Raw genomic sequence first — 144,179 nt, forward strand, 5'->3', positions numbered from 1 at the left:
CCTAGCAATAGCCACTTTCCTTTGGGGAAATCCCAGTCGAAACCGGATGCAGTTTAATTGCTACCATTAGTGGAGGTCCAATTCACGAACGTTGCCCCATCGGTCCTCGATTTAGCTTGAAGGAGAGAGTGTGTCATGCACAAAGTAGATGTCCTAACTGTTTTGCCAAAACTATAGTTTGTTAACAAGAAATTTGTGGAGTTGTTGAAAAACTAGCTTTAATGACTCCAACCTAAGTGGATGTAAACTTCCGACTTCAACTGTATGTATGGCATTGATTTTAGAGTTGGAAAATTGGCTTAGTCTCGGAGCTAGCTTCATAAACATTTTTTATTTATTCTGAAATTGATTGGAATACATTACCAAAATATAAAACTAGCTAGCCAGCTAGTATGTGTAACTGTTGCTAGCTTGCTACATTAGCATGCTAGGTATATTAATAGATTTAGGTTGGTTGTTTCTAATTTCAACTTTAAGATTTCCACCAAGAACGTTGCCTCTCCGATCATCACTCCCCCTGGCTTGGGCAAGGACATTAACATTGACTTTAACATTGATTTCTCCACAACAACCAATCCCAAGAAAGGATAAGCGGGACCTGAACAGACCGTAGTGACAAGGACTCCCATTGTTAGGGCAGAGAGACATGTAGGCTATTTTATCAGTATTGTTGCGTTCAAAACAACTGGGAATTCTGAAAAATAAAGGTAAAATCATGAAATCCGTGATCTTCAGGTCGGAAAGTCGGACCTCTAGAAAGAGGCCCGAGTTCCCAAGTTGGAATTCTGAGTTGGACGACCATTCAAATCGATTTTTCCCAACCCAAGCAAATTGCTTTTAGAGTTCCCAGTTGTTTTGAACACAGCATAGGCTATATCCATAATCTTTGGTACAGTTCACCTTTAAGCCAGTCAAAAGATACGCTGTGTGTTAAAAAGGTGGATTTTGTGGCGTTCATTGCCACAGTTAGAAACTGTACGGCACAAGTCTCAAAGAAATCTAAGAAACTGGACAGCAGAAAAGTTTTTGTGACTCAAGGATTTTACAGCTGAAGACTTACAAGGGGTACTGGCGTTGGAAGACCGACCGTAACAGGTTCCCCTTGAGCCTGTGTAGGGATCAGATCTGTTTAATTTTGTTTTATACAGAAAAGGTGTTTGATTTAGTTTCGTTTATTCATTTATTTATTGGTAGTTCTTATGTCTTAGGATCTGCCTCTTTTTTTCATTTTTTGCCCAAAGTGACATACCCAAATCTAGCTGCCTGTAGCTCAGGCCCTGAAGCATTTTTCTGTATTTTTTTGTACCATCATCTTTGAAATGCAAGAGAAAGGCCATACTGTATTGTTCTAGCCCAGCTGCAATTAAGATTAATATACCATAGAAGAAGAAGTAGAAGTTCACCTCCAACGTCCAAAAGCAGAAGACTTGTCACAGGCTCTCTTTCCATTCCTGTAAATCCACCATGGCTACTCCCGCCTCCAGTAGTTGATCCAGAAGTGTTGGAGAGACTACAGAAAGTTACGGAGGGTGTTGATCCATCTGATTGGTTTAAGAGACGTCTGGATACTGTGTATCAGGATTTTATGGCCTTTTACACAGATGGTTTAAAAGATCCAAGGACAAGATGCACTGGGTCAGTATTTAAAGTGCAGGAACGTGGGTTCGCAATCAGGAAACTTATTACCGATCATCTGGCTCTACAGTGCCTTGCGAAAGTATTCATCCCCCTTGAACTTTGCGACCTTTTGCCACATTTCAGGCTTCAAACATAAAGATATAAAACTGTATTTTTTTGTGAAGAATCAACAAGTGGGACACAATCATGAAGTGGAACGTCATTTATTGGATATTTAAAACTTTTTTAACAAATCAAAAACTGTTAAATTGGGCGTGCAAAATTATTCAGCCCCCTGAAGTTAATACTTTGTAGCGCCACCTTTTGCTGCGATTACAGCTGTAAGTCGCTTGGGGTATGTCTCTATCAGTTTTGCACATCGAGAGACTGAATTTTTTTTCCATTCCTCCTTGCTAAACAGCTCGAGCTCACTGAGGTTGGATGGAGAGCATTTGTGAACAGCAGTTTTCAGTTCTTTCCACAGATGCTCGATTGGATTCAGGTCTGGACTTTGACCTGGCCATTCTAAAACCTGGATATGTTTATTTTTGAATCATTCCATTGTAGATTTTGCTTTATGTTTTGGATCATTGTCTTGTTGGAAGACAAATCTCCGTCCCAGTCTCAGGTCTTTTGCAGACTCCATCAGGTGTTCTTCCAGAATGGTCCTGTATTTGGCTCCATCCATCTTCCCATCAATTTTAACCATTTTCCCTGTCCCTGCTGAAGAAAAGCAGGCCCAAACCATGATGCTGCCACCACCATGTTTGACAGTGGGGATGGTGTGTTCAGGGTGTGTTGCTTTTACGCCAAACATAACGTTTTGCATTGTTGCCAAAAAGTTCAATTTTGGTTTCATCTGACCAGAGCACCTTCTTCCACATGTTTGGTGTGTCTCCCAGGTGGCTTGTGGCAAACTTTAAAGGACACTTTTTATGGATATCTTTAAGAAATGGTTTTCTTCTTGCCACTCTTCCATAAAGGCCAGATTTGTGCAATATACGATTGATTGTTGTCCTATGGACAGAGTCTCCCACCTCAGCTGTAGATCTCTGCAGTTCATCCAGAGTGATCATGGGCCTCTTGGCTGCATCTCTGATCAGTCTTCTCCTTGTATGAGCTGAAAGTTTAGAGGGACGGCCAGGTCTTGGTAGATTTGCAGTGGTCTGATACTCCTTCCATTTCAATATTATCGCTTGCACAGTGCTCCTTGGGATGTTTAAAGCTTGGGAAATCTTTTTATATCCAAATTCGGCTTTAAACTTCTTCACAACAGTATCTCGGACCTGCCTGGTGTGTTCCTTGTTCTTCATGATGCTCTCTGTGCTTTTAACGGACCTCTGAGACTATCACAGTGCAGGTGCATTTATACGGAGACTTGATTACACACAGGTGGATTGTATTTATCATCATTAGTCATTTAGGTCAACATTGGATCATTCAGAGATCCTCACTGAACTTCTGGAGAGAGTTTGCTGCACTGAAAGTAAAGGGGCTGAATAATTTTGCACGCCCAATTTTTCAGTTTTTGATTTGTTAAAAAAGTTTGAAATAACCAATAAATGTCGTTCCACTTCATGATTGTGTCCCACTTGTTGTTGATTCTTCACAAAAAATACAGTTTTATATCTTTATGTTTGAAGCCTGAAATGTGGCAAAAGGTCGCAAAGTTCAAGGACAATTTCTTGTTTGTTTCACAATAAAAAAGATTGAGCATTTTCAAAGTGGTAGGTGTGTTGTGTAAATCAAATGATACAAATCCCCCAAAATCTATTTTAGGTTGTAAGGCAACAAAATAGGAAAAAGGAGGGTGAATACTTTCGAAAGCCACTACCTCTAGAATGAAGCATCGGTATGCAGTGGTGGAAATAGAATCTGAAGGAGTGAAATAACCCCCAAAAACAAACTGTGAACGACCTGACAAGAAATGGAAAATGCCACGGGACAGAATTCTGGAGACCACAGGTAAAGTGAATACGTTTTGAGAGGGATAGTAGTATACAGTGCATTCGGAAAGTATTCAGACCCCTGACTTTATCCACATTTTGTTATGTCACAGCTTTATTCTAAAATAGATTTAATATTCCCCCTCTCAATCTACACACAATAACCCATAATGACAAAGCAAAAACAGGTTTTTAGAAATTTTAGCAAATTTACCAAAAACAAAAAACTGATATCACATTTACATAAGTTTCAGACCCTTTACTCAGTACTTTGTTGAAGCACCTTTGGCAGCGATTACAGCCTCGAGTCTTAGATATGACGCTACAAGCTTGGCACACGGGTTTCTCCCGTTCTTCTCTGTAGATCCTCTCAGGCTCTGTCAAGTTGGATGGGTAGTGTCGCTGCACAGCTATTTTCAAGTCTATCCAACGATGTTTGATCGGGTTCAAGCCCGGGCTGTGGCTGGGCCACTTAAGGACATTAAAGAGGCTTGTCCCGAAGCCACTCCTGTGTTGTCTTGGCTGTGTGCTTAGGGTCGTTGTCCTGTTGGAAGGTGAATCTTCGTCCCAGTCTGAAGTTCTGAGCGCTCTGGAGCAGGTTCCATCAAGGATCTCTCTGTACTTTGCTCCATACATCTTTCCCTTGATCTTGACTAGTCTCCCAGTCCCTGCCGCTGGAGCGCTGTCAGAGTGACCATCAGGTTTTCTGTCACTTTCCTGACTAGGGCGCTTCTTCCCCGATTGCTCAGTTTGGCCAGACGGCCAACTCTAGGAAGAGTCTTGGTGGTTCCAAACGTCTTCCATTTAAGAATGATGGAGCGCACTGTGTTCTTGGGGACACAGGATGCACCTGAGCTGAGTCTCATAGCAAACTCTCTGAATACTTATGTAAATAAGGTATTTCTGTTTAAAAATGAATACATTTGCAAACATTTCTTAACCTGTTTTTGCTTATGGGGTATTGTGTGGAGATTGATTTAACGATGTGGGAAAAGTCAAAAGGTCTGAATACTTTGCGAATGCACTGTATATGAAATCTGGATTCAGCATGACAATCTAATAGGGCACATTCAGTACGGGACTTTACATTGGGGTTTGGCCTATCATTTCAAACAGATAACCATTGCAGAATTATTTGTAACCAGATTATATATTTTTTTAGAATCATATGACTGCCAAGAAAGCAAACTGGGTAGATTTAGCCACAGATCATTTCCCAAAAATTAAAAACCTCCCACTTTCGAGACTATCAAAGTCATGGTAATACCGGTAATCTAGCAGTTAACATTACGGTGCCCTAGCAGGCCACGTTTAATTTATGTCGGTTACCATTGCATTGATTGTTTGTAATTTACATGTGCTTCGGTCAAAAAGGCAGAGGCAGAGCAGAGAAAGGAGATAGACAGTGAAAGTAAGCACAAGTGTAGGCTGTTTCTTGATCTATACTAAAAAACACCTGTTTTGTTCAATTATGGTGTGGACATTGAAAAAGCAATACATGTTTGATTCTCACTTTTATTTAATTGCATATTAAAGATGTATTACATACACTTTTTTTACCCCTAACATCTCCAATGTTGTTGATATATTTATAGATTATCATTGGCGGCAAAAATCCATGGATGCTAAAGGAGTCGACACTGACTCACGTGACTGGTATAAGAGGATCTACAAATCACTGTGCCACATTTCCTAAAAATCCTGAAGCTAATTGGAAAGGATTTCTGAAGTATTGATAACACAAATTTACTGTGGCTTTGTTTACTGGTTCACTGGTTTTGTACAGTATAAGGTAATGTGTCCACTGTTCAACCATACTGTTACACGTTTTTCAGCAAAACCACAGGATATCATGTTACATAATGTGATCTGCTCACATGTACACAACTGAATGTATGACATTTTTTCTAAAAGGGGTCACTGGGTTCGAAGTGTTAAAGACATCATTTAGAGGGGGGGTTGTTTTCAACCAACTTTCAACTATTGCTGGTACAATACAGTACGTAAGCATTCGTAGATAAATATTTGCCGTATTCTCAGCTAAACATGACTTTGGCCTTATTTAGTCAAGCAAATAGACCATCGTGGCCATACAAAGGCAAACTCTTTAGTCAGCAGAGTTAATATTCAAACATTGGATTTCTCTTAGAGATTATTGACCTAGTTTGACCCATTACGAAATGAGTTATTAGTATTTGACACAGTGTTAGAAATTGTACATAATCCAAATTCAAATCCTGCAAGATAATTGGTCTGTGATAACTACTTTTTCAGGCACTACTATGGTCTGTCAAGTTAATGTGTATTTTACGTGTTTGCCCCCAGATTCAGAAATGGGAAGACCAGAGGGAGGAGTGGACTTTCCCAGGGAAATCTGAGAGGCATCTCCCAATAACTCATCTTCATGGCAATGTTTGCATGAGTTGTAGAAATCCAGGTTGTTTCTCCAAGTACTGCTCCTCTAGAATGTGAGCAGAGTATAACTCAATACCAGTCATTCCTTATCAAAAGAGAATAATTGTATTGTCTGACATCATGACACCAAGACCAACTCTGTCACTTGGTTTTTCAATTATTTAATTTATTAAAATGTACCTACATGAATTATACATGTATTTGAATAAGATTAAAAAAATAAAATATTTCAAAACAGAATGTCACACATCAAGTAATAGCCATCATCACTCAGGTGCAGTGTGTTTACCTGTAGACTGACATTTTAAAATCAAATACATAAAACAGCATTTCAAAAAACAATGCAACTCCTCTGTCATATTCAGTACAAGGATATAAAGTAAGAAATAGGCTATATTGTGGCTCAACCGTGGTAACTTGTCCATGCAACAAATACTACTGGGTATAGGAATAAAACTGCAACTGGATTATACTCAAACATTTACTCAAACATTCAAGATAAAACAAGATTTCATCAAATAGCCATCTCTTTTAAAGATCACATCTTCCCTATTTGAGGTATGGTTTCAGTGTTTGCATATTAAATATTCAGTTGTTTCTGGTTACATATTCTTAGGTGTTTTTCAACCAAAAGCCAACATGATGTTCACACAATAATGTATATATTGGTAATATATCTCCAATAAACTTTTGGTATTAATTATATTTGACAATTTTCGCAAACAAATGGGTCTCAAAAAATATTTTCACATAAAACAACTTCAATAAAGGTAACTTATTTTTCAAATAAGTTTTTCTAATAACTGTGGGTGTGTGTGTATATATACACATGTTCACCAATATATTCATTAATCCAAAATATTATAGATGAATATATTCAGTGCTGTAAAATATACATCTAAGAAGAAAGTGTACGTACTGTTTCTGTGTTAAAGGCCCAGTGCAGTCACAATTAGTTTCCCCTGTGTTTTCTATCATATTGTACAACAGTTGATGAAACTAACACTGTAAAAGTATGAAGAAATGTGATCGGTGTTATTTCCTGATAGGTCCTTCTAATCAGCAGGTCTGCATGGGTGGTATTTTTGGCTTTCCATGGTCATATCACCATGCGGTAAATTGTTTAATTGTTAATTGCTTTCAGTTTCCTCCTCCCTACTCAACCCACTCCCATACAGTCCTAGGAACATTCTTGCTTGAGAAATAATTATTTGCTAAAAAATGACTTTTTCCCATTTTTTAACATAATTCTATTACAGTAAGGTACTTAATTGTTACCTAGAAATGATTTAAAATTGATATAAAACATCTGCATTGGGCCTTTAGGCAAATGGAGTGGTCTTGCATGGCTCAACTGTATCAGACCTATTGCTTCAATGTGACCAATATTCTGCTTGATTCTACTTTATGGAAAAGACAGTCATATTCTCCACCCTTTGTATTAAAACCCCATCTGCCACCAAATGCACCTAGATAAAACAGACATGAGAAAACCTTAACAGGTTTACTGCATAGCATTCATGTGTGTTGGTGCAGATTGCAGGTGCATTACTACATTTCCATGTGTTATAATATAATAATAATATATGCCATTTAGCAGACGCTTTTATCCAAAGCGACTGTGTGCATACATTCTACGTATGGGTGGTCCCGGGGATCGAACCCACTAACCTGGCGTTACAAGCGCCATGCTCTACCAACTGAGCTACAGAAGGACCACAATATGCCACTAGGCTAGAGGCTAGGGGCTATCAAATCTATAGCCCACTAAGCTTTTCATGAATACAACTCATTAATAAATATAGGATCTAGATCCCAAGAGTGTACTTGTTGCCACTGAATTCATATTTGAGTATCTGTGCATCAGTGGCAGCAGGAGAATGCAGCACCACATCACAAGAAGCAGCGACAGATAGGAGCCGTAATAGAACTAGGCACGAAGATGGCCGACATAGCAGCCTTATATAGGTTCACCCTGACACTGTGAAAAGGACAATCAAAACAGGTGCAACAACAAAAGGTTCTATACATGTGATGTAGTACTGACATAGTATTACACAGGTACCGTACTCTTCATCTGATGTAGTACTACACAGGTATTATGTGATGTAGTAATACTACACAGGTACTATTCATCTGATGAAACGTAGGAGTCTAGAGAGAACGAGTGGCAAGAAAACCAATCCAATGAGACAATGGAAGGCTGATCCTGTGGCCAGATGGATACAAACAAAATGTGTTCTGTACAAGCTCTGTCCTCTTCTAAAGTAGACCCAACTTACACACAAGGGCTGTCACTAGGCAACACTTCCCTACAGTGTAATTACTGATGGAGGGCAATGGAAATGGTTCTCTTCAGCTGGTCAAGGCTATGTGTTAAAAGTCCCCCGGAGTGGGATTAGTGCAGATTTTCAGTAAACCGTCATCCTTTCATTTCTGTTCCCTCCATTTGACCAGGGGGACTCCATCAACGTCCGTCTGTCCGATCATCTGCCTGTCAGTCCATCTGTCAGTACCTCCTTTTCCCGAGCTTCCCAGTGTCTGTCATGCAGGTTTTAGGCCGAAGCGCTGCAAGATTAGAAAGTAAATATGGTTTTGTTTCATTAGTCTCCAAAAAATGAAGGCTGCTTCACACACAAAAATAGACAAAACATCAGAAATTCAAATGTTCTGTTTTTTGAATGTATTTCTCCCCCCCTTGTTTTCAGCAGGCAGGGGGGAAATTCACACAAACGTTTGTGCCTTTGATATGTTTAAAAGACACTGAAACATTTGGGTTGATAATAGTGTGGAAACATCAGCCCATATTGATAATGTAGCTTTTAGTTTAATTTGCTTCTCACTGATTATTCTATTATACCTGGTATGTTTAAGTGTATACAGTATATACTGAACAAAGACATTCTGGCTGAATTGCTTACCTGGATTAGCTGTTTGTTTCTTCTTGTGGTGATGGACTATCTCGTTCTCATTGGTCATCTTCACATCTTGGTCCTCCACATAATTGCTGCAAAACAACACAAGGAGGGGAAAACACACCAGTTTCATTTGAGTCTCTGCATAATCTGGCCAGGTATATGAAAGGCTGGAGCATGGGAGCTGCGGATAACTTAAAAACTAAGGACGGACTGACTGACGGCAACAAAGCTTGACGCGAGCAGGTTCAAGTCGTGTCTTACAATGAAGTTACAGAAAGGTGGAGAGACAAGAGACGTGAGTGACAAGGGACTAGGAGGAGGTCTGTTCCGAACTACTGTAGAAGGACTTGGCATCACAAGCCAAGCTGTGGGTTGGAGGTGGGGTGACTTGGGAACATGAACACAACTTTTTATAACTGACTGACAAGGCTAATGAGGGACTCAGTTACTCACTGTTTCAGATCGCGATGTCTGCTACCGCGGGGGCTGGAGTAGAGAGAGCACATCTTCGTTGAACACGAGTCACAAAGAGGTAGACTTCAGTGCCAATTACACACTGTTATAACTGGTAGGAACATCTGTCCTAGAAAATACAGAGCTTGTCCCACTATGGTAGCCACGGTCTCCTGCCATTTGAAAAAACTCACATCATGTGAATATGGTAAATGACTTTGCATTCTCATGTTGACAGCGGCTAGACAGAAGAACCAATAAGTATGTGTGCATGTTGATGGACAAGCAGCCAAACCTATCCGCACATGCGTGAATTTCGATGGACAGGGAAATAATTTGCTTATATCAGGCTGCAGCAGCCAATCCCATGCTGGGTTACCTGATGACAGTGTTCCTTTCACGGTGGGCAATGTGGGCGTTGTCGGTGAAGAGGATGGTGTGGTAGGGCACCGCCGGGTCACAGGTGGGCAGGATGCCCTGCGCCACCTGGCTCACACTGTCCAAGATGCCGTTATACACCAGGAGGTCATCTACTAGCAGCTACACAAGGAAGGCTTACTGTAGTCATTCATTTATTACCCCTTATTTAAGTCCAGAAAGTTTAACAGAGAACAGACTCTTGTTTACAGCAATGTGTATATAGATGTGTATATATAGATATGTATTGATGTGTATATAGAGTGCATTTGGAAAATATTCAGACCCCTTGACTTTTTCCACATTTTGTTTTGTTACTGCCTTATTAGAAAATTGATTAAATAGTTTTTTTTCTTCATCAATCTTCACACAATCCCCATAATGACATACCAAAAATTAGAACGTTTTGCTAATTTATAAAAAATACAAAACTGAAATATCACATTTACATAAGTATTCAGACCCTTTACTAAGTACTTTGTTGAACCACCTTTGGCATGGATTACAGCCTCGAGTCTTCTTACCACCCTACATCCCACTGCTGGCTTGCTTCTGAAGCTAGGGTTAGGGTTGGTCCCTGGATGGGAGACCAGATGCTTTTGGAAGTGGATAACTTCTTGACGCACCCATCCCGGTAACAGGATCATTTTCATCAACACCCGCTGAATTGCAGCGCGCCAAATTCAAATTAAATTACTAAACATATTTCATTTTCATGGGATTCTCTGCCTCTAACCCTATTACATGGGCTGAGTCCCTGGCTTACTGGGGATCTCTCATGCCGTCCCTGCAGGGGATGCGTCACCTGAGTGGGTTGATTCACTGTTGTGGTCTTCCTGTCTGGGTTGGCGCCCCCCCTTGGGTTGTGCCGTGGCGGAGATCTTTGTGGGCTATACTCAGCCTTGTCTCAGGATGGTAAGTTGGTAGTTGAAGATATCCCTCTAGTGGTGTGGGGGCTGTGCTTTGGCAAAGTGGGTGGGGTTATATCCTTCCTGTTTGGCCCTGTCTGGGGGTGTCCTCGGATGGGGCCACAGTGTCTCCTGACCCCTCCTGTCTCAGCCTCCAGTATTTATGCTGCAGTAGTTTGTGTCGGTGGGCTAGGGTCAGTTTGTTATATCTGGAGTACTTCTCCTGTCCTATTCGGTGTCCTGTGTGAATCTAAGTGTGCGTTCTCTAATTCTCTCCTTTCTTTCTCTCTCTCTCGGAGGACCTGAGCCCTAGGACCATGCCCAGGACTACCTGACATGATGACTCCTTGCTGTCCCCAGTCCACCTGGCCATGCTGCTGCTCCAGTTTCAACTGTTCTGCCTTACTATTATTTGACCATGCTGGTCATTTATGAACATTTGAACATCTTGGCCATGTTCTGTTATAATCTCCACCCGGCACAGCCAGAAGAGGACTGGCCACCCCACATATGCCCTCTCTAATTCTCTCTTTCTTTCCCTCTCTCTGAGGACCTGAGCCCAAGGACCGTGCCCCAGGACGACTTGACATGATGACTCCTTGCTGTCCCCAGTCCACCTGACTGTGCTGCTGCTCCAGTTTCAACTGTCCTGCCTTGTTATTATTCGACCATGCTGGTCATTTATGAACATTTGAACATCTTGGCCATGTTCTGTTATCTCCACCCGGCACAGCCAGAAGAGGACTGGCCACCCCACATAGCCTGGTTCCTCTCTAGGTTTCTTCCTAGGTTTTGGCCTTTCTAGGGAGTTTTTCCTAGCCACCGTGCTTCTACACCTGCATTGCTTGCTGTTTGGGGTTTTAGGCTGGGTTTCTGTACAGCACTTTGAGATATCAGCTGATGTACGAAGGGCTATATAAATAAATTTGATTTGATTTGAATATAGCAAAACACAGCTTAGCTTGTTGTTAATCCACCTGGCATGTCAGATTTCAATACAGTTTTTCGGCGAAAGCATAACAAGCGTTTATGTAAGAACATCTCTCTCATTAGACAAAATATTACAAACACCTAGCAGCCAAGTAGATTGGTCACGAAAGTCAGAAAAGCAATAGATTAAATCGCTTACCTTTGATGATCTTCGGATGTTTTCACTCACGAGACTCCCAGTTACACAATAAATGTTCCTTTTGTTCCATAAAGATTATTTTTATATCCAAAATACCTCCATTTGTTTGGCGCATTATGTTCAGAAATCCACAAGCTCGAGCAGTCACGACATCGCAGACAAAAATTCCAAATAGTATCCATAATGTCCACAGAAACATGTCAAACATTTTTTATAATCAATCCTCTGGTTGTTTTTAAAATATATAATCGATAATATAATCAACCGGGACTGTCGCTTTTTCAATAGGAGAGGGAGAGAAAATGGCTGCCCCACTCTGTTGCGCAAGCAAAACCAGCTATCCACTGACGCGATGATAACTTTCTCGCTCATTTTTCAAAATAAAGGCCTGAAACTATGTCTAAAGGCTGTTGACACCTTGAGGAAGCGATAGGAAAAGGAATCTGGTTGATATCCCTTTAAATGGAGCGAAGGCAGGCTATGGAACATTGAGCTTTCAAAATAGAAACCACTTCCTGGTTTGATTTTCCTCAGGTTTTTGCCTGCAATTTCAGTTCTTTTATACTCACAGACAATATTTTGACAGTTTTGGAAACTTTAGAGTGTTTTCTCAATTATATGCATATTCTAGTTTCTGGGCCTGAGAAATAGGCAGTTTCAAATGGGTACGTTTTTTTGTTGTTGCCAAAAATGAAAATCCTGCCCCCTACACTCAAGAAGTTAAACCTGGTGTCCTGGCTAAATTCCCACTCTGGTCACCTAATCATCCCCAGCTTACAATTGGCTCATTTCTCTCCCCTGTAACTATTCCCCAGGTTGTTGCTGTAAATGAGAACGTGTTCTCAGTCATCTTATCTGGTGAAATAAGGGTATTTTTTTGTGCTTGGTTGGTACACCTGCATTTGGGGAGTTTCTCCCGTTCTACTCTGCAGATCCTCTCAAGCTCTGTCAGGTTGAATGAGCGTCACTGTACAGCTATTTTCAGGTCTCTCCAGAGATGTTAGATCGGGTTAAAGTCTGGGCTCTGGCTGAGCCACAAGGACATTCAGAGACATGTCCCGAAGCCACTTCTGCGTTGCCGTGGCTGTGTGCTTATGGTCAATTTCTTGTTGGAAGGTGAACATTCACCCCAGTCAGGTCCTAAACACTCTGGAGCAGGTTTTCATCAAGGATCTCTCTGTACTTTGCAACGTTCATCTTTCCCTCGATGCTGACTAGTCTCCCAGTCCCTGCCGTTGAAAAACATCCCCACAGCATGATGCTGCCACCACCACCCTTCACCGTAGGGTTTGTGCCAAGTTTCCTCCAGACGTGACGCTTGGCATTCAGGCCAAAGAGTTCAACTTGGTTTCATCAGACCAGAGAATCTTGTTTCTCATGGTCTTAGTCTTTAGGTGCCTTTTGGCAAACTCCAAGTGGGATTTCATGTGCCTTTAGCTGACGAGTGGCTTCCGTCTGGCCACTACCATAAAGGCCTGATTGGTGGAGTGCTGCAGAGATGGTTGTACTTCTGAAAATTTCTCCCATCTCCACAGAGGAACTCTGGAGCTCTGTCAGAGTGACTATCGGGTTCTTGGTCATCTCCCTGACCAAGGTCCTTCTCCCCCGATTGCTGAGTTTGTAGTTTGGAAATATTTTGGTACCTTTCCCCAGATCTGTGCCTAGAAACAATCCTGTCTTGGAGCTCTACAGACAATTCCTTCGACCTCATGGCTTGGTTCGACCTCACCGGTGTGTGCCTTTCTAAATCATGTCCAATTAATTGAATTTATAACAGGTGGACTCCAATCAAGTTGTAGAAGCATCTCAAGGATGAATAATGGAAAAAGGATTCATATGAGCTTAATTTCAAGTCTCATAGAAAAGGGTCTGAATTGTGTATTATTGTGTAAATAAGGTATTTCTGTTAATTTTTTTTGATACATTTGTAAACATTTGTAAACATTATGGGGTTGTGTGTGTAGATTGATGAGGACTTAAAACATACAAAATAAATTTCAGAATAAGGCTGTAACGTAACAAAATGTGGAAAGTCAAGGGATCTGAATACTTTCCGAATGCACTGTAGATATGTATAGATGTGTATATACACATCTAAATACACACATATATAATGTCATTGTTCTTTATTGATGTTTGACAGGTCGTCATTGTAAATAAGATTTTTTTTCTTAATTGACTTACCTGTGTAAATAAAGGTGAAATAAAACGCTAGGGAAGAATTCCTAATAATAGTACTTTATTAGACCATTATAGTCTGAAATGATCCGTATTCTGCTTTGCTCCCAGGTCCTAAGACCTGGGTCTCTCTGATGAATATGGTCTGTGTTACTGTGCTGAGGAGAGAGAAAAGAAGACTGACTTACCCCAAACTCCTTTACCCCCCTCTGTGGTGTCTTGGAGTAGTTCCACAGTTTGATCATGGACACGGTCACTGGTTGGTCAAATATGAGATACACGCGATTCACCAGTCCAGGGAGTACCGGTGCTAGCCACATGTGTATGCCATCATGAGAGTTGTTCACTCCATCTACCAGCTTATCTGGAGTCCTCACGTCACCCTTCACACTGTCCAGGACATTCACACTGTCTGGGAACGCAGCGATATCTAGAAGCATTGTTTAAAGAATGGACTCAGCCAAACTGTCTTGACTACTGTGTCATTACTCCTGCCATTCCCATTTCCTCTACTGGAAGCCACCATTTTACTATTTCAGGGTACATTTATAGTTTGGGAGTTCACCAAACTTGGTCCAGGGATGGTACATGAGATTCCCACTATATGAACAAGCTACAAAATTGACTATAATCGAAATTCCATAAACAAAAAAACAAAAACTAGTGTGGTTATTAAGGTTAGGGTTAGGTTTAAAAACAGATTAGAAGAAGAGATTGTAGAACTAGGCGGTGCTTCCCACTTTGCAACTTGGCCAGATATTGACAACCGGTACAGGGAGAGCAGGCTTTCGTTCCACACCAGCATTAAACACACCTGATTCAACTAATCATCACAACCTTGATTGACTGAATAAGGTGTTTTAATGCTTGGCTAAAACTAAAGCCGGTACACCCTGTGGATTTCTAGGACCAGGGTTTATGACCAGTCTTAGGCCAGACTTGAAGTCTCACGCTAGCTAGCTCAGCCAGTCAGGTCAAGTGAGACACTGGGTGTAAGTGTAGATTGCAGCAGTTCTCAGTGTGTTTATGTGTTTGTGGTGTCAACATTGTAGGTAGGATACTGTTGTCACTGAGGGGTATCTTCTTGTCGTTTTGGTCATAGATCTCCAGGCCATTCATGCCAATGTAGTAGGGGTCACCCCAGGTGGTCAGCAGCTGCAGCTGGAAGATGACTGGTGGGTCAAGGGTTAAGGAAGAGACGTGTACACACTTAGGACTTTTACATTTACATTTAAGTCATTTTTTTACAGTCTTCAAGACATTTAGTGATCACAGTATCTCAAGCAGGCAAAACTGAACATTGAATATGTACAGTATGTCTTTTATGATAGAATTGACAATATACAGTATATATTTTACCTATCTACTAAAAGGTGAAATATTTAGTTTGTATATTTGATGCACTGGTCGCAGAAGTTCTGTATGTCTATGTAAGGTGACATGTTACGTCAGTAAAAGCAGCGGGCCAAATCTGTGATTTCTCAAGATTTGTAAAAATGTGTATAACATTTTTGTTGTTGGGACATAAAAGACTATTCAATCACCAGTAAATCAGCTGAAATTGATTTTCATTTAGAAAATATTCTAAATTAAAGTATTCTCATGCATAAATAGAGAGAAATATGTGATCTTAGCCCAATATAATCAGGGTTTGATATGTTTTTATCAAATACTATATCTGTTTAGGCTTCTTGTGTACAAATTATTTATAATTATGTTCTGGACCTCCGCTTAAGAAAAAATCGTCCCATGGCTGAATGTAGTTGGGGACAATATTCTGTGGAACTATGCCTTGTGTGCAGCAGGAGGAAGGATACATCCACAAGGCATGATGGGGGCCTCGTAGTCCATGCTGGCTTGCTCCTGTCTTCTGGAGCCAGCCCTGAAAACCATCGAAGACACAAACCTTAAAATGACATCTCATATTGTATTGCATTACAGTAGTAACGCGTATGAATGACTCATTTGATACATGACTAGGCGTTTGGCACAGTGGGGATAATAGCCAGAATGCTATTTTATGAGAGGCTAAAACAATTAGCCTGGTCTCAGATCTGTTTGTCCCGTCTTGCCAACTCGTATGATCATTAGTAAGACATCCCAAACCGATATGGGACCAGACTAGCCTACAAGTAAGTAGTCACTTGAGTGTGTAGGCCGATTCCTCTCCTGTACTCTTGCTGTTGACCAGGCCAGTGGTGGGGGTCTGGAGAAAGTCGATGAAGAGGATCTCCTGAGCAAAGTCAAAGTGACAGTTCCCTGGTCCCTTCCTGATGAGGATGCCCTCTGCAGGAGAGATGAGCGTATCGTCCAGAGACACATGGATCACCTTCACCTGGAGCACACATGGGTTAATAGGGTTAATAAGAAATGGTTATCTTAACAAATGTGTTTTCGTAAGGAATAGGGATTCACTCCGTAACAATTTTTTTTCTATCAGTCAATATTGAAATATCTTTAAGGATCTATGGCAGAGTGTGAATGTATAGTAATTGCATATATTGTAAATGCACACTTACGGAGCATCGTATATATTTGTACAACTACAATGCACTGCACCTTTAATGACAAGACTCACAAATGCAAAAGCAACCTACAGGGCCCAGATATTTCATTTTGAATTGACACTTCCACCAGGCTACTAAAGCCAGTTCTCCATCCCAGTGACTCTCTCTCTCACCCCCCTGTAGGAGTCCTCTGGGGTCTTGTTGTAGTTCCAGATGCGGAGGCCAGCCACCGTCTGGGCCTTGTCAAAGTTCACTGTTAGGCTGTGGTGCTGGCCACAGGAGAATGGAATCAGCCACATGTGCTGTTCCTCAGTGGTGATGTTGTGGCCATCAATGAGTCTGTACAGAGGAGAGAGAGACAGCTCACTGATTCAGGAATATGTTGGAAATTAAAACTTACAGTTATGAATATAACTACTGTTCCCTGAAGGAGGGAATAAGGTAGAAAAATATTACGGGGAGAGTCAACACCATTCACATTCACCGTAAGAACTGAAATCACGCCCAACGGGTCAATGGATGCAGAGCCAGCCCTCGGAGACCCCGCCTTCCTTGCTATAATACCGGGGCTTGCATTCATTTTCTCAATTCAGTACCGCTCTTCAGCAAGCCCAAAACCCCTGACGATGCAGGGGAAAAATATTTTACACCTCGTTCCTTCCTTCAGGGAACATAACTGTATGTTCCCATTTAGTCGGTCACTCACTATAACATACCATGGTGACATACAATCACGCCCTAAGCCAGCTTAGAGGGTACCAAAATAGCAGGCACACGGCAATCCAAGCACACAGGTTTAACCGGCTCCAAAAAGGGGTTACAGAAGCCACCTTTCCCCTAATACATATCTGAGAAGCCTGAATTGTCAGAGCCTCATGAGGCCTGAACTGTCAGAGGCCTATATAGGGACCCATTACCTTCTTTAACTTGGTTATGCTCACTGACACGCTGCCACTGCAGCCCAAGTCCATAGACTTACACATCACCACCTATATTCAAACAAAATAGGCCTTTTTATAGGCAAATGGGCAGCATTATGCTCATGCCAGTCCTCTAGAACGCAAATGTAGTCTTCCTAGTTGAACTGCAACAATGAGAAATCCCAGGAGTCGACTAAAGTGGAAATTCCAACCGGATACTTCAGGTGTATACTTCCGGTGAAACATTTGGCTCCTTTGGTCCAGTGGTGTAAAATACTACTTCAGTAGGTTTTTTGGGGGGTATCTGTACTTTACTATTTACATTTTTGACAACTTTTACTTCACTACATTCCTAAAGAAAATTATGTACTTTTTACTCCATTCATTTTCCCTGCCACCCAAAACTACTCATTACATTTAGAATGCTTAGGAGGACAGGAAAATGGTCTAATTAACACACTTATGAAAAAACATCCCTGGTCATCCCTACTGCCTCTGATCTGTCGGACTCACTAAACACATGCTTCATTTGTAAATTATGTCTGAGTGTTGGAGCGTGCCCGTGGCGATCCATCAATAAAAAAGAAAAGGGTGCTGTCTGGTTTTGATACTTAATAACATCTGGCACAGAATATGGACTACTGCCAGAAAATAACATTTGTTTTTTCAAGTTGGTCCAAGTGTGACTTGCTCAGAGATTGAGCTCCTCTGTCCAACTTTCATTACTCAAACTCTCCTGTTGGATTTATCTACAGCTATGCACATGCGCAAATGGGATTTATTTACAAAAGATAGGAGTCAAACAAGTTAAAACGAAAATGATCTGTCGATTTGAAAAACGGCAAATTAGCTTTTATCTTGCGACATATGTAAATTCCTTTATTACAATAATTATTATTTTGATGGAAAACTGAATTTAGCTTCTTACGTCGCTACAAGTTACGTTGACATCCCTTCTTAAATCACTTGATAACGTTATGAAGTACGACATGCTCCTTTATTGTCTTAGTCTGCTCATACTGTCTCATGATCCAATTCCTGATTGCTACCCAGTCACCATGGGCAATATCCAGTCTCTCTCACCCAGCTATCAGGGTGGTCGGAGATGGGCCGGGCAGTGTGGGCCATGACACGGCTATTCAGAACAGCAGGAACGCCAAAGGCAAGAACCTGAAGCGCTGCTCAATCATCAACATGAAGCGGAAGAAGGGTTCCAAGAAGGTGCAGCCCAACGGGAACAACGAGAACAGCGTGACCCACCTCAACAACAAAAACTTGGAGAAGTCTCAGTCCTGCACCAACCTGTCCACTCTCACCCAGGACCAGAGTACCCCACCAAGAGCTCAGAAAATGTCCTCCCCAACTCCAACGTGGCCACCGACATGCCCAAGAGGGTGATAGTCCAGGCCTCAACTGGTGAACTGCTGCACTGGGTGAGTTCCTGTGTCGGCACTGCTACCGACTCCAGAATCTGTCCCTCAACGACCCAGGGCTGTGGCTGCAGAGTGTAGACCGCTTCCTGCTCAACCACGGCTGGGGCAACCAGAGCATCCTCACCCCAGCCAATGTGGTGTTTGTCTACATGCTGTGCCGCAAGGTGGTCTCCTCTGAGGCAGCCACCGAGCACCAGCTCCAGGCCATGGTGATCACCTGCCTCTACCTGACCTGCTCCTACATGGGCAACGAGAATTCCTACCCACTGAGACCCTTCCTGGTGGAGAGCTCCAGGGACATCTTCTGGGAGAGCTGCCTGTCTATCATCAACCTGATGCGTGGCAACATGCTCCAGATGAGCACGGAGCAGCACTATTTCTTCCAGCTGTTTGCCAACCAAAAAAACGAAAGACAGGAGGAGAGGAGCCGCTTGCTCATCGGTCTGGACCGGTGAGGGGCCTGGGGAGAGGGTCCAGAGGAGGGCAGGGGCCTCCTCCAGTCTGGCATTTCAAAATGGATGGAGGAAACTTTAGTTCAGAGACTAGGAAAGGGGAGAGGGGAGGTTTTGATGGGAAATGATGATGCACATATCTTGTGTGTTAAAATGAGGGTACAATTGGCTTAGATGAACCCCAAAAGTAAAAATTGAACAAATCAAAACGAATAATGAAAAATATATATAAAAAAGGAACACAAATCTACAGCTATAATTGAATGTGGAGAAGACCAAGGCTGCAGCCCACCAGCCACACGACTGTTTCTCTGACTTTCCATAGGAGGGTGATTGAGCACCCTTGTGTGAATGCGCTAGTGCTCACATCAGCCTACCAACCTACTATTCTGACAGTCAGATGTGCACTGCCTATCACGGGTGGGTAGATGAGCACTGCTATACAGTTCATTTGGAAAAGTATTCAGACCCCTTGACTTTATCTACATTTTGTTACGTTACAGCAGTGGTTCTTAACCTTGGAGGTACTGAACCCCACCAGTTTCATATGCGCATTCACCGAACCCTTCTTAATTGGAAAAATAAAACATGTTTTCAAATTCAAAACATAGTTTACTGGTGCACAAAATGAACCGTGCATCAACGTCACTGTGTTCAAAGAACAAAATCATCAAAACATGATTTTCACACAAAAACAAAATAATGAATATTTGCTGCAAATCAATGTAACTTCTGCTGTTGCCTTTCAGAGACCAGTACAGAAATGCGCGGCTTCACCTTGGCAAATGCCAATCTCATGTCATTTTCGCAACAAAGTATGTTCCTTTTCTTCATTTTTAAGTCCAGCATCCTCGAAAAGGATTGCTCGCAAAGATATGTTGTAACAAACGGTGTGAAAATCTCCAGAGCTTGCTTAGCAATAACAGGGTACGTTACCATTTGTTGACACCAAAACGTTGAAAGCATTGTTGTTCTGAAGAGTTGCTGTTGAAAATTATTATATTATTATATTATATTAACATGGCTCTGCTGAATTTCAATGATTTCATCGAGGTATTCATCATTGACATCTGTTGTCTCAACACTAAATGTGAACGGCTGTCTCACCCATGCTGGATATGACTCTCTTGTAGGGAAGTAACGTCGAGAGACTTTGCAAGCTCATCTAAGTGCCTGGCAATTGCTTGCTTCAGTTCCGAAGGTACAGAAATGTCTCCAATTCCAGATACATCTTCGATCTTACTTACACAGTCGCCCAGCAGGGGAAAGTTTGCCAAGTTATTGTTCTCTGTTCGTCGTTTCCATAACGGTAGCTTTTTTTTACAAAAGCCTTCAGGTTTTCCTCCGCTTCGATGATGTTGACTCCACCGCCCTGCATCTTTTGATTGAGATGATTGAGAGCTGCGAAGATATCAGCCATGTATGCTAAAATGAGAATGAACTCAGAATTTTTGAAGCAATCTTCATGACAATGTTGGTGCTCTTGCAAAAACAGGGCTAATTCCACACGCACGGAAAAATCACGACTCAGCACCTGCCCCTGGGATAACCACCAAACGTTAGAATGGTACAGAAGTACCTCGAATTCAGAGCCCATTTCTTTACACAGCGCACTGAAAATGCGGTGCCTTAGAGCACTAGTTCGCACATAGTTCACGCATCCCACTACAATTTTTAATACTTCTGCCAGTTTTGGAGGCAAGGTTTTTGTTGCCAACGCATGCCTGTGCAGAATACAATGCGTAACAATGATGTGTGGTGCATCGCCATTGACTAGTGCACCAAAACCAGACTTTCTTCCCAGCATGACTGGAGCTCCGTCCGAACAAACTGCAGAAACCATATCCCACGAGAGATTGTTGTCTTTGAAGAAGTCATCCACAAGTTTCTTCACATCAGCTACCTTAGTTGTTGTTGTAAGAGGCTTACAAAATAAAAAATCTTCCTTTATCACGTCGTCTTTCACATAGCGCACGAATACAGTAAACTGGCTTAGATTGGAAACGTCTGTGGTCTCATCGAGTTGAAGGCTGAATTTTGCCGAGCTTGAAATCAGATCTGCAACTACTTGAGCCAAGATGTCTTTGCTCATGTCCTCTATTCTGTCGCTGATTTTGTCATTCGAAAGAGGAATTTGGGATAACTTAACTTCAGCCTCTTTTCCCAGCATGATATTCGCCATCTTCAACACAGCTGGTTTTACGAGTGTTTCACCAATGGTGTGTGGTTTGCCCTGTTTTGCGATCAGGTAAGCAACTTTGTGCGATGCTGTGAGGATCGGTTTGTTGATGGGTACAAAGCCGAGAACAGGCAGAGTAGCCTTTTCATCTAATCTGTCTCTTCACCTTGAATTCAGCGAGCGTTGTGTTCTTGTATTTTCCATCTCCACGCAGCTTAAGGAAGTGTTCTCTTAGTTTTGCCGGTGCTAGACTAGAATTGCTCAACTTAGCATTGCAAATCATGCAGTTAGGACGCTGACTCCCATCACGTTCCGTTATACATGTGAATCCATATTGTACATATTCGTCCGACCACTTTCTTTTTTTGCTCGACATAGTAAGTATGAAGGGATTCAAATATTAAGAAAGAAATCACAAGACGTACCATCACGACAGTCACAAGTCGACTACTGAGCGCACCAAATTCCCTGCAGCACAGATAGGCCAAGCGATGTAGCGTGATAACCTGCAGCCTATGATGGCCAAGCGGGGTTGTCATCACGAATCATATGAGTCGGATGTGTGTCTTTACCTCCGCCGAACCCCTGAGACTGACTCACCGAACCCCTGGGGTTCGATCGAACCCAGGTTAAGAACCACTGCGTTACAGCCTTATTCTAAAAATTGATTCATTCATTTCCCTCCCTCAATCTACACACATTAGCCCATAATGACAAAAACATTTAAAAAAAAAAACATTTTTGCAAATGTATAAAATAAAGAAAAGGAAATTTCACATTTACATAAGTATTCAGATCCTTTACTCTGTATTTTCTTGAAGCACCTTTGGCTGCAATTACAGCCTCAAATCTTCTTGGGTATGACGCTACAAGCTTGGCACACCTGTATTTGGGGAGTTTCTACCATTCTTCTCTGCAGATCCTCTCAAGCTCTGTCAGATTGGATGGGGAGTGTTGCTGCACAGCTATTTTCAGGTCTCTCCTGAGATGTTCGATTGGATTCAAGTCAGGGCTCGGGCTGGGCCACTCAAGGACATTCAGAGACTTGTCCCGACGCCAGTCCTGCTTGGTCTTGGCTGTGTGCTTGGGGTCCATTGTCCTGTTGGAAGGTGAACCATCGCCCCAGTCTGAGGTCCTGAGCACTCTGGAGCAGGTTTTCATCAAGGATCTTCGCTCTGTTCATCTTTCCCTCGATCCTGACTAGTCCTCCAGTCCCTGCCGCTGAAAAACATCCCCACAGCATGATGCTGCCATAACCATGCTTCACCATAGGGATGATGCCAGGTTTTCTCCAGACATGATGCTTGGCATTCAGGCCAAAGAGTTCAATCTTGGTTTCATCAGACCAGAGAATCTTGCTTCTCATAGTTTGAGAGTCTTTGGGCTGTCATGTGTCTTTTACTGAGGAGTAGCTTTCGTCTGGCCACTCTTCCGTAAAGGCCTGATTGGTGGAGTGCTGCAAAGATAGTTGTCCTTCAACACTGCAGAAATGTTTTGGTACCCTTCCCCAGATCTGTGCCTCGACAGAATCCTGTCTCTGAGCTCTACGGACAATTCCTTCGACCTCATGGCTTGGTTTTTACTCTGACAACTGTGGGACCTTATTTAGACAAGTGTGTGTCTTTCCAAATCATTTTTTTTAGAATAAGGCTGTAATGTAACAATAATGTGTAAAAAAAAAAGTCAAAAGGGTCTGAATACTTTCCGAATGCACTGTATATCGAATTTTTTATTTTTTTATTTCACCTTTATTTAACCAGGTAGGCTAGTTGAGAACAAGTTCTCATTTGCAACTGCGACCTGGCCAAGATAAAAGCATAGCAGTGTGAACAGACAACACAGAGTTACACATGGAATAAACAATTAACAAGTCAATAACACAGTAGAAAAAAAAAATGGGCAGTCTATATACAATGTGTGCAAAAGGCATGAGGAGGTAGGCGAATAATACAGTTTTGCAGATTAACACTGGAGTGATAAATGATCAGGTCATGTACAGGTAGAGATATTGGTGTGCAAAAGAGCAGAAAAATAAATAAATAAAAACAGTATAAAAAAGTATGGGAATGAGGTAGGTGAAAATGGGTGGGCTATTTTCCTATAGACTATGTACAGCTGCAGCGATCGGTTAGCTGCTCGGATAGCTGATGTTTGAAGTTGGTGAGGGAGATAAAAGTCTCCAACTTCAGCGATTTTTGCAATTCGTTCCAGTCACAGGCAGCAGAGTACTGGAACGAAAGGCGGCCAAATGATGTGTTGGCTTTAGGGATGATCAGTGAGATACACCTGCTAGAGCGCGTGCTACGGATGGGTGTTGCCATCGTGACCAGTGAACTGAGATAAGGCGGAGCTTTACCTAGCATGGACTTGTAGATGACCTGGAGCCAGTGGGTCTGGCGACGAATATGTAGTGAGGGCCAGCCGACTAGAGCATACAAGTCGCAGTGGTGGGTGGTATAAGGTGCTTTAGTGACAAAACGGATGGCACTGTGATAGACTGCATCCAGTTTGCTGAGTAGAGTGTTGGAAGCCATTTTGTAGATGACATCGCCGAAGTCGAGGATCGGTAGGATAGTCAGTTTAACTAGGGTAAGCTTGGCAGCGTGAGTGAAGGAGGCTTTGTTGCGGAATAGAAAGCCGACTCTTGATTTGATTTTCGATTGGAGATGTTTGATGTGGGTCTGGAAGGAGAGTTTGCAGTCTAGCCAGACACCTAGGTACTTATAGATGTCCACATATTCAAGGTCGGAACCATCCAGGGTGGTGATGCTAGTCGGGCATGCGGGTGCAGGCAGCGATCGGTTGAAAAGCATGCATTTGGTTTTACTCGCATTTAAGAGCAGTTGGAGGCCACGGAAGGAGTGCTGTATGGCATTGAAGCTCGTTTGGAGGTTAGATAGCACAGTGTCCAATGACGGGCCGAAAGTATATAGAATGATGTCGTCTGCGTAGAGGTGGATCAGGGAATCGCCCGCAGCAAGAGCAACATCATTGATATACACAGAGAAAAGAGTCGGCCCGAGAATTGAACCCTGTGGCACCCCACAGAGACTGCCAGAGGACCGGACAGCATGCCCTCCGATTTGACACACTGAACTCTGTCTGCAAAGTAATTGGTGAACCAGGCAAGGCAGTCATCCGAAAAACCGAGGCTGTAGAGTCTGCCGATAAGAATATGGTGATTGACAGAGTCGAAAGCCTTGGCGAGGTCGATGAAGACGGCTGCACAGTACTGTCTTTTATCGATGGCGGTTATGATATCGTTTAGTACCTTGAGTGTGGCTGAGGTGCACCCGTGACCGGCTCGGAAACCAGATTGCACAGCGGAGAAGGTACGGTGGGATTCGAGATGGTCAGTGACCTGTTTGTTGACTTGGCTTTCGAAGACCTTAGATAGGCAGGGCAGGATGGATATAGGTCTGTAACAGTTTGGGTCCAGGGTGTCTCCCCCTTTGAAGAGAGGGATGACTGCGGCAGCTTTCCAATCCTTGGGGATCTCAAACGATATGAAAGAGAGGTTGAACAGGCTGGTAATAGGGGTTGCGACAATGGCGGCAGATAGTTTCAGAAATAGCGGGTCCAGATTGTCAAGCCCAGCTGATTTGTACGGGTCCAGGTTTTGCAGCTCTTTCAGAACATCTGCTATCTGGATTTGAATGAAAGCCACAATAAAACACTGACATGATAGACACTTATGAGATAGAGTCAGTTGAATGAAATCCCTTACAATACTGTTGTTGGCTGTGTTGATGAAGTTGTTGACAAGTTAACTGGATAACGACTTAAAATAAAGGTAACTGCCAAAATAAAGGAAAAATCAACATAAAGTGTCTTTGTAGGGCATTGGGCCACCACGAATCAAAACCGCTTCAATGTACCTTGGCATAGTTTCGACAAGTGTCTGGAAGTCAATTGTGGACTTTATGTTGGACCCCAGGAAGAGTAACTGCTGCATGTGCAGTAGCTAATGGGGATCTAATAAACAAAACAATTGGAGGGATGCGACACCATTTTTCCAAGAGAAATTCCATTATTTGGTGTTTTGTTGATGGAAAACGCTGTCTCAGGCGCCGCTCCAGAATCTCTCAGAAGTGTTCGATTGGGTTAAGATCTGGTGACTGTCATTCAGTGACCACTCATGCCCTGTGGATGGGTGCATTGTCATCCTAGCCATGGTAGCCAAAATAATGGCCTGCCCAGCATTTGTATACATGACCCTAATTATGATGGGGTGTTAATTGCTTAATTAACTCATGAACCACACATGTGGAAGCCCCTGCTTTTAATACACGTTATCCCTTATCTACTCAAGTGTTTCCATTATTTCCTCACTTATGCAGCTAGATCCATCTACATTGTCAGCAGTGTGAGGTCAGAGACACGCACGCACACACACAGACACACACACACACAGTACTGACTTATCGAGGGTGCATGCTTCCTGGCTGTACTCAGGCAGGTCGTTGAGGTCCCGTGGCGAGGCATCCACCATGGTCAGGTCCAGAGGCAGGCTGTCCCCCTCCTTCCCCACCACCTCTAACCCTGTCAGTCCCAGGTAGTGGGAGTCCCCCCACGTCATGCTCAACTCTATCCTAAGGCCTGAAGATCGGGAGGGGGGAGAGAAGGAGAGAGAGATCTTAGAGAGTCCGTGTGAAACAAGCTGAGCTAGTGACATTTTACAGAGAGCAAAATACAGTCCTGTGTTTAAAATGAGGAATTCATGAATTGATCATGAATAACACTAACTTAGAAGAGAGTACTCACACTTTCCGTTGTACATTCCTGGGATCTGCTCCAGGGTCTCCTCAGACTGACCATCAGTCGGGTTAAGATGGAGTTTTAACTGAAAGATGGCAGTGAATAGAAACCAGCAATGTTAGCGCTAGGCTGGAAAAAAACCTGCAAGTCTTGTATCAATCGGGCAAGTAGCCTAGTGGTTAGAGCATTGGACTAGTAACCAAAAGGTTGTAAGATTGAATCCCTGAGCTGACAAGGTAAAAATCTGTCATTTTGCCGCTGAACAAGGCAGTTAACCCACAGTTCCTAGGCTGTCATTGAAAATAATAAATTTGTTCTTAACTGACTTGCCTGGTTAAATAAAGGTTAAAACCATTTATTTTTTATTTTTATGTATCCAGGCTTTCCATGTTTTCCCTGTACAGTCCCAGTCAGTCATGTTGTACTCACAGCAAGGTCGTCCTCGGGTCTGAAGCCAGCCTGGGTGAAGGGTCGTTCCTCCCCCTCTCCGTCGGCCGTGCGGGGCCTCTGCAGCTCCTCCTCATACCCCACCAGCTCTTCGAAGCCCTCCGCCTCCCCGCAAAACGTCTCGTCGTAGCGCGACATAGCCTCCAGGATCTCATCATCTGTGGTGAACAAGATGGTGTCCCCGAACTGGTCCAGACCTAAGAGGAGAGGGGTGGAGGTATAATTCAAAAGATGTTAGAGGCAAACATGTTTTAATGCATGGGCAACAAATAACATTAAACCTACACTGAGCGTATAAAACATTAGGAACACCTGCTCTTTCCATGACATATACTGACCAGGTGAAAGATATGATCCCTTATTGATGTCACTTGTTAAATCCACTTCAAATCAGTGTAGATGAATGGGAGGAGACAGGTTAAATAAGGACTTTTAAGCCTTGAGACAATTGAGACATAGATTGTGTTTGTGTGCCATTCAGAGGGTGAATGGGCAAGACAAAATATTTGAGTGCCTTTGAACAGGCTATGGTAGTAGGTTTGTGTCAAGAACTGCAATGCTGATGAGTTTTTCACACTCATCAGTTTCCCGTATGTATTAAGAATTAAGTCCATGCCCCGACGAATTGAGGCTGTTCTGAGTGCAAAAGCGGGGGTGTGCAACTCAATATTAGGGATACTTTCTTAATGTTTGTACACTCAGTGTATTTTGTCAACAAACAAATGCTGTAGTTCTACGATCTAAATTAATATAATACATGAAGCTCGTAAAATAAGGACCTATTATAGGCCAACTGTGGTAGAACTATAACATGGGATACATTTGGGTGTCTAAGGAGAGAGGCTGACCCTCACTCATGATCCCCCCTACCTCCAGACAGTGTCCCTGACGCCTTGGCGATCTCTCCCCTGAAGATGCACCTCCCATCCAACAGCATCTCAGCCTCCTTCACCCCCCTGAACGAGTGGATCCTGGACTTGTTGTAATTCCACACTCTTATCATGGCTACCTGACATGGCCCAGCGAACTCAAGGTAGATCACATGACTCATCCCCTGGGTGAACGGCGCCAGCCACAGGTGCATGTCGTCCTGCGTGCGGTTGATTCCGTCGATTAGGTTGGCGACCACGCGCGGGTCTTTGCCGTAGGCGGGTAGCACGTTAATATCAGGCGGGTCGGCTTGGATGTGGGCGGGCCGGACGGGCTGACCGCTGGAGCTGAAGACTTCCAGACTGTTGAGGCCCACGTAGTGGCGGTCACCCCATGTGGACAGGATGTTAATGACCAGACGTTGACCACGTGGGAGGACCGGAATCTCAAACTCTGGCTCGGCGAAAAGGTCATCCACCGGGTCATCGCAGAAGCCCCCTTGAGGGGCGGGTGAAGAGAGGTGGGATGAAGAGGGGAAGGGGCTGTAGGGGGGGCCTGCTGGGTCGGAGGTGAGTGGGGCGATACTGGCGGCTCTGGAGGAACGCTGGAGGAACGCGTCAAAGATGTCGCCCTCGAAGCCCATGTTGGAGATGCGACCACGCTGGCACTGGTTGAACTTTGTGAGGGAGTCCCAGGACTCCATGAGGTTGTCATCCTGGGCCTGCCGGCTGTGGAGCGTGGCCCGGGGGGTACGATGCTGCCTCTTGCTGATGCTGCCTGACACTGAACTTGGCTCCTCTGTGGAATCAACACACTCTCATGTTACCTCAAAGACCATGCAGAGTACCTAATACAAGTGTAGTAGCTAAGCAAGCTTATTTTTTGACCGTTTTATACATTGCGGTACTCTATATCATTTTGTGAGTAAGAATTCTCCAACTAAAGTTATGACCCACAATAATCCTAACATAATTGTACATATTCCAGTTATGAAGATGATACAATTTTTATGGTAATGATTATGTAATTTTCATACTGAATAGCCCAACTCAGACAGCTGGTGTGATAACTTTCAGCTGACACGTCCACAACAGATATGGTCAGAACCAGCTGGCATGTGCCCTGTGTGCGTGTGTGTGTGTGTGTTGTGTTTGTTTCCAGATAGGGGGAAAACAAGCTATTACTAGAGGGTCTGGGGGAGGATTCTGTCTGTTGTCATGGAGATAAAGAGAGATTATTATAGGATGCAGGCCTAGATTTGTTGTGATGCAGCAATCTGTCTGCTCTATAATCTCATTGAGAAAAAAAAAAAGATATGTCTGGTCTGCCGTTGACAAGAACAACGGGATTTCTCAATATCCTCAACATTGGGAAACCAATGGCAGATCCTGGGGGGAAAACATTCTTGAGTTGCATAATAGAGGCAAGTAGACAAACAGGCTACCACTAGAGATGATTCTGTCTCAAATCACATTAATCACATTAATTCTCATATCTTGCCTGCACAGCTCAGTATGCAGAGTAGATAAAGGAGCCGCAAAAGTATTGTACAAATGAAATTACTCACACAGGTCTTAGGACCACACGTACACACACACACGTACACACACACACAGTATATTATCCTACCTGTGGTCAGTCCAATGGCTCCATGCTGGTGCTCCTCTGCTGGTTTTCTGCTACTAGTGTTGTTGTTCATGCCTGAGCTCCTACGTCCACTAACAGGCCGGTCCTGGTGCTGCTGGTCACCTCCCAGGTCCAGAGAATCTGTACACCATTGGCCCTCGTTCCCAGTCCTCTCCACCCCCCGACACACCCTCCCCGGGTTACAGCCCAGCTCCGGGAGCACCGAGGTAGAGGTGGATTGGGGGAGGGGAGGTTTGGGCTCCACAGACTGCTGGGGCACTAGCCAGAGGGGTCTCTCCCTTCCGGCCTCGCAGCCCTCGGGGGCGCTCCGGGCCAGGGGCTGTAGCCACTGGGGACTCCTGGAGGAAGAAGGCTGGGTGGTGACTGTGCACTCAGTGGGTTGACCCGACTGCTCCAGCTGCTGTTTCAGAGGGGGGTGGGGGAGGGCCAGGTCCGGAGGGTCCATGTCAAAGGAGTCCCTCTGTAGGGGGGGACAGTTTGTAGATGTGGGGGAGGGGGGATTGTAGATTTGATCCTGCATGTCTATCCTGACCTGGTCTAGCCCCTCAGATAGTCTGTGGTTGGGGTCTCGATTCTCCCCTCTGCTTTCCACCCACGCGCTCTCGTCATGGCGCTGTGGGCTGGCACCCTGCAGACTGTGGCCGGGCCCCACTGGGCTGGGAGAGAAGGATTCTGGGACTTGGAGTGCCTGGAGGTCGATGCTGGTGCTGTAATCAAAGATCTGGTTGCCACAGCCCTTGTCCAGCTCACCTTCAAACACCAGAGTGCTGTTGAGGTAAAGATTCACATGCCGGGCACCAATGTCCAGGTCCTAAAAAAGAACAGCACAGCTATTTCAGGCTCTAAGCAGGGCAATATTTAGGTAATGCATGGATTTCGGTTGACCGTATAAGAAAAGCAACATCGAACATGGAAAATGAACAAGGAAAATGTCAAAGAGCTTGAATATTGATGTGAACGTGACATAGATCAACACTGAAACTGATACCATACTGTTAACCAAGGAGCTTCCTAGTTGTAGGCCCCAATATTCTTTCCCACAGGTATGTAGACAGAGTCAATTAAGCTAACCGTGCAGACGTAGTCAACTGTAAAGCTAATTGTAATTAGTCTCCTTACCAACACACACAGACAGACATGGTGGATGGCTAAATGGCTAAGACCAGACTCAAATCTCCTCAATCCCTGCTCATTAAATCTGTGTATCCCCACCCCATGGATCCCACAGTATCAAACAGCTCCTTACCTCACATCCTAAAACACACCACTAGAACCTGAAATAGGACTCAATGAACAGAGACACTGCTAATATCAACCCATATCATCCATAGTTCCAGACAGACCCCTGGTTGCCTGGGCTTTGTGATTCCAGTCCTTCCCTTTTGTTACAGCAGCAGGGCGAGAGGCGAGAGCAGTAACCTGGGCGTCCCCTCACTAATCCCCCAGGTCTAATCTCTTACTGTTCCACATTTGGACTGACTGGTAGCTCACACAGACACGGCTTGAAGACTATACCCTCCCTCCCAAAGCCTTCTGCCAATATGGTGGTCACCCTGTAGAATGACAGGGGCTGGCTGAAGCAAGCTGAATTTATGAGCAACTGTTAACAGATAAACACCTTCATCTTAGTAAACCCTGAACTAGGACTGGTGTGATGAACCAAATCAGATGCTTTATATATGTAAGGGCTGCACATACAGTAAGTGCTAACAACTTAAGTACCATTTCTATCAAAATCCATTTGAATCATTACCTAATGCAACCCTTTTTACTATAACTGGCAACTTCTACTGCAAAGGCTCCAGCCAAAAGCAGTGCACTACAAAATAAGGAATAGGGTGCCATTTCAGACTCAATCTGCCAGTTTGGCACTAAAATGGGCTCTTACACTGAGGCTCCTGTTGTAGTTCCAGATCTTGATCAGGGATATCCCAAAGTCCGGAGAGCGCTCCAAGTTCCTGATGATGAAGTACAGTTGAACCGGGAGATGGAAAGGACAGGTCCACATATGACACTCCTTTGTGGTCTGGTGGTCAAACCAACACACAGCAACATAGAGATAAGCAGTCAGTTTAAGTAAAACATTTAAATCTGCATTTTTTATTGGTCATATACACATATTTAGCAGATGTTATTGCGGGTGAAGCGAAATAGATGAATACATTCACTTACAAAGCCTGTGCAGTCAAAATGTTCATGTATTTTATATACACTGCTCAAAAAAATAAAGGGAACACTTATACAACGCAATGTAACTCCAAGTCAATCACACTTCTGTGAAATCAAACTGTCCACTTAGGAAGCAACACTGATTGACAATAAATTTCACATGTGGTTGTGCAAATGGTATAGACAACAGGTGGAAATGATAGGCAATTAGCAAGACCCCCCCAATAAGGAGTGGTTCTGCAGGTGATAACCACAGACCACTAATCAGTTCCTATGCTTCCTGGCTGATGTTTTGGTCACTTTTGAATGCAGGCGGTGCTTACACTCTAGTAGTAGCATGAGACTGAGTCTACAACCCATACAAGTGGCTCAGGTAGTGCAGCTCATCCAGAATGGTGCATCAATGCGAGCTGTGGCAAGAAGGTTTGCTGTGTCTGTCAGCATAGTGTCCAGAGCATGGAGGCGCTACCAGGAGACAGGCCAGTACATCACGAGACTTGGAGGAGGCCGTAGGAGGGCAACAACCCAGCAGCAAGACTGTTACTTCCGCCTTTGTGCAAGGAGGAGCAGGAGGAGCACTGCCAGAGCCCTGCAAAATGACCTCCAGCAGGCCACAAATGTGCATGTGTCTGCTCAAACGGTCAGAAACAGACTCCATGAGGGTGGTATGAGGGCCTGACGTCCACAGGCGGGGGTTGTGCTTACAGCCCAACACCGTGCAGGATGTTTGGCATTTGCCAGAGAACACCAAGATTGGCAAATTTGCCACTGGCACCCTGTGCTCTTCACAGATGAAAGCAGGTTCACACTGAGCACATGTGACAGACGTGACAGTCAGGAGACGCCGTGGAGAACGTTATGCTGCCTGCAACATCCTCCAGCATGATCGGTTTGGCGATGGGTCAGTCATGGTGTGGAGTGGCATTTCTTTGGGGGGCCGCACAGCCCTCCATGTGCTTGCCAGAGGTAGCCTGACTGCCATTAGGTACCGAGATGAGATCCTCAGACCCCTTGTGAGACCATATGCTGGTGCGGTTGGCCCTGGGTTCCTCCAAATGCAAGACAATGCTAGACCTCATGTGGCTGGAGTGTGTCAGCAGTTCCTGCAAGAGGAAGGCATTGACGCTATGGACTGGCCCGCCCGTTCCCCAGATCTGAATCCAATTGAGCACATCTGGGACATCATGTCTCGCTCCATCCACCAACGCCACGTTGCACCACAGACTGTCCAGGAGTTGGCGGATGCTTTAGTCCAGGTCTGGGAGGACATCCCTCAGGAGACCATCCGCCACCTCATCAGGAGCATGCCCAGGCGTTGTAGGGAGGTCATACAGGCACGTGAAGGCCACACACACTGAGCCTCATTTTTACTTGTTTTAAGGACATTACATCAAAGTTGGATCAGCCTGTCGTGTGGTTTTCCACTTTAATTTTGAGTGTGAATCCAAATCCAGACCTCGATGGGTTGATACATTTTATTTCCATTGATAATTTTTGTGTGATTTTGTTGTCAGCACATTCAACTACGTGAAGAAAAAAGTATTTAATAAGAATATTTCATTCATTCAGATCTAGGATGTGTTATTTTAGTGTTCCCTTTATTTTTCTGAGCAGTGTATAATTCCACGGTAAGAGGTTGGACAAATACTGTAATATTGCGAAAGTGATGATGATTCTCTTTTAGAGTAAGAGCTGTTTGAAAAGACAGCCTGAAACTTCAAGCCTGTTTTGGTGGGATGGAATTTTGGCCTGGCTGATGACATCACCGGGTGATAAATTAGTTAATAGACCAATAAGAAAGAAAGTTCCAAATCACTCTGCAAATAACAGCTAGTTTTCAGTTTTTCCCTCCCCACTCAGACCACTAAGACAGTCCTAGCAAAATTATTGTCCGAGGGGGCGCACAGCCTGACCGCGCACCTCCCCCAAATTCCCAACCAACACGACTCTGCAAACGCGTCTTCTCTTCTTCTCTTCACCCCATTGAATGGGGTGAATGTTGGAGAAATTGCTCGAGCCGCACTGAGAAATCGGAAAGCAAACAGTCCAATATTCTAGAAAAGTGCTGTGCAGACCTGTACAGATTTTGGACTATGATAAGCATTTCATGTGTATTAAGCGTATTTACAGTGCTGTGAAAAATAACTTGCCCCCTTTATAATTTCCTCTATTTTTGCATAATGTTTGATACTACAGTAAATGTTATTAGATCTTCAACCAAAACCGAATATTAGATAAATGGAAACTGAGTTAACAAATAACACAACAATTACATACTTATTTCAATTATTACATAAAGGAAGTTACAGTTGAAGTCAGAAGTTTACATACACCTTTGCCAAATACATTTAAACTCAATTTTTCAACATTACTGATATTTAATCTTAGTAAAAATTCCCCGTCTTAGGTCAGTTAGGATCACCACTTTATTTTAAGAATTTAAGTATGCTTGGGTTTCATTGTCCATTTGGAAGACCCATTTGCGACCAAGCTTTAACTTCCTGACTGATGTCTTTTGAGATGTTGCTTCAATATATCCACATCATTTTCCTGCCTCATGATGCCATCTATTTTGTGAAGTGCACCAGATGCTCCTGCAGCAAAACACCCCCACAACATGATGCTGCCACCCCTATGATTCACGGTTGGGATGGTGTTCTTCAGCTTGCAAGCATCCCCCTTTTTCCTCCATACATAATGATGGTCATTATGGACAAAGTTTTTATTTTTATTTCATCCAAATCATTTCTCCAAAAAGTACAATCTTAGTCTCCATGTGCAGTTGAAAACCATAGTCTGGCCTTTTTATGGCGGTTTTGGAGCAGTGGCTTCTTCCTTGCTTAGCGGCCTTTCAGGTTATTTCGATACTGGACTCGTTTTACTGTGGATATAGATACTTCTGTACATGTTTCCTCCAGAATCTTCACGAGGTCCTTTGCTGTTGTTCTGGGATTGAGTTGCACTTTTCGCACCAAAGTTTGTTCATCTCTAGGAGACAGAACGCGTCTCCTTCCTGAACGGTATGACAGCTGTGTGGTCTCATGGTGTTTATATTTACATACTATTGTTTGTACAGTTGAACGTGGTATCTTCAGGCGTTTGGAAATTGCTCCCAAGGATTAACCAGACTTGTGGAGGTGTCTTTTTTTCTGAGATCTTGGCTGGTATCTTTTGATTTTTCCATGAGGTCACTGAGTTTGAAGGTAGGCCTTGAAATACATCCACAGGTACACCTCCAATTGACTGAAATAATGTAAATTAGCCTGTCAGAAGCTTCTAAAGCCATTACATAATTTTCAGGAATTTTCCAAGCTGTTTAAAGGCACAGTCAACTTAGTGTATGTAAACTTCTGACCCTCTGGAATTGTGATACAGTGAATTATAAGTGAAATAATCTGTCTGTAAACAATTGTTGGAAAGATTACTTGTGTCATGCAGAAAGTAGATTCCCTTAACCGACTTGCCAAAACTATAGTTTGTTAACAAGAAATTTGTGGAGTAGTTGAAAAACAAGTTTCAATGACTCCAACCTAAGTGTATGTAAAACTTCAGACTGCAACTGTATGTAACACCCAATGCCCCTGTGTGAAAAAGTAATTGGCCGCGTTCAGCTGCAATGACTCCAACCACACACTTCCTGTAGTTGTTGATCGGTCTCACATCGCTGTGGAGAAATTTTGTCCTACTCTTCCATGCAGAACTTATTTAACTCAGTGACATTTCTGGGATTTCAAGCATGAACTGCTCGTTTCAAGTCCTGCCACAACATTTCATTTGGGATTGTCTAATTTGTGTTTTTCTAGCCATTTTCATACAGACTTGATTGTGTGTTTTGGATCATTGTCTTGCTGCATGACTCAGCTTCCGCTTCAGCTTCAGCTCATAGATGGATGGCCTGACATTCTCCTGTATAATTCTCTGATACAGAGCAGTATTCATCGTTCCTTCCATTAAGGCAAGTTTTCCAGGTCCTGAGGCAGCAAAGCATCCCTAAACCATCACACTACCACCACCATGCTTGACCGTTGGTACAAGGTTCTTACTGTGGAATACATTGTTTGGTTTTCACCAGGCATAATGGGACCCATGTCGCCCAAAAATAAATGCAGTGCATTCGGAATGTATTCAGACCCCTTGACTTTTTCCACGTTGTGTAACGTTGCTGCCCTATTGCAAAATTGATTTTAAAATACTTCTTTATTTGTACTATTTTCTACATTGTAGAATAATAGTGAAGACATCAGAACTATGAAATAACACATATGGAATCATGTAGTAATATTTTAGATTCTTCAAAGTAGCCACCCTTTGCCTTGATGACAGTTGTGCACTCTTGGCAATCTCTCAACCAGCTTAACTTGGAATGCTTTTCCAATAGTCTTGAAGGAGTTCCACATATGCGGAGCACTTGTTGGCTGCTTTTCCTTCCCTCTGCGGTCTAACTCATCCCAAACCTTCTAAATTGGGTTGAGGTTGGGTGATTGTGGAGGCCAGGTCAACTGATGCAGCACTCCATCACTCTTCTTCTTGGTCAAATAGCCCTTGCACAGCCTGGAGGTGGGTTGGGTCATTGTCTTGTTGAAAAACAAATGATTGTCCCACTAAGCCCAAACCAGATGGGATGGCATATCGCTGCAGAATTCTGTGGTAGCCATGCTGGTTAAGTGTGCCTTGAATTCTAAATAAATCACTGACAGTGGCACCAGCAAAGCACCCCAACACCCTCACACCTCCTCCACCATGCTTCACGGTGGGAACCACAGATGCAGAGATAATCCGTTCACCTCCGCGTCTCATGAAGACACGATGGTTGGAACCAAAAATCTCAAATTTTGACTCATCAGACCAAAGGACAGATTTCCACCAGTCTAATGTCCAGTGCTTGTGTTTCTCATGCAAGTTTCTTATTATTGTTGGTGTCCTTTAGTAGTGGTTTCTTTGCAGCAATTTGACCATGAAGGCCTGATTCATACAGTCTCCTCTGAACAGTTAATGTTAAGATGTGTTTGTTACTTGAACTCTGTGAAGTATTTATTGGGCTGCAATATCTGAGGCTGGTAACTCTAATGCTCTGCAGCAGAAGTAACTCTGGGTCTTCCTTTCATTGTGGCGGTCCTCATGAGAGACAGTTTTATCATAGCGCTTAATGGTTTTTGCAACTGCACTTGAAGAAACTTTAAAAGTTCTTGACATTTTCCGGATTGACTGACTTTCATGTCTTAAAGTAATGAACTGTTATTTATCTTTCCATATTTGAGCTGTTCTTGCCATTCTATGGACTTGGTCTTTTACCAAGTAGGGCCATCTTCTTTATACAAACACTACCTTGTCACAACACAAAGGATTGGCTGAAACCCATTAAGGAAACATATTCCACAAGTTAACTTTTAACAAGGCACACCTGTTAATTGAAATGCATTCCAGGTGACTACCTCATGAAGCAGGTTGAGAGAATGCCAAGAATGTGCAAAGCTGTCCCAAGGCAAAGGGTGGCTACCTTGAAGAATCTCAAATTTAAAATACATTTAGATTTGTTTAACACTTTTTTGGTTACTACATGATTCCATTTGTTTGATTTCATAGTTTTGATGTCTTCACCATTATTCTACAATGTAGCAAAAAAAAGAAAGGAAAAACCCTGGAATGAGTAGGTGTGTCCAAACCTTTGACTGTTACTGCATATCTAATCAATGTACATACAATACTCCAATAATGACAAAGTTAAAACAGGTTTTTAGAAATGTTTTCTAATTTGGCCTAACTGAGGAGCTCAGTGACAATTCAACGTGACACTGTCATTGAATGCCACCTTACCAACAAGTCAGTTTGTAAAACTTTGAGTTTTGGTTCAGATCTGATAACATTCAGTATCAAAAATATGCTAAAATAGAGAAAATCAGAAAGTGGGCAAATACTTTTTCACAGCACTGTATATCACCTGATGTGCTATGTATAATCCTTTATCATGCACGACATAAAATTAACAAAAGGATATCTACTCATAGGAAATGTCACCAAAAATCCCTACAAAATGTATAAATATTAAATATAATGCATCAAAAACCTTTCTAAATAGTTTAATTTGTGTTGTCAGAAAGGCTTGGGGGGGGAAACTTCCAACTCACCTTAGCATTCCCATTGACTAGCACTCCGAGGTTCCCAGGGGAGTCGGCGTTCCGGATGTCCAAGTCGTGAGGCGACACGTACATCTTCCTGTTCCCTGGGCCGAAGAACTGCATCTCCGTCAGCCCCACCAGGCACCTGTTCCCCCAGTTACTCAGGATCTCCATAGTGACGTACACGGTGGGTGGTGCCTCCACCGAGACCCGCCTCCTCTGCCACCATGACAACGACAGAACTTCACGAGTCAAGCCAACCGTCACTTCATAAAGTACATCATACATGTGTGTGTTTGGTGTTTTCATGTGTGTCTGTCTCTCTCTCTCTCTCTCACTGTCTGTCTCACCTAGTTACTCACCGGTGGTTTGCTATTATCCGTCTTCACTGTCTGCGGGATTTCAAAGTTTGTGCCTGCCTCTAGTTTCTCCAACGCCTTTAGTAGTCTCTGCTGTTGCCTGAAAGAAAACGATTACTCATCAATTCTTTCACCACATCAATAGTCTTTGACCCTGCTCTTGGTGATTATCTATGGAAATGGATGCATGGTCACAGACAGTTATTGAAGACTCCCTACAGCTTTGTTGACTAAACCTGCTTCAAGGTCAGAGGTTAGGCTATCACCTACAGGTTTCTGATCGTTAGAGAGCCTCGATCGAAGGTATACAATTACTGGTGCTCTGGCACCGCCCATCCAAGACATTACCACAAGTTTTGTACTGTACTGCAGTCCGTACATGCTGTTATTATCCCGGCATAGTACACAAGCATGACGGAGTTAGTTATGCCAGTGTCTTTCTAAACTGTCACCAGCTAAGACTATATCTGGCCACTTCCCGATACGCAAACTAGCATACATTATTATAGATGATTTCATTCTCTGTAGTATGCTATTTGTGGATACTATTGGAACATAGCCATTCAATGTTTTTTTCCTTTGTGACAGTCAAGGATAGAAGAGATTAGTATAGACCCGGATCATGAGATTAGTATAGACCCGGATTTGACACCCTGGTACAGACTTAGTTCTCTCTATATGCATAGATTGTAGTGATAGCAGCGTGTAACGTTGCAGTACACTACCTGGGACCCATGAGGATGACTCTCTGCATGGCTCTGGTCACCCCACTTTCATCTTTGTCGTCATCGTCGTCACGCAGCGAGCCGTTCATCATCTGGTATCCCATCACCTGTGGATTTACAATGGAGGAGCGCAATGGAGTTAGACCTAGAGAGGATAATAGCCTAACTATATTCAACTAAATTTAGAAAAGATTAGAAAATAAGAGACAGGGATAGGGCTAGACTGTAAAACATGAATCACTACAGCAGACAGGTCACATGAAGATAACACAACCCACTAGCTGACCCTTCACAGCACACTGGTTGTTCCCATAGAAATATCATTAAATTCATTCATTCTATTTCTATGGTTGTTATCTGTCCTACCGGGGTGCGGCTGAAGGCCCTGGGCTCGGGGCTCTGCAGTGGGCTGTTCTCTCTCTGCAGGGCCTGGAGCACCCTGCAAGCCGTCTCCTCCGAGTCGCGCTCCTCTTGGGAGGCCTTCCTTGCTGCAGACAGGGGGCGCTCTACATGATTCCACGGCCCTGAGAGAGCGAGTGGGGTCAGAGAAAGAAGTGTGGGGGGGGGGGGGAACGACCATTGTACACTTGACTGTTGTTTACTATGCAACAGCTATTTTCTACTAAGGCATCTTAGGTTTATGAATGACATGAATACAGGGCAGAACATACGTTGAGGATCTCTGCCATCCCTGCACTCTTCTGAAGAGGGCCTGTCCAGAGTTTTGCTCTTCACCAGCAGAGGCTTGGTGGGTATGTAGGTCTCCAGGTTGTCTTTCCTCTTGGCCGACAGCGAACGCTCGATCTTACGGCCTGCAACGTAATGGACAAAAGGTAAAGAAAGGTCAAAGAATAGAGACAACCTGAAGCAAATGCCAGGCTCAATAAAATCTCTAAAGTGCCGTCCTCTACTTGTCTCCTTCCTTTCAGCTGCAATGATATAAAAGATCTGGTGGGTAACTCCTCAGTAGGCAGCCACCATATTACTTTCACCAATCCTTTCATTTCAGATCAGTGCAAACAAAGGGGGGGACAAGGAAAGGTAGCCACTATAGTTGATGGTGAAGATGCACTCCTGGCTGAATAACATAAATACAGGTTATCGTAATCCATATTGTTGGAGTACCTTTAGGAGAGGGCCCAAAGTCCAGCACTATAAGGTCTGCAGGGTCGTGAAGGCAGCCTTTGGGCCCAGTGGCTCGCGGATGGTTTGTGTTAGTAGATGTTTTGTTGGAGGAGGAGGAAAGAGGCAGACCTAGCTCTTCCAGGCTCTCCGTGCTCTCCTCCCTCTCAATCTGCTCCTCCACCCACTCCTCGTCTGACTCCTCTCCCGCCGACCCCCGGCTGCCGCTGCTCCGCCGCATGCTCACCTCCAGGCTCCGTCGAAGCACCTGAGCGCCAAAAAACACCAGGGGTATGTTCAATTGAGTTGAAATGATAATGAAAAGTACATGGATTTCCTCCTCTGTTTCAAAATGTTTTCATCCCGTTTTGTGACCAAATGAACACTACTCAGCTCTCACCCTCACGTCACTACATTGTATGTAACACTAACCTCAAACAAGGTTAACACTGAGCTATGACGCAAGTTGAAGAAACAGGGCAGTTCTACATTTTACGTGACATGATTTATATCGCTCTGAAGGGGAGTGCTTGCTTGACATAAAAGGAAATTAAAAATGTTGTAAATTAACACTAAAATCAGCGCACTACGAATAGAAATCTATGATTTACGGCTACATATAATCTGGTGATGTGTAAATGGTGAAGATTGCTGTATTTCTTGCACTTTGGTTGCCCGGATCAGTGTCTTGGACACTATCTTAGGGAGAGAAAAGAGGAAAAAGAGGGAGAGAGAGAGAAGAGGAAGCAGAGGAGGGAGAGAAAAGGAGAGAAAAAAACGGCTGATCTCTCACCTTGACCTCGTTAATGTTGAGTAGGACACGTTCGCTTTGATGTTCAGGCTCCACCTGGCTACCTCCTCGGCCATCAGCCCTGGAGCCAAACGAACGTGACACCTTACAGGATTCTCGCCGCGAGTGGGGACTATGAGGAGAGCGAGGACTCGACCGCTGGAGAGGAACAGGGTGAATACAGAGCAGAGTGAGATGCAATCATGCAAACCCAGACTGACAGCTGCATTTGACACATACAGATACTGGCACACACCATGGAAATGTGGCAGAAAGAACAGTAAACGCCCACACACGCATTGTTTTCCTCCTACTTTACCTCCATCTCTATGCTGTCGTAGGGCTCAAAGTCTTCAGAGTACCGTCTCTCTGGAGATATCCGCAAACAGGGTCCTTGTTCTGTTCTGAATATTGATCGAGTTCTGTAAAGATGAAAATAGAAAACACAATATTATTCACAACACAAACAGTACATTCTATTCCATTCGTGTGGAAAGGTCTATGATCATTGATTTGTTCGCTTGATCTATCCAACTATACATTAGGGTTAGGCTGTGTAAAGACCATTAGAAATAGAATGACTAGATTATATTTCTATGATGTAGACTAGAATGGCTGTACCTGAACCCATTCTCTCCTCTGCACTTTTCCCAGGGCAGTGAGACTCCTCTTCCTGCTGTTCACCTCCAGATTGTGGATTTCCTCCTCTGCTAGCTGCGAACCCCTTCTGGAGGCATCTGGTGATGAGTCAGAGGCAGAGAGCGCAAAGTCACTGCACATGAGCAGTCAAGTCCGCCATCAAATGAAGAGCAGAGGTTACATAGCACAGATGGTACCATAGCACACAGAGGGGGAAAAATGGGCACCGGTTATAACTGTCACTATCATTTATTCAACGGCCGAGAGCATAGGATTATATCATGCTAACTGAGGGGTGAGGTGGTGTTCTGCTGGTAATATGCCACAAGGACGCTACGAAGATTACGAAGTCATAAAGTATTTATAAACAGGGACATAATCTACAATAGCCTAACAAGGATTTAGTATTGTAGCAAAGATGGTTTGTAGTCTATGCTCAGTCATGCATGCTGTGTACCAGCTGTGTGTGTAGCTCTCAGAGCGGGCGGTGGCAAGGTGACAGACTTCTGGTTGGGTCTCTTGGTCTGCTTGCTAGCGTTAGCATTAGCCCCATTCAGATAGATGGAGAAGCCCTGCTCCAGACAATCTAGGTCAATCACCTTTGGCTCTTTAGTTTTCAGTCTCTTTAAGATCCTATGGGTTAAAGGTCAAAGGGTTATCATCACTATGAAATAAAACACATTTTCATAATAAGTGGTTTATGAATCTTTGAAAATTAGATTTAAAAAACATGTTTTAAGTCTGTTTCCATGTTTTTTTGTATGCATGTGAGAGAGCATAATATTATATATGCAAGCAGGTCAAACGAGCGGAGCCTAATCCCTAGAAACCAAATTGCCCTCACAGTTTGCATGTCTGTGTCACTCATACATCATTTGTGTCACTCAATCTCTCAGCACAAGGACCTAATCAAAGTCTACCTTATCTATAAATTTAAGTATTAGACTACTGACAGTCAGTTACTGTGTCCTCTAAGTGTACCTGGAACTGCCTCTCCTAATAAGGCATTTGCCCTACACTTCACCTGTTTTTGTGCTGAAGGGCGATTAAATATTCATTCAGTGCTTCTTCGGCAGCCGAGCCAAGCTTCCCTCCTTGGCACCTCTGGCTCTCCTTCATAGATAGGTAAACAACAACAGGAAGCCGTGTCAGAGAGAAAAGTCACGCGTCAGCCATTTCAGGAACACGTACAGTATCACAATACACTAGGTCATGCTTCAGTGATCCCAATAGCTCTTTACACTCGTACCCGTATGTATACGGGTCAAAAATGGCAGATTTGGCACTGATAAAACACCTACATTGGAACACAGTGGCTGTACAGTAACATGCTATGCATGACATCAGAGCTCTGGCTCTGCGCTTCACAGCGCTGTATGGGTTTTGACTGGCAGCAGTTCTGAACTTGAGAACCTGGGCGACAAGAAGTTGCCCCATCCTGTTTATTTTCATAGACTAGATGGACTACTTCATAGCCTAGACTTGTGCAGTGTCCTACACCATGCAATTATCTTGCGTCAAATGGGAGTAAAAACAATCCAAGGCTGAGATGAAATGTAAAAATCTTGACAACTTGACTACTTAATTAATACTTCTTATCATCAGCATGCCATTCAATACGAACAGATAGGCCCTATATTTAATTGGTTTATGCTAAGGCTCATGCAATACACAAGACATGCTAACATGCAGCAATAACCTTGGCATAGACATAACATTGAAAGACAGAAAGGATGTTCTGGTACTAAATATTGAGTGAACTTTATAGTCTCAGTCTACTGAAGTTAAAATGTGACGAGAAAAACAAAAAGTGTCAAATGATAACATAACTTCAAAAAATGTTGAATGGAGTGTTAGCATCAGACATATTTGAAATTAAGATCATGGACAGGCTATGAGGATTATTCTGGTTTGAGTACTGACAATAGCAAAACATTCAATATAGCCTAGCTAGAAAATTCACAGGCACATGCAAGTTGTGAAAAGAGAATGAAATCACTAGCACTCTTACATAAGTCTAGCAGCCAACTTGGCTTCAAAATATGCAGGAGCACTGGAGGAGCAAGAGGAATGGTGGAGGAAGAAAAGAGGAGAAAAACAATGAAAGAGGGAGAAGACAGGAGAACAGCAGCATAGATGCACTATAATATTATGTGATAGGAGGTGCAATACTGACTTTGGCCAATGGCCATGTAGGCAATCTATTGAAAATAGTGTAATTCACACACCTTATGTAATTCCAGATGCAATAAAAAACTAAATATTGCTGAAATAAACTTGTATGCACTTCAACAATTTTGAATGGAGTGTTAGCATCAGACATCATTGAAATTAAGATAATGGGTAGACATACTTGTATGCACCAAACATTAAATCCATAGGCTGTTTATTTTCACAATGTACATCCATCATCCAATCAATTCGGCAGGGACATATGCGGGATGCTACCCTCCACAGCATGGCCTTTGCTCCAGATCAAAACTCCAAACCTACAACCTAAATATTGGCCAGAATTAACTGGAGGGATTACTGCTACTAAGGTTTCCTTTTCCCAAGCTATACGGAGGGTGCTCTAGCAAACGAACAGCAGAGACCTGAGGACACCATCCAACCTGGAACTGAGTGAGTAGTGTTTGGTCTCATGAGATTTTGAAAGCCTAGAAGAAAAAGGAAAAATAAAAACAAAGTACGGTCAAGGTTGATGAAAGGAGCGGACCAAGGTGCAGCGTGGGAAGCGTACATGTTCTTTAATTAAGAAAAAGACTCTGAACAAAACAATACACACTACAAAACCGTGACGCTTAAGGATAAGTGCCATAAAGAAAGTCAACTTCCCACCAAGACAGGTGGGAAAAAAGGCACCTAAAGTATGGTTCCCAATCAGAGACAACGATAGACAGCTGTCCCTGATTGAGAACCATACCTGGCCAAAACATAGAGATAGAAAATCATAGAAAAACAACACATAGAAATGCCCACCCCAACTCACGCCCTGACCAAACCAAAATAGAGACATAAAAAATAAAAAGGATCTCCAAGTTCAGGGCGTGACGAGTACATTACAATTATATAAACTACGCAAAAAAAAGAAACGTCCTCTCACTGTCAACTGCATTTATTTTCAGCAAACTTAATGTGTGTAAATATTTGTGTGAACATAACAAGATACAACAACTGAGAGATAAACTGAACAAGATTCCACAGACATGTGACTAACAGAAATGGAATAATGTGTCCCTGAACAAAGGGGGGGTCAAAACTAACAGTGAATATCTAGTGTGGCCAGCAGCTGCATTAAGTACTGCAGTGCATCTCCTCCTCATGGACTGCACCAGATTTGCCAGTTCTTGCTGTGAGATGTTACCTCACTCTTCCACCAAGGCACCTGCAAGATCCCAGAAATTTCTGGGGGGGGGGGGGGGGGGGAATGGCCCTAGCCCTCACCCTCCGATCCAACAGGTCCCAGACGTGCTCAGTGGGATTAAGATCCGGGCTCTTCACTGGCCATGGCAGAACACTGACATTCCTGTCTTGCAGGAAATCACGCACAGAACAAGCAGTATGGCTGGTAGCATTGTCATGCTGGAGGGGTACCACATGAAGGAGGAGGTCTGTCTTCCCCTGTAATGCACAGAGTTTAGATTGCCTGCAATGACAACAGGCTCAGTCCGATGATGCTGTGACACACCGCCCCAAACCATGACGGACCCTCCACCTCCAAATCGATCCCGCTCCAGAGTACAGGCCTCGGTGTAACGCTCATTCCTTCGACGATAAATGCAAATCCGACCATCACCCCTGGTGAGAGAGCACTTTTTGCCAGTCCTGTCTGGTCCAGCGACGGAGGGTTTGTGCCCATAGGCGACGTTGTTGCCGGTGATGTCTGGTGAGGACCTGCCTTACAACAGGCCTACAAGCCCTAGGTCCAGCCTCTCTCAGCCTATTGAGAACAGTCTGAACACTGATGGAGGGATTGTGCGTTCCTGGTGTAACTCTGGCAGTTGTTGTTACCATCCTGTACCGGTCCCGCAGTTCTGATGTTCAGATGTACCGATCCTGTGCAGGTGGTGTTGTTACACGTGGTCTGCCACTGCGAGGACGATCAGCTGTCTGTCCTGTCTCCCTGTAGCGCTGTCTTAGTTGTCTCACAGTACGGACATTGCAATTTATTGCCCTGGCAACATCTGCAGTGCTCATGCCTCCTTGCAGCATGCCTAAGGCACATTCACGCAGATGAGCAGGGACCCTGGGAATCTTTCTTTTGGTGTTTTTGAAGTTTTCATAACTGTGATCTTAATTGCCTACCGTCTGTAAAATGTTAGTGTCTTAATGACCATTCCACAGGTGCATGCTCATTAATCGTGTATGGTTCATTGAACAAGCATGGGAAACAGTGTTTAAACCCTTTACAATGAAGATATGTGAAGTTATTTGGATTTTTACGAATTATCTTTGAAAGACAGGGTCCTGAAAATGAGACGTTTCTATTTTTGCCGTTTCTTTATTTGTTTATTTTACTTTATGGGACTGAATGCTGAGTGAAGGCTGCCAGGCTTGCATGGACAGGCCAGATACAACTTCAATTAGCACCGAGGTGTGAAGTGAGAGGTCTCGAGGCCTTTGGGTCCAACAAGTGGCAGGAGTCTTTGAAGCCCCCTCCAGCTGTTCAAAGACCATCCACTGGCATTTTCTACAAGAAATCTGTCTCCAGAAATAAATGTTTCTCCCAAGCGGGTGTGACACCTACTCCCGTTGCCTGCTGCACTGCTGCTTGGATTACACCTGGCGATCTGTTCACCATCTGCCCCGGCCTGTCTCCCCCTGTCTGGTACAGGTACCCCCCCCCACATCCCCCCCTTTCCCGAGATTTCGATCGCCTCTAGCATACCCGCACTGTTGGGGCGAGTGACTCTGAACTTACAATGGCTAGCCCCAAGTCGTTATATATATATATATATTTTTAAATGATTTTCCATTTTGCTATTTGCCTCATTACTTTTTTATTTCACCTCTATTTAACCAGGTAGGCCAGTTGAGAACAAGTTCTCATTTACAACTGCGACCTGGCCAAGAAAGCAAAGTAGTGCGACAAAAAACAACAGCAGGGTTACACATAGACAAACTTACAGTCAATAACATAAAAGAAAAATAGAAAAATCTATGTACAGTGTGTGCAAATGTAGGCGAGTAGGGAGGTAGGCAATAAATAGGCCATAGAGGCGAAAATAATTTAAATGTAGCATTAATATTGGAGTGATAGATGTGCAGATGATGATGTGCAAGTAGAGATACTGGGGTGCAAAAGAGCAAGAGGGTAAGTAATAATATGGGGATGAGGTAGTCGGGTGTGCTATTTACAGATTGGCTGTGTACAGATACAGTGATTGGTAAGCAGCTCTGACAGCTGATGCTTAAAGTTAGAGACGGAGATATAAGACTCCAGCTTCAGAGATTTTTGCAATTCGTTCCAGTCAATAGCAGCAGAGAACTGGAAGGAAAGGCAGCCAAAGGAAGTGTTGGCTTTGGGGATCACCAGTGCAATATACTGCTGGAGCGCATGCTACGGGTGGGTGTTGCTATGGTGACCAGTTGAGGCAGGGGGTGCTGAGATGTTGGCCAGGGTAGGGGTAGCCAGGTAGAAAGTATGGCCAGCCGTGGAAAAATGCTTCTTAAAATTATCGATTAAAGTAGGTTTATCAGTGGTGACAGTGTTTCCTATCCTCAGTGCAGTGGGCAGCTGGGAGGAGGTGCTCTAATTCTCCATGGACTTTGCAGTGTCCCAAAATGTTTTGGAATTAGTGCTACAGGAAGCAAATTTCTGTTTGAAAAAGCTAGCCTTAGCTTTCCTAACTGACTGAGTATATTGCTTCCTGACTTTGCATATCGCCGGGGCTATTCGATGCTAATGCAGAACGCCGCAGTCAAGTCTGTGGTGAACCAAGGGCTATATCTGTTCATATCTGTTCTTAGTTCTACATTTTTTGAATGGGGCATGCTTACTTAAGATGGAGTGGAAGGCACTTTTGAAGAGAAACTAGGCATCCTCTACTGAGCATCTAGGCATCCGATGAGGTCAATATCCTTCCAGGATACCTGGGCCAGATCGATTAGAAAGGCCTGCTCGCTTAAGTGTTTTAGGGAGCATTTGACAGTGATGAGGGGTGGTCGTTCGACCGCGGACACAGTACGTACCCAGGCAATGAGGCAGTGATCGCTGGGGCGATGAAGCAGCAGAGGTGTATTTATCATATCAAATTTACTTATAAAGCCCTTCTTACATCAGCTGATATCTCAAAGTGCTGTACAGAAACCCAGCCTAAAACCCCAAACAGTAAGCAATGCAGGTGTAGAAGCACGGTGGCTAGGAAAAATTCCCTAGAAAGGCCAGAACCTAGGAAGAAACCTAGAGAGGAACCAGGCTATGAGAGGTGGCCAGTCCTCTTCTGGCTGTGCCAGGTGGAGATTATAACAGAACATGGCCAAGATGTTAAAATGTTCATAGATGACCAGCAGGGTCAAATAATAATTATCACAGTGGCTGTAGAGGATGCAACAGGACAGCACCTCTAGAGTAAATATGAACAGTTTAGGGTTCCATAGCCAAAGGCAGAACAGTTGAAACTGGAACAGCAGCAAGGCCAGGTGGACTGGGGACAGCAAGGAGTCATCCTGCCAGGTAGTCCTGACGCATGGTCCTAGGTCTTAGGTCCTCCGAGAGAAAGAGAGAATTAGAGAGAGCATACTTAAATTCACACAGGACACCGGATAAGACAGAAAAGGTACTCCAGATATAACAAACTGACCCAAGCCCCCCCGACACATAAACTACTGCAGCATAAATACTGGAGGCTGAGACAGGAGGGGTCAGGAGACACTGTGGCCCCATCCGATGAGACCCCCGGACAGGGACAAACAGGAAGGATATAACTCCACCCACTTTGCCAAAGCTCTATTGTGCTTTTGATGCCAGGTGCCATAGCAGTCTCTTTCTGCTGTAAAGTGAGTATGAACAGGTATAATAAACAGATATTATATATAAACAGATATATATATATATATATATATATATATATATATAGTACAGGGAACATAAGGTTTAATATATTATTATAGAACTGCTATATCTACTGTCTCTATTATATTATGACAGACCAGCTGTATCTACTTTCTCCATTTCACTTTGGCCATTGTTGTGGGCCTGCCCTCCCAATTTCATGTGGGTTGGGGTGGGGCGGCAGACACACGCATCTCACATTTTATTTACATTACATTTTTATATATTGCTTCTAAAAATTAAAAATTAAAAATTTTAGATTATTAATTTCAAACCAGGGCATTAGCATGAGAAGAATTTACCAGTCCAAAACATTTCCTCTCCGTTCAAAAAATATTCCTCCACTTGGGATTCGCTAAATGAATCGTCCTACAATCTGTCTCACTTTTCCGATCAATTTCTTCTAAAATAGTGTGTACACCTGTATATCTATACTTCAATTTAGCTTTCCCTGATTTAGTCGCCATACTGATTGATATATAAACAGCTGAATCTGCACGTTTACCAAACAATGCAGTGCGTAATATGCGTAGCTCCTTCCGGTATAAAACTTCAATAGCGAATGACTCTCTTTACGCAGGAGTTTACTACATGGGTTGGTCTTCCAACACATAACCATTGCATATTGCCGTTTACCTCAGCTCATTGGCTATCTACCCAGCTAGATTTCAAGACGATCCGTGGTCATTGCGTTAAAACACAGTCAATCAACGAAACAGTGGTCATGTCATTGGTGCACAGTGATGTCATTACTTGTTGTCTTCAAATCGGTTTCTTTCAGTCAATACGTCCCGCGAAATGGCCCATCAGGGTTGGTTGTGTTACAAACCAGTTGATTGCAATGAAACCAAACATGACTGGAAAAGTCACGTTCTGTGTGGGTTATGTACCTGGAATGTGTCGTCGAAAATGGAATGAGACAGAATTCACGACACAAGCGGTTCACAAAATGTTTCGTGTTAGGCTATAAAAACGGATTTTATCAAACAAAAGATCATTCATTGTGTAACAATGAGCATTGGGATTGCAAACAGACGAAGATCTTCAAAGGTAAACAATTTATTTTAATGCAGTTTGTGATTTTGTTAGCCTGTGCTGGTTGAAATAGTTTTTTATGGGGCTCTATCCTCAGATAATTGCATCGTATTCTTTCGCAGTAAATCCTTTTTTAAATCTGACAACGCAGTTGGATTTGCAAGACTACATGTGAGACACTTATATTTTCATGAATGTTTAATATGACTATTTATGTAGCAATCACCGTATGTTGTGGAATTTCAGCCCGCTACCGGGTTCCGTGCACAGAGAGGTTAATGTTGATGTCAGTAATAACCACAAAAAGCATATGGCTGTGCTCTTTAATCACCACTTCATTAAGTCAGGATTCCTATTTGACTCAGCCATGCCTCCAACATTTCCTCATCTCCCACCCCTTCTAATGCGACTATCCCAGATCCCTCTTTTTCCCCTGCCTGCTACAAAGTTTCTCTCTGCGGGGAGTCACTAAGCCTGAGATGCTAAAGGAGCTCCTGAAACTTGACCCCAAAAAAACCCATCTGTGTCAGATGGTTTAGACCCTTTCCTTTTTAAAGGTGCTGCTCCCATCATCGCCAAGCCTACCTCCGACCTTTTTAACCTGTCTCTCCTTTCTGGGGAGGTTCCCACTGCTTAAAAGCCAGCCATGGTTCGTCCTTTGTTTAAAAGGGTGAAAGCTGATCCTAACTGTTACAGGCCTATTTCTATTTTGCTCTGTTTATCAAAAGTGTTGGAATAACTTGTCAATAATAAACTGACTGGCTTTCTTGATGCCTATAGTATTCGCTCTGGTGTGCAATATGGTTTCCACTCAGGTTATGGATGTGTCACTGCAACCTTAAAGGTCCTCAATGATGTCACCATTGCTCTTGATTCTAAGCAATGTTGTGCTACTATTTTTATTGACTTGGCCAAAGCTTTTGATACGGTAGACCATTCCATTCTTGTGGGTCGGCTAAGGAGAACTGGTGTCTTTGAGGGGTCTTTGGCATGGTTTGCTGACTACCTCTCTCAAAGACTGCAGTGTATAAAGTCAGAACATCTGCTGTCTCAGCCACTGCCTGTCACCAAGGGAGTACCCCAAGGCTCGATCTTAGGCCACACGCTCTTCTGAATTTACATCAACAACATAGCTCAGGCAGTAGGAAGCTCTCTCATTCATTTATATGCAGATGACAGACTATATACAGACTTATACTCAGCTGGCCCTCCCCGGATTTTGTGTTAACCTCTCTACGGGGTGTGGGACGCTACCGTCCCACCTGGGCAACATCCAGTGAAATTGCAGAGCGCCAAATTCAAAAACAGAAATACTCAATATAAAAATTCATAAAAACATACAAGTATTATACATCGGTTTAAAGATGAACTTCTTGTTAATCCAACCACGGTGTCAGATTTCAAAAAGGCTTTATGGCAAAAGCATACCATGAGATTATCTGAGAACAGCGCCCAGCAGACAAATCATTACAAACCGTAACCAGCCAAGTAGAGGATTTACACAAGTCAGAAATAGCGATAAAATTAATCACTTACCTTTGATGATCTTCATATGGTTGCACTCACAAGACTCCCATTTACTCAATAAATGTGTTTTATTCGATAAAGTCCCTCTTTAAATCCAAAAACCTCCGTTTTGTTCAGTAATCCACAGGCTCAAAGGCAGTCACAACAGACGAAAAATCTGAAAAGTATCAGTAAGGTTCATAGAAACATGTCAAACGATGTTTATAATCAATCCTCAGGTTGTTTTTAGTCATAATAATCAATAACATTTCAACCAGAAAAAAACAAACACTCACCCTCCTTTTCCACAGCAACCAGTGATCCGGGTCACGGCACCAATGTAGCAGTATAGCTTCTGTCCCTCTCCTCACCCCTACCTGGGCTCAAACCAGGGACCCTCTGCACCCAACAACTGACACCCACGAAGCATCATTACCCATCGCGCCAGGGAAACAACTACTTCAAGGTCTCAGATCGTCACCAATTGAAACGCTATTAGCACGCACGACCGCTAACTAGCTAGCCATTTCACATTGGTTACAGATACACTGTCCTTCTCCCAGCACATGTCAAAGCTGCAGGCTAAAGTTAAATCTAGACTTGGTTTCCTCTATCGTAATCGCTCCTCTTTTCACCCCAGCTGCCAAACTAACCCTGATTCAGATGACCATCCTACCCATGCTAGATTACGGAGACATAATTTATAGATCGGCAGGTAATGGTGCGGCTAGATGTTCTTTACCATTCGGCCAACAGATTTGCCACCAATGCTCCTTATAGGACACATCACTGCAATCTATACTCCTCTGTAAACTGGTCAACTCCATATTCCCGGTTGCAAGACCCACTGGTTAATGCTTATTTATAAAACCCTCTTTGGCCTCACTCTCCCCTATCTGAGATATCTACTGCAGCCCTCTCATCCTCCACATACAACACCTGTTCTGCCAGTCACATTCTGTTAAAGGTCCCGAAAGCACACACATCCATGGGTCTCTCGTCCTTCAGTTCGCTGCAGCTCGCGACTGGAACAAGCTGCAACAAACACTCAAACTGGACAGTTTTATCTCAATCTCTTCATTCAAAGAATCAATCATGGACACTTTTACTGACTGTTGTGGCTGCTTTAGGAGATGTATTGTTGTCTCTACCTTCTTGCCCTTTGTGCGGTTGTCTGTGCCCAATAATGTTTGCACCATGTTGTGTTGTCATGCGTTGCTGCCTTGCTATGTTGTTGTCTTAGGTCTCTCTTTGTGAAGTGTTGTCTCACTTTTCATTATGTGTGTTTTGTCCAATATTTATATATTTTTAACCCGTCCCTGCAGGATGCCTTTTGCCAGGCCGTCAATGTAAATAAGAATTTGTTCTTAACTGACTTGCTTAGTTAAAAGGTTATATACATTTGTTTTTAATTATGTGGATAAGAGTCACAGACAAGACATTTACAAGACTAAAATTGTTTTATTGGTCCTTTTAATTGTCAGGATTGTGCACCTCCTTTACAAAACACCATGGCAGAGATGCAACAGCGTCCTCCACTTGAGCGTGAGGGCACATATATCAGGCTTCATGGCAGGGAGACGCAAAACCATCCCTTTTTGTAGTGGACGTCCATTCACATTACCTCAGCTACTCAGTGTTCTCCAATTATTTGAATGAGAAAGAATACTATTTAGCTTACCTCTTTACCCATTGTATATCTCAGACACTGTTTTTCACATAGCCCCAGTTCCATATGAGAGGATGATGTCATTCCATGATGTTCGAAATCAGCTCTGAAGCAAGAAAAATAGAAACTTTTTTATGAGGACCGTCCGTCTGCAGATGTTGCCGCAGCTGGATTCTCTTTTACCCGCATAACGCATTTCCGTCATTGTTACAATATCAGTCTTTTACATTTCACATAGTTAAGTTTCAACAATGCACTCAAGACGTTGAAGTTCGCGCACTCGGTGAATGAATCAGTATAGATATTCAGTTGTATTTCTGTTGTATTGCTAGCAAATCGGCGCGAGCTAACTGACATGGCTGGCTGCACGAGAACCACTGGACGCTGTAGCTGTGTGGCTAAACTAGCCAGCTACACTAACGAATGGCTAGCCTTCTCACCATTTTCCATTAATTTGCTGTTTTTAGACGAAAGATAAAAAGAAAATGTATGTTTAAATACTCACAATCCATATCATCTCTATTCACGGGTATTATAGCGCAGTTTATCGATATCCAGATTAAGTCCGATTCTCATGTGTCCTGTGTGTTGGTAACAGCTGATGCTAGTTACCAAGAGAAACATCCACCAATAGCGAAAGCCCCTTTGTGTTGGACACACCCATGAGGAAGAGCACCATGTTGTGTGTACACTGCCAGTCTAAACAGCCCAGCCCTATACTTTGCCTAAACCTTACTAACTTTAATAAATTATATTCTGGCCATATCAGAGCTAAAGCATTTTTTTTTATACATTTCTCAATAAAATGACATGTCTAATTTAAACAGCTAATATTTAGCCTGAAAAGTAAGAACCTTCGGCAGGGAGCAGCCTGGGACATAGAAAACAGAAGGTTTGTATGATTAGATGCCCAGTTGTGTCCAAATGTCCTCAAAAGCCATACTGCAACCCTGAATCAGAGCGGGAAAATGACACCACAAAAACATAATTAAACTCCCCAAATGCATTTTGTGGACGACTGTCAAAAGTTGAACACCGTTTTATTTATTATAAATCAATGCATTTTATATAAAAAGGGCAAAGGGATCTGAAATGAAACCATTGTAAATGTAAACCTCACAAGAAGGGCACCACCTGACCTAGTTACAGATACTCAATGAGCCAATACACCTGGTTAACGATCCACTGTCATCAAAAGGCCTGGGCTATGTCCAAGTTCATTCAACAGTTGTGAATGGTTTAGAACCAAGTGCTGCAGACATAAATGAATGAGAGCATTACAAGCATGGCGACTAGGAGGACTATTGTGTTTTGTGCACTTAACACAACGGTCACTAGCAGCCAACACACATTCTTGACATGTTCACAAAACTCGAGTGAATAGCTGTCCAATGGTATAAGATTGTTGAGAACTTGGAAAGGTAAACGAGACAAAAGCTTTGTGTAAAGCCCCAGTCCTGAATGTAGACCAGGTACAGCCACCTTCTGTTTGCACAAGACCAGGGCCAACCCATAACACCTACCTACCCCAGGGTGTTCACAGATCTGAAAGAACTAGATGTGAAAGCTATAGGCATAAGTCCACAGGCCAAAACCATATCGCTTAGATGCGTCCAGTCATTTGAGATCTGTGAACACTAAGAGGGACTGGGGCTAGGGACCAACATGGAACCAAGCCCTGGTTGTTAGAATAAGCTAAGACACTGTTGCAGTCTAGAGCACTCAAAGAGCAGAAGAGAGCATAAAAGAGTGGGATCGTTTTCGAAGAAATCAACTTGACATTTGAAAGGACTTATTGGTACAGTGCATTCAGAAAGTTCAGATCTTCACTTATTCCACATTTTGTTACATTACAGCCTTATTCTAAATTTAATTCAATTGTCCCCCCCTCAAATCTACACACAATACCCCAAAATGACAAGGCAAAACCAGAAATGTTTGCTAATTCATAAAAATAAAACTTAAGTATAAAATGTACATAAGTATTCAGACCCTTTACTCTGTACTTTGTTAGAGCACCTTCACTGCAGATCCTCTCATGCTCTGTCAGGTTGGATGGGGAGTGTTGCCGCACACAGCTATTTTCAGGTCTCTCCAGAGATGTTCGATCGGTTTCAAGTCCAGCTTTGGCTGGGCCACTCAAGGACATTCAGAGCCTTGTCCCAGCGCAACTCCTGCGTTGTCGTAGTTGTGTGCTTATGGTCATTGTCCTGTTGGAATGTGAACCTTCAACCCAATCTGAGGTTCCGAGCGCTCTGGAGCAGGTTTTCATCAAGGATCCCTCTGTACTTTGCTCTGTTCATATTTCCCTTGATCCTAACCTGGCAGTCCCTGCGATGGTGCCAGGTTTCCTCCAGATCTGACTCTTGGCATTCAGAGAATCTTGTATCTCATGGTCAGACTCCTTTAAGTACCTTTTGGCAAACTGCAAGCGGGCTGTCATGTGCCTTTTACCAAGGAGTGGCTTCTGTCTGGCCACTCTACCATAAAGGCCTGATTGGTGGAGTGCTGCAGAGATGGAAGAACCTTCCAGAAGGACAACCATCTCCACAGAGGAACTCTGGAGCTCTGTCAGAGTGACCATCGGGTTCTTGGTCACTTCCCTGATCAAGGCCCTTTTCCCGATTGCTCAGTTTGGCCGAGCAGCCAGCAGTAGGAAGACTTGGTGGTTCCAAACATCTTCCATTTAAGAATGGAGGAGGCCATGTGTTCTTGGGGACCTTCAATGCAGGATACATTTTTTGGTACCCTTCCCCAGATCTGTGACACAGATCTTGACACAAACCTGGCTCGGGGCTCTATGGAAAATTCCTTCGACCTCATGGCTTGGTTTTTGCTCTGACATGCACTGTCAACTGTGGGACGTTACATAGACAGGTGTGTGCCTTTCCAAATCATGTCCAAGCAATTGAATTTACCACAGGTGGACTCCAATCAAGTTGTAGAAACATCTCAAAGATGATCAATGGAACAGGATGCACCTGAGCTCAATTTCGAGTCTCATAGCAAAGGGTCTGAATACTTATGTAAATAAGGCATTTGTTTATTTGTAATCAAATTGCTAAAATTTCTACAACGTTTTTCGCTTTGTCATTATGAGGAAATAAATTAACTTAATTAATTTTAGAATAAGGCAAAATGTAACAAAATGTGGAAAAAGTGATGGGGTCTGAATACTTTCCGAATGCACTAAACACTAATTTTAGATAAATAAAATAAAAATTCTAGGAAGAAATTGGTATTGTCACTGTCAAATAAATCTTTACTTTAGGACATTACTCAGTCTTAGGACATTAAGCACGCTTGAGTACGACCACATCTTTGAACAAATCATGGTTGGCCATCACAACTACAGGCAATAGATAGGCCAAGAAGAACCCTTTAAATAGTGCACATTTCAAAACACAAGCCAATTCATCCACACTCAAATATTGTTCCAGAATAAAAGCATTACTTAAAATCAAGTTGATTTCACTGACCCCAAAAGGTAAAGCTCAGGCTCTGGTAAGAAGGTGTTATTTGCAGACAACTAGATTTCCCTTAATGTAATATGAGAATTTAATAGGCCTGCGTCTTTGGGTGAGAGGTCAAATCACCAGTGTTTCCAGGTCAATGTAAGCTGTAAAAATATGAGACTTGGGGTATGGCTTTCTGGCACCTGGCTTTTAAAGCAACCTTATATACTGAGCTTGTTTCGTGAGTTTAGGGAGGGTGGGGAAAGATTCAAATGGACCACAAGTCCAAATTACCTAAAACACATATTAAAGAAAAAATAAAACAAATAACTTAAATAGCAGTGCTAAAACAATAGTTATTTGAGCCCTTTCATTAACCAGAAATAAAGCAGGGTGGAAGCGAATCCCAGACCACCCCAACAGAAAAGGAGAGAGGAATAACAGTAATACCAATTTGTCATCCAATGATTCACAGATGTACAGTTCACTTAGGTCAGACTCCGCCCACCCCAACCTCCCTTCCCAGAATTCTATAGTCATTGCCCCCCCCAGGTCTGTGAGCCCCGTCCACCCTCTGTTTCAAGTCTGTCTGTACTGGAGGGAGAGCTCTCATCTGTCTCAGTGCATCCCCTGTCCTCCTCCTCTGCCCTCTTTAACTGCTCTTCTTTTCTCCTGCGCTCCATCTCCCACTCTACAAAGGTGTCAAAGAGGCTTGGCCAGGCCTCGTCCTCGCTGTAGTTGCTCAGGTCCGGCCCGATGGCCTGCGTGAAGTTGAGGAACATGTTCCAGGTGTCCCGCGAGATGCCCCGCACACCTGACGGGTTCTCGCCCAGGAACTCCAGCCAGTGCTCGAGGATGGCTGGCGTGTCCTGCGTGAAGACCAAGCGCCACAGCGCAATGGCAATGTCACGCTGCAGCGAGCGCTGGCCTTCATCAGCGTCCAGGCCGAACTGGAAGGTGAAGCGGTACAGCTCCTTGAAGTTCTCCTCGCCCTGCGCCTCCAGCAGCATGAAGGGGAACCGGGAGCAGATGCCCTCGAGACTGTCTGCCTTGATCGCCCTGCATCCGTCTACAAACTCCTTCCTATAGACCACAACACAAGGTTATTATAAAAAAGAAAATGAATCATGAAAAAACTATTTAGACAACTTAAATAAAATAATTAACAACACTGAAACTATATTTGACTTAAACTAAATAAAATCATCATGAATTGTTCAGTTTTATTATAAACTTTGGCAAAAAAAATCTAACAGGGTTTTCAAGAGATTCAAGCTACAGAATCTGGCTGGTAAATGCTGCCAGAAGATGGTGTTGTTTCAAATAGGTCTACTTAGTGCGTCACTATCATTTGCTAACAGGGTGGGAAAAAAATGTAGCTAACTTGATTCTTCTTACATGTACTACCAAAGTTAAAAAGCATTGGATTGGTGTAAGCATGGGGAGAGTTTGCTTCCACCATATGTTTTTGCACCAGTCTTGGCGCTATTCCTTTTGAATCCAAGTCACGTTGAGATTTACTTTATAATTTCAACCTAACCGATCACCTTTAATATTACTGCCTTCTCTGTGGTATTTGTATTTATTAAAGATCCCAATTAGCTGCTGCCTTTCCTGGGGTCTAGCAACATAAAGGCAGTTATAGTGCCTTGCGAAAGTATTCGGCCCCCTTGAACTTTGCGACCTTTTGCCACATTTCAGGCTTCAAACAAAGATATAAAACTATATTTTTTTGTGAAGAATCAACAACAAGTGGGACACAATCATGAAGTGGAACGACATTTATTGGATATTTCAAACTTTTTTAACAAACCAAAAACTGAAAAATTGGGCGTGCAAAATTATTCAGCCCCTTTACTTTCAGTGCAGCAAACTCTCTCCAGAAGTTCAGTGAGGATCTCTGAATGACCCAATGTTGACCTAAATGACTAATGATGATAAATACAATCCACCTGTGTGTAATCAAGTCTCCGTATAAATGCACCTGCACTGTGATAGTCTCAGAGGTCCGTTAAAAGCGCAGAGAGCATCATGAAGAACAAGGAACACACCAGGCAGGTCCGAGATACTGTTGTGAAGAAGTTTAAAGCCGGATTTGGATACAAAAAGATTTCCCAAGCTTTAAACATCCCAAGGAGCACTGTGCAAGCGATAATATTGAAATGGAAGGAGTATCAGACCACTGCAAATCTACCAAGACCTGGCCGTCCCTCTAAACTTTCAGCTCATACAAGGAGAAGACTGATCAGAGATGCAGCCAAGAGGCCCATGATCACTCTGGATGAACTGCAGAGATCTACAGCTGAGGTGGGAGACCCTGTCCATAGGACAACAATCAGTCGTATATTGCAAAAATCTGGCCTTTATGGAAGAATGGCAAGAAGAAAGCCATTTTTAAGATATCCATAAAAAGTGTCGTTTAAAGTTTGCCACAAGCCACCTGGGAGACACACCAAACATGTGGAAGAAGGTGCTCTGGTCAGATGAAACCAAAATTGAACTTTTTGGCAACAATGCAAAACGTTATGTTTGGCGTAAAAGCAACACAGCGCATCACCCTGAACACACCATCTCCACTGTCAAACATGGTGGTGGCAGCATCATGGTTTGGGCCTGCTTTTCTTCAGCAGGGACAGGGAAGATGGTTAAAATTGATGGGAAGATGGATGGAGCCAAATACAGGACCATTCTGGAAGAAAACCTGATGGAGTCTGCAAAAGACCTGAGACTGGGACGGAGATTTGTCTTCCAACAAGACAATGATCCAAAACATAAAGCAAAATCTACAATGGAATGGTTCAAAAATAAACATATCCAGGTGTTAGAATGGCCAAGTCAAAGTCCAGACCTGAATCCAATCGAGAATCTGTGGAAAGAACTGAAAACTGCTGTTCACAAATGCTCTCCATCCAACCTCACTGAGCTCGAGCTGTTTTGCAAGGAGGAATGGGAAAAAATGTCAGTCTCTCGAAGTGCAAAACTGATAGAGACATACGCCAAGCGACATACAGCTGTAATTGCAGCAAAAGGTGGCGCTACAAAGTATTAACTTAAGGGGGCTAAATCATTTTGCACGCCCAATTTTTCAGTTTTTGATTTGTTAAAAAAGTTTGAAATATCCAATAAATGTCGTTCCACTTCATGATTGTGTCCCACTTGTTCCTGATTCTTCACAAAAAAACACAGTTTTATATCTTTATGTTTGAAGCCTGAAATGTGGCAAAAGGTCGCAAAGTTCAAGGGGGCCGAATACTTTCGCAAGGCACTGTATATACCCTCAGGCCACTACCCTACTACCACATATCTAGAATACAAAATCCACGTGTACGTGTGTGTAGAGTGTGTGTCTTATCAGGTGTATGCGTGTGTGTCGGTCTCTTCACAGTCCTCGCTGTTCTATAAGGAGTATTTTTTATCCGTTTAACCTAATTTCCTACTGCTTGCATCAGTTACCTGATGTGGAATAGAATTCCATGAAGCCATGGCACTATGTGGTAACGTTCCAAAAAACACAATAACAAACAGCTCTGACAAATGGTTCCCGAGCCTCCACACATGAGTTCTATCCAACACTAAAACTATAACTGCAACTAAATAATATAAAAAACTAAATATAAATATTTTTGTGAAATAAAACTAGCAAATCAGGTCTGAAAACTAACAAACTAAATTTAATAGAAATAAAACTAATATAAAAACACAACTTTAACCTTGCTGCAACATAATGTCAACCTTTGAACCAGGCAATAAGCCTGAAGAAAAACCTGTCCGTGACAACCTGGGGCAATTTCAAGCCAATAAGCTCAGTTGAGAAACTCTTACCATCAAACTGATAAAATCACATCACCTAGGCCTCAACATAAACAAGTCAGGAAAAGTAAGCAAGGAAATAACTGTGCCGTCTTGGTCTCTTAACTCTTTGTCAGTATGATAACGTGTAGCAGGCCCAGACACTTCACAGCACAGGGAGAGAAAGGGCAAGATGCCCCTGAGATAAACTTGACCACATCCTGTCACCCTGCCATATTGTGCTTCTGTCGCTTCAGCACATGACACCCTGGCCAGATATGTCCTCTGATATGCCTTTTTTCCCCCATCCCATTTTATACTGCAGACATTAAATCAGACCTGGTCTGAACAGCAAAGCAACAGTAAAACTTTCAAAGTTTAGGTAGCTCAGATGGGAACATTTTGTTTTATGTAAAATGATCGTAATAGGTCCAATTTTCAGACTAGGTACAACATTACATGACAATTGATGAGACAAAATAATCTGAGGAATAGACCATCAGAAAGACACACTGTCCACTCCATACTCATCTCAGCCACTTATTACAGAGTGCAGTGTCAGCGCCAGAGACTGATTCTATTTGTGCCCCCTACCTGTCAACTATAAAGTGTGAGCTACAGAGCTGCTGAAACGAGTGGGGTGGCCAGCCAGAACAATGTTAATTGAAACACTGCACAGTAACAGGAAACTGGCCTAAACAGACAATGCATGGCAGCTGTAGACATTTTTGAATTTGATCAGAGTTTAGCATCAGACATTATGAGCTAATATGGTCTCTTTTGGACCAATACTTGACTCGAAGAATCTTCTCAGAAGATATTCACTGAATATCAGCAACAACACATTGATGTAGCGTTTTCTTTGTCTTATGCCTATCCCTTCCCATTCACAACCCATCTCTCACCTTGTAAACTTGCACATGGTGGCAGCCTGAAACTTCCAAGCGAGGACCAGCACACGGAACTCGGCGGGGTCCACGTACAGGTCGTTGCAGAACCTCTCCATGCCCTCCTCCAAGATAGACTCCTCTTGCGGGTCCTTGTAGCAGCAGAAAAGCTCCTCGATGCGCAGCAAGGACGGCCCCTCCCCATCTGTCACCGAGTGCTCCTCATTCCTCAGGTCCCCCATCATGGCCGATGTGGGGATCATCGTGGTCTCCACGGTAACCTCCAAGGCATTCTTGGTGCCATTGAACATGAGCTCACTGGAGGCCTTGCTGCTCAGGGAGCTGGGCTCCTCCTTGTGTCCTCCTCCCCCACTGCCTCCCGTGCCCCCGCATTTCTTGTGGTGGGACTTGGACCCAGGCTCCTTGTCGCCACTCTTGCTCCCGAGCGAGGACGATGGGTTCTTACACTTGGTGACACACTGGCCCATGTCGCTCGCTTTGGTTCTCACGGTCTGTCCACCCCTCCTTCAGGCCCTGCCTGCCCCACCTAGACGCCTCTGCTCTGGCCTGGTGAGACGTCTCAACATGCCCTTGGGCCCTGAGACAGAGGAGGAGTCCAACACAGTCACACAGAGTCAACAATAACAGTGACAATGAATCACTGGATCAACAAAGCTGCTAGTCACAAAGGGTCAAAAGCCACAACACTGAGGTGATAATTACTAGAGAAAACGACCACTAAATGCAAGTTAGAAAAACATATGAAGATCATACAGTAGGCTACATCACCACCAACGAAGAAGGGTGGAGGGCCTGGCAGCTTTTTGAAGCATGGCCCTGGTACCATAGAAGCTGGTACTGTACCATGGAGAGGAGGGGGGGGGGGGTCCAAATCAAACTGGAGGGCTGTTTTAACACTTATAGAGAGGAGCCTTATATAGCATGGATTACCATAGAAACAGACTAAAATACTTAACAACAAGATGTTTTTAACCATAGAAACCACAAGATAAAACAATCAGAAGTGGTCTGGCTCATACATACTACTAGCCTACACAATACCCTACCTGTGTAGTTCAGAGAGAGCAAGAAAAGGGTTGGTGCTGATAAATACTTACAGACACTTCCTCAGAATGCATTGACCACTCTAGATGAAGGTGTCATCTTTTTCTGCTCCATTGTAGTGACCGCAATGCTGTATGACACACACCATCTTGTCACCATAAGCATTCTCCCACATGTAGATTCAGTTTGTTTACTTGCTGTGAATTTGTCATTTGAGATCGAGAAAGCAGTCAGTTACTATGTAGCAGGGTATTCCCACAGCAAACTATAGCAACAAATATGCCTAAACCTTCTCCTTTGTGAGAGCTTGTAATTATATACATTTGAAATATTCTGTGACTCATGAGAAATTCATGATAGCTTCCAGCTGTCTCAAGATTCATAAGCCACCTAGCAATAGTCATGATTTGATGATGAAACACTTAGCTACAAGAGAACCGCCCCTGATCACATTTAGCTATTGAAACTATTCATGAGGAATGGAACCTCCGATCTAGTTCCCCGTGGACATGTACAGGTAAAAGCTTGCAGTGCTTTCAATTATAGAATGGGGTGAACATTATGGCAAATGGAGATTGTTTTAGCTAGCTGAATAGGAACACATCTACCATTTCAATACTGAGGGGAATATCTAGTTAACATAGCTATCTACGTAACTATTTAGTTAGCAACCCATTTATCAATATAACACTGCCAGAAATAACCTAAACTAGCTAGTCGAGCTAACGTTAACTCATCTGAACGTGGCGTTGGCAAGTTGCGTCTTTTAGTTTGACCAACTAACAACATGCTGACCTAATCAACATGACTGTCTAACAACTTCAGTAGCTAAATTCCCTTGGCTTGCTATACTTCGCCATCATCATGCCCTAGCTAGTGGCTGTCTAACTAGCACGGCATCATGTAGCTAGAGCGCTAACTTTACAGATAACGTTATCTAGCTAGCATGCCAAAGCTAAACACTTGTTTAGATAGTGAACAACAAACGTACCTTTTAAAAATAAATGATTGTCTAGAAAATCGCGTACATCACTCCAATAACATTAGCTAGTAAAACAAAACGTTAGCTTGCTATCTTAGGACACGACACAAACAAACATCCCCACATAGCTAAAAAGATAGCCAGCTAACGTTAGCTAGTCAGCATCAAAAACAAAACCGAGCGTTTCAGTTGACTTTCGCCTGATAAGAACGCACCTGGTTTGCAAACAACCGCCATAAACGACTGACTTCTACTTTAAATTGACTGCTAAATCAAACAACTCAGATGAACCAGTACGAAAGGCTTACAGTTTCATTGTGTTTCGCCCTTATGTGGACATTAAGGGAATATTCCCATGCATCACTTCCTCCCCGCAGAGCACCCCACCAGCGAGACGTCTAGAAAGCGATGATAACCACTGATCTACATGGATAAGGATGGGCTCCCCTGTTTAGATTTAGTTAAACCTTGAAGTGGCTGGCAAAAATTCAAAAGAACAGGAATCAACATGATATAATATTAGGTGAAATCTTCTTCCTCTTTTGGTTTGAACTTGAAGGGTTTTGAAAAGCGAATTACATTTGGACTTTTGAGCTCCCGAGTGGCGCAGCGCTCTCAGCCACTACATGTTTGTGATAGAGGCATCACTACAGACCCTGGTTCGATTCCAGGCTGTATCATAACCGGCCGTGATTGGGAGTCCCATAGGGCGGCGTACAATTGGCCCAGCGTCGTCCGGATTGGCCGTCATTGTAAATAAAGATTAAATAAAAAATGAAATGGTTTCGTAGTGACTTTGCAACCCACTGATTGCTGCGAACATGTTAATAAAATTACGTCAGTGTAATCGTCATCTCTATGCGACATGTTGACTAAAAAGCGCACAGCAGGTAGGTCAAGTAATTCATAATACGACTATTCGGCAAATCAGCATTAGGAATGAATGTTATTGTAATGTTGACATACACCGTTAGATATTCCTGTCCTATATGTTCCAATTACATTAAAGATAAGCATGTCATCATTAGCCAGGTATATTGGCTTGTCACCCTGCTAGCTCTTTTTTAAATGTAGAAAAACCAGTATACATACAAGAAGTATACAAATAGATAATGATAACATATGCTAGGGGTACAACAAATGACATATTATACAAAACCTTAAAATAAACACATATTGATTGTTTTAACAGCTTTCTTAGAAGGATGTTGAATAGTCTGCTCAAATGTACTGCTCGAATTACTTATAGAAAACACGGAAGTGTTTTTTTTATTAGTGAATTTATGAATATGACATTTTTCCATTAGCACAATTAGATTTATGAGATAAAATAGTTTTTCTTCATCCTTATTATGGTTAAGGAAACCCGAGCAGCACATAAAAAAAGTCACCCTGCTTGCTCACGTTTGCCCATGTTCATCAGCGTGATGCAGACCCCAGTGAGCTAATCAAAATTAAATATACTTATACACTTTTCTGAAAATCAGTTAATTTCATTATAGTGTACACACGATCAATGTCACCAGGGATGGTCTGTATGTGAAGGACTCTACTAAGCTGATAGCTATCTTGTCATTCTAGTCCCTGCTACAATGAAAATAAAACATTTCCGATGTTATATTACCACCTAGTGGTTTATTTAAACATGCGAGTACATGTATTATTTTCCCACACTTTCCAGCAGTAAACCTACTTCTGTTTCAGTAATAATTCAAAGCAGTTAACTCACATCCATATATATATATATATGTGTGTTTTCACCTATTCAATGATGTTTGATCAGTGGTTATATCATTTCTAACAGGGTCCCAGTCTGACTCCCTGCATATATTCTTCATATTCCCTGCTTTGTATTGTTTTTAGACCAAATGACATCTGCCACACGTAATCAGGTCCTGTCACTGTATATGAGGGTATTTCGGATCGCCCGGGGCTGGCAGTCCACACTCCCACAAGAGACTGAGAGCGAGAGACAGTACATTGTCCAGGAGGCCCAGACCCTCTTCAGACAGAACCAACAGGTACAGATAGTTTGGGATGGGCATTTGAAATTATTTGAATGTTCGCATATATATTTTTTCAAGTACTCGGAATGGAAAAAGCATTTTTGGAGAACGACCAATAATTGTCCAAGACCATATATCAGGCTATATATCAGATATAGGCCTTTTCTAGTCCATCCCTTTCTATCGGCAATGCCGATAGTCCCTTTACATAGCAAAACTGCTGCTATGCCAGCCACCTCTGGCATAGCAGCACTGCACAATGCTGAGGAATGTCGAGCTGGGAAAATCAGCAGTAGTAGTAAGCTTGCTCATTCTCCAACAGAAAGGTGCACTGTTGAGAAATTGATTAATTGAGACAGTGACCAAAATCAAACTCCTGTTGCAAATATTAGTTTAGTTAATTCACTAACAATAAGTCTTGTGTCGACGTGCCCGGACATGCATGCATTAAGCAAGCTAGCTAGCTTAGCAGATAAATATGACTTGCAGTGGTGGAAAAAGTACCCAATTGTCATACTTGAGTAAAAGTAATGATACTTTTATAGAAAATGACTCAAGTAAAAGTGAAAGTCACCCAGTAAAATACTACTTCAGTAAAAGTCTAAAAGTATTTGTTTTTAAATGTACTTAAGTATCAAAAGTAAAAGTATAAATAATTTCAATTTTCTTCTTTTTTAAATTCATGGATAGCCAGGGGCACACTCCAACACTCAGACATAATTGACAAAACTTTATTTGTCACATGTGTAGACTTTAGTGTGAAATGCTTACTTACAAGCCTTTAACCAACAATGCATTTCAAGAAGATTTAAGAAAATAATCTCAGCAAAAAAATAAATGTCCTCTCACTGTTAACTGCGTTTATTTTCAGAAAAGTTAACATGTGTAAATATTTGTATGAACATAACAAGATTCAACAACTGAAACATAAACTGAACAAGTTCCACAGACATGTGACTAACAGAAATTGAGTAATGTGTCCCTGAACAAAGTCAATATCTGGTGTGGCCCCAGCTGCATTAAGAACTGCAGTGCATCTCCTCCTCATGGACTGCACCAGATTTGCCAGTTCTTGCTGTGAGATGTTACTCCACTCTTCCACCAAGGCACCTGCAAGTTCCCGGACATTTCTGGGGGGAATGGCCCTAGCCCTCACCCTCCGATCCAACAGGTCCCAGACGTGCTCAATGGGATTGAGATCCGGGCTCTTCACTGGTCATGGGCAGAACACTGACATTCCTGTCTTGCAGGAAATCACGCACAGAACGCGCAGTATGGCTGGTGGCATTGTCATACTGGAGGGTCATGTCAGGATGAGCCTGCAGGAAGGGTACCACATGAGGGAGGAGGATGTCTTCCCTGTAAGGCACAGCGTTGAGATTGCCTGAAATGACAACAAGCTCAGTCCGGTAATGCTGTGACACACCGCCCCAGACCATGACGGACCCTCCACCTCCAAATCGATCCCGCTCCAGAGTACAGGCCTCTGGGGTAACGCTCATTCCTTCGACGGTAAACGTGAATCTGACAATCACCCCTGGTGAGACAAAACTGCGACTCGTCAGAGAAGAGCACTTTTTGCCAGTCCTGTCTGGTTCAACGATGGTGGGTTTGTGCCCATGGGCGACGTTGTTGCCTGTAATGTCTGGTGAGGACCTGCCAACAGGCCTACAAGCCCTCAGTTCAGCCTCTCTCAGCCTATTGCAGTCTGAGCACTGATGGAGGGATTGTGCGTTCATGGTGTAACTCGGGCAGTTATTGCTGCCATCCTGTACCTGTCCTGCAGGTGTGATGTTTGGATGTACCGACCCTATGCAGGTGGTGTTACACTCGGTATGCCACTGCGAGGATGATTAGCTGTCTGTCCTGTCTCCCTGTAGCGCTGTCTCAGTTGTCTCACAGTACGGACATTGCAACTTATTGCCCTGGCCACATCTGCAGCACTCATGCCTCCTTGCAGCATGCCTAAGGCACGTTCACGCAGATGAGCAGGGACCCTGGGCATCTTTCTTTTGGTATTTTTTAGAGTCAGTAGAAAGGCCTCTTTAGTGTCCTAAGTTTTCATAATTGTGACCTTAATTGCCCGTCTGTAAGCTGTCTTACAGTGGCGTAAAAGCAACACAGCTCATCACACTGAACACACCATCCCCACTGTCAAACATGGTGGTGGCAGCATCATGGTTTGGGTCTGCTTTTCTTCAGCAGGGACAGGGAAGATGTTTAAAATTGATGGGAAGATGGATGGAGCCAATGCTTTGAGAACATGTCCTGGTAATCCATCTGGCCCAGCGGCTTTGTGAATGTTGACCTGTTTAAAGTTTTTGTTCACGTCGGCTACTGAGAGCATTATCACACAGTCATCCAGAACATCATGTGTGTTCAGTGAGTCTGCCAGATCAGAGGCAGTAGGGATGACCAGGGATGTTCTCTTGATAAATGTGTGAATGGACCATTTTCCTGTCCTGCAATGCATTCAAAATGTAATGAGTACTTTTGGGTGTCAGGGAAAATGTATGGAGTAAAAAGTACATTATTTTCTTTAGGAATGTAGTAAAGTAAAAGTTGTCAAAAATATTAAAGTAAAGTACAGATACCCCCAAAAAACGTATTAAATTGTACTTTAAAGTATTTTTACTGAAGTACTTTACACCACTGGTGACCTGTTAGCAAAGATTACGATAACTAACCCTTTTATCTGTAGTGTCAGCTAGCTAGCTATATTGGCTACTGTGCTAGCTAGCTGGCTAGATAAACATTGTGCTAAAATATCAGATAGAAACTATTAGCCAATGCAGCTAACTAACGTTAGCTGGTTATCATTTTGAACATGCTCCATTTCCGGCAACAAGCCATCTGACTTGCGGTGTAACTTTAGCTATTTACCGGTGTGTTTATCTGGCCAGCCGCAATCATATCCGTAAATTGACAGTATTGTCGTAATAGGGAAATTAAGTGTTTTTAAAATGCCTAAATAAAGGTTGACAATAGGTTTAGATACCTAAGAATATTCCTGCATATTTATAGACCAAAAAATATGTAGATCAGCGCGTCCACAGTTTTTATGTGAGTGAAGTCATACGTATAAAAAAAATCACAACCGCTGTGATGGAAACAGGAAGTTACGGTACAGTTTTGTAAATGCCGACAGATTACAGTGCCTTGCGAAAGTATTCGCCCCCCTTGAACTTTGCAACCTTTTGCCACATTTCAGGCTTCAACCATAAAGATATAAAACTGTATTTTTTTGTGAAGAATCAACAACAAGTGGGACACAATCATGAAGTGGAACGACATTTATTGGATATTTCAAACTTTTTTAACAAATCAAAAACTGAAAAATTGGGCGTGCAAAATGATTCTGCCCCTTTACTTTCAGTGCAGTAAACTCTCTCCAGAAGTTCAGGGAGGATCTCTGAATGATCCAATGTTGACCTAAATGACTAATGATGATAAATACAATCCACCTGTGTGTAATCAAGTCTCCGTATAAATGCACCTGCACTGTGATAGTCTCAGAGGTCCGTTAAAAGCGCAGAGAGCATCATGAAGAACAAGGAACACACCAGGCAGGTCCGAGATACTGTTGTGAAGAAGTTTAAAGCCGAATTTGGATACAAAAAGATTTCCCAAGCTTTAAACATCCCAAGGAGCACTGTGCAAGCGATAATATTGAAATTGAAGTATCAGACCACTGCAAATCTACCAAGACCTGGCCGTCCCTCTAAACTTTCAGCTCATACAAGGAGAAGACTGATCAGAGATGCAGCCAAGAGGCCCATGATCACTCTGGATGAACTGCAGAGATCTACAGCTGAGGTGGGAGACTCTGTCCATAGGACAACAATCAGTCGTATATTGCACAAATCTGGCCTTTATGGAAGAGTGGCAAGAAGAAAGCCATTTCTTAAAGATATCCATAAAAAGTGTTGTTTAAAGTTTGACACAAGCCACCTGGGAGACACACCAAACATGTGGAAGAAGGTGCTCTGGTCAGATGAAACCAAAATTGAACTTTTTGGCAACAATGCAAAACGTTATGTTTGGCGTAAAAGCAACACAGCTCATCACACTGAACACACCATCCCCACTGTCAAACATGGTGGTGGCAGCATCATGGTTTGGGCCTGCTTTTCTTCAGCAGGGACAGGGAAGATGGTTAAAATTGATGGGAAGATGGATGGAGCCAAATACAGGACCATTCTGGAAGAAAACCTGATGGAGTCTGCAAAAGACCTGAGACTGGGACGGAGATTTGTCTTCCAACGAGACAATGATCCAAAACATAAAGCAAAATCTACAATGGAATGGTTCAAAAATAAACATATCCAGGTGTTAGAATGGCCAAGTCAAAGTCCAGACCTGAATCCAATCGAGAATCTGTGGAAAGAACTGAAAACTGCTGTTCACAAATGCTCTCCATCCAACCTCACTGAGCTCGAGCTGTTTTGCAAAGAGGAATGGGAAAAAATTTCAGTCTCTCGATGTGCAAAACTGATAGAGACATACCCCAAGCGACTTACAGCTGTAGTCGCAGCAAAAGGTGGCGCTACAAAGGATTAACTTAAGGGGGCTGAATAATTTTGCACGCCCAATTTTTCAGTTTTTGATTTGTTAAAAAAAAGTTTGAAATATCCAATAAATGTCTTTCCACTTCATGATTGTGTCCCACTTGTTGTTGATTCTTCACAAAAAAAACACAGTTATATATTTGTTTGAAGCCTGAAATGTGTCAAAAAGTCGCAAAGTTCAAGGGAGCCGAATACTTTTGCAAGGCACTGTATTTGTTAATTTGAAATGGATTTTTTTGCATTGGTAAAATGTGTTATGCAAGAAATGGCCGTGGAAAGGCCATTATGCGCAAATATTGATATATGACTTGGAGTCACGTGATGATATGGTGTGTGGCCCTCCCACTATGACTCGGGAACCATGCAGTTTATTGGACTACAGATGAAAAAAACAAGTATACTGAACAAAAATATAAATGCAACAATTTCAACGATGCAACAATTTCAACGAGTTTACAGTTCATATTTGAAATCAGTCAATTTAAATGGACTTCACAGAAGTTGCAGGGACGCAACCATGGGCCTGAGAGGATATAGGCCCACCCACTGGGGAGCCAGGCCCAGCCAATCAGAATGAATTTTCCCCACAAAAGAGCTTTATTACAGCCAGAAATACTCCTCAGTTTCATCAGCTGTCTGGGTTGCTAGTCTCAGACTATCCAACAGGTGAAGAAGTCGGATGTGGAGGTCCTGGGCTGGCGTGGTTACACGTGGTCTGCAGTTGTGAGGCCGGTTGGACGTACTACCAAATTCTCTAAAACGACATTGTAGAGTTGGCTTATGGTAGAGAAATTAACATAAAATTATCTGGCAACAGCTCTGGTGGACATTCCTCCAGTCAGCATGCCAATTGCATGCTCCCTCAAAACAAACTTGAGACATCTGTGGCATTGTGTTGTGTGTCAAAACTGCACATTTTAGTGGCCTTTTAATTGTCCCCAGCACAAGGTGCACTTGTGCAATGATCATGCCTTTTTAATCAGCTTCTTTCTATGCCACAACTGTCACGTGGATGGATTATCTTAGCAAAGGATAAATGCTCATTAACAGGGATGTAAACAAATTTGTGAGAGAAATAAGCCTTTTGTGTGTGTGGAGGGAACGGTTAGAACGCAATTGAGTGATTGAGACACAGAGGGGAAAGTGAATTTAGGGAGATGAACGGTGTGATGCTTGGCTTGGTTTCTTTTTTGTTGTGCCCCGCAAATGCACATGTACAAATTGAACACTAGAGTCGAAGCAAATTCACTTTGTCTTCAAGACAAAATGTAACTTGCCGGTTCAGGTCGCCACAAAGCTCATTCCACCAAATAATTTTACAATATTTGAAAAAAAATGTTATCTTTGGTTAAAGATCGAGATTTGACGGCCATTCGAGTACTCTATTATTCATGCCTATCCCTAAAAGATGGCCCTAAAGGTTGTCTGGTGTAGCTCAAATTATTCTTTATCTGTTCTGTGTATCCCCTTTAGCTGACAGATCATACATCAATAAAGAAGTGCATAGATGAATGTGAGGCAAGGATAGGAATTGGTAAGTGTCAACAACAGCCTGGTTGACGTTTTTAATGATTTAATTTAGCAATGTATCAGGTGTGAGAGTGACATTTTTCTCCACTCTAATTTGCAGGTCTTCATTACAGGAATCCCTATCCAAGACCTGTAAGTGACAGACATCTAAACCAGAACAAATGTTTCTCTTTCAAGAACTATTGTGTCATTTCACTATTGTCTAATGTATTGGTTTTATTTTGGTTCTTTAATTGCAGCTCTACCTGCCTGTAATGGGACTGGCAACCCAGAAAGGAAGGAAGCTGAAAGCACAGCAACGCATGAGGAAGCAGGCCAAGCCGGTTTACTTACAGTCACATGACGAAGACAATTGAGACTAGATTAACTCATGTTGCCAAGGACAGGAAGACCGTCACTGGCTGATCTCAGGAGGATTTGAGTTCATATGACCACTCAGCTGTAGATGACAAAAGTCATTTATATCCAATGTTCATCACGCACATCAATGTTCATCAAGCAAATTTCAATTCGCACTGCAGGATCCAATCCATCATGTCTGTGCAACAGTATACTTTACCGAGTATATGTATGCATGCATTTCCTGACAAAAGCTGTTATGTAAATGTCAGTCTTGTCTGTCCCGTAAGATAGTCAGCCAAAAATATGTATGATATTGTTTTGACTATTTATTCTTTCAATAAATTGAGTTTTGATAAATGCCACTCCTCTGCATTCATGCTTTCAATGAATAAATAAAAAGACAGATGAAATCTGTCAGGTAGAAAAATACTTAGATTCCTCAGTACTTTTCCGATACTTTTTAGCCAGTAGTTCTGAAAGTAGCGCTCACGAGCCAAAAGTGGTCCCGAAAATGTTGTACTTCACCATCACATCATTGTTCTCTAGCCTCTGTAGCATGCATAAAGAGAATAAAATCAAATAAAACTCTGTAGTGTTCATGAGCTGTGCACATGCATGGCTTCACCCCACAACCTCATTGGACAATGCAGTGCCAATCGGACCTTGCGTCCCACTTTTTAACCTTGCAAGCTCATTGGGCATCATTCCACCTGCAAATCAACATTGTCTGTCGTGCTTGGTTCTGGCTAATTCCCTTTGTTGTACAGATTGGTAGAGCAATCAAGCGATTGTGATAATGTAATTTATACAATGGAAAAGTTATAACCTACTTACTGTATGTTTGTATCAAATGACCTATCCTTTAAAGTCATGTAATGATTACAGTGCCTTCAGAAAGTATTCACGCCCCTTTACTTTTTCCACATTTTGTTGTGTTACAGCATGAATTTAAAATGGATTCAATTGAGATGGTTTTGTCACTAAACACAATACCCCATAATGTCAAATTCAAATGATGTTTGACATTTTTTACAAATTAATTCAAAATGAAAAGCTGAAATGTCTTGAGTCTATAAGTATTCAACCCCTTTGTTAATGGCAAGCAGTAAAGATTTGCTGAACAAGTTAACAGTGCATGTCAGATCAAAAACCAGGCCATGAGGTGGAAGGAATTGTCCGTAGAGTACTGAGACAGGATTGTGTCAAGGCACAGACCTGGAGAAGGGTAGAAAAACATCTCTACATCATTGAAAGTGGCCAAGAACACAGTGTCCTCCATTATTCTTAAATGGAAGAAGTATGGAACCACCAAGACTCTTCCTAGAGCTGTCCGCCCAGCCAAACTGAGAAATCGATCGAGAATAGCCTTGGTCAGGGAGGTGACCAAGAACGCAATGTTCACTCTGACATAGCTCCAGAGTTCATCTGTGGAGATGGAAGAACCTTCCAGAAAGACAGCCATATCTGCAGCACTCCACCAATCAGGCCCTTATGGTAGGTTGACCAGACGGAAGCCACTCCTCGCTAAAAGGCACATGACAACCCCCCTGGAGCTTGCCAAAAGTTACCTAAAGGACTCAGACCATGAGAAACAATATGTTCTGGTCTGATGAAACCAAGATTGAAATCTTTGGTCAGAATGACAAGTGTCACGTCTTGAGGAAACCTGGAACCATCCCTACGGTGAAGCATGGTGAAGCATGGTGGTGGCAGCATCATGCTGTGGGGCTGTTGTTCAGCGGCAGGGACTTGGAGACTGTTTTATATCGAGGGAAAGATGAAACCTGCTCCAGAGCGCTCAGGACCTCAGACCAGGTCAAAGGTTCACCTTCCAAAGGATAATGACCCTAAGCACACAGCCAAGACAACGCAGGAGTGGCTTTGGGACAAGTCTCTGAATGTCCTTGTGTGGCCCAGCCAGAGCCCGCACTTGAACCAGATCGAAAATCTCCAAAGAGACCTGAAAATAGTTGTGCAGCGCTCCCCATCCAACCTGACAGAGCTTGAGTGGATCTGCAGCAGAGGCTCCTCAGAGGAAGAAGTGGAGGACCATCCCTCAGTGACATTTTCTAAAAGTACAAAAGTGAAACATTAAAGTTGTCCTTTTTAGATAAAACTATGTCACCAAATAATTGGTTAAAATATACTGTTTTGCAATGAAGGTCTACAGTCGTGGCCAAAAGTTTTGAGAATGACACAAATATTAATTTCCACAAAGTCTGCTGCCTCAGTGTCTTTAGATAGTTTTGCTGGATGTTACTATGGAATGCTGAAGTATAATTACAAGCATTTCATAAGTGTCAAAGGCTTGTATTGACAATTATAGAAAGTTGATGCAAAGAGTCAATATTTGCAGTGTTGACCCTTCTTTTTCAAGACCTCTGCAATCTGCCCTGGCATGCTGTCAATTAATATCGGGGCCAAAACCTTGACTGATGTCAGTCCATTCTTGCATAATCAATGCTTGGAGTTTGTCGGAATGTGTGGGTTTTTGTTTGTCCACCCGCCTATTGAGGATTAACCACAAATTCTCAATGGGATTAAAATCTGGGGAGTTTCCTGGCCATGGACCCATAATATCGATGTTTTGTTCCCCGAGCCACTTAGTTATCACTTTTGCCTTATGGCAAGGTGCTCCATCATGCCCGGATGCCCCAAACAATCAGATGCCCCAAACAATCAGAAAGGGGATTCATCAGAGAAAATGACTTTACCCCAGTCCTTAGCAGTCCAATCCCTGTACCTTTTGCAGAATATCAGTCTGTCCCTGATGTTTTTCCTGGAGAGAAGTGGCTTCTTTGCTGCCCTTCTTGACACCAGGCCATCCAAAAGTCTTCGCCTCACTGTGCATGCAGATGCACTCACACCTTTCTTTTGCCATTCCTCAGCAAGCTCTGTACTGGTGGTGCCCCGATCCCACAGCTGAATCAACTTTAGGAGATAGTCCTGGTGCTTGCTAGACTTTCTTGGGCGCCCTGAAGCCTTGTTCACAACAATTGAACCACTCTCCTTGAAGTTCTTGATGATCCGATAAATGGTTGATTTGGGTGCAATTTTACTGGCAGCAATATCCTTGCCTGTGAAGCCCTTTTTGTGCGAGGCAATGATGACGGCACGTGTTTCCTTGCAGGTAACCATGGTTGACAGAGGAAGAACAATGATTCCAAGCACCACCCCCCTCCAGCTTGCAGTCTGTTATTCAAACTCAATCAGCATGACAGAGTGATCTCCAGCCTTGTCCTCGTCAACACTCACACCTGTGTTAACAAGAGAGTCACTGACATGTCAGCTGGTCCTTTTTTGGCAGGGCTGAAATGCAGTGGAATTTTTGGGGGGGATTCAGTTCATTTGCATGAAAAAGAGCGACTTTGCAGTTAATTGCAATTCATCTGATCATTCTTCATAACATTCTGGAGTATATGCAAATTGCCATTATACAAACTGAGGCACTGTCTGGGCTAGCACCATGGTGTAGCTGGAGGACAGCTAGCTTCCATCCTCCTCTGGCTACATTTACTTCAATACAAAACCTAGGAGGCTGGTAGGCCTCACCCCCTTCCATGGACATACATGGTAATTATGACCCCTTCCGGAGGACGTCCTCCAAACAATCAAAGATTTTTCAGTTTGAACTGACATGTTGTCCATCCAATCATGGAAGTAGGATCAGAGAATGAACCTATTGTGTTGTATTGGGATTGTGCCACAGAGCACTATGGGGGTTATATGTGTTGAGAAGCTTGGTAACATTGTTGGATAGAGATTAAGAGTGATGAGCATTTTTGGGATATTATTCAATTCAAACTAGTTTTTTCAAAAACAGAAGATGGAGGTATATTATAAATAGTTTCCTCGGGATTAGAACTTTATTTTTGTGTCCAGTTAGTGCAATTTATTTACATTTGCCTTGAAATAATTCAATAGCTAGATACCAGCGCGAGTGTGCAGTTTTCTTCGCCAGAATGGTATAATTATAACGACACAAGGCGAGACCCAGATGCAGACAGGATAATATATGGTTTGAGCTCTGGTATTTATTATAATCCAAGGGATAGAGTCCAGAGACCAAAACGGTACAGAGCAGCAGGCATGCCTGAGGTCAGGGGCAGGCAAGGGTCAAAACCAGGAGGATGAGAAAAAGAGAGACTTGGCAAACAAGATGAACTGGCACAGACAGAAAACACAGGTATACAGTGGGGCAAAAAATGTACTTATTTTCCACCATCATTTGCAAATAAATTCATTAAAAATCCTACAATGTGATTTTCTGGAGGGAAAAAAAGTATAATTTTGTCTGTCATAGTGTACCTATGATGAAAATTACAGGCCTCTCATCTTTTTAAGTGGGAGAACTTGCACGATTGGTGGCTGGCTAAATACTTTTTTGCCCCACTGTAAATACCCAGGGGAAAAGTGGGGAAGATGGGCGACACCTGGAGGTGAAACAGAAGAGACAAGGCCAGGTGAAACAGAAAATGGTGTGACAAGAATGACCAACGCTGCCGAAAATGTTGTGGACTTTTTGTTGAAGAACCCCTTTCATTCTCCGGGGTACACGGAAAAGAATTCAAAGCGAGGGTCGACCTCTGCCTGAGATCAATTTCATGAAGAAGGATGAAAAGGTGAGGTCCGTTCAATACCAACTGGTATTAAATGTAATCAAATAAAATGTAGTTCTATTGGTCACATACACATGGTTAGCAGATGTTAATCCGACCATGCAGTAACATCTAACAATTTCACAACTAACTACCTTTTACACACAAGTGTAAAGGAATGAATAAGAATATGTACATATAAATATATGGATGAGCGATGTCCGAACAGCATAGGCAAGATGCAGTAGATGGTACAGAGTACAGTATATACATATGAGATGAGTAATATAGGGTATGTAAACATTATATAAAGTGGCATTGTTTGAAGTGACTAGTGATACATTTATTACAACCTATTTTTTATTATTAAAGTGGCTAGAGATGAGTCAGTATGTTGGCAGCAGCCACTCAATGTTAGTGATGGCTGTTTAACAGTCTTATGGCCTTGAGATAGAAGCTGTTTTTCAGTCTCTGTCCCTGCTTTGATGCACCTGTATTGACCTCGCCTTCTGGATGATAGCGGGGTGAACAGGCAGTGGTTGTTGTCCTTGATGATTCTTTTGGCCTTCCTGTGACATCGGGTGGTGTAGGTGTCCTGGAGGGGAGGTAGTTTTCCCCCGGCAAATGTATAGCTGGTTAACAGGGAGCCTGTAATTGCACGTTACGATGCTTTACATGCTGAACATCTTTTCTGGGATGTCGAAAACAATTCTGTATGATTTGATAGCTTCCATCGCATCATTCATTAAAAGTTAGATTAAAGAAAGCGGTGATGAACATTTTAGGCTTTGTGCTTTCCTCTGGTATTTATTTAGTAAAGATGATAACACAATCACTCCAGCCAGACAAACAAAAATTAATGACATGAATGTTGCAGCAGCCTAGGCTACACCTAAACATTAGAAATCTGACATGCTGTATGGGATGAAAACAAGACTATTTTTCAGTCTGATCATCTGTAGGCTACTAATAAGAGCAGCTGCATACAGCCTATGTGCACTGTCCATCTGGTCAAGGTAACTAATTGGTGACGCTATATATTCATTGTCTATTTGTGTCAGGAGAAAATGTGTTTTTTTATCCAAAATTATTAACTGGAATTAATCAATCAACATAATAGTGATGACAAACCTAAACATGCGTAAAGCAAGCTCATCCCTTAGTTATATTGTCTATTGATTGTTGTCTATGTGTCTGGGTAGAGGAAATCCTCCTCCTAATCTAGTCTAAATATATTTTATATGAAAAATATCAGGTAGCTGCAGTTTGACAGGGTTTTCATCCCCCTGGGGCCATAAAAAAACTGGTCCCATATAAAAAACCTTTTAATAATCACAGTCATACCTTATAGGGTCCAGAGTTTTCCTAGTTAGGTTAACATATAAGGAAAAACTCTAGGCCCCAGGGGGTAAAAATTGCCCCACCGCTCTGGTGCCACCAGTCTACTTGCAGTTGTCAGTTAGACAGGTATGTGGATTATCAGGGCTTTATTCAAGAATGTTTCTTGGGCTACTTTGATGGGTCAAGTGGGCGAGATGTGCAGTCTGTGTTTGGCTTCATGAATTTTGAGATGTCTGAGTTTAACTTCATAGAGAAACTCATTGTCCAAACCTACATGACTGCATGATGGCGCGACTGTAATGGAATGTATCTGTTATTTGTATTTACAGCTAAGTCCCCTCATGTTCCCTGATTAAGAGGTGATGACGACTCCACTCCCATTGTCAACTTTCTCCTGACATGAACTGAAGCCATGACGTCTCATGTGCCCGCTCATCCACTGGCACATTGAATGTGTCCCTGGGGGGAAGCACTGAGGGGTACTCAATCAATTTTGTCTCGTTGCTGCATGTAGAGTCAATCACATACACAATCACATTATTACAAATCAATGATTTTACTCCTTGCTTGGACTAACTCAATCTTAGCTCTGTTGTCTACCTTTGTAGTGTGTTGTGTTATTGTTTTTGTCTTCCCAGTCAAATCCTGTCCTGCACTGGTCAAGCCTCTGAACAACTCGACTCATGCCTCATACCCTCATTCAATCACTGCTGTGATCCCTTCTCAGCACACTGTAAGTAGCCCTCTCATTCCCATTCCCCATAATATTGTACTATAAAATGTCTTTATTAAATGCTTTAGGTCAAAATAATTAGTCTTTGACGATTTTTGAAACACACTTTGGTCTCTGTACGTTCCGTGACTATACCGTGGGTCTCCCATCCTCCTCATTTTTTCAAGTCACCAGACTCCGCTGATCTGCACTGAAGAATGGGAGAAACTCCCCAAATACAGGTGTGCCAAGCTTGTAGCGTCATAACCAAGTAGACTTGAGGCTGTAATCCCTGCCAAAGGTGCTTCAACAAAGTACTGAGTAAAGGGTCTGAATGCTTAGGTAAATGTGATATTTCAGTTATTTTATGTTTATACATTTGCAAAAAAAATGACAAGCCTGTTTTGCTGTGTCATTATGTGGTAATGTGTGTAGATTGATGAGAGAGAACTAAATATTTCATCCATTTTAGAAGAAGACAAACATGGTAATGTTCTCTAGCTTGTCATGATTGGCTCAGTGTTCTGTCACTCATGGGGACACTACATCACAGCAAAATATACGGGGAGAGCTTGAAAATTCAAGCCCCTTGGGTGCTTCCATAGAGTTACATTAGAAGTGCCTATCCAAGAAGGCTCAAGGTCATTCTCCATAGATAAAATGGTCAAATCACGTTATATCTACAGTAGCTTTGATTGGACTGATCATGTCAACATCATACTTTCAAAATCTTAGCTAGCAAGCTAGCAGCCAATCATATGAAAATAAATGATGATTATATGATTATATAGATAAAGTGTATCGGTGCTCATTTGCCATTTGACATAAACATTACACAACAAGTTGGAAATTGCAAATTCAACAATGAGTGGTTTAGAAGGATCAGTGGCGAACTGCAAGCATTGCAAAAAATCACTAGCCTGCTATTCAGTGGAGTGGATGTGTGGTCTATGTCTGGGTTTAAGGGTCTGGAAACTGGGAAATCTCAGACTTCAGTGAGCTCAAAATAAGTTTTGACTGGTCTTCCAGCTCGGAGGTTTACCTTAGCCAAATACATTTAAACTCAATTTTTCACATTTCTTGACATTTAATCCTAGTAAAAATTCCCTGTCTTAGGTCAGTTAGGATCACCACTTTATTTTAAGAATGTGAACGATGAATTACATGCTGGCATAGATGATGTTGTCAGCATGACTTTTAAAGTTGGCAGACTTTGACAGATCATTAGCAAACTCTTAAAATCTCTGTTGTAAATTTGTTGTAGTGTGCCCCTGGCTATCGTCAATAACAAAATAATTGTGCCATCTGGTTTAATAAGGAATTTGAAATTAATTATACTTTTACTCTGGTTTAATAAGGAATTTGAAATTAATTATACTTTTACTCTGGAATTGGATGTGTCAGATGATTCAAAATCTATTGAAGAGTTTAAACGATTCATTGACGAGAGATACTTACGAACTCAAACATAGGACATGCAACATTAGGTTACTGCGACTCTTAAGCCTAGTGAAGGAACAGGAAGGGCAACACCCATAGAATTAAGAATTCGAACACTAGAATGGACATTAACCTTCTTATCAAGGTCAAGAATGATTTTTAAGCCTTGAGACAATTGAGACATGGATTGTGTATGTGTGCCCTTCAGAGGGTGACTGGACAAGACTAAATATTTAAATGCCTTTGAAAGGTTGTGCCAGGCGCACCAGTTTGTGTCAGAAACAGCGCCGCCAGTATGCCCAGCGCCGCCAGTATGCCCAGTGCCGCCAGTCTGCCCAGCGCCACTAGTGCCGCCAGTCTGCCCAGCGCCGCCAGTGCCGCCAGTCTGCCCAGCGCCGCCAGTCTGCCCAGCGCCGCCAGTGCCGCCAGTCTGCCCAGCGCCGCCAGTGCCGCCAGTCTGCCCAGCGCCGCCAGTGCCGCCAGTCTGCCCAGCGCCGCCAGTCTGCCCAGCGCTGCCAGTGCCGCCAGTCTGCCCAGCGCCGCCAGTGCCGCCAGTCTGCCCAGCGCCACCAGAACTGCCAGTCGGCCAGGTTCCGCCAGTCAGCCAGGATCCGCAGGTCTGCCAAGATCCACCAGTCAGCCAAGATCTGCCAGTCTGCCAGGATCCGCCAGAACTGCCAGTCGGCCAGGATCTGCCAGTCGGCCAGGATCTGCCAGTCGGCCAGGATCTGCCAGTCGGCCAGGATCTGCCAGTCGGCCAGGATTCGCCAGTCTGCCAGTCAGCCAAGATCTGCCAGTCAGCCAGGATCCGCCAGTCAGCCAGAATCTTCCAGATCTGCCAGTCAACCAGGCTCTTCCAGATCTGCCAGTCAGCCAGAATCCTCCAGATCTGCCAGTCAACCAGATTCTTCCAGATCTGCCAGTCAGCCAGAATCTTCCAGATCTGCCAGTCAACCAGGCTCTTCCAGATCTGCCAGTCAGCCGGGATCTGCCAGAACTGTCAGTCAACCGGGCTCTTCCAGATCTGCCAGAACTGCCAGTCAGCCAGGATCCGCCAGTCAGCCAGGATCTGCCAGTCAGCCAGGATCTGGTAGATCCATCAACTGAGCTTCCTCTTACTCCTGAGCTTCTTTTGACTCCTGAGCTTCTTTTCACTCCTGAGCTTCTTTTCACTCCTGAGCTTCTTTTCGCTCCTGAGCTTCTTTTCGCTCCTGAGCTTCTTTTCGCTCCTGAGCTTCCTTTTCGCTCCTGAGCTTCCTTTTCGCTCCTGAGCTTCCTTTTCGCTCCCGAGCTTCCCCTCAGTCCCGAGCTTCCCCTCAGTCCCGAGCTTCACCTCAGTCCCGATCTGCTCCTCAGTCTAGTGGGGTTCTGGGTGAGGACTACTAGGCCATGGTTGGCGGCGAGGTTGGACTATCCAGGGACGCAAGGAGAGGGGACTAAGACATTAACTGAGTGGGGTCCACGTCCCGCGCCGGAGCCGCCACCATGGACAGACGCCCACCCGGACCCTCCCTATTGATTTGAGGTGCGTTCGGGAGTCCGCACCTTAGGGAGGGGGGGGGGGTTCTGTCACGCCCTGGTCAAAGTATTTTGTGTTTTTCTTCATGTATTTGGTCAGGCCAGGGTGTGACATGGGTTTTTGTATGTGGTGTGTAGCTTAGTGGGGTTGTCGCTTAGTGGGGTGTTCTAGGAAAGTCTATGGCTGTCTGAAGTGGTTCTCAAACAGAGGCAGGTGGTTATCGTTGTCTCTGATTGGGAACAATATTTAGGCAGCCATATTCTTTGGTTGTATTGTGGGTGATTGTCCTTAGTGTCCTGATGTCCTTGTTCGGTGTTAGTTTACACAAGTATAGGCTGTCTTCGGTTTTCGTTACGTTTATTGTTTTGTAGTGTTTGTGTTTATTCGTCTTTACGTTTGTTTCAATAAACATGGATCGCAATCGACACGCTGCAGTTTGGTCCGACTCTCCTTCACCCTATGAAAACCCTGACAGTATGTTAACTTCCGATTTCAACCGATATATGTGTTGTGTGTGTGTATGTGCGTGCGTGCCTGATGCATTTAGTGCTCAAATCTCTGACAGCTGAACCGTGAGGTGGACAATTGTTTCAGGAAAGCACATGCTATACATGCTATCGTTTGAGGAGAGTGCACAGTTATTAACTTGAAAATTTATTAATAAACCAATTAGGCTCATTTGGGCAGTCTTGATGCAACATTTTGAACAGAAATGCAAGGGTTCATTGGATCAGTCTAACACTTTGCACATACATTCCTGCCAGCTAGTGGCCAAAATGTTGCGCCTGGGCTAACGTAATACATTATGGCATTTCTCTTGCATTTCAAAGATGATTGTACAAAAAAGCACATGTTTTTTTCTTTGTATCTTTTACCAGATCTAATGTGTTATATTCTCCTACATTAATTTAACATTTCCACAAACTTCAAAGTGTTTATCCATAAAGTGTTTATCCATTCAGGTCCTGAGCTACAGGCAGTTAGATTTGGGAATGTCATTTTAGGCTAAAATTGAAAAAAAGTGTGATCCTATAAACCGTCTGCTATACAGATATAGGCATGCAGAAGGAAGTTAATTTGTAACTTTTTATCCCAATATTTTTTTATGAAGATATTATATTGTTAGATTTTAGGCGTAACTCTGGTAGACCTAAAACTTTCTTCCTCTCACCTCAAGTTAAACTGTTGGAGTCAGCTCATATCATAGGTCTGCAGTATACCCTGAGCGTACAAAACATTAGTAACGCCTTCCTAATAATGAGTTGCACCCCCCTTTTCCCCTCAGAACAGCCTCAATTTGTTCGGTCATGGACTCTACAAGGTGTCGAAAGCGTTCCAAAGAGATATTGGCCCATGTTGACTCCAATGCTTCGTTCAGTTGTGTGAAGTTGGCTGGTTGTTCTTTTGGATGGTGGACAATTCTTGATACACACAGGAAACGGTAGAGCGTGAAAAACCCAGCAGTATTGCAGTTCTTGACACACTCAAGCCTGGCACCTACTACCATACCCTGTTCAAAGGAACTTAAAGGTTTTGTCTTGCCCATTCACCCTCTGAATGGCACACATACATAATCCATGTCTCAATTGTCTCAAGGCTAAAAAAAAAGCCTCCAGTATTTATGCTGCAGTAGTTTATGTGTCGGGGGGGCTAGGGTCAGTTTGTTTATCTGGAGTACTTCTCCTGTCCTATTCGGTGTCCTGTGTAAATCTAATTGTGCGTTCTCTAATTCTCTCCTTCTCTCTTTCTTTCTCTCTCTCGGAGGACCTGAGCCCTAGAACCATGCCCCAGGACTACCTGACATGATGACTCCTTGCTGTCCCCAGTCCACCTGGCCATGCTGCTGCTCCAGTTTCAACTGGCCTGGGCCCTAGGACCATGTCCCAGGACTACCTGACATGAGGACTCCTTGCTGTCCCCAGTCCACCTGGCCATGCTCCTGCTCCAGTTTCAACTGTTCTGCCTTACTATTATTCAACCATGCTGGTCATTTATGAACATTTGAACATCTTGGCCACGTTCTGTTATAATCTCCACCTGGCACAGCCAGAAGAGGACTGGCCACCCCACATATGCTCTCTCTAATTCTCTCTTTCTTTCTTTCTCTCTCGGAGGACCTGAGCCCTAGGACCGTGCCCCAGGACTACCTGACATGATGGCTCCTTGCTGTCCCCAGTCCATCTGACTGTGCTGCTGCTCCAGTTTCAACTGTTCTGCCTTATTATTATTTGACCATGCTGGTCATTTATGAACATTTGAACATCTTGGTCATGTTCTGTTATAATCTCTACCCGGCACAGCCAGAAGAGGACTGGCCACCCCACATAGCCCGGTTCCTCTCTAGGTTTCTTCCTAGGTTTTGGCCTTTCTAGGGAGTTTTTCCTAGCCACCGTGCTTTTACACCTGCATTGTTTGCTGTTTGGGGTTTTAGGCTGGGTTTCTGTACAGCACTTTGAGATATCAGCTGATGTACGAAGGGCTATATAAATAAATTTGATTTGATTTGATTTGATTCTTTAACCTGTCTCCTTCATCTACACTGATTGAAGTGGATTTAACAAGTGACATCAAGGCTAAAGCTTTCACCTAGATTCACCTGCTCAGTATTTGTCATGGGAAAAAGCAGGTGTTCCTAATGTTTCATACACTCAGTGTAATAGCCACACCAAACCTTCACAAAGTTGCTAAACTTTATTAGGGTAATATCAAAAGTAAGTCAAGCCATTGTTTATAAGTGAAATGAAGGAAGGTTTTTATATCGTGGTAAAAACAACAGTACAGGTTAAAGACAGTACAGTTTTGTTTCAATAGAATGAAACAAAACAAAAAGTTTTGAACAGGCTATTTTGCCAACCATACCAGTACCTACCATACCCAACAAATGTCAGCATTAGGCTAATGATATTTTTTTTTTTACAAAAAGCCTATTTGACAAACAGCCTACTTATAACCTATCTTAAAATAAATACAGAGCATACAACTAAAAAGACAGATCAATCTTAATTTAGCCAAGGGACATGTCTCAACATACATTTCAATGTTTAGCTAAAAGAACTGGTTTAGATTAATAAGTAGGCCTTACAATAATAACAGTTTGATATATAAGGATAATAATGATACAACAAATTATAAATACATAAATAAATATAAATTAAAATTAAATTATAATGTTCCAAAATTGCATCCTGCCTGAATAGCGAGTTACACAGTAGCCTGCATTTGGCCATTTGTTTGGTATTCAAAAATATTCTGGTAATGTCTTCTCTCATGCAAATGACAGAATTGCATAAAATGTCTTTCAAAAACACCTATTTTCTTCCAGTCCCTGTTAAATTATCTCCACGAGTGGAAATCCTACAAACTTGTCTGCTCAACTGTATACCACTACACAAATGTGATTATGGGGATTAACAGTAAATGTACTACTGGTGACATATGTAATGGGGAATTGATGATAATAAACAATCAAAGGGCAATTAACACAATAAAACAATTAATGCGCAAGAATTGGTGAGAGGAAGGCAGCTCAGCGCTTTATGGAGAGCTGAGCACATTATGGAGATGAGCTAATATTGTCGCCACACACCCCCCTCCCCTTCTTCTTGTTTCAGCATTTCAAATTATACTCGAGACACATCATCTTTGCACATATTTTAGATGCATTGCTCTTCACTGATAGCCGCATCTCAATAATCGGCTAGGCCTATTGCCACGCGTGCTGCCCTAATTGCTGCCCTAATTGCGGGCTTCCCAAGTAGGTATAGGCCTTCTGATGGTTAAGTATTTTGAAATATTTGATTTATTTCTGTACAGACAGGAGTAGTTATATAATTTTGGCAAATGTATTTCAATTTACTTTAGGCTGCAGTGGCTACTGTTACCGAATCTTGTCCTATGCTTAGGCTACTCATCACATTAGGAAATGTTGTTTTTGTTAGCCTGTAAATGTTAGCCTGTAAATGCTTTATTATAAAGGTAATTATTTTCAGCCCCTGCACTCAGCACCACCTACTCAAAACAACTTCCCAAAGCTATGCATACATGGGCACAGTTGCTGGAAATACGTTATTCCATAAGGATATTGAAAGGTACTATATGTCCATGAAAAGAGAACAGTCATGTCATATTGGAGGTTGCATGTTATGTGTACTCCTAGGACACTGATGGGTGCTCTGAAACTGAACCTGGTAGGAGCCCCCGAGGGCTAAGCAGGTACAGTGCCTTGCGAAAGTATTCAGCCCCCTTGAACTTTTTGCCACATTTCAGGCTTCAAACATAAAGATATAAAACTGTATTTTTTTGTGAAGAATCAACAACAAGTGGGACACAATCATGAAGTGGAACGACATTTATTGGATATTTCAAACTTTTTTAACAAATCTAAAACTGAAAAATTGGGCGTGTGTGTCATGTTTTGTCATTTATTATCATGTCTTGTCCCTGTGCTTCCCATTCTATTCGTTTCCCTCTGCTGGTCTTATTAGGTTCTTTCCCTCTTTCTATCCCTCTCTCTCCCCCTCCCTCTCTCACTCTCTCGCTCTCTCTTCTCTCTATCGTTCTGTTCCTGCTCCCAGCTGTTCCTATTCCCCTAATCATCATTTAGTCTTCCCACACCTGTTCCCGATCCTTTTCCCTGATTAGAGTCCCTATTTCTCTCCTTGTTATTCGTTTCTGCCCTGTCGGTTCCTTGTCTAGAATTCACCGTGCTGTGTTTGTGTATCGCCCTGTCGTGTCGTGTTGTCCTCAGATGCTGCGTGGTGAGCAGGTGTCTGAGTCTGTTTGGTTCAAGTGCCTTCCCGAGGCAACCTGCTGTTCACCTGCTGTTCAAGATCGAGTCTCCAGTTTGTCCTCGTCATTTCGAGTGAAAGTTGTGTTTTTTGATTGTATTTACTTTACTGGATTAAAGACTCTGTTTTCGCCAAGTCGCTTTTGGGTCCTCTTTCACCGGCATGACAGTGTGTCACGCCTTGGTCATTGTATCTTGTGTTTTGTTAGTTGTTTGGGTAGGCCAGGGTGTGACATGGGTTTATATGTTGTATTTCGTATTGGGGATGGTATTAATTGGGAGTGTGTATTATTAGGGGTGTGTCTAGTTAGGCTTGGCTGCCTGAGGCGATTCCTAATTGGAGTCAGCTGATTCTAGTTGTCTCGATTGGGAACCGTATTTAGGTAGCTTGAGTGCGCGTTGTATTTCGTGGGTGATTGTACCTGTCTTAGTGTTAGTCACCAGATAGGCTGTATTTGTTTCACTCGTTTGTTGTTTTGTATTTTCTATTATTTCATGTACCGCTTTATCTTTAAGGTCATGAGTAACCTACACGCTGCATTTTGGTCTGCCTCTCTTCTAACAGCAGACGAAGATCATTACAGAATCACCCACCACTATTCACAGACCGAGCAGCATGTGAACTGGCAGGATCTGAAGGTGGACGTTATGGACAACAGAAGCAAGGATTATACCACGTGGGAAGAAATCGACAGGTGGGCAGCCGACCCAGGGCGAGTGCAGGAGCCCGCCTGGGATTCCCTGCAGCAATGCGAAGAGGGCTATACACGTATGGAATCGAGAAGGAAAGCATTGCTATACAGAGCGAAAACTGAAGGTAACAGGGGAAAGCGCAGAGAGAGAGTGGCTGAGTCAGGAAACAGACCTGAGCCTACTCTCCCTGTTAATCGTGAAGAGCAGTTGCAATGGGAGAGAATGCATCATTTGGAGATTTGGACATGGGAGGAGGAATTAGACGGTCAAGGACCCTGGGAGCAGCCGGGAGAATATCGCAGTCCCAAGGAGGAAATAGAGGCAGCTAAAGCGGAGAGGCGTATGTATGAGGAGGCAGCACCTCAAGAGCATAGGGAGGGTCCGGGTGGGCGTCTGTCCATGGTGGCGGTTCTGGCTCGGGACGTGGACCCCACTCCATTAATGTCCTAGTTCCTCCCCTTCGCGTCCTAGGATAATCCACCTTCTCCGCCGACCATGGCCTAATAGTCCTCACCCTGATCCCCACATAACTGAGGGGCAGCTCGGGACAGAGGGGCAGCTCGGGACAGAGGGGCAACTCAGGACAGAGGGGCAACTCAGGACAGAGGGGCAACTCAGGACAGAGGGGCAACTCAGGACAGAGGGGCAACTCAGGACAGCGGGGCAGCCCGGGACAGAGGGGCAGCCCGGGACAGAGGGGAAGCCCGGTACTGAAGGGGAAGCTCGGTACTGAAAGGGAGCCCAGTACAGAGAGGAAGCTCAGGCAGGTAGTAGGCTCCGGTAAATCCTGGCTGGCTGGTGGACCTGGATGATTAAGGTTGTCTGGCCGATCTAGAAGATCTTGGCAGACTGGCACTTCTGGCGGATCCTGGCAGACTGGCACTTCTGGTGGATCCTGGCAGACTGGTGACGCTGGGCCGACAGGAGACTCCGGCAGCACAGGAGAGGAGAAAGGCTCTGGCTGAGCTGAACAGGCTGGAGACTCCGATAGCACAGGAGGGGAGAAAAGCACTGGCTGTGCTGAACAGGCGATGCGCACTGGACGCGCTGGGCCGACTGGTAGCACTGGTGGCGCTGGACAGACAGGAGACTCCGGCAGCGCCGGAGAGGAGAAAAGCACTGGCTGCGCTGAACAGGCGAGGCGCACTGGAGGCCTGGTGCGTGGTGCTGGAACTGGTGGTACTGGCGCGAGGACACGCACAGGAAGCCTGGTGCGGGGAGCTGCTACCGGAGGACTGGTGTGTAGAGGTGGCTCTGGATAGACCCGAGCCTGCCCAAGCATGTACCGCTTTATCTTTATTAAAGGTCATGAGTAACCTACACGCTGCATTTCGGTCTGCCTCTCTTCTAACAGCAGACGAAGATCATTACAGCGTGTCATTCCACTTCATGATTGTGTCCCACTTGTTGTTGATTCTTCACAAAAAAATACAGTTTTATATCTTTATGTTTGAAGCCTGAAATGTGGCAAAAGGTCGCAAAGTTCAAGGGGGCCGAATACTTTCGCAAGGTACTGTACATGATAGTGCATTACTGTGTATTGACTTTCACCCTAAGCTAACAGATAGTCTTCAGGTAGGCATATCGTATTTCATTGCATTAATCCACTACAATATGATTTATTTCGTCTTGTTCTTTGCTTCGCTGAGTCTGTGGTGTTCAACTGCTCTGAAAGCCTGATCTGCAAGGCCATGAGTAAGTTCTTCAATGGACTAGCACAATCCAGGGTGTGGGTCTGCTTCAACTAGTTCAACCGAATCGAAGTGGAGGTGCTGTCTGTGGTGGCCCAGCAGGTGCTGAGCATCCAGCAGGCCATCGCCAGGGACCTGAAGATCTTCATGTTCGAGGGAACCGAGTTGTCCTCATTCCTACCTACTCTAACTTCATCACCATGAACCCTGGTTAAGCAGGCAGGGCCGAGCTCCCAGACAATGTCACGATACAGTACACCTACCACTGACTATAGTTCAAATCAAATCAAATCAAATGTATTTATATAGCCCTTCGTACATCAGCTGATATCTCAAAGTGCTGTACAGAAACCCAGCCTAAAACCCCAAACAGCAAGCAATGCAGGTGTAGAAGCACGGTGGCTAGGAAAAACTCCCTAGAAAGGCCAAAACCTAGGAAGAAACCTAGAGAGGAACCAGGCTATGTGGGGTGGCCAGTCCTCTTCTGGCTGTGCCGGGTGGAGATTATAACAGAACATGGCCAAGATGTTCAAATGTTCATAAATGACCAGCATGGTCGAATAATAATAAGGCAGAACAGTTGAAACTGGAGCAGCAGCACAGTCAGGTGGACTGGGGACAGCAAGAAGTCATCATGTCAGGTCGTCCTGGGGCACGGTCCTTGGGCTCAGGTCCTCCGAGAGAGAGAAAGAAAGTGAGAATTAGAAAGAGCATATGTGGGGTGGCCAGTCCTCTTCTGGCTGTGCCGGGTGGAGATTATAACAGAACATGGCCAAGATGTTCAAATGTTCATAAATGACCAGCATGGTCAAATAATAATAAGGCAGAACAGTTGAAACTGGAGCAGCAGCACGGCCAGGTGGACTGGGGACAGCAAGGAGTCATCATGTCAGGTAGTCCTGGGGCATGGTCCTAGGGCTCAGGTCAGTTGAAACTGGAGCAGCAGCATGGCCAGGTGGACTGGGGACAGCAAGGAGTCATCATGTCAGGTAGTCCTGGGGCATGGTCCTAGGGCTCAGGTCCTCCGAGAGAGAGAGAAAGAAAGAAGGAGAGAATTAGAGAACGCACACTTAGATTCACACAGGACACCGAATAGGACAGGAGAAGTACTCCAGATATAACAAACTGACCCTAGCCCCCCGACACAAACTACTGCAGCATGAATACTGGACGCTGAGACAGGAGGGGTCAGGAGACACTGTGGCCCCATCCGAGGACACCCCCGGACAGGGCCAAACAGGAAGGATATAACCCCACCCACTTTGCCAAAGCACAGCCCCCACACCACTAGAGGGATATCTTCAACCACCAACTTACTATCCTGAGACAAGGCTGAGTATAGCCCACAAAGATCTCCGCCACGGCACAGCCCAAGGCTGAACTCAGGGCCCCCATTGATTTTGTTAGTCACTCTCACTCAGGTATCATTAACATGGCACAAGCCATGGCAAAATGAATAGAATTGCATGAAAAATTGCTTTAAAGGTCTTGAACAGTCAAAATCATGTTTTTCACCAACATCGGAGAAGGCGTGTTGCTGAGGAGAAAGGTTTATATAGCTAGAAAGCTTCTCTACTGGTGCCAAAATCTGATTGTAGGGTGTCCTAAAATATAATTAAAAGTTTACCCTATTCATCTATGGCGAGGATACTTACAGTACCAGTCAAAGGTTTGGACACACCTACTCATTCAAGGGTTTTTCTTTATTTTTACTATTTTCTACATTGTAGAATAATAGTGAAGTCATCGAAACTATGAAATAACATTCCTCATGAAGCGGGTTAAGAGAATGCTAAGAGTGTGCAAAGCTGTCATCAAGACAAAGGGTGGCTATTTGGAAGAATCGAAAATATAAAATATATTTTGTTTAACACTTTTTTGGTTACTACATGATTCCATATGTGTTATTTCATAGTTTTGGTGTCTTTACTATTATTCTAGAGGTGGAAGAAACGCACAATTAATTAGACGAGGTGCTGGATAGCGGAGTATAACGCTTGAAAAATTAAAGGAGAGCCGCACACTCTAGGAGCTCAGACGCAATAATTTAACACACACAGGTGTCTGTAATCAGAGGCTGGGTTTGGCCTGATATCATTGGTTAATTGTCAGATATTATTATTATTTTAAAATTAAATACCAAAAACATGAAAGGATAGCATATGATCATAGACACAATTTGGCTACATAGGCCTACAAACATTTACAATAGCAAAATCACAATAATCACAAGAAGAGCTTCAGATCAAAGTCTACAATAAGACCGAAGGGAGCAAGGGTCTTTAAAGATCCAGGCAGCCTCTCGTATTAACAATAAAATGTCGAGGTCATCACCTCACCCAGGGAGGGTGACATGTTCGATGTCGATATAACGTAGGGACGAAATCGAGTGGTTTGCTTCCAAAAATTGTGCCGCAACTGGGTAAATCAAGTTTTTGCACCTAATGGTGCTACGACACACTGAGATTCGTACTTTTAATTTGCGCATTGTTTTACCCACATATATTTTTTTAAGTTATAAGATAACTGCCTTAGTGGAGCACATGATTAACACCTTTAATTGGGATCTGTTTCCCTATTAGGGTTGTTTGAAGGATCTACATTTATAAGTGCCATTGCATTGAGCACAGCAATTACATTTGTAGTTTCCATCCAATAGGGGTGCAAACAGACGTTGTGCAGGGATATCTTGGGGTGGTAAATCAGAGTTTACCAATTGATCTCTGAGATTTCTGCCCCAAGAGAATACGACCAAGGGAGGGTCTGAAAACACGTTACCGAGGATCTTAGAATGTGCCAATGTTTGTGAACTGATTCCCTTAATTTGTTCAGAGCACTTTGAATAGCGGGCAGTTAGAACACAATAAATGCTATTTTTGCGAGACTGTCCTTGAAAAAGATCATGTCTCGGTTTGTTTTGAATTTCCTCAATGGCAATATTAATCTGACCATTTTTGTAACCCCTCTCCTTGAATTGTCTTTGTGTCTCAGCCATATTTCTGTTGAAATATTTTTTTCAAATTCTTTTGATTCGACAGAATTGGCTGTAGGGCAAACGTTTTCCAAGGGAAGCGGGTGACAACTATCAGCCCTCAACAAACTGTTGCGATCAGTAAGTTTCCTGAAAAGATCAGTGTAGAAAATTTAGAAAATGGTCAAATAAAGAAAAACCCTTGAATGAGTAGGTGTGTCCAAACTTTTGATTGGTACTTTATATGTTTCCCCTTTCATCTTTATCTGGTATTGGCTAGTCAAATCAAATCAAATTTTATTTGTCACATACACACGGTTAGCAGATGTTAATGCGAGTGTAGCGAAATGCTTGTGCTTCTAGTTCCGACAATGCAGTGATAACCAACAAGTAATCTAACTAACAATTCCAAAACTACTGTCTTATACACAGTGTAAGGGGATAAGGAACATGTACATAAGGATATATGAATGAGTGATGGTACAGAGCAGCATACAGTAGATGGTATCGAGTACAGTATATACATATGAGATGAGTGTGTAGACAAAGTAAACAAAGTGGCATAGTTAAAGTGGCTAGTGATACATGTGTTACATAAGGATGCAGTCGATGATGTAAAGTACAGTATATACATATGCATATGAGATGAATAATGTAGGGTAAGTAACATTATATAAGGTAGCATTGTTTAAAGTGGCTAGTGATATATTTACATCATTTCCCATCAATTCCCATTATTAAAATGGCTGGAGTTGGGTCAGTGTCAATGACAGTGTGTTGGCAGCAGCCACTCAATGTTAGTGGTGGCTGTTTAACAGTCTGATGGCCTTGAGATAGAAGCTGTTTTTCAGTCTCTCGGTCCCAGCTTTGATGCACCTGTACTGACCTCGCCTTCTGGATGATAGCGGGGTGAACAGGCAGTGGTTCGGGTGGTTGATGTCCTTGATGATCTTTATGGCCTTCCTGTAACAACGGGTGGTGTAGGTGTCCTGGAGGGCAGGTAGTTTGCCCCCGGTGATGCGTTGTGCAGTCCTCACTACCCTCTGGAGAGCCTTACGGTTGAGGGCGGAGCAGTTGCCGTACCAGGCGGTGATACAGCCCGCCAGGATGCTCTCGATTGTGCATCTGTAGAAGTTTGTGAGTGCTTTTGGTGACAAGCCAAATTTCTTCAGCCTCCTGAGGTTGAATAGGCGCTGCTGCGCCTTCTTCACGACGCTGTCAGTGTGAGTGGACCAATTCAGTTTGTCTGTGATGTGTATGCCGAGGAACTTAAAACTAGCTACCCTCTCCACTACTGTTCCATCGATGTGGATAGGGGGGTGTTCCCTCTGCTGTTTCCTGAAGTCCACAATCATCTCCTTAGTTTTGTTGACGTTGAGTGTGAGGTTATTTTCCTGACACCACACTCCGAGGGCCCTCACCTCCTCCCTGTAGGCCGTCTCGTCGTTGTTGGTAATCAAGCCTACCACTGTTGTGTCGTCCGCAAACTTGATGATTGAGTTGGAGGCGTGCGTGGCCACGCAGTCGTGGGTGAACAGGGAGTACAGGAGAGGGCTCAGAACGCACCCTTGTGGGGCCCCCGTGTTGAGGATCAGCGGGGAGGAGATGTTGTTGCCTACCCTCACCACCTGGGGGCGGTTACTGGTTAGCTAGGTATTCAGCCAGCAATACTGTATTATGGGTGATATTTTAGTCATTTAAAAGGCTATTTTACATGGGAATCAGAATGACTGTTCGGGATCTTTCCGCCAACTTCAACATTTTTTATATTCCCCATTGCAAAATGTTTAGAACTGCAGGAAATGTACTTTAAAATGTACATTTTTCTCTCTGCTGTCAAGTGGGGGGCCACAACAACAACAACCGATTGGTGGAGGGTCCCCCAAAAGGCTAGAGCCAGCCTTGGTGGCCACCTTCTTCTTCTTCAACGTTTTATGGCAGACTACACCTATTGACGTGTTGCCACCACCTACTGTACGGGGTATTGAATAAAAACAATTATTCCTTTGCGGGAAGTGGGGGGTGGGAACCAAGATAATACAAAAAAGTAAAATAAATCAAACAACCTGGTGGCCTACCGTCTGTGTTCAGAGCAGCTGTCCTCGCAGGATCACGATGACTATGGTACAATGTGCGCCGTCAAATCAGTCCTGACTGTCGCAGTTAACTTAAAACTGACATACCCTGATAAGAACAAGTGTTCTGCTGCTCAGAGCTCTGATGAACGTCAACATGGCCAAGTTTCTGACCCAGGATGTGCCTCACTTTCAAGTAATGTTGCTTATGTTTCAGCATTCTTCAGCTTTGTCACACTTTTTGATTTGGTATATCTTATTAGGCAGTTGTTTTACATGATTTCTCTAATCTAGGTAACCAAGGTTGTCATTGTTACACAGACAATTCTCCAGTGTTAAATCAACACTGAGTGTGTTACATTTAACACTGTTCTATTCAGGTCCATAATCTTCTGTCTTAAATTAAAACGTTGCATAGTGTAAAGCCTTATTTGCATATTTCCCAGTATGCTTTGCATTTTGAGTGAAATGTAGAGTTACCACCAAGGACTATTTGTTAGTGACAGAGACATGGTTGTTGCATTTATTCATTTTCAGTCCTGTGACCTTCACCAAGTGAAATCCTATGCAAATATGTTATCATTCAAATGTAATTATTTACAACAATACAATACATATTTCATAAGGCCACATCAGGCCTCAAAGTCACATGATGTTGTCTTGCTAAGAGTTTTTAAAATTCTTATTGGAATCCAGACAAAATTCACCAGCAACCTGCATTCTGAATGACTGCTCGGGTTGGGAAAAGTAACACATAAAACTACCCAAAGAATCTAAATTGGAATAACCATTTCAGTAACGGGTGCAATAAATTCAAGTAACAGATTGGATTAGTTTTTAAAAAAGTATGTTATTTATATTTATATATGCAAAAATATACTAGATATTGAAACAAACAATTCTAAAAATCAACCTGCAATAGAGCATCCTGGGAAATATGATAATGATGGGCGTGGCTTTGGTTCAAATCTGGGTATTAATACCAACACTGGGGTTCTTTTGCACCAATGAGTATTAATGTAAACCTGGCGTTCATTTAACTCCTGAATCAACACCAGAAATGTAAAAAAAAAAATCAGCACTAAGTAATACCGGCCACTTTACTGTGCACTAATGTCATCATTATAAACATTTTATGCTTCTCCACAGAAGCGCATTCTGTTAAAGCTTTCGTAGCTTTTCACCTGCTTGTGTGCTAGTGCACATTTGAACTTGTCTGTCGTATGTCTCACGCTTTCACAGATGTCTGTATGCTGGCATTGTATCCAAGTTCTACAGCTGCACCATTGAGACTGGCTGCATCACGACTTGGTATGGCAAATGCACTGCCCTCGATCGCAAAGTGCTACAGACTGTGGTGCGAACAGCCCAGTACATCACGGAGGCCGAGCTCCCTGCCATCCAGGACCTTTACATCAGGAAGTGTCAGAAATAGGTCAGTAAAATTGCCAAAGTCTCCAGCCACCCAAGCCATAGACTGTTCACTCTGCAGCTTTTTACCACCAAGCCATAAGACTGCCAAATAGTTAATTAAATGGTTACCCGGACTATCTGCATTGACCCTATCTTGGACTGACTCTATGTACACTCACAACAATATACACTCAGTGGTCAGTTTATTAGGTACACCCATCTACTACCGGGTACGACCCCACTTTGCCTCCAGAACAGCCTGAATACTTTGGGGGCATGGAAACGTTGCTCAATTGGTATCACGGGACCCGACGTGTGCCAGGAAAACATTCCTCACACCGTTACACCACTGCCACCAGCCTGTATCGTTGACACCAGGCGGTAGGGGTCCATTGGCTCATGCTGCTTACGTCAAATCCTGTCTGTGTCATGCCATCAGCATGACGCAACAGCAACCGTGATTCATCGGACCAGGCAATGTTTTTCCACTCCTCAATTGTCCAGTGTTGGTGATTGCGTGCCCACTGGAGCTGCTTTTTCTTGTTTTTAGCTGAGAGGGAAACCCGGGATGGTCGTCTGCTGCAATAGCCCATCTGTAACAAGGATCGACGAGTTGTGCGTTCCGAGATGCCGTTCTTCACAGCACTGTTGTACTGCGCCATTATTGGTCTGCTTATGGCCCGGCTGTTCGCTTGCACGCACGATTCTTGCCATTCTCCTTATACCTCTCTCATCAACGAGCTGATTTCACCCACAGGACTGCCGCTGACTGGATATTTTTTGTTTGCCGCACTATTCTCTGTGAACCTTAGACACTGTCATGCTTGAAAAGCCCAGAAGGTCGGGCTGTTTCTGAGATACTGGATCCGGCGTACCAAGCACCGACGATCATATCATACTCAAAGCCACTTAGGTCACTCGTTTGGACAATTCTAACGTCCAATCGAACAGTAACTGAATGCCTGCTCTATATAGCAAGCCACGGCCACGTGACTCAGTCTGTGGTAGCGATCCATTTTCATGAATGAAGCGATCATCATTCATCATGTAGGCAAATACTAGACCTATATATACAGTGCTTTCAGAAGGTATTCATACTTCTTGACTTAATTCACATTTTGCTGTGTTACAGCCTGAATTCAAAATGGATTAATTATATGTTTTTCTCACTCATCTACACACAATACCTCATAAAGACTAAGTGAAAACATGTTTTTAGAAATGTCTTTACAATTATTGGAAGTGTAATACAGAAATATCTAATTTAAATAATGATTCACACCCCTGAGTCAACACTTTGTAGAAGCACCTTTGCGAACGATTACAGCTGTGAGTCTCTGGGTAAGTCTACGGGTAAAGTGCAACATTTGCCCATTATTCTTTTCAAAAATGTTCAAGCTCTGTCAAATTGGTTGTTAGTCATTACTAGACAACCATTTCCAGGTATTGCAATAGATTTTCAAGTAGATTTAAGTCCAAACTAACTCGGCCACTCAGGAACATTCACTGTCTTCTTAGTAGCAACTCCAATGTAGATTTGGCCTTGTGTTTTAGGTTATTGTACCACTGAAAGGTTAATTAATCTCCCAGTGTCTGGTGGAAAGCATACTGGACCAGGTTTTCCCTCTAGGATTTTTCCTGTATTTAGCTCCATTCCATTTATTTATTTTTATCCTGAAAAACTCCCCAGTCCTTAACAATTACAAGCATACCCATAACATGATGCAGCCACCATTATGCTTGAAAATATGGAGAGTGGTACTCAGTAATGTGATGTATTGGATTTTCCCCAAACATATCACTTTGTATTCAGGACAAAAACATTATCGCTGTCATGTTTTGTCATTAATTATCATGTCTTGTCCCTGTGCTTCCCCTTCTATTCGTTTCCCTCTGCTGGTCTTATTAGGTTCTTTCCCTCTTTCTATCCCTCTCTCTCCCCCTCCCTCTCTCACTCTCTCGCTCTCTCTTCTCTCTATCGTTCCGTTCCTGCTCCCAGCTGTTCCTATTCCCCTAATCAATCATTTAGTCTTCCCACACCTGTTCCCGATCCTTTTCCCTGATTAGAGTCCCTATTTCTCTCCTTGTTTTCCGTTCCTGCCCCGTCGGATCCTTATCTATAATTCACCGTGCTGTGTCTATGTTTTGCCCTGTCGTGTCGTGTTTCCCTCAGATGCTGCGTGGTGAGCAGGTGTCTGAGTCTGCTAGGTTCAAGTGCCTTCCCGAGGCAACCTGCAGTTCTCGATCAAGTCTCCAGTCTGTTCTCGTCTTTACGAGTAGTATTATGCTTTTTGTTTTGTAAAGTTTCTTACTGGATTAAAAACTCTGTTTTCGCCAAGTCGCTTTTGGGTCCTCATTCACCTGCATAACAGAAGGATCCGACCAAGGAATGGACCCAGCGACTACAGAGGCTCGTAACACTGCCGTCAAGATCCAAGGAGCCATGCTCGGCAGACACGAGCAGGAATTGTCTGCTGCTCGCCATGCCGTGGAGAACCTGGCCGCTCAGGTTTCCGACCTCTCTGGACAGTTCCAGAGTCTTCGTCTCGTGCCACCTGTTACTTCCTGGCCTGCCGAGCCTCCGGAACCTAGGGTTAATAACCCACCTTGCTACTCCGGGCAGCCCACGGAGTGCCGCTCCTTTCTCACCCAGTGTGATATTGTGTTCTCTCTCCAACCCAACACATACTCTAGTGAGAGAGCTCGGGTTGCTTACGTCATTTCACTCCTTACTGGCCGGGCCCGAGAGTGGGGCACAGCTATCTGGGAGGCAAGGGCTGATTGTTCTAACAATTACCAGAACTATAAAGAGGAGATGATTCGGGTTTTTGACCGTTCAGTTTTTGGTGGGGAGGCTTCTAGGGCCCTGGCTTCCCTATGCCAAGGTGATCGATCCATAACGGATTACTCTATAGAGTTTCGTACTCTTGCTGCCTCTAGTGACTGGAACGAGCCGGCGCTGCTCGCTCGTTTTCTGGAGGGACTCCACACAGTGGTCAAAGATGAGATTCTCTCTCGGGAGGTTCCTTCCAGTGTGGACTCTTTGATTGCTCTCGCCATCCGCATAGAACGACGGGTAGATCTTCGTCACCAGGCTCGTGGAAGAGAGCTCGCATCAACGGTGTTTCCCTGCTCCGCATCGCAACCATCTCCCTCCTCTGGTTCTGAGACTGAGCCCATGCAGCTGGGAGGGATTCGCATCTCGACTAAGGAGAGGGAACGGAGGATCACCAACCGCCTGTGCCTCTATTGCGGATTTGATGGACATTTTGTTAATTCATGTCCAGTAAGAGGCCAGAGCCCATCAGTAAGCGGAGGGCTACTGGTGAGCGCTACTACTCAGGTCTCTTCATCTAGATCCTGTACTACTATGTCGGTCCATCTACGCTGGACCGGTTCGGGTGCTACATGCAGTGCCTTGATTGACTCTGGGGCTGAGGGTTGTTTCATGGACGAAGCATGGGTTCGGAAACATAACATTCCTTTCAGACAGTTAGACAAGCCTACGCCCATGTTTGCCTTAGATGGTAGTCATCTTCCCAGTATCAGATTTGAGACACTACCTTTAACTCTCACAGTATCTGGTAACCACAGTGAGACTATTTCTTTTTTGATTTTTCGTTCACCTTTTACACCTGTTGTTTTGGGTCATCCCTGGCTAGTATGTCATAATCCTTCTATTAATTGGTCTTGTAATTCTATCCTATCCTGGAACGTATCTTGTCATGTGAAGTGCTTAATGTCTGCCATCCCTCCCATTTCTTCTGTCCCCACTTCTCAGGAGGAACCTGGCGATTTGACAGGAGTGCCGGAGGAATATCATGATCTGCGCACGGTCTTCAGTCGGTCCCGAGCCAACTCCCTTCCTCCTCACCGGTCGTATGATTGTAGTATTGATCTCCTTCCGGGGACCACTCCTCCTCGGGGTAGACTATACTCTCTGTCGGCTCCCGAACGTAAGGCTCTCGAGGATTATTTATCTGTGTCTCTTGACGCCGGTACCATAGTGCCTTCTTCCTCTCCGGCCGGGGGGGGTTCTTTTTGTTAAGAAGAAGGACGGTACTCTGCGCCCCTGCGTGGATTATCGAGGGCTGAATGACATAACGGTTAAGAATCGTTATCCGCTTCCCCTTATGTCATCAGCCTTCGAGATTCTGCAGGGAGCCAGGTGCTTTACTAAGTTGGACCTTCGTAACGCTTACCATCTCGTGCGCATCAGAGAGGGGGACGAGTGGAAAACGGCGTTTAACACTCCGTTAGGGCATTTTGAGTACCGGGTTCTGCCGTTTGGTCTCGCCAATGCGCCAGCTGTTTTTCAGGCATTAGTTAATGATGTTCTGAGAGACATGCTGAACATCTTTGTTTTTGTCTATCTTGACGATATCCTGATTTTTTCACCGTCACTCGAGATTCATGTTCAGCACGTTCGACGTGTTCTCCAGCACCTTTTAGAGAATTGTCTCTACGTAAAGGCTGAGAAGTGCTCTTTTCATGTCTCTTCCGTTACTTTTCTCGGTTCCGTTATTTCCGCTGAAGGCATTCAGATGGATTCCGCTAAGGTCCAAGCTGTCAGTGATTGGCCCGTTCCAAGGTCACGTGTCGAGTTGCAGCGCTTTTTAGGTTTCGCTAATTTCTATCGGCGTTTCATTCGTAATTTCGGTCAAGTTGCTGCCCCTCTCACAGCTCTTACTTCTGTCAAGACGTGTTTTAAGTGGTCCGGTTCCGCCCAGGGAGCTTTTGATCTTCTAAAAGAACGTTTTACGTCCGCTCCTATCCTCGTTACTCCTGACGTCACTAGACAATTCATTGTCGAGGTTGACGCTTCAGAGGTAGGCGTGGGAGCCATTCTATCCCAGCGCTTCCAGTCTGACGATAAGGTTCATCCTTGCGCTTATTTTTCTCATCGCCTGTCGCCATCTGAGCGCAACTATGATGTGGGTAACCGTGAACTGCTCGCCATCCGCTTAGCCCTAGGCGAATGGCGACAGTGGTTGGAGGGGGCGACCGTTCCTTTTGTCGTTTGGACAGACCATAAGAACCTTGAGTACATCCGTTCTGCCAAACGACTTAATGCCCGTCAAGCTCGTTGGGCGTTGTTTTTCGCTCGTTTCGAGTTTATGATTTCTTACCGTCCGGGTAGCAAGAACACCAAGCCTGATGCCTTATCCCGTCTGTTTAGTTCTTCTGTGGCTTCTACTGATCCCGAGGGGATTCTTCCTTATGGGCGTGTTGTCGGGTTGACAGTGTCATGCTGGTAAAAGAGGACCCAAAAGCGACTTAACAGAAGCAGAGTTTAATAATGTTCAAAACGGAATAACTGACATCCTCTAGATTTGTAGAGGGGAAAACAACTGGAGAAGCGGCCACAGACTGCAGGTCGCTTCGGGTAGGCGCAGGCCGTAGTCGACTGAGACACCTGCTCACACGCAGCGTCTGATGAAGGCACAAAACACGACAGAACAGGGTGATACACAATCACGGCAAAAAACACGACAGGACAGGGCGAAACGCAATCACAGCATGGAATATACAATATAAGGAACCGACGGAACAGGAACGGATTACAAAGGAATAAATAGGGAATCTAATCAGGGGAAAGGATCGGGAACAGGTGTGGGAAGACTAAATGATGATTAGGGGAATAGGAACAGCTGGGAGCAGGAACGGAACGACAGAGAGAAGAGAGAGCGAGAGAGTGAGAGAGGGAGGGGGAGAGAGAGGGATAGAACCAAACAAGACCAGCAGAGGGAAACGAATAGCATGGGGAGCACAGGGACAAGACATGACAATAAATGACAAACATGACAGTACCCCCCCACTCACCGAGCGCCTCCTGGCGCACTCGAGGAGGAATCCTGGCGGCAACGGAGGAAATCATCGATGAGCGAACGGTCCAGCACGTCCCGAGACGGAACCCAACTCCTCTCCTCAGGACCGTAACCCTCCCAATCCACTAGGTATTGGTGACCCCGTCCCCGAGAACGCATGTCCATAATTTTATGTACCTTGTAAATAGGTGCGCTCTCGACAAGGACGGGAGGGGGAGGGAAGACGAACGGGGGTGCGAAGAAAGGGCTTAACACAGGAGACATGGAAGACAGGATGGACGCGACGAAGATGTCGCGGAAGAAGCAGTCGCACAGCGACAGGATTGACGACCTGGGAGACACGGAACGGACCAATGAACCGCGGAGTCAACTTACGAGAAGCTGTCGTAAGAGGAAGGTTGCGAGTGGAAAGCCACACTCTCTGGCCGCAACAATACCTTGGACTCTTAATCCTGCGTTTATTGGCGGCTCTCACCGTCTGTGCCCTGTAACGGCAAAGTGCAGACCTCACCCTCCTCCAGGTGCGCTCACAACGTTGGACAAACGCTTGAGCGGAGGGAACGCTGGACTCGGCAAGCTGGGATGAGAACAGAGGAGGCTGGTAACCCAGACTACTCTGAAACGGAGATAACCCGGTAGCAGACGAAGGAAGCGATTGTGAGCGTATTCTGCCCAGGGGAGCTGTTCTGCCCAAGACGCAGGGTTTCTGAAAGAAAGGCTGCGTAGTATGCGACCAATCGTCTGATTGGCCCTCTCTGCTTGACCGTTAGACTGGGGATGAAACCCGGAAGAGAGACTGACGGACGCACCAATCAAACGACAGAACTCCCTCCAAAACTGTGACGTGAATTGCGGACCTCTGTCTGAAACGGCGTCTAACGGGAGGCCATGAATTCTGAATACATTCTCAATAATGATTTGTGCCGTCTCCTTAGCGGAAGGAAGTTTAGCGAGGGGAATGAAATGTGCCGCCTTAGAGAACCTATCGACAACCGTCAGAATCACAGTCTTCCCCGCAGACAAAGGCAGACCGGTAATGAAGTCTAAGGCAATGTGAGACCATGGTCGAGAAGGAATGGGGAGCGGTCTGAGACGACCGGCAGGAGGAGAGTTACCCGACTTAGTCTGCGCGCAGTCCGAACAGGCAGCCACGAAACGGCGCGTGTCACGCTCCTGAGTCGGCCACCAAAAGCGCTGGCGAATAGACGCAAGAGTGCCTCGAACACCGGGATGACCCGCTAACTTGGCAGAGTGAGCCCACTGAAGAACAGCCAGACGAGTGGAAACAGGAACGAAAAGGAGGTTACTAGGACAAGCGCGCGGCGACGCAGTGTGCGTGAGTGCTTGCTTAACCTGTCTTTCAATTCCCAGACTGTTAACCCGACAACACGCCCATAAGGAAGAATCCCCTCGGGATCAGTAGAAGCCACAGAAGAACTAAACAGACGGGATAAGGCATCAGGCTTGGTGTTCTTGCTACCCGGACGGTAAGAAATCACAAACTCGAAACGAGCGAAAAACAACGCCCAACGAGCTTGACGGGCATTAAGTCGTTTGGCAGAACGGATGTACTCAAGGTTCTTATGGTCTGTCCAAACGACAAAAGGAACGGTCGCCCCTCCAACCACTGTCGCCATTCGCCTAGGGCTAAGCGGATGGCGAGCAGTTCACGGTTACCCACATCATAGTTGCGCTCAGATGGCGACAGGCGATGAGAAAAATAAGCGCAAGGATGAACCTTATCGTCAGACTGGAAGCGCTGGGATAGAATGGCTCCCACGCCTACCTCTGAAGCGTCAACCTCGACAATGAATTGTCTAGTGACGTCAGGAGTAACGAGGATAGGAGCGGACGTAAAACGTTCTTTTAGAAGATCAAAAGCTCCCTGGGCGGAACCGGACCACTTAAAACACGTCTTGACAGAAGTAAGAGCTGTGAGAGGGGCAGCAACTTGACCGAAATTACGAATGAAACGCCGATAGAAATTAGCGAAACCTAAAAAGCGCTGCAACTCGACACGTGACCTTGGAACGGGCCAATCACTGACAGCTTGGACCTTAGCGGAATCCATCTGAATGCCTTCAGCGGAAATAACAGAACCGAGAAAAGTAACGGAGGAGACATGAAAAGAGCACTTCTCAGCCTTTACGTAGAGACAATTCTCTAAAAGGCGCTGTAGAACACGTCGAACGTGCTGAACATGAATCTCGAGTGACGGAGAAAAATCAGGATATCGTCAAGATAGACAAAAACAAAATGTTCAGCATGTCTCTCAGAACATCATTAACTAATGCCTGAAAAACAGCTGGCGCATTGGCGAGACCGAACGGCAGAACCCGGTACTCAAAATGCCCTAACGGAGTATTAAACGCCGTCTTCCACTCGTCCCCCTCTCTGATGCGCACGAGATGGTAAGCGTTACGAAGGTCCAACTTAGTAAAGCACCTGGCTCCCTGCAGAATCTCGAAGGCTGATGACATAAGGGGAAGCGGATAACGATTCTTAACCGTTATGTCATTCAGCCCTCGATAATCCACGCAGGGGCGCAGAGTACCGTCCTTCTTCTTAACAAAAAGAACCCCGCCCGGCCGGAGAGGAAGAAGGCACTATGGTGCCGGCGTCAAGAGACACAGACAAATAATCCTCGAGAGCCTTACGTTCGGGAGCCGACAGAGAGTATAGTCTACCTCGAGGAGGAGTGGTCCCCGGAAGGAGATCAATACTACAATCATACGACCGGTGAGGAGGAAGGGAGTTGGCTCGGGACCGACTGAAGACCGTGCGCAGATCATGATATTCCTCCGGCACTCCTGTCAAATCGCCAGGTTCCTCCTGAGAAGTAGGGACAGAAGAAATGGGAGGGATGGCAGACATTAAACACTTCACATGACAAGAAACGTTCCAGGATAGGATAGAATTACTAGACCAATTAATAGAAGGATTATGACATACAAGCCAGGGGTGACCCAAAACAACAGGTGTAAACGGTGAACGGAAAATCAAAAAAGACATAGTCTCACTGTGGTTACCAGATACTGTGAGAGTTAAAGGTAGTGTCTCAAACTTGATACTGGGAAGATGACTACCATCTAAGGCAAACATGGGCGTAGGCCTGTCTAACGGTCTGAAAGGAATGTTATGTTTCCGAGCCCATGCTTCGTCCATGAAACAACCCTCAGCCCCAGAGTCAATCAAAGCACTGCATGTAGCACCCGAACCGGTCCAGCGTAGATGGACCGACATAGTAGTACAAGATCTAGATGAAGGGACCTGAGTAGTAGCGCTCACCAGTAGCCCTCCGCTTACTGATGGGCTCTGGCCTCTTACTGGACATGAAATAACAAAATGTCCAGCAACTCCGCAATAGAGGCACAGGCGGTTGGTGATCCTCTGTTCCCTCTCCTTATTCGAGATGCGAATCCCTCCCAGCTGCATGGGCTCAGTCTCAAAGCCAGAGGAGGGAGATGGTTGCGATGCGGAGCAGGGAAACACCGTTGATGCGAGCTCTCTTCCACGAGCCCGGTGACGAAGATCTACCCGTCGTTCTATGCGGATGGCGAGAGCAATCAAAGAGTCCACATCTGAAGGAACCTCCCGGGAAAGAATCTCATCCTTAACCGCTGCGTGGAGTCCCTCCAGAAAACGAGCGAGCAGCGCCGGCTCGTTCCACTCACTAGAGGCAGCAAGAGTGCGAAACTCAATGGAATAATCCGTTATGGACCGTTCACCTTGGCATAAGGAAGCCAGGGCCCTAGAAGCCTCCTCACCAAAAACTGAACGGTCAAAAACCCGAATCATCTCCTCTTTAAAGTTCTGGAATCTGTTAGAGCAATCAGCCCTTGCCTCCCAGATAGCTGTGCCCCATTCTCGAGCCCGGCCAGTAAGGAGTGAAATGACGTAAGCAACCCGAGCTCTCTCTCTAGAGTATGTGTGGGGTTGGAGAGAGAACACAATCTCACACTGCGTGAGAAAGGAGCGGCACTCAGTGGGCTGCCCGGAGTAGCAAGGTGGGTTATTAACCCTGGGTTCTGGAGGCTCGGCAGGCCAGGAGTAACAGGTGGCACGAGACGTAGACTCTGGAACTGTCCAGAGAGGTCGGAAACCTGAGCGGCCAGGTTCTCCACGGCATGGCGAGCAGCAGACAATTCCTGCTCGTGTCTGCCGAGCATGGCTCCTTGGAACTCGACGGCAGTGTAACGAGCGTCTGAAGTCGCTGGGTCCATTCCTTGGTCGGTTCCTTCTGTCATGCTGGTAAAAGAGGACCCAAAAGCGACTTAACAGAAGCAGAGTTTAATAATGTTCAAAACGGAATAACTGACATCCTCTAGATTTGTAGAGGGGAAAACAACTGGAGAAGCGGCCACAGACTGCAGGTCGCTCGGGTAGGCGCAGGTCGTAGTCGACTGAGACACCTGCTCACACGCAGCGTCTGATGAAGGCACAAAACACGACAGAACAGGGTGATACACAATCACGGCAAAAACACGACAGGACAGGGCGAAACGCAATCACAGCATGGAATATACAATATAAGGAACCGACGGAACAGGAACGGATTACAAAGGAATAAATAGGGAATCTAATCAGGGGAAAGGATCGGGAACAGGTGTGGGAAGACTAAATGATGATTAGGGGAATAGGAACAGCTGGGAGCAGGAACGGAACGACAGAGAGAAGAGAGAGCGAGAGAGTGAGAGAGGGAGGGGGAGAGAGAGGGATAGAACCAAACAAGACCAGCAGAGGGAAACGAATAGCATGGGGAGCACAGGGACAAGACATGACAATAAATGACAAACATGACAGACAGTCTGGGGAATTGAAAGACAGGTTAAGCAAGCACTCACGCACACTGCGTCGCCGCGCGCTTGTCCTAGTAACCTCCTTTTCGTTCCTGTTTCCACTCGTCTGGCTGTTCTTCAGTGGGCTCACTCTGCCAAGTTAGCTGGTCATCCCGGTGTTTGAGGCACTCTTGCGTCTATTCGCCAGCACTTTTGGTGGCCGACCAGGAGCGTGACACGCGCCGTTTCGTGGCTGCTTCCGGACTGCGCGCAGACTAAGTCGGGTAACTCTCCTCCTGCCGGTCGTCTCAGACCGCTCCCCATTCCTTCTCGACCATGGTCTCACATCGCCCTAGACTTCATTACCGGTCTGCCTTTGTCTGCGGGGAAGACTGTGATTCTTACGGTTGTCGATAGGTTCTCTAAGGCGGCACATTTCATTCCCTCGCTAAACTTCCTTCCGCTAAGGAGACGGCACAAATCATTATCGAGAATGTGTTCAGAATTCATGGCCTCCCGTTAGACGCCGTTTCAGACAGAGGCCCGCAATTCACGTCACAGTTTTGGAGGGAGTTCTGTCGTTTGATTGGTGCGTCCGTCAGTCTCTCTTCCGGGTTTCATCCCCAGTCTAACGGTCAAGCAGAGAGGGCCAATCAGACGATTGGTCGCATACTACGCAGCCTTTCTTTCAGAAACCCTGCGTCTTGGGCAGAACAGCTCCCCTGGGCAGAATACGCTCACAACTCGCTTCCTTCGTCTGCTACCGGGTTATCTCCGTTTCAGAGTAGTCTGGGTTACCAGCCTCCTCTGTTCTCATCCCAGCTTGCCGAGTCCAGCGTTCCCTCCGCTCAAGCGTTTGTCCAACGTTGTGAGCGCACCTGGAGGAGGGTGAGGTCTGCACTTTGCCGCTACAGGGCACAGACTGTGAGAGCCGCCAATAAACGCAGGATTAAGAGTCCAAGGTATTGTTGCGGCCAGAGAGTGTGGCTTTCCACTCGCAACCTTCCTCTTACGACAGCTTCTCGTAAGTTGACTCCGCGGTTCATTGGTCCGTTCCGTGTCTCCCAGGTCGTCAATCCTGTCGCTGTGCGACTGCTTCTTCCGCGACATCTTCGTCGCGTCCATCCTGTCTTCCATGTCTCCTGTGTCAAGCCCTTTCTTCGCACCCCCGTTCGTCTTCCCTCCCCCCTCCCGTCCTTGTCGAGAGCGCACCTATTTACAAGGTACGTAAGATCATGGACATGCGTTCTCGGGGACGGGGTCACCAATACTTAGTGGATTGGGAGGGTTACGGTCCTGAGGAGAGGAGTTGGGTTCCGTCTCGGGACGTGCTGGACCGTTCGCTTATTGATGATTTCCTCCGTTGCCGCCAGGGTTCCTCCTCGAGTGCGCCAGGAGGCGCTCGGTGAGTGGGGGGTACTGTCATGTTTTGTCATTAATTATCATGTCTTGTCCCTGTGCTTCCCCTTCTATTCGTTTCCCTCTGCTGGTCTTATTAGGTTCTTTCCCTCTTTCTATCCCTCTCTCTCCCCCTCCCTCTCTCACTCTCTCGCTCTCTCTTCTCTCTATCGTTCCGTTCCTGCTCCCAGCTGTTCCTATTCCCCTAATCAATCATTTAGTCTTCCCACACCTGTTCCCGATCCTTTTCCCTGATTAGAGTCCCTATTTCTCTCCTTGTTTTCCGTTCCTGCCCCGTCGGATCCTTATCTATAATTCACCGTGCTGTGTCTATGTTTTGCCCTGTCGTGTCGTGTTTCCCTCAGATGCTGCGTGGTGAGCAGGTGTCTGAGTCTGCTAGGTTCAAGTGCCTTCCCGAGGCAACCTGCAGTTCTCGATCAAGTCTCCAGTCTGTTCTCGTCTTTACGAGTAGTATTATGCTTTTTGTTTTGTAAAGTTTCTTACTGGATTAAAAACTCTGTTTTCGCCAAGTCGCTTTTGGGTCCTCATTCACCTGCATAACAATCGCTTTGACACATATTTTGCATTATTACTTTAGTGCATTGTTGCAAACTGGGTGCATGCTTTGGAATATTTCTATTTGGTACAGGCTACTTTTTTTCACTCTGTCAATTAGGTTAGTATTGTGGAGTAACTACAATGTTGTGGAGCCATCCTCATTTTTCTCCTACCACAGCCATTAAACTATAACTTTTTTAAAATCAACATTGGCCTCATGGCGAAATCTGTAAGGGATTTCCTTCCTCTCCGGCAAACTAGGTTAAGAAGGACGCCTGTATCTTTGTAGTGACTGGATGTATTTATACACCATCTAAAGTGTAATTAATAACTTCACCATGCTCAAATGGATATTCAATGTCTGCTTATTTTTTTACCCGCCTACAGATAGGTGCCCTTGTTTGCAAGGCATTGGAAAACCTCCCTGGTCTTTGTCATTGAATCGGTGTTTGAAATTGACTACTCAACTGAGGGACCTTACAGATAAGTGTGTGGGGTAGAGATGAGGTAGTCATTCAAAAATCATGTTAAACACTATTATTGCATACAGAGTGAGTCCATGCAACTTTTAATCGAGGTCAAGCAGTTTTTGTTGGGGGGTAACTGCCTTGCTCAAGGGCAGAACACAGATTTTTCCATCTTGCTGACTCAGGGATTCAAACCAGCGACGTTTCGGTTAATGGCCCAACGCTCTTTACTGCAAGGCTACGTGCCGTTATTGATCTTTGTAGCTCTCCTGTGTAGTATTTAGAAAAGGTTTTATTTATGTCTGCTCAGACAGAAGTAATAAACATTTTTGGTGGAAACAAAATGTATAGCCTAATTTCGGCAAAATTATTTCAATTTATCAGGGTTGCTGCAGGTCCCCCAGCACCCCTACTGCCCACGGCTGTGCATGTATGTATCATTGCACTATAACCATGGCCAGTTCATAACCATGTCCAGTTCATGACAAAGCTAGTGGTAAGTCAACCAAGTCGGAAGTGATGCGGAAATGCCACATCTGCATATGTGGTGAATGAGAAGCATCCAATGCAAAAAAAACTGATATCTCTAAAACCAGATATTGCTTAAACTGACGTATTTAATAAGGGGATTTTTTATTATACTTATTTATTTATATTTAATTTTTACCCCTTTTTTCTCCCCAATTTCATGGTATCCAATTGTTGTAGTAGCTACTATCTTGTCTCATCTCTACAACTCCCGTACCGGCTCGGGAGAGACGTAGGTTGAAAGTCATGCATCCTCCGATACACAACCCAACCAGCTGTACTGCTTCTTAACACAGCGCGCATCCAACCCGGAAGCCAGCTGCACCAATGTGTCGGAGGAAACACCGTGCACCTGGCAACCTTGGTTAGCGCTCACTGCGCCCGGCCACGCTAGGCCAATTGTGCGTCGCCCCACAGACCTCCCAGGGACCTTAACCACTGCGCCACCTGGGAGGCCTTATTATGCTTATTAGATTTCAGCAGTGCTTCGGAAATCGACACCAAGTGTTAAACCTTTTTACAACAGATTAATCACATCATACCATATAAGGTCCGGAGTTTACCTGGGTTGGTTACCAGATCAGGAAATACTACAGGCGCCAGAATTTTGTTTCCGCCACACTACTCTGGGACCTGTGATGCGAAATCTGCCCCCAGGTACTTGTAGCCGTACTTGACAGTGGTGGTGATCATACGCAGGCACACATCTCCATCCTCCCAAAAGTACCTCAGCTGACTAATCCAGGAGAAGTAATTCTGTAACGCCCTTGCCTTAGTTATCTTTGTTTTCATTATTATTTTGGTTAGGCCAGGGTGTGACATTGGTGATTTATCGTTGTCTCTGATTGGGAGCCATATTTAGGCAGCCATATTCTTTGGGTATTTTGTGGGTGATTGTTTCCTGTGTCAGTGTTTGTGCCACACGGGACTGTTTCGGGTTTTCACGTTTCTTGTTTTATAGTTGTGTTCATGTTTGAGTTTTCCTATTAAAACCATGGACACTTACAACGCTGCGTTTTGGTCCGCCTCTTCTTCACAGGAAGAAAGCCATGACACATTCAGGGAGGAGATACGGTCCTCAGCAAGTTTAGCTACCATGTCCTGAGCTGGGAGAGAGAGGATATAGTGTGTGAGTAAGAATAAGTAGTGTGTGTGTGAGAGATTTGGCACTGACTTCCTCTGGGCTGAACTCAATCTGTTCACAAAAGAAGAACAACGAGAACTAGAAGAAGAACAACAACTAATACGAAAACGTCTCTAGCTAGGTTTCCATCCAACTGGCAACAGATTTTCTGAGTGTCTAGTTTGAGAAACAGACGATTCACAAGTTCTCAACTGGCAGCTTCATTAAAAGGTACCCCCAAAACACCAGTCTCAACGTCAACAGTGAAGAGGCAACTCCGGGATGCTGGGCTTCTAGGCAGAGTTCCTCTGTCCAGTGTCTGTGTTCTTTTGCCCATCTTAATATTTTATTTTTATTGGCGAGTCTGAGATATGGCTTATTCTTTGCAACTCTGCCTAGAAATCGAACCTCTCCTTCCTTCACTCCCGTAGTCGCCCATCATTCTGAATGGTCAAGGCGATGAGCGAGTCGAGATCCGTTTGTAGTTCCCGGCCTGCAAGCTCGTCATTTACTTCCTCCGATACTCTGTGCAGTTACATGTCAAACAATACTTACGGGTTCCAGGAAATCTCAGCCGCCAAAGTGCGAAAATCCACCGCGTAGTCTGCCACACTACGGGAGTCTTGACGTAGCTGGAGCAGCTAACGAACAGCCTCTCTCCCAGACAACAGAGAATCAAACACCTTCCAAACTTCCTCCACTAACTCCTCTAGAATGAGGCAGACGACATACTGTTGCTCCCACACCGCCGTGGCCCAGGCGGACAACAGCGTTATGATGTACGCTGTCAAATCAAATCAAATCAAATCAAATTTTATTTGTCACATACACATGGTTAGCAGATGTTAATGCGAGTGTAGCGAAATGCTTGTGCTTCTAGTTCCGACAATGCAGTGATAACCAACAAGTAATCTAACTAACAATTCCAAAACTACAGTCTTATACACAGTGTAAGGGGATAAGGAACATGTACATAAGGATATATGAATGAGTGATGGTACAGAGCAGCATACAGTAGATGGTATCGAGTACAGTATATACATATGAGATGAGTGTGTAGACAAAGTAAACAAAGTGGCATAGTTAAAGTGGCTAGTGATACATGTGTTACATAAGGATGCAGTCGATGTTGTAGAGTACAGTATATACATATGTATATGAGATGAATAATGTAGGGTAAGTAACATTATATAAGGTAGCATTGTTTAAAGTGGCTAGTGATATATTTACATCATTTCCCATCAATTCCCATTATTAAAATGGCTGGAGTTGGGTCAGTGTCAATGACAGTGTGTTGGCAGCAGCCACTCAAGCAGCCACTCAATGTTAGTGGTGGCTATTTAACTGTCCTCGAGCAGTCTGAGGGGAACGAAGAAGGCTGCAGCTTGAAAATGAAGGAGCACTGGGAGAGAAGCCTGGTTCTAGAATCTACAGCGTAGTGCTCCGGAGGAGGTAAGCGGGTTTCTCGGGACACTGGGGTAGGCTGGGAGATTACGCATGTGACCCGCTGCCCAGTGGGGAATCCACTGAATTTCTCCAGCAAAGCATCGAATGCCTGGTCATGGCGTTCTGCCAGGGTATGGAGTCCCTCCATATGACATTGAATTAACTCCTCGTGTCTTCCAATGGTGGCTCCTTGCAGGGGAGACAGCATTGTGGAGCTGGTTTGAGTCTGCTGGGTCAGTTCTCGCATTTCAGGAGAAGACCCAGATGCAGACAGTGTCAAAGTAACACAAGTTTATTACAAGAACAGGGGGCAGGCAGAGGTCAGTAATACAGATCAGAGTCCATAAGGTATAGAACGGCAGGCAGGCAGAAATGGTCAGAACAGGAAAAACTAGACAACAGGAACTAGAAAAAGACAGGTGCAAGGGGAAAAACATTGGTAGGCTTGACATACAAAATAAACTGGCAACAGACAAACAGAGAACACAACTATAAATACACTGGGGAGATGGGAGACAAGCATAAAGACAGTTGAAACAGATCAGGGTTTGTCACAACTGGTGCAACACTTTAGCATTTCAACAGAGCCACACAAGAACATTATGTATTTTGGCTAAACTGTGGTTGGCAAGGGAGACTGAGATTTCAGAGAACAATGGATTCCAAGCAGGCACAAACTCATCTACAAATAGACAATTTGCGAAATTACAATGGCTTATATTTTCCCTTGCTCTAAACACAGTGGGTTGCAATGGAATCCTTAAGTGAGAAGATGGTCAGCTAATCTCCACAAAGACATGACAGGGGTGTGACACGGCCTTAACACAGTGGACAAGAAGGAAGCAAGAGCCTCTCACAACAACACTGGAATTAGCCATGCAAACCTTGGCCTAACTGCTCCCTATATCTCAACCTTCCTGTCTGTCTGCCTGACTGTCTTACAGGCTCTGACTGTCTGCTTAGCTGGTTGACTTTACTGACTACTGACTGGCTCACTGACTTTATGTCTGTCCTCTACTAATGTTTTGTCAAGGTCGTCCCTAGTGATTTTTTACGGTCTCTAAACCAGATCCTCACACTCTGTGGGCAGCAGGGGGAGATTGGTAGAGAAGAGGTTCTCAAGCCTCACAAACCTCAAGGAAGAGAAACTGAAAGAGAGAGGTACAGGGTTTACTTGTATAATCTGAACCCTGTTCTAGTGGCAGTGGTTGTAAATGCTATAAGCAGTGCTTATTGTAATAGGAATATTGTTTGTGCTTTTCTTATGATTCATTACAAACTTGTCACACCCTGATCTGTTTCACCTGTCCTTGTGCTTGTCTCCACCCCCTCCAGGTGTCGCCAATCTTCCCCACGTATCCTCTGGGTATTTATACCTGTGTTTTCTGTCTGTCTGTGCCAGTTCATCTTGTTTGTTCAAGCCTGCCAGTGATTTGTGTCTCAGCTCTTGCTTTTTCCAGTTTCGCTTTTCTTGTCCTCCTGTTTTTTTTTTACCCTTGCCTGTCCTGACCCTGTCCCTGCCTGTCTGTCCCTGCCTGTCTGTCCCTGCCTGTCTGTCCCTGCCTGCCTGTCCCTGCCTGTCCTGACCCTGTACCTGCCTGTCTGTCCCTGCCTGCCTGGCCCTGCCTGCCTGTCCCTACCTGTCCTGACCCGGTACCTGCCTGCCTGTCCCTGCCTGCCTGTCCCTGCCTGTCCTGACCCGGTACCTGCCTGTCTGTCCCTGCCTGCCTGTCCCTGCCTGCCTGTCCCTACCTGTCCTGACCCGGTACCTCCCTGTCTGTCCCTGCCTGCCTGTCCCTGCCTGCCAATCTGTACCTTTGCTCCACCTTTTGGATTACTGACTTCTGCCTGACCTGAGCCTGCCTGCCGTCCTGTACCTTGGCATCTAATAACCTTGACCTGTCATTTCCCTGCCCTGGTTGATACATTAACCATAATTACTTCACAGTCTGCACTTGGGTCTTACTTTGATTCCTGATAAAAACTAAAGATATCTGAGGTCTCAGCTTAGAGAGGAGAAGCTTCATGGGGTGTTGTTCTGTCACATGTTATGAAACAGTATTTGTCAGTCACATGAATGAAACAAAACGGTAATGATTGATTCATAATACCAAATCATGCAAATATAATTTGTCTGTGTATAGCCTATGTAAGACAACTGTTGGGAGAGCTTCTTGTAATAGACTTGTAATAGACAGACTTGTAATATGATGCATTGAGTGGGTTGGAACCTCTCCAGCGCGCTGACAATGAACAATGATTAATTTAAGATTGACTTCGAGTGTCACTGTGTAAGATTTTTTTTGCCACAAGGTTATAAATAAATGCGCTTTATATTAAGTTTGATTTGATTTAGTCCTATTCTTTAACTTATATTTTTGTTTGAAATGGAGACCTGAATCCAACATATTCATTATTAACTTAAATTTGACATCAACCAAAGCTTGAAACCCTAGGTCTACATGTACTGTCTATTTTCAGATGAACTCTGGGTCGAATTGAAACAACATAGGAGCTGTTGATGACTTCGCAAATGCTACATAGGCCTAAATAGTGTCATTGATGATATATGACTTACAGAAAGAGTATGGCTACATTTCATTTGCTCCGTTAAACCCTTTGGAATGACGTCGATAGCAACAGTGAATCTATTCAGTCATTACGAGATCTCTCAAACAAATATCAAAGCTGGGCTTGGTTAATTAAGGATCGTACCCTTTTTCTTCTCCAATTTCTGCCTAAAATGCCATACCCAAATCTAACAGCCTGTAGCTCAGGCCCTGAAGCAAGGATATGCATATTCTTCGTACCATTTGAAAGGACACACTTTGAAGTTTGTGGACATGTGAAAGCACTTTAGGAGAATATAACACAATAGATCTGGTAAAAGATAATACAAAGACAAAAACAACCGTTCTTTTGTAAAAAAATTTAACCATCTTTGAAATGCAAGAGAAAGGCCATAATATATTATTCCAGCCAAGGTGCAATTTTGATTTTGGCCACTTGATTTTGGCAGCAGTGTATGTGCAACATTTTAGACTGATCCAATAAACCATTGCATTTCTGTTCAAAATGATGTATTAAGACTGCCCAAATATGCCTTATTTGTTTATTAATAACGTTCATGTTTAAACTTGTGCACTCTCCTCAATCTTTCCCTGTAATAGCTACTGTAAAGTGGACAGTGCAGTTAGATTGACAAGAATTTAAGCTTTCTGCCAATATCAGATATAGCTATGTCCTGGGAAATGTTCTTGTTACTTACAACCTAATGCTAATCGCATTAGCCTACATTAGCTTAACCGTCCCGTGGAAGGGACACTGATCCCGCAGAAGTAACCCTGGATGGGAGACCAAATGGATAGCTGTAGAGAGATGAACTCTCCAGTAGGAAGTACTGCCCAGCCTATTGTTTTTTTATAGTTGAAATAACATTGAAGATTTTATGTTGTTTTAAAGGTACAAACTCAACGTATTTTAGACTAGGCTTGTCTATGGTGAAAATTGGTTACCATAATGACATAATTCTGTGGTTGAAATTTCACCCTCAAAATAACAGTTTATGTTGATGACTTTTTGCAAATACAATGTATTTTCCACAGATTCCACGTCACAATACCTTGACAAATTACATTGAAATAATATTGATTCGTCCAGTTTGTAACCAGTGGGCGTACTCAAAATCTCTATCAGTATTGAGAGTCTTCTATACCATGGCAACAGCTGTCGTTACTTTGCAACGTGACGCACGAGAACTTGGAGGAAGACGCTTCAACAAAAAAATAGTTACTAGAATAGTATCAAATGTTGTGCTTAAGCTGGACATTATCATAAGCTTTTCATCTGACTCCGAGAATCTCTGACAGATCATTGTTTTTATTGACAGAATAACCTTTATTGACCCATACATCGGGGATTTGAAGATTCATTTGAGCATGCAGTCATCCACAATCATATCATGCTTCAACATGAGCTGATTGTTGATAGGGAGATGGACAAAGGACATGAAGGTTGACGTTTATTGGGATGAGTCCTTGAGGCAGAACTGAGCTATATCCGCTAGATGGCTAGTTGCAAAGTCAAAATTGGCTTATTGTAAGAATGAATGAAAACAAAAATGTGGCTTTTGGTTTATTTTAATGTTAGGCATTAGGGTAAAGGTTATGATTAAGATCAGGGTTAGGTTTAAAATCAGATTTTATGACTTTTTGACTGTGCAGCTAGTGACCACTCTGCAGAGCTGCCTCCAGGACATGATTCATGACAAAAAATGCTAACCTGCAAAGGGGATGCGATGCATGTGCATAAAATCTGTATAGCTGTGGAATATTGACATGCACAACTTTTCTCATGCCCACCAGGGGTCACAACAGACTAGTTACTGGTCCGCAGTGAGGTCAGTGAGGGTTTGGGTGCACTGATGTGACAAACACATTTGAAAGTGAATAGTGTTGCCTCAAGTTCGCACTTAAGTGACATTGAAGACCTACATCTAAATTCACGAGAGAGTAGACAAAAAAGGACATCTCATCCTATATTTCAGGTAGGCATAGGTCAACTGATGCCTGCTTTTGCAAATGTTTTGGTTTTTCTTATGCCTGCTTTTGATTAATTACCATAGTGATTAAACTACAGCGACTGCAATATGACTCCTAATTGTCCTCTATTTTGTGTGTTGTTCTGGCTCCTCTCTGGTCGAGAGATAAATGACAGTTCAGTCCGTGCTGTGCATTCTGGGATACCTGTTGCTAAATCTATTATAAAACAAAACAAAAAGCACCTTCAACACCCAACATGGTGAAAGCAACTCAGGTAAAACGCTAACCAACTGGAGCCAGGGTCATTCCAATTGTGTTAATTTTTTCTAGCACAAGTACAATACAGGAAGGCACAATTTACAGTCCAATATTTACACGTGTTTTGGGGAACAGGGGATTGTGGAGCAAGTGTTTAAATTGTGCAGTATTTAGCAATCATAATAAGAATCTGGTAGCGGCAGTTGTGATGTGTGTGAAGCATGAATACAGTTGAAGTCGGAAGTTTCCATACACTTAGGTTGGAGTCATTTTTACTCATTTTTAAGCCACTCCACACATTTCTGGTTAACAAACTATAGTTTTGGCAGGTCGGTTAGGACATCTACTTTGTGCATGACACACGTAATTTTTTCAACAATTGTTTACAGAACAATTATTTCATTTATAATTCACCGTATCACAATTCCAATGGATCAGAAGTTTACATACCTACCTTCAAACTCAGTACCTCTATGCTTGATATCATGGGAAAATCAAAAGTAATCAGCCAAGACCTCAGAAAATAAATTGTAGACCTCCACAAGTCTGGTTCATCATTGGGAGCAATTTCCAAATGCCTGAAGGTACCACGTTCATCTGTACAAACAATAGTACGCAAGTATAAACACCATGGGACTACACAGCCGTCATACCGCTCAAGAAAGAGACGCGTTCTGTCTCCTAGAGATGAACATACTTTGGTGCGAAAGTGCAAATCAATCCCAGAACAACAGCAAAGGACCTTGTGAAGATACTGGAGGAAACATGTACAAAAGTATCTATAACCACAGTAAAACGAGTCCTATATCGACATAACCTGAAAGGAAGAAGCCACTGCTCAAAAACCGCCCAAAAAAAAGCCAAACTACGGTTTGCAACTGCACATGGGGACAAAGATCATACTTTTTGGAGAAATGTCCTCTGGTGTGATGAAACAAAAATAGAACTGTTTGACCATAACGTTATGTTTGGAGGAAAAAGAGGGAGGCTTGTAAGCCGAAGAACACCATCCCAACCGTGAAGCATGGGGGTGGCAGCATCATGTTGTGGGGGTGCTTTGCTGCAGGGGGGACTGGTGCACTTCACAAAATAGATGGCATCATGAGGCAAGAAAATTATGTGGATATAATAAATGGATCTTCCAAATAGACAATGACCCCAAGCATACTTCCAAAGTTGTGGCAAAATGGCTAAAGGACAACAAAGTCAAGGTATTGGAGTGGCCATCACAAAGCCCTGACCTCAATCCTATAGAAAATATGTGGGCAGATCTGAATAAGTGTATGCGAGCAAGGAGGCCTACAAGAAATGAAAGCCAGAGTAAATAATTCCCTCTACAATTATTCTGACATTTCACATTCTTAAAATAAAGTGGTGATCCTAATTGACTGTAGACAGGACATTTTTACAAGGATTAAATGTCAGGAATTGTGAACTGAGTTTATATGTATTTGGCTAAAGGGCATGTAAACTTCCGACTTCAACTGTATATACAGTATATACATTTGTATGTGTGTGTGATGAGTGTATATCTGTGTGGGTGAGTGTGTGTGTGCTAAGATCTATAGAGTCAGTGCAGGTGATCAGTCCAGTTCAAGGTTTTAGCCGTCGGATGGCTTATAGATACATGTATAAACTATCTCTGTCGTTTTTACGTAAGGGCAGCTAATGGGAGTTTTGATAAAGTTTGTAAGTTTAACTTTGACGACTGATTGAAACACAGAGGACTTGGACTTTATACACTCTTTTAAAGAAAGGCTTGGAGCATACTTTCTTTTAAAACTGCCAGTACACAAGTCATTATGTTCATATTAGCAAGAGTAACTACTATTTCTCCATTACTTTTCTATTATTAGAAGTGACCAATAAGGCCAATAAGTGCTGGTTGCAGCATAGCTCAACCTTACCTTGAGAGTGTGACTTTTCAAATCAAATCAAATGTTATTAGTCACATGCGCTGAATACAACCGGTTTACAGTGAAATACTTACATACGAGCCCCTAACCAACAATGCAGTTTAAAAAAAATATCAGTAAAAATCCTTGTCAGTTGGTCAGCGCATGCTCGCAGTACACGTCCTGGTAATCCGTCTGGCCTTGTGAATGTTGACCTGTTTTAAGGTCTTACTCAAATCGGCTGCGGAGAGCGTGATCACACAGTCTTTCAGAACAGCTGGTGCTCTCATACATGTTTCAGTGTTATTTGCCTCGAAGCAAGCATATAAGTAGTTTAGCTCATCTGGTAGGCTCGTGTCACTGGGAAGCTCTTGGCTGTGCTTCCCTTTGTAGTCTGTAATGGTTTACAAGCCCTGCCACATCCAATGAGCGTCAGAGCCGGTGTAGTATGATTCGATCTTAGTCCTATATTGAAGCTTTGCTTGTTTGATGGTTCGTCGGAGGGCATAGTGAGATTTCTTATAATCGAGGATAGAATTATGGTAAGATTTGCCAAATGGAGGATGACGGAGAGCTTTGTATGCGTCTCTGTGTGTGGAGTAAAGATGGTCCAGAGTTTTTTCCCTCTGGTTGCACATTTAACATGCTGTTAGAAATTTGGTAAAACAGATTTAAGTTTGTCTGCATTAAAGTCCCCGGCTACTTGGAGATCATTTTCTTGTTTGCTTATGGAATACAGCTCATTCCATTCCGTCTTAGCGCCAGCCTCCGTCTGTGGTGGTATGTAAAACAGCTACAAAAAATACAGATAAACTCTCTAGCTAGATAGTGTGGTCTACAGCTACACCTCAGGCGAGCAATAGCTCGAGACTTCCTTAGATATCGTGCACCAGCTGTTATTTACAAAAATACATAGTCTGCCGCCCCTTGTCTTACTAGATTCCGCTGTTCTATCCTGCCGGTACAGTGTATAGCCAGCCAGATGTATGTTGATAGTGTCGTCGTTCAGCCACGACTCCATTAAACATAAGATATCATAGTTTTAATGTCCCGTTGGTAATTTAATCTTCCACGTAGGTCATCGATTTTATTCTCCAAAGATTGCACGTTTGCTAACAGAATGGAAGGAAGTGGGGGTTTATTCGATCGCCTACAAATTCTCAGAAGGCAGCCCGCCCTCTGGCCCCTTTTTCTCCGCCTCCTAGCACAAATCACGGGGATCTGGGCCTGTACCTAAAAAAGCAGTATATGATTCGCGTCAGGCTCATCAGACTCGTTAATGGAAAAAAAAAGGATTCTGCCAGTCCGTGGTGAGTAATCGCAGTCCTGATGTCCAGAAGTTATTTTTGGTCATAAGAGACGGTAGCGGCAACATTAAGTACAAAATAAGTTAAAAAATAAGTTACAAACAACGCAAATACTATACGAACAAAAAACACAATCGGTTGGGGACATGTAAAATGTCAGCCTTCTTCTCCGGCGCCATTGTACTACTTTTACATGTAAAGTTCTGTTTCAGACCATATAGTTTACAGATAATCATTTGGGAGTTTATTCAAGTTCAACTACTGGGCCACACATGAGCACGTGTAGCTATTCTCCAGTCAATGGCTTTTATGCACATACATGATAGATGACACCCCAGGGCATTTGAGATGTTCCAAATAAAAGTCCCTGAGCTGCCCTATGACCCATTTTCATTATAACGCACCATAAACATAAACCCTAACCCTAACCCATAAAGAAAAAGGTGTCTTTTTCAGGCTCGTTTGGTATAAATATAGGTGTTTAGACAGTCTCCCCTGAGAGCAATGTGGCATTACAGGGATGATGAATAAGTATTAGCACAACAAGAATATAACCAGCCTGGAAAGAGAAGGAGGGTGATCCATCACACGCCTCTCAAAGCCCTTCACTCTGTGTGTAAATTTAAGGGATTTCAGAGAAACCCTGCGGGAATGAATGAGGGGAAGAATACCAAAAAAAGAGGGAGCGGGGAATGAAAGATAAGGAAACTGTAGTTTTAGAGAGAGGGGGGGGGGTTGAGTAAGACCAGAAATCAGTTATCTTAGAATAACACCATCAATAACCATTGGTAATATGCTTTGGGGTTTTTCTCTGTCGCTATGGCCTATGAATGACTGCATGTTCTAGGGAATCCATACTCAGTAGGCAGACCTTGGTCCGGACACAGAACGGGGTCAATATGGACCGCTGGTCCTGACTTTAAAAAAAATAAAGTTGACATAGCAATGGACGCTAAAAGCTAATTGAATCCATCCGACTGTTTGTCGCACAAATTGTTGGAGCGAGTGGTCGCATCTGCACTTCGCTCCCGCGGGTAGTATAACTTTTTCATTATATTTCATTATAGCACAACGGTTTGATTTGTCTAATCTTAGCAATTTCTTCTCAGCTAGCTACATAGCCGTGTTTGTATCAAAGATAATTGCGTAATTATCGTATTTCGCCGTCCTAACGTAGTCTTCACTAGCCAGCTAGCTAACGTCCACTGATTAGCTGCACTGGAGAAACTATTACACTCAACTGAACGACTTGATTAGTGTAGTGTTAGCTAGCTACATAGCTGTCTTTGCTGTCTTCGTATCATCGTATCCAAGATAATTGTGTTGTTTAGGTTTAGAGTGTGTAGTCTTAGAGTGATTATCTTAATTTACCGAGGTTAGCTAGCCAGCTATTTGTCGTCCTTAACGTAGGTGACTCTGCTAGCTAGCCAACGCTAGCCAACGTCTACCGAATAGACTCACAACCCGGTCGCATTCACAGGTAGTATCACATTTTCACTTCATTTCATTACAGTACAACGGTTTGATTTGTTTGATCGTAGCTAGCTACATAGCCGTCTTTGTATCAAAGATAATTGTGTAGTCTAGAGCGATTTTCTAGGTTCGCTAGCCAGCTATTGTCGTTCTTTTAACGCAACGTAACGTAAACAACACTGCTAGCTAGCCAGCTAGCCCCCGAATAGCAACACTGCAGAAACTATTACACTCAACGGAACGACTTGATTAGTGTAGTGTCAACAACGCACCCACTGCCAGCTGGCCTACTTCAGCAGTACTGTATCATTTTAATAATTTTAGTCAATAAGATTCTTGCTACGTAGCTTAACTTTCTGAACATTCGAGACGTGTAGTCCACTTGTCATTCCAATCTCCTTTGCATTAGCGTAGCCTCTTCTGTAGCCTGTCAACTATGTGTCTGTTTATCCCTGTTCTCTCCTCTCTGCACAGACCATACAAACGCTCCACACCGCGTGGCCGCGGCCACCCTACTCTGGTGGTCCCAGCGCGCACGACCCACGTGGAGTTCCAGGTCTCCGGTAGCCTCTGGAACTGCCAATCTGCGGTCAACAAGGCAGAGTTCATCTCAGCCTATGCCTCCCTCCAGTCCCTCGACTTCTTGGCACTGACGGAAACATGGATCACCACAGACAACACTGCTACTCCTACTGCTCTCTCTTCGTCCGCCCACGTGTTCTCGCACACCCCGAGAGCGTCTGGTCAGCGGGGTGGTGGCACCGGGATCCTCATCTCTCCCAAGTGGTCATTCTCTCTTTCTCCCCTTACCCATCTGTCTATCGCCTCCTTTGAATTCCATGCTGTCACAGTTACTAGCCCTTTCAAGCTTAACATCCTTATCATTTATCGCCCTCCAGGTTCCCTCGGAGAGTTCATCAATGAGCTTGATGCCTTGATAAGCTCCTTTCCTGAGGACGGCTCACCTCTCACAGTTCTGGGCGACTTCAACCTCCCCACGTCTACCTTTGACTCTTTCCTCTCTGCCTCCTTCTTTCCACTCCTCTCCTCTTTTGACCTCACCCTCTCACCTTCCCCCTACTCACAAGGCAGGCAATACGCTCGACCTCATCTTTACTAGATGCTGTTCTTCCACTAACCTCATTGCAACTCCCCTCCAAGTCTCCGACCACTGCCTTGTATCCTTTTCCCTCTCGCTCTCATCCAACACCTCCCACACTGCCCCTACTCGGATGGTATCGCGCCGTCCCAACCTTCGCTCTCTCTCCCCCGCTACTCTCTCCTCTTCCATCCTATCATCTCTTCCCTCCGCTCAAACCTTCTCCCACCTATCTCCTGATTCTGCCTCCTCAACCCTCCTCTCCTCCCTCTCTGCATCCCTTGACTCTCTATGTCCCCTATCCTCCAGGCCGGCTCGGTCCTCCCCTCCCGCTCCGTGGCTCGATGACTCATTGCGAGCTCACAGAACAGGGCTCCGGGCAGCCGAGCGGAAATGGAGGAAAACTCGCCTCCCTGCGGACCTGGCATCCTTTCACTCCCTCCTCTCTACATTTTCCTCCTCTGTCTCTGCTGCTAAAGCCACTTTCTACCACGCTAAATTCCAAGCATCTGCCTCTAACCCTAGGAAGCTCTTTGCCACCTTCTCCTCCCTCCTGAATCTTCCTCCCCCTCCCCCTCCTCCCTCTCTGCAGATGACTTCGTCAACCATTTTGAAAAGAAGGTCGACGACATCCGATCCTCGTTTGCTAAGTCAAACGACACCGCTGGTTCTGCTCACACTGCCCTACCCTGTGCTCTGACCTCTTTCTCCCCTCTCTCTCCAGATGAAATCTCGCGTCTTGTGACGGCCGGCCGCCCAACAACCTGCCCGCTTGACCCTATCCCCTCCTCTCTTCTCCAGACCATTTCCGGAGACCTTCTCCCTTACCTCACCTCGCTCATCAACTCATCCCTGACCGCTGGCTACGTCCCTTCCGTCTTCAAGAGAGCGAGAGTTGCACCCCTTCTGAAAAAACCTACACTCGATCCCTCCGATGTCAACAATTACAGACCAGTATCCCTTCTTTCTTTTCTCTCCAAAACTCTTGAACGTGCCGTCCTTGGCCAGCTCTCTCGCTATCTCTCTCTGAATGACCTTCTTGATCCAAATCAGTCAGGTTTCAAGACTAGTCATTCAACTGAGACTGCTCTCCTCTGTATCACGGAGGCGCTCCGCACTGCTAAAGCTAACTCTCTCTCCTCTGCTCTCATCCTTCTAGATCTATCGGCTGCCTTCGATACTGTGAACCATCAGATCCTCCTCTCCACCCTCTCCGAGTTGGGCATCTCCGGCGCGGCCCACGCTTGGATTGCGTCCTACCTGACAGGTCGCTCCTACCAGGTGGCGTGGCGAGAATCTGTCTCCTCACCACGCGCTCTCACCACTGGTGTCCCCCAGGGCTCTGTTCTTGGCCCTCTCCTATTCTCGCTATACACCAAGTCACTTGGCTCTGTCATAACCTCACATGGTCTCTCTTATCATTGCTATGCAGACGACACACAATTAATCTTCTCCTTTCCCCCTTCTGATGACCAGGTGGCGAATCGCATCTCTGCATGTCTGGCAGACATATCAGTGTGGATGACGGATCACCACCTCAAGCTGAACCTCGGCAAGACGGAGCTGCTCTTCCTCCCGGGGAAGGACTGCCCGTTCCATGATCTCGCCATCACGGTTGACAACTCCATTGTGTCCTCCTCCCAGAGCGCCAAGAACCTTGGCGTGATCCTGGACAACACCCTGTCGTTCTCAACCAACATCAAGGCGGTGGCCCGTTCCTGTAGGTTCATGCTCTACAACATCCGCAGAGTACGACCCTGCCTCACACAGGAAGCGGCGCAGGTCCTAATCCAGGCACTTGTCATCTCCCGTCTGGATTACTGCAACTCGCTGTTGGCTGGGCTCCCTGCCTGTGCCATTAAACCCCTTCAACTCATCCAGAACGCCGCAGCCCGTCTGGTGTTCAACCTTCCCAAGTTCTCTCACGTCACCCCGCTCCTCCGTTCTCTCCACTGGCTTCCAGTTGAAGCTCGCATCCGCTACAAGACCATGGTGCTTGCCTACGGAGCTGTGAGGGGAACGGCACCTCAGTACCTCCAGGCTCTGATCAGGCCCTACACCCAAACAAGGGCACTGCGTTCATCCACCTCTGGCTTGCTCGCCTCCCTACCACTGAGGAAGTACAGCTCCCGGTCAGCCCAGTCAAAACTGTTCGCTGCCCTGGCCCCCCAATGGTGGAACAAACTCCCTCACGACGCCAGGACAGCGGAGTCAATCACCACCTTCCGGAGACACCTGAAACCCCACCTCTTTAAGGAATACCTAGGATAGGATAAGTAATCCCTCTCCCCCCTTAAGTTTTAGATGCACTATTGTAAAGTGACTGTTCCACTGGATGTCATAAGGTGAATGCACCAATTTGTAAGTCGCTCTGGATAAGAGCGTCTGCTAAATGACTTAAATGTAATGTAAATGTAGTATTTGAGTACCCTGATCTATGATCTATGAACGACCTTGTCCCATAAACAAGGTTGTCTGACATAGTATATAAGAAGGAGCTACTTGGCAATTAGAGGCTTGTAAATCAGGTAATCCATCTTACCCTGATCAACTTGCTAGTTGCTCAACGAAGATCAGGTTATCAGATGTCCTGACTTGAACTGACAGTAACAAGGTGATTAGTTTTCCTTGTTGTGGTTGCTTATTGTTCCTGCAAAGCATTCAAAACATCAAGGTCAGACAAATGCTAGTTCTAATAGTGCTAGTATAAACATTATAATTTACTGACTGAAATCAGAAACTTATCAACATTTCTTTAAAAAAAAGTGACACAAATATTTGAACTACCAATAATAGTCCTGTCAAAATAGAATAGGCCATTATAAGAAGGGATGGTTTGATGCTGCTTCCTATTTTTGAAGTGTTATTTCTCAAGTGACAGTGACACAATAGCAAATGAAACACAAAAACACAGAGCAGCATTAAGATGAGCAGCATTTAGATGAAACTCTCCCTCCTACTCTCTCCTTTGTTTTACGTGTATTATACAGAGTCTCATCATCTGAATAGTCCCTCTGAATTGTCCCTTCTTGTTTATTCAGTTTTCTTCCATTTGGTACTGTTAGGGGTGCGTGACTGGTGGCAGGGAAGTCAGACGCAGGAGAACAGAACTAGGTAAATAACCAGGTCAGAAATGGCACTCCGTGACATTATCACTCTCCCCTTCCAAAAAAGCAAATGGAAAAAAAGAATGTGATTTTTATTTTATTTTCCTTCACCACTTTAAGCTACTTCTGATCTCCCATCCAGGGGCCGACCAGAACCGACCATGCTTAGCTCCAAAGGCAATTCAACAGTGGGGATGCAGGGTTGGCGCCCCACCCTTGGGTTGTGCCATGACGGAGGTCTTTGTGGGCTATACTCGGCCTTGTCTCAGGATGGTAAGTTGGTGGTTGAAGATATCCCTCTGGTGTGGGGGCTGTGCTTTGGCAAAGTGGGTGGGGTTATATCCTTCCTGTTTGGCCCTGTCCGGGGGTATCATCGGATGGGGCCACAGTGTCTCCTGACCCCTCCTGTCTCAGCCTCCAGTATTTATGCTGCAGTAGTTTGTGTCGGGGGGCTAGGGTCAGTTTGTTATATCTGGAGTTTCTCCTGTCCTATCCGGTGTCCTGTGTGAATTTAAGTATGCTCTCTCTAATTCTCTTTCTCTCTCTCGGAGGACCTGAGCCCTAGGACCATGCCTCAGGACTACCTGACATGATGACTCCTTGCTGTCCCCAGTCCACCTGGCCGTGCTGCTGCTCCAGTTTCAACTGTTCTGCCTGTGATTATTATTATTTGACCATGCTGGTCATTTATGAACATTTGAACATCTTGGCCATGTTCTGTTATAATCTCCACCCGGCACAGCCAGAAGAGGACTGGCCACCCCTCATAGCCTGGTTCCTCTCTATGTTTCTTCCTAGGTTTTGGCCTTTCTAGAGAGTTTTTCCTAGCCACCGTGCTTCTACACCTGCATTGCTTGCTGTTTGGGGTTTTAGGCTGGGTTTCTGTACAGCACTTTGAGATATCAGCTGATGTACGAAGGGCTACATAAATACATTTGATTTGATTTGATTTGCTATGTTGCTGGAATGAAAGTGCCAGAACTTGCAACTGGAAAAATAGCAGCGAAAGGAAATGCCAGGGTAACATAAACAAAGGGAAAATTGCTGGAAAGAGGGAGGCGTTTTATTTAATTGTATTATAAAAATTATTATTTTTGGGCTTTATTTACATGAATTTGTTCTCGTATTTCAAAATTATTTCTTTGCAATATTTTGTTTTTTTCAATACTTTGGGTTTATGTTTTGCTTTTAATATCATTATTTTTGTTTGCAATACTAAGAATTTTGTTCTCAATTTCAGAAGTTTTGCTTGATATAGGACAGAAGTAACTCACTAGAGGATAGCACCATATAGTAACACTATAACTCCACTAAAAGGTGTTTAAAGCAGCAATCCTTAATTGAAGCATTAACAGCGTGTTTTCCCCACCACAGTTTCAGTAAAAAGACGAGGGATGTGGCTGGACAAATGCAACCACAAATCCATAGAGCAGGCTATTGATGCAAAGACTGACCAACCATGATATCAAAACTATACATAGTTTTAACCATGTTTTTAGGCTATACACTCGTTATTTACATTTACTTTGTTTACAAACATTGGAGTTAAACAAACTTACATTTTGGGTTCTGATGAGGTACGAATAATAGTCGAACTAAACTCATGAGGCATTTACAAGTTATATTCTGCAAGAATCAATGGGTGCATATCATTCATTTATAAACCCAAAAATGTATGTAGCAACTAAGGATTTCCCATTTAACAGGCAGTGACCTTCATACACAGAACTACACGTAACTGACAAAATAAAGGAAACACTTGAGTAAATGGGGGATAAGAAGTATATTGAGTATATTAAAAGAAGGTGCTGTCACGCCTTTGTCATTGTATTTTGTGTTTTTGTTATATGTTTGGGTAGGCCAGGGTGTGACATGGGTTTATATGTTGTTTTTCGTATTGGGTTTTGTAGTATTTGGGATCGCGGCTAATTAGGGGTGTTGTTAGGCTTGGCTGCCTGAGGCGATTCTCAATTGGAGTCAGGTGCTTATCGTTGTCTCTGATTGGGAACCGTATTTAGGCAGCCTGAGTTTCGCTTTGTATTTTGTGGGTGTTTGTACCTGTCTCTGTGTTGTTGTCACCAGATAGGCTGTAATTAGTTTCACGTTCTGTTGTTTTTGTATTTAGATTCAGTTATTTCATGTACCGCGTTTTCATTCATTAAAGGCATGAGTAACCTACACGCTGCATTTCGGTCCTACTCTCTTCATTCAACAGACGAACGCCGTTACACACACAGGTGTGGTTCCTAAGTTAATTAAGCAATTACTAAATCAAATCAAATGTATTTGTCACATGCGCCGAATACAACAGGTGTCGACCATACAGTGAAATGCTTACTTACAAGCCCTTAACCAACAATGCTTTAAGACGTTTTAAGATTTTTTTTTTAAAGTAACTAATAATTCAATGTAGAGGCTATATACAGGGGGTACCGGTACAGAGTCAATGTGGAGGCTATATACAGGGGGTACCGGTACAGAGTCAATGTGGAGGCTATATACAGGGGGTACCGGTACAGAGTCAATGTGGAGGCTATATACAGGGGGTACCGGTACAGAGTCAATGTGGAGGCTATATACAGGGGATACCGGTACAGAGTCAATGTGGAGGCTATATACAGGAGATACCGGTACAGAGTCAATGTGTGGGGGCACCGGTTAGTTGAATTAATTGAGTTAATATGTGCATGTAGGTAGAGTTAAAGTGACTATGCATAGAAAATAAACAGAGAGTAGCAGCAGTGTAAAAGAGGGGTCTGGGTAGCCCTTTAATTAGCTGTTCGGGAGTCTTATGGCTTTGGGATAGAAGCTGTTAAGAAGCCTTTTGGACCTAGACCTGGCGCTTGCCGTGCGGTAGCAGAGAGAACAGTCCATGACTAGGGTGGCTGGAGTCCCATCATGCTATGGGTCATGTATAAAATGTCTAGTTGCCCATTAATTTGGCTACAATGGCTAGAAAAATAGATCTCAGTGACTTTGAAAGAGGGGACTCAGTCACCAGATCTCAACCCAATTGAACACTTTTGGGAGATTCTGGAGCGGCACCCGAGACAGTGTTTTTACATCACCATCAACAAAGCACTAAATTATGGAATTTCTCGTAATTTTTGTTTGTTGCATGTGTAAAATAGAATTCCAGACACTTGTAGAATATATAACCAAGGTAACTGGATGAGCCCCATTCGAGACTATCCTACCAACGGGACTTTATAAACTGTAATATCTTATGTTTCACAGAGTCGTGGCTGAACAACGACATGAATAATATACAGTTGACTGGGTTTCAGCAGGACAGAACAGCTACGCCCAGTAAAACAAGGGGTGGGGGTGTGTGTCTATTTGTCAATAATATCTGATATTAAGGTAGTCTCGAGGTATTACTCGCCTGAGGTAGAGTACCTCATGATAAGCTGTAGACCACAATATCTACCAATAGAGCATTCATCTATATTTTTCGCAGGCCATCTATTTAGCACCACAAGCCGACGCGGGCACTAAGACCGCACTCAACAAGCTGTATAAGCAAACAAAAAAATGCTCATCCAGAAGTGGCGCTGCTAGAGGCCGGGGACATTAATGCAGGCAAACTTAAATCCATTTAACCTAATTTCTACCAGCATGTCACATGTGCAACCTGAGGGAAAAAACTCTAGACCACCTTTACTCCACACACAGAGATGTGTATAAAGCTATCTGTCGCCTTCCATTTAGAAAATCTGACCATAATCCTATCCTCCTGATTCCTGCATGCAAGCAAAAACTAAAGCAGGAAGTACCAGTGACTCGGAAGTGACTCTGAAGTGGGTAGATTACACGGATGCTACGCTACAGGACAGTTTTGCTAGCACAGACTGGAAAATGTTCTGAGATTCATCCAATGCCGTTTAGGAGTATACCACTTCAGTCACCGGCTTCATCAATAAGTGCATCGATGACGTCATCCCTACTGTGACCATACGTACATAACCCAACCAGAAGCCATGGGTTACAGGCAACATCCGCACCAAGCTAAAAACTAGAGCTGCAGCTTTGAAGGAGCGGGACACTAATCCGGAAGCTTATAAGAAATCCCGCTATGCCCTCAGATGAACCACCAAACAGGAAAAGCGTCAATACAGGACTAAGATTGAATCCTACTACACTGATGCTTAACCTCTTGCTCCTACCTTGACACGCAGGCGTCCCATCTAGACATCTGGAAATGCAAATGCGCTACGCTAAATGCTAATAGTACTAGTTAAAACTCAAATGTTCATTCAAATACACATGCAGGGTATTGAATTAAAGCTACACTCGTTGTGAATCCAGGCAACAAGTCCGATTTTTAAAATGCTTTTCGGCGAAAGCATGAGAAGCCAATATCTGATAGCATGTAACACCCCAAAATACCCGCAGGGGACGTAAACAAAATAATTAGCATAGTCGTCGCTACACAAACCGCACAAATAAAATATAAAACATTCATTACCTTTGACCATCTTCTTTGTTGGCACTCCTAGATGTCCCATAATCACTATTGGGTCTTTTTTTCAATTAAATCGGTCCATATATAGCCTAGATATCGATCTATGAAGACTGTGTGATAAACGAAAAAAATAGCGTCTTATAACGTAACTTAACGTCATTTTTTTAAATTAAAAAAGTGGACGATAAACTTTCACAAAACACTTCGAAATACTTTTGTAATGCAACTTTAGGTATTAGTACACGTTAATAAGCGGCCAAATTTTTCACGAGGCTATGTATATTCTTTAGCTGTCCGTCTGGAAATAATGTCCGGGTAAATCTCAACCAAAATATCCGGTCGGGGACCTGAACAAATGGCTTGTCTCTTCTTCGTTTGACCAAGAAACAAAGCCTAGGCAAATGACAAGACTGTTGACATCGTGTGGAAGCTGTAGGTATTGCAACCTCAGCCCCATTTATTGTGGTTTGTCTTTATCAATGGGTTGAAGTGGCGGATGGATATATATTTCCATTTTCAGTGATCAGATTTTCCTGCGCTTTTCGATGAAACGTACGTTCTGTTATAGTCACAGCCGTGATTTAACCAGTTTTATAAACGTCTGAGTGTTTTCTATCCACACATACTAATCATATGCATATACTATATTCCTGGCATGAGTAGCAGGGCGCTGAAATGTTGCGCGATTTTTAACAGAATGTTCGAAAAAGTAGGGGGTAGGAGTAACAGGTTAACGGATGTGGCAGGCTTACAAACCATGATGGACTACAAAGGGAAACCCAGCCGCTAGCTGCCCAGTGACACGAGCCTACCAGACGAGCTAAAAATGCATTTTATGCTTGCTTCGAGGCAGGCAACACTGAAGCATGCATGAGAGAACCAGCTGTTCCAGACGACTGTATGATAACACTCTCTGTAGCCTATGTGAGCAAGACCTTTAAACAGTCAACATTCACAAGGCTGCCGGGTCAGACAGATTACCAGGACGTCTACTCAGATCATGCGCGGACCAACTGACAAGTGTCTTCACTGACATTTTCAACCTCTCCCTGACCCAGTCTGTAATACCTACATGTTTCAAGCAGACCACCATAGTCCCTGTGCCCAAGAAAGCAAAGGTAACCTGCCTAAATGACAACCACTCCGTAGCACTCACGTCTGTAGCCATGAAGTGCTTTGAAAATCATGGCTCACATCAACACCATCATCCTGAAAACCCTAGACTCACTCCAATTCATATACCGCCCCAACAGATCACCAGATGACGCAATCTCAATCGCACTCCACACTGCCCTTTCCCACCTGGACAAAGGGAACACCTATGTGAGAATGCTGTTCATTGATTACAGCTCAGAATTCAACACTATAGTGCCCACAAAGCTTTTCACTAAGCTAAAGACCCTGGGACTAAACACCTCCCTCTGCAACTGGATCCTGGTCTTCCTGACGGGCCACCCCCAGGTGGTAAGGGTAGGTAACAACACATCTGCCACGCTGATTTTCAACACTGGGGCCCCTCAGAGGTGCATTCTTAGCCCCCTCCTGTACTCCCTGTTCACCCACGACTGCGTGGCCAAGCACGACTCCAACACCATCATTAAGTTTTCTGATGACACATCGGTGGTAGGCCTAATCACCGTCAAGGATGATACAGCAAATAGGGAGGAGGTCAGAGACCTGTCAGTGTGGTGCCAGGACAACAACCTCTCCTTCAACGTGATCAAGACAAAGGAGATGAACGTGGACTCCAGGAGGGCCGAACACACCCTCATTCACATCGACGGGGCTGTAGAGGAGCAGGTTGAGAGCCTCAAGTCCCTTGGTGTCCAAATCACCAACAAACTATCATGGTCCAAACATAGTTGTGAAGAGGGCACGATAACTCTTTTTCCCCCACAGGAGACTGAAAATGTGAGATTTTCACTTTCCCATGTGGAATTGTAAGTTCACATGTGGAAAACAATCACATGTAAAAAAATAAAATTTGCATTTTTATATGTGAACAACTTACACGTTAAAATCTCACTTTCACACGTGGAATTGTATGTTCACATGTGAAAAACAATCATGTGGAAGTTTTTCATATATGAAACTGCAAATGTGATTATCCTATCTGATAGAATGTCACGTGTGAACTGCATATCAGATTTTCACATGTGAAACCGCAAATTTCCCATGTTAAAATACAATTCACATGTGAGGTGAAAACATTTTATTCTCCTCATATGTGAAAAGCTGGTGTTAACATGTGAACTCTAAATGTAATGCAAGCGAAAATTTCACACTTGAAACCATATTTAAGTGCAACATGTGAAAACAGCTATTTCACGTGTGAAAATGTGATTTCACATGTGAAACTGTAAATTTGACATTATTTTTTTTGCAAGGGTTAAGTGTGGCTCAAGTCCTTATTCTGATCTCAGTGATGACTGACTTCAGGAAGTAACACTTAACAGCAAAGTAGATGGCCGTACTGTGGGCTGCAGTCTTAGTGCAGAGCTGCTGATATAAATACAGTGACTTATGTGACTAAATGACTACATTTACAGTCTCACATACAATATATATATCATCACCAGATGATGGAAGAAAAAACATATTTTGCTAATATATGATTGGGGTCCCTAGGTTGTCAGCTTGCCTGGGTGGGGGTACTTGGGCAAGAAAAGGTTGAAGACCCTTGCTCTACACACACTGTTCATCAAGGGTTCTTTGTTACGGGTGATGGTTCTACTGAATGTAGGACCACAACGACTCAAAAAACCCTTGGAGCCATTCAATGGTTCTTTGCAGTTCAGAAAATAAAATGTGAGGGTGCGGCTCATTCGAATAGTTTGGGGTGTGGTTTGCGCACAGCTTTTTTTTGTGCAACCACGAGTGAGTGCCATTCCAGTTGATTTATTGTGTTGCAATGATTACGGCCAGTAACAGTGTTGTGTTGAAGAGTCATGTCAGGCTTTATGTAAAATAAGTTGTCTGCCCACGCTTGGATTGCGTCCTACCTGACAGGTCGCTCCTACCAGGTGGCGTGGCGAGAATCTGTCTCCTCACCACGCGCTCTCACCACTGGTGTCCCCCAGGGCTCTGTTCTTGGCCCTCTCCTATTCTCGCTATACACCAAGTCACTTGGCTCTGTCATAACCTCACATGGTCTCTCTTATCATTGCTATGCAGACGACACACAATTAATCTTCTCCTTTCCCCCTTCTGATGACCAGGTGGCGAATCGCATCTCTGCATGTCTGGCAGACATATCAGTGTGGATGACGGATCACCACCTCAAGCTGAACCTCGGCAAGACGGAGCTGCTCTTCCTCCCGGGGAAGGACTGCCCGTTCCATGATCTCGCCATCACGGTTGACAACTCCATTGTGTCCTCCTCCCAGAGCACCAAGAACCTTGGCGTGATCCTGGATAACACCCTGTCGTTCTCAACCAACATCAAGGCGGTGGCCCGTTCCTGTAGGTTCATGCTCTACAACATCCGCAGAGTACGACCCTGCCTCACACAGGAAGCGGCGCAGGTCCTCATCCAGGCACTTGTCATCTCCCGTCTGGATTACTGCAACTCGCTGTTGGCTGGGCTCCCTGCCTGTGCCATTAAACCCCTTCAACTCATCCAGAACGCCGCAGCCCGTCTGGTGTTCATCCTTCCCAAGTTCCCTCACGTCACCCCGCTCCTTCGTTCTCTCCACTGGCTTCCAGTTGAAGCTCGCATCCGCTACAAGACCATGGTGCTTGCCTACGGAGCTGTGAGGGGAACGGCACCTCAGTACCTCCAGGCTCTGATCAGGCCCTACACCCAAACAAGGGCACTGCGTTCATCCACCTCTGGCCTGCTCGCCTCCCTACCACTGAGGAAGTACAGCTCCCGCTCAGCCCAGTCAAAACTGTTCGCTGCCCTGGCCCCCCAATGGTGGAACAAACTCCCTCACGACGCCAGGACAGCGGAGTCAATCACCACCTTCCGGAGACACCTGAAACCCCACCTCTTTAAGGAATACCTAGGATAGGATAAGTAATCCCTCTCACCCCACCCCCCCTAAGTTTTAGATGCACTATTGTTAAGTGACTGTCCCACTGGATGTCATAAGGTGAATGCACCAATTTGTAAGTCGCTCTGGATAAGAGCGTCTGCTAAATGACTTAAATGTAAATGTAATGTAGTTCATCAGTGGCCTTACTACTTGAACACACCTAATATAATACGACTAACCAGAATAAAGAACTCTGTATGCTTCTTCAAAATGTTATTTGTAGAACCTTTGGGATTGGGAATGGTTCTTTAGAGAACCTCCAGAAAGGGTTATTTACAGCACTGTAAAGGTTCTATAAAGAACAATTAAAAAACAGTTATTTGTAGTACCAGAAAAGGGTTTTAATGATGGCCGAACCATTTCTGGTGCTATATTGATTATAGAGAATCTTATTTGTATTTTTATAGAACCTTAGGAAAGGGTTCTTTATAGCACACTGTAAAAAAAACAATCGCTTAATCAGCATTATTCTGTGAGTTGAGTGGACTTCAAAAGGACAAGAGTTTGAGCTAATGTGTTAAAGTTTGTTTACTCAACAAACTATCCTCGAAGTGCTCCAAATGCGACAAAACCACGCCCATCATTATCACATTTCCCAGCATGCTCTATTGCAGGTTGATTTTCAGAATTGTTTGTTTCAATACTTGTACATTGATTGGTTAATTAATCGTATCCTACATAAACATAAAATACATACATTTTACTAAACTAATCCAATCTGTTAGTAGTTGGACTTTTTGCACCTCTTACTGAGATGGCTGCTCCAGTTTATGTGATTTAGGTTGTCTTAATAATTAGGTTGTTTTAATGTACGTTGTGAGTGTTGGCTATTCTCACTCAGGGTGGATTCACTTTGCAAGCCCCCTTGATGTGGCTTGTAAACCAGGTGTTTCAGACCACTGCATTAGGTTGTAACTAGGCTCTCAAAGGAAGGCCTATTATATCATAAAGAGTTTAACTTTACACTGGGAAATATGCAAATCAGATAGACTTTTTGGTTGAGAATCTTTTCTAAATTAGGTGAACATACATTTCAACTTGAGAATGTACAGTGTGGTCCTGAATGACCGGATCCCTTGATAAAGATTAACATATATTGCTCAGAGAAATACATTTTGTGTAATTCTATAGCTAGAATTACACCTGTTATCTCCAGGAGTGATAACAAGGATACTTTTCTTTAGCTGTTGTCAACTACTGTTATTGTTTGCTAGTTAAGGCCATCTACAGTACTTTAAGTGCTGCCTGTCTTCCCAGTAGCCTCCTTGGTGTGGAAACTTCTGACTGCTCGTATTTTGCAGATAGTTGTTGACACATCAACCAGGATCAAGGGGCAAGGCAATTTGTGACTTGTTTTGGTAATCAGTGGTGGTATTGGAGGGGGAGTGGTTTCTCCTCTCCTAGGCAATCAGTAATTAGTACTGGGAGGCGTGCTCTTTCCCTCTGCTAGGCAATTAGCAATTAGTGTTAGTACTTCAGTCTCCCCTGTTGCTCAGCAGCAGCAGCTTTAAGCAGCAGTCTTGTCAGAAAAACTAAGACAATAGCTGAACATAAGCTGGTTCTGCCAAGTTGTTCCAGGAAGGAACAAGAGGAAGGCTCCACACCACTCTGACTTGAGTAGCTTAACTAGTTATTTTCTGATTATCACATTTTTTTTCTTTTGTAGCTTTGGCAACTATGTGTGTTTTCTATACCTGTTCTCTCCTCTCCCTGTAGGTTTTAGACACTCCCCAACCCTTGGCTGCAACCTCTCTAATTAAGTGTACCTTGCACACACCATCCATGTAGAATTCTGTGTCTCTGGCAGTGTTTTGAACTGCTGATCTGCGGCCAAGAATGCAGAGGTTCTCAGCCTAAGTTGCCCTTCGGTCTCTTGACTTTTTGGCCCTGTCGGAGACATGGATAACCACAGAGAACACTGCTACTCAAGCTGCTTTCCATCTGACTGTCTTCTCTCATGGTCCAAGAGCATCTGGTCATCGCAGTGGTGGCACAGGGCTACTAATTTCTTTTGCCTGTCGATTTTCTCCCCCTCATCTGTCCATTTGAATTCCATACTGTCACTTTTAACATTGTCATCTATTGGCCACCAATTGCCCTTGGAGAGTTCCTCAATGAGCTAACTTCCTGATGATGGCACACAGCTTTGTACTTTCTGACTTCAACCTCCCAACATCTGCTTTAGATAAATTTTTTCAACTCTTTCCTCTACTTACCTTTTGAACTCACCCTTTCCCAAACCCTGCAACTCACAAGGCAGGCAATATGCTTGACCTAATCTTTATTTGAGGCTGTTTGCCTACTAACCTCACTACAACCCCTCTCCAGGTCTCTGATCACTACTTTGTTTACTTTTGTCTTCCTCTAACCCTATCCACTCAGCCCCTACCCAGAGGGCCATGTGCCATTGATCTTCTCCCTCTCTCCTCTATCATCTCTCCCTACTGCCAAATCCTTCTCCCTGTCTCATGATCCTGCCTCTTCGACCCTACTCTCCTCCCTTTCCCCATCCTATGACACGCACTGTCCCTTTCCTCCAGGTCTGCTCGAGCCACCCTCTTGCGCTCTGGCTGAGTAACTCATTATGAGCTCCGGTTCCGGTTGGAGCGAGTGGTCGCATCTGCACTTCGCTCCCGCGGGTAGTATAACTTTTTCATTATATTTCATTATATCACAACGGTTTGATTTGTCTAATCTTAGCAATTTCTTCTCAGCTAGCTACATAGCCGTCTTTGTATCAAAGATAATTGCGTAATTATCGTATTTCGCCGTCCTAACGTAGTCTTCACTAGCCAGCTAGCTAACGTCCACTGATTAGCTGCACTGGAGAAACTATTACACTCAACTGAACGACTTGATTAGTGTAGTGTTAGCTAGCTACATAGCTGCCTTTGCTGTCTTCGTATCATTGTATCCAAGATAATTGTGTTGTTTAGAGTGTGTAGTCTTAGAGTGATTATCTTAATTTACCGAGGTTAGCTAGCCAGCTATTTGTCGTCCTTAACGTAGGTGACTCTGCTAGCTAGCCAACGCTAGCCAACGTCTTCTGTATAGAACTCAACTACCCGGTCGCATTCACAGGTAGTATCACATTTTCACTTCATTTCATTACAGTACAACGGTTTGATTTGTTTGATCGTAGCTAGCTACATAGCCGTCTTTGTATCAAAGATAATTGTGTAGTCTAGAGCGATTTTCTAGGTTCGCTAGCCAGCTATTGTCGTTCTTTTAACGCAACGTAACGTAAACAACACTGCTAGCTAGCCAGCTAGCCCCGAATAGCAACACTGCAGAAACTATTACACTCAACGGAACGACTTGATTAGTGTAGTGTCAACAACGCACCCACTGCCAGCTGGCCTACTTCAGCAGTACTGTATCATTTTAATAATTTTAGTCAATAAGATTCTTGCTACGTAGCTTAACTTTCTGAACATTCGAGACGTGTAGTCCACTTGTCATTCCAATCTCCTTTGCATTAGCGTAGCCTCTTCTGTAGCCTGTCAACTATGTGTCTGTTTATCCCTGTTCTCTCCTCTCTGCACAGACCATACAAACGCTCCTCACCGCGTGGCCGCGGCCACCCTACTCTGGTGGTCCCAGCGCGCACGACCCACGTGGAGTTCCAGGTCTCCGGTAGCCTCTGGAACTGCCAATCTGCGGTCAACAAGGCAGAGTTCATCTCAGCCTATGCCTCCCTCCAGTCCCTCGACTTCTTGGCACTGACGGAAACATGGATCACCACAGACAACACTGCTACTCCTACTGCTCTCTCTTCGTCCGCCCACGTGTTCTCGCACACCCCGAGAGCGTCTGGTCAGCGGGGTGGTGGCACCGGGATCCTCATCTCTCCCAAGTGGTCATTCTCTCTTTCTCCCCTTACCCATCTGTCTATCGCCTCCTTTGAATTCCATGCTGTCACAGTTACTAGCCCTTTCAAGCTTAACATCCTTATCATTTATCGCCCTCCAGGTTCCCTCGGAGAGTTCATCAATGAGCTTGATGCCTTGATAAGCTCCTTTCCTGAGGACGGCTCACCTCTCACAGTTCTGGGCGACTTCAACCTCCCCACGTCTACCTTTGACTCTTTCCTCTCTGCCTCCTTCTTTCCACTCCTCTCCTCTTTTGACCTCACCCTCTCACCTTCCCCCCTACTCACAAGGCAGGCAATACGCTCGACCTCATCTTTACTAGATGCTGTTCTTCCACTAACCTCATTGCAACTCCCCTCCAAGTCTCCGACCACTGCCTTGTATCCTTTTCCCTCTCGCTCTCATCCAACACCTCCCACACTGCCCCTACTCGGATGGTATCGCGCCGTCCCAACCTTCGCTCTCTCTCCCCGCTACTCTCTCCTCTTCCATCCTATCATCTCTTCCCTCCGCTCAAACCTTCTCCCACCTATCTCCTGATTCTGCCTCCTCAACCCTCCTCTCCTCCCTCTCTGCATCCCTTGACTCTCTATGTCCCCTATCCTCCAGGCCGGCTCGGTCCTCCCCTCCCGCTCCGTGGCTCGATGACTCATTGCGAGCTCACAGAACAGGGCTCCGGGCAGCCGAGCGGAAATGGAGGAAAACTCGCCTCCCTGCGGACCTGGCATCCTTTCACTCCCTCCTCTCTACATTTTCCTCCTCTGTCTCTGCTGCTAAAGCCACTTTCTACCACGCTAAATTCCAAGCATCTGCCTCTAACCCTAGGAAGCTCTTTGCCACCTTCTCCTCCCTCCTGAATCCTCCGCCCCCTCCCCCCTCCTCCCTCTCTGCAGATGACTTCGTCAACCATTTTGAAAAGAAGGTCGACGACATCCGATCCTCGTTTGCTAAGTCAAACGACACCGCTGGTTCTGCTCATACTGCCCTACCCTGTGCTCTGACCTCTTTCTCCCCTCTCTCTCCAGATGAAATCTCGCGTCTTGTGACGGCCGGCCGCCCAACAACCTGCCCGCTTGACCCTATCCCCTCTCTTCTCCAGACCATTTCCGGAGACCTTCTCCCTTACCTCACCTCGCTCATCAACTCATCCCTGACCGCTGGCTACGTCCCTTCCGTCTTCAAGAGAGCGAGAGTTGCACCCCTTCTGAAAAAACCTACACTCGATCCCTCCGATGTCAACAATTACAGACCAGTATCCCTTCTTTCTTTTCTCTCCAAAACTCTTGAACGTGCCGTCCTTGGCCAGCTCTCCCGCTATCTCTCTCTGAATGACCTTCTTGATCCAAATCAGTCAGGTTTCAAGACTAGTCATTCAACTGAGACTGCTCTCCTCTGTATCACGGAGGCGCTCCGCACCGCTAAAGCTAACTCTCTCTCCTCTGCTCTCATCCTTCTAGACCTATCGGCTGCCTTCGATACTGTGAACCATCAGATCCTCCTCTCCACCCTCTCCGAGTTGGGCATCTCCGGCGCGGCCCACGCTTGGATTGCGTCCTACCTGACAGGTCGCTCCTACCAGGTGGCGTGGCGAGAATCTGTCTCCTCACCACGCGCTCTCACCACTGGTGTCCCCAGGGCTCTGTTCTAGGCCCTCTCCTATTCTCGCTATACACCAAGTCACTTGGCTCTGTCATAACCTCACATGGTCTCTCCTATCATTGCTATGCAGACGACACACAATTAATCTTCTCCTTTCCCCCTTCTGATGACCAGGTGGCGAATCGCATCTCTGCATGTCTGGCAGACATATCAGTGTGGATGACGGATCACCACCTCAAGCTGAACTTCGGCAAGACGGAGCTGCTCTTCCTCCCGGGGAAGGACTGCCTGTTCCATGATCTCGCCATCATGGTTGACAACTCCATTGTGTCCTCCTCCCAGAGCGCTAAGAACCTTGGCGTGATCCTGGACAACACCCTGTCGTTCTCAACTAACATCAAGGCGGTGGCCCGTTCCTGTAGGTTCATGCTCCTCAACATCCGCAGAGTACGACCCTGCCTCACACAGGAAGCGGCGCAGATCCTAATCCAGGCACTTGTCATCTCCCGTCTGGATTACTGCAACTCGCTGTTGGCTGGGCTCCCTGCCTGTGCCATTAAACCCCTACAACTCATCCAGAACGCCGCAGCCCGTCTAGTGTTCAACCTTCCCAAGTTCTCTCACGTCACCCCGCTCCTCCGCTCTCTCCACTGGCTTCCAGTTGAAGCTCGCATCCGCTACAAGACCATGGTGCTTGCCTACGGAGCTGTGAGGGGAACGGCACCTCAGTACCTCCAGGCTCTGATTAGGCCCTACACCCAAATAAGGGCACTGCGTTCATCCACCTCTGGCCTGTTCGCCTCCCTACCACTGAGGAAGTACAGTTCCCGCTCAGCCCAGTCAAAACTGTTCGCTGATCTGGCTCCCCAATGGTGGAACAAACTCCCTCACGACGCCAGGACAGCGGAGTCAATCACCACCTTCCGGAGACACCTGAAACCCCACCTCTTTAAGGAATACCTAGGATAAAGTAATCCTTCTCACCCCCCTTAAAATATTTAGATGCACTATTGTAAAGTGGTTGTTCCACTGGATGTCATAAGGTGAATGCACCAATTTGTAAGTCGCTCTGGATAAGAGCGTCTGCTAAATGACTTAAATGTAATGTAAATGTCTACGTGATCAAAACAATCGTGAAGAGTGGGTTCTGATTGTTCTGACCAGCATTGAATAGTACGAAGCACGAACACTTCCTATTTGAGTTCTGCCTATAGGACTGGAGGAGAAAGATGGAGAAACATTTGCCGAATGTAGGATGGGGCAGGGACTTGTAAGCATCCCTGAAGTTTGAATAGCAATTGGCTAGTTGTCTTAGTAGAGCGAGTAGGAGAGTCAATATGTTGATAGAATTTTGGCAGCCTACTCATCAGATTTACTTTGTTAAAATCCTAGCTTCAAAAATGCAGCCCCATGTAGTTACCAGTTTGCATGATGTCCAGTGAAGTTCTTAGTAGGGCCACCAATGCTTTTTGGAGAGTGATTGGTTGGTGTGGGTAATACCTGGGTGTCTAGTGGTGAGGCATGTGCAGTGGCAAGAAAGTGTATGAACCCTTTGGAATGACCTGGATTTTTGCATAAATTGATTTTGATACTCGTTCAAGTCACAATAGTCAAACAGAGTGCTTATACTAATATCACACATTATTGTATTTTTCTTGTCTATATTCAAAATGCTAACCTGGAGTCCAATCGATGAGATGAGATTGGAGATGTTGGTTAGAGCTTCCCTGCCCTATAAACATTCACAACATTTGAGTTTGCTATTCACAATAAGCATTGCCTCAAACAAAATACATCTCAGTCTTGGATATAGCTGGAAAGGGTTACAAAAGTATCTCTAAATGCCTTGATATTCATTAGTCCACGGTAAGAAAGTTCAGCACTGTTACTCTCCTTAGGAGTGGCCGTCCTGCAAACATGACTGCAAGAGCACAGCGCAGAATGCATAAATCCTTTTGTGACTTGGGGGCAGTATTTTCATTTTTGGAAAAATAACGTTCCCAAAGTGAACCGCCTATTTCTCAGGACCAGATTCTAGAATATGCATATAATTGACAGCTTAGGATAGTAAACACTAAAGTTTCTAAAACTGTCAAAATATTGTCTGAGTATAACAGAACTGATATTGCAGGTGAAACCCTGAGGAAAATCAAATCAGGAAGTGCCTCTATTGGACATTGAAAGGGATATCAACCAGATTCCTTCTTCTACGTATTCCTTAAGGTGTCTACAGCATTTTGACATAGTTTCACGCCTTTATGTTGAAGAATGAGTGTAAACGTTATATCGTGTAACTGGCCAGCTGAGGGCTCTCAGAGTGATTCTTGCGTAAAAGACCGATGGAGTCATTTTTCCTCTCGCTCCTACTGAAAAGCCAATTGTCCCAGTTGATATATTATCGAATAGATATTTGAAAAACACCTTGATAATTGATTATAAAAAAACGTTTGCCATGTTTCTGTCGATATTATGGATGTAATTTGTTGTTGTGACCGCTATTTCCGGTGGATTTCTCAACATAACTTGACAAACAAACGGAGGAATTTTTGCTATAAAAATAATCTTTATGGAACAAAAGGAACATTTTCGTCATCAAGCTCGAGACCCTGGGTCTCGACCCCGCCCTGTGCAACTGGGTACTGGACTTCCTGACGGGCCGCCCCCAGGTGGTGAGGGTAGGCAACAACATCTCCTCCCCGCTGATCCTCAACACGGGGGCCCCACAAGGGTGCGTTCTGAGCCCTCTCCTGTACTCCCTGTTCACCCACGACTGCGTGGCCACGCACGCCTCCAACTCAATCATCAAGTTTGCGGACGACACAACAGTGGTAGGCTTGATTACCAACAACGACGAGACGGCCTACAGGGAGGAGGTGAGGGCCCTCGGAGTGTGGTGTCAGGAAAATAACCTCACACTCAACGTCAACAAAACTAAGGAGATGATTGTGGACTTCAGGAAACAGCAGAGGGAACACCCCCTATCCACATCGATGGAACAGTAGTGGAGAGGGTAGCTAGTTTTAAGTTCCTCGGCATACACATCACAGACAAACTGAATTGGTCCACTCACACTGACAGCGTCGTGAAGAAGGCGCAGCAGCGCCTATTCAACCTCAGGAGGCTGAAGAAATTCGGCTTGTCACCAAAAGCACTCACAAACTTCTACAGATGCACAATCGAGAGCATCCTGGCGGGCTGTATCACCGCCTGGTACGGCAACTGCTCCGCCCTCAACCGTAAGGCTCTCCAGAGGGTAGTGAGGACTGCACAACGCATCACCGGGGGCAAACTACCTGCCCTCCAGGACACCTACACCACCCGTTGTTACAGGAAGGCCATAAAGATCATCAAGGACATCAACCACCCGAACCACTGCCTGTTCACCCCGCTATCATCCAGAAGGCGAGGTCAGTACAGGTGCATCAAAGCTGGGACCGAGAGACTGAAAAACAGCTTCTATCTCAAGGCCATCAGACTGTTAAACAGCCACCACTAACACTGAGTGGCTGCTGCCAACACACTGTCATTGACACTGACCCAACTCCAGCCATTTTAATAATGGGAATTGATGGGAAATGATGTAAATATATCACTAGCCACTTTAAACAATGCTACCTTATATAATGTTACTTACCCTACATTATTCATCTCATATGCATATGTATATACTGTACTCTACATCATCGACTGCATCCTTATGTAACACATGTATCACTAGCCACTTTAACTATGCCACTTTGTTTACTTTGTCTACACACTCATCTCATATGTATATACTGTACTCGATACCATCTACTGTATGCTGCTCTGTACCATCACTCATTCATATATCCTTATGTACATGTTCCTTATCCCCTTACACTGTGTATAAGACAGTAGTTTTGGAATTGTTAGTTAGATTACTTGTTGGTTATCACTGTATTGTCGGAACTAGAAGCACAAGCATTTCGCTACACTCGCATTAACATCTGCTAACCATGTGTATGTGACAAATAAAATTTGATTTGATTTGATTTGTTGTATAACTGGGAGTCTTGTCAGTGAAAACATCCGAAGATCATCAAAGGTAAACGTTTAATTTGATTGCTTTTCTGATTTTCGTGACCAAGCTTCCTGCTGCTAGCTGGATATAATGCTATGCTAGGCTATCAATAAACTTACACAAAAGCTTGTCTTGCTTTGGCTGTAAAGCATAATTTCAAAATCTGAGATGACAGGGTGATTAACAAAAGGCTAAGCTAGGTTTCACTATATTTCACTTGTGATTTCATGAATATGAATATTTTCTAGTAATATGTTTTGACCGTTGCGCTATGCTAATTAGTGTAGTTGATGACAATTCTCCCGGGTTTGGGATGGATAGTTCCAGGAGGTTTAAACAATGATTTACTCCTGTAACTATTTAGGCTTGCCATAACAAAGGGGTTGGATACTTATCGACTCAATACATTTTGTCTTAATTTTTAATTAATTTGTAAACAATTTGATAAACAATTCCACTTTGACATTATGGAGTATTGTGTGTGTGTGTGTGTGTGTGTGTGTGTGTGTGTGTGTGTGTGTGTGTGTAGGCCAGTGACAAAAACATCTCGATTGAATACATTTTAAACTCCGGCTGTAACACAACAAAATGTGGAAAAAGCCAAAGGGTGTGAATACACTGTATAGCGTTTTGCAACAAAACCAGTTGTAATACACATTTTAAAATCAATTAATTACAAAAATCATTTTAAAATCAATTAATTACAACGTCTTCGGGATCGTTGTCCCGTCCACGAGACGGTTATGCTAACGTAGGCTAATGCAATTAGCTTGTAAGTAACAAGACATTTCCCAGGACATAGACATATCTGATATTGGCAGAAAGCTTAAATTCTTGTTAATCTAACTGCACTGTCTAATTTATAGTAGCTATTACAGTGAAAGAATACCTTGCTATCATTTGAGGAAAGTGAACAAAGTTCTGTTATGGCTGCAATCCCGATATCGGGATCGATATGACAACTACCAGTGAAAATGGAGGGCGCCAAATTCAAACCACAGAAATCTCATAATTACAATTCCTAAAACATACATGTCTTATATCATTTTAAAGCTATTCTCGTTGTTAATCCCACCAAAGTGTCCGATTTTCAAAGAGGCTTTTCAGCGAAAGCACTACATATGATTGTTAGGTCTCCACCAAACCACAATAAGCACAGCCATTTTCCAGCAAAATATAGCATTCACAAAAAGCATGAATAAAGAGAAAATTAATCACGAACCTTGAATTATCTTCATCAGATGACTCTCATAGGACTTCATGTTACACAATACATGCATGTTTTGTTTGATAAAGGTCATATTTATATAAATATAAAAAAATCTGAGTTTATATTGGCGTATTAGATCTACTCGTTCCAAAAACATCAAGTGATTTTGCATAGCCACGTCGTTTCAAAAAATACTCATCATAAATGTAGATGGAAATTATAGATATACCTCTCCTTAATGCAACCGCTGTGTCGGATTTCAAAAAAGGTTTACGGAAACCAGAAAATACATGATAAATGTTTCCTTACCTTTGAACTTCATCAGAATGCAGTCCTAGAAAACTCATGTCCACAATAAATGCTTGATTTGTACGGCCATTATTTATTTCCAATTAGCTACTTTGGTTAGCGCGTTTGGTAAACAATTCCAAAGTCACAAAGCCCGTCCACTATAACGTGATGAAATGTCCAAAAGTTTCGTAACAGTCAGTAGAAACATGTCAAACGATGTACTTAATCAATCTTTAGAATGTTGTTTACATATCTTGAATAACATTCCAACCGGAGAATTAGAATTACTTCAGATGAGCGGTGGAACGCAAGTCCTTCCCCTGTGATAGCATGGTCCACTCATGGCTGTGGTGACTATTTCCTGTGTCAATCGACCCCCCCCCCCCCCACCCCCTTCACAATAGTCATCAGACAAAGTTCTATTGACTCCTGATATCTAGTGGAAGGAGTAGGAAGTGAAAATTCATCCATATCTCGCTGTAATTTCAATGAGAGCTTGTTTGAAGATCTGCCACCTCCAGAACAAAAACAGGAAGTGAAATGTCTCAGGGTTTTGCCTGCTATATCAGTTCTGTTATCCTCACAGACATAATTCAAACCGTTTTAGAAACTTCAG

At 44.1% G+C, this 144,179-nt stretch overlaps 3 protein-coding genes and 1 pseudogene across 17 annotated transcripts; 2 read left to right on the forward strand and 2 right to left on the reverse strand.

Moving 5' to 3' along the window:
* Window positions 1-6,123: 6,123 nt before the first annotated feature.
* Window positions 6,124-53,168, reverse strand: LOC124039901 (katanin-interacting protein-like). Of its 9 annotated transcripts, none has more exons than XM_046356435.1 (28): window positions 52,884-53,166; window positions 52,391-52,484; window positions 42,139-42,227; window positions 41,714-41,747; window positions 41,097-41,212; window positions 40,795-40,897; window positions 40,479-40,634; window positions 39,689-39,953; window positions 39,235-39,375; window positions 38,930-39,087; window positions 38,564-38,670; window positions 37,842-37,938; window positions 37,489-37,698; window positions 31,083-31,220; window positions 29,177-30,005; window positions 27,548-28,345; window positions 26,660-26,874; window positions 26,237-26,315; window positions 25,894-26,071; window positions 16,662-16,827; window positions 16,126-16,316; window positions 15,799-15,863; window positions 15,043-15,153; window positions 14,170-14,411; window positions 9,729-9,889; window positions 9,350-9,382; window positions 8,900-8,985; window positions 6,124-8,546 (listed from the first exon to the last, which is right to left on the reverse strand). In XM_046356435.1, exons 6-28 carry the CDS (start codon window positions 40,798-40,800, stop codon window positions 8,488-8,490), a joined length of 4,491 nt encoding a protein of 1,496 aa, XP_046212391.1. In that variant the 5' UTR covers window positions 40,801-40,897; window positions 41,097-41,212; window positions 41,714-41,747; window positions 42,139-42,227; window positions 52,391-52,484; window positions 52,884-53,166; the 3' UTR covers window positions 6,124-8,487. The 9 variants fall into 9 exon arrangements, 6 of the variants coding, with proteins under 6 accessions (XP_046212391.1, XP_046212387.1, XP_046212393.1 ...); XM_046356431.1 differs by having other exon boundaries at window positions 41,572-41,747; XR_006839640.1 differs by having other exon boundaries at window positions 8,494-8,546; window positions 9,350-9,402; window positions 41,572-41,747; window positions 52,884-53,168.
* LOC124039902 lies at window positions 18,467-19,296 on the forward strand (annotated as a pseudogene).
* Window positions 53,169-55,018: 1,850 nt separating the features above from the next.
* On the reverse strand, window positions 55,019-63,157 carry LOC124039903 (DCN1-like protein 3). Of its 6 annotated transcripts, none has more exons than XM_046356443.1 (4): window positions 62,865-63,157; window positions 61,628-61,704; window positions 60,528-61,107; window positions 55,019-56,916 (listed from the first exon to the last, which is right to left on the reverse strand). In XM_046356443.1, the coding sequence occupies exons 3-4, from the start codon at window positions 60,995-60,997 to the stop codon at window positions 56,370-56,372; spliced, it is 1,017 nt and encodes a 338-aa protein (XP_046212399.1). In that variant the 5' UTR covers window positions 60,998-61,107; window positions 61,628-61,704; window positions 62,865-63,157; the 3' UTR covers window positions 55,019-56,369. The 6 variants fall into 6 exon arrangements, with proteins under 6 accessions (XP_046212399.1, XP_046212395.1, XP_046212398.1 ...); XM_046356439.1 differs by having other exon boundaries at window positions 61,628-61,771; XM_046356442.1 differs by having other exon boundaries at window positions 62,772-63,157.
* Window positions 62,010-71,364, forward strand: LOC124039905 (LYR motif-containing protein 1). 2 transcript variants are annotated; one of them, XM_046356445.1, is made up of 5 exons: window positions 62,010-62,091; window positions 64,420-64,577; window positions 70,604-70,664; window positions 70,761-70,792; window positions 70,900-71,364. In XM_046356445.1, exons 2-5 carry the CDS (start codon window positions 64,425-64,427, stop codon window positions 71,014-71,016), a joined length of 363 nt encoding a protein of 120 aa, XP_046212401.1. In that variant the 5' UTR covers window positions 62,010-62,091; window positions 64,420-64,424; the 3' UTR covers window positions 71,017-71,364. The 2 variants fall into 2 exon arrangements, with proteins under 2 accessions (XP_046212401.1, XP_046212400.1); XM_046356444.1 differs by lacking the exon at window positions 62,010-62,091 and adding an exon at window positions 63,368-63,446.
* The last annotated feature ends 72,815 nt before the right edge of the window (window positions 71,365-144,179 follow it).

This window comes from Oncorhynchus gorbuscha, linkage group LG07 (genome assembly GCF_021184085.1).
Source record: "Oncorhynchus gorbuscha isolate QuinsamMale2020 ecotype Even-year linkage group LG07, OgorEven_v1.0, whole genome shotgun sequence".
Taxonomy (NCBI): domain Eukaryota; kingdom Metazoa; phylum Chordata; class Actinopteri; order Salmoniformes; family Salmonidae; genus Oncorhynchus; species Oncorhynchus gorbuscha.

Excerpts from the sequence above, each read along its gene's own strand:
- LOC124039901 (XM_046356436.1), bottom strand. Across the intron at positions 39,376-39,688 it reads CTTTGGGCCCTCTCCTAAAG|GCCGTAAGATCGAGCGTTCG; the intron begins GTACTCCAACAA and ends ATTACGTTGCAG. Across the intron at positions 31,221-37,488 it reads TAGTCAATGGGAATGCTAAG|ACCACAAAGGAGTGTCATAT; the intron begins GTGAGTTGGAAG and ends TTTGACCACCAG.
- LOC124039903 (XM_046356443.1), bottom strand. The coding sequence starts at position 60,997 with ATGGGCCAGTGTGTCACCAAGTGTAAGAACCCATCGTCCTCGCTCGGG. Across the intron at positions 56,917-60,527 it reads ACCATGTGCAAGTTTACAAG|GAAGGAGTTTGTAGACGGAT; the intron begins GTGAGAGATGGG and ends TGTGGTCTATAG.
- LOC124039905 (XM_046356444.1), top strand. The coding sequence starts at position 63,422 with ATGTTGACTAAAAAGCGCACAGCAG. Across the intron at positions 63,447-64,419 it reads GACTAAAAAGCGCACAGCAG|ACCAAATGACATCTGCCACA; the intron begins GTAGGTCAAGTA and ends TATTGTTTTTAG. Across the intron at positions 64,578-70,603 it reads TCTTCAGACAGAACCAACAG|CTGACAGATCATACATCAAT; the intron begins GTACAGATAGTT and ends TATCCCCTTTAG.